The sequence below is a fragment of the Anomaloglossus baeobatrachus genome, chromosome 2 (genome assembly GCF_048569485.1).
Source record: "Anomaloglossus baeobatrachus isolate aAnoBae1 chromosome 2, aAnoBae1.hap1, whole genome shotgun sequence".
Classification (NCBI taxonomy): Eukaryota; Metazoa; Chordata; class Amphibia; order Anura; family Aromobatidae; genus Anomaloglossus; species Anomaloglossus baeobatrachus.
Genome location: NC_134354.1, coordinates 78,827,457 through 78,963,294, shown reverse-complemented (window position 1 = coordinate 78,963,294; position 135,838 = coordinate 78,827,457). Strand labels below are relative to the sequence as shown.

Sequence of the window (135,838 nt, the reverse complement as noted above, 5' to 3'; positions counted from 1 at the left end):
GAGGACATGGACAGATTAGGTCATCTTGAATAGCTCCTTTCCTGCCAAAACAGGATATGTGCAAGCCTACCTGAACGTTAGAAAACATTTTGTGGTTCAGTAAAGTTTGTTTTAACACATGATCTGATGTTATTTAAGGTTGTGCAACTTAATAATTATTGTTTAATTAAGGTTAGCAGAAGTGTGTTCTTATAGTAATTGGATAGCAATAAATTATGTTATTAATTAGAAATTATTATTATTATTATTATTATTATTATTATTATTATTATTGTTATTATTTTTATTTCTTTATTCAATGGAGCTTTACAAATAAAAAGGGTATACATATAAAAAACAAGCACAACAATCATGAACATTACAAAAACAGACTGGTACAGGATATAAGAGGATCCTGCCCGCGAGGGCTCACAGTCTACAGGGAATGGGTGAGACAACAATAGGTGAGGACAGAGCCGGTTGCAGAGTTGTGTACTGGTCTGAGGGTTATTGTAGGTTGATTGGCAGAGTGGCAAGGCCATGGAATAGCGAGGGGAGAGGTGCAATAATTGAGCCGCAGAGTTTAGGCTAGATTAGAGGGGTTCAAGAGTGTAGGAAAGGAGGCCACAAAGAAGGACGTTGCAGTAGTCGAAGCAGGAAATGATGAGGGCATGCTCTAGTGCTTTTGCTGATTCTTGGTTAAGGAATGCACGAGTCCAGCAGATATTTTTGAGTTGTAGTCAGCAGGAGGTGAAAAGGCTTGGATGTGTGGCTTGAAGCATAGAGCAGAGTCGATGATTACGCCGAGTCAACGAGTTTGTGAGACTGGGGAGAGTGAGCAGCCATCAACTTTGATGGATAAGCTTGTTGGAGAGGTTCAGTAGGGAGAAGGAAAGATAATGAATTCAGTTTTGTCCTTATTAAGCTTTAAGAATCGCGCAAGCAAGAAGGATGAAATGGCATACAGACATTGTGGGATTTTGGTTAGTAAGGAGGTGATTTCAGGTCCAGAGATGTAGATCTGCGTATCATCAGCGTAGAGGTGACACTGAAAGCCGTGGGTCTCTATGAGCTGTCCCAGGCCGAAGGTGTAGATTGAGAACAGCAGGGGTCCAAGAACTGAACCTTGGGGGACACTGAAAGATATAATTATATTAACTTATGTAAATTATAATAAATCATAACTAAGTCAATTGTAAAATTATTAAAAAAAATATTTAAAAAAAAAGTAATAGAAAATCAGCAGTAGTTGATGAATATACCCTGATCAGAACAGAATCTATAGTTTAAATGGAACCTGTCAGGTCGGATGACTCTATTAACCTGCAGACTAAGGCCCCTTTCACATTGTGCTTTTACTTACGTTAAGTGGTCCCGTCGGGGCATCCGTCCGAACTGCCCCTCCCCCACCCCGCAAGACATGTTTCGGACGCATGTGCCGACAGGGCCATTAACTATAATGGAGCAGACTCTGTTAGCGTGTGCTCTGTCTTGCACCATTTTTACACATATACGTTTTCTGCAGACGGACACCTGAAGGTAGTCGACTATGTTCGGATGTCCGCCTGCAGAAAACGTATCTGTGCAAAAATAGTGCAAGATAGAGCACACGCTAATGGAGTCTGCTCCATTATAGTTAATGGCCCTGACGGCACATGCGTCCGAAACACGTCTTGCAGGATGGGGGAGGGGCAGTTCGGACAGATTCCCCGACGGGACCACTGAAAGTAAGTAAAAACGCAATGTGAAAGTAGCTTTATGGTTAATCTGCAGGTTAATAGCATTAGAAAGGTGGCTGTCTGCCATTCTGAAAGTGCAACTTCTTGGAGGAAATAGTCTTGATTACTTCTGGGAGCTGAGAGTTTTCAGTTAGGCAGGAATGCAGCAAGCAGCTACAGTAATGGCACATAACATTGTGTGTATAAGCATGCCCTGGCACTGACCGACTGCTGTGTGCAATGCTGCACTGAAAAGCCGGCTGTCATAGCACCAATATAGTCCAAATGTATATAGGTGTTCAGCAATAGAATATAATCTATCAAAGAGAAAACATGACTATGGACTAGAGATGAGCGAACCGATCGCGGTTCGGCTCGAAGTCGGTTCGCCGAACGGAGGTCCCGTTCGAGTTCGGTTCGTCGAACGTTCGACGAACCGAACTCGAACTGCATAGAAAACAATGGCAGGCAATCACAAACACATAAAAACACCTAGAAAACACCCTCAAAGGTGTCCAAAAGGTGATAAACAACTCACAACACAACGCAAACACATGGGAAAGTGACAAGGACAAATTATCATGCGAAAACAAAACGTTACGAGGAAAAAGAGGACGAGACACTGATATAGGCATGGCATGCCCTTCTAAAATCATGTAAAACACCGCAAGGTTACTCCAAGCGGAGTCTCCCTTTTTTCCAAAAATTGAGCCACACAGACACCCACCCATTCAGTGGCAGGACTTGTGCCCCAGTTGTACACTTCACAGCTAGATTTGCATCAAGCACATTCAAAAATACGCCATACTTAACCGTCCCCAGGATGACACCGGGGTAGGTAGCAAACTCTTTCCTGATCCCAGCTCTGTTCATCTTGGATCATTTTTAAAAAACACAGCAAGCAAGGGTTACTCCAAGCGGAGTCTCCCTTTTTTTCCAAAAATTGTGCCCCACACACACCCACCCATTCAGTGGCAGCACTTGTGCCCTAGTTGTACACTTCACAGCTAGATTTGCATCAAGCACATTCAAAAATACGCCATACTTAACCGTCCCCAGGATGACACCGGGGTAGGTAGCAAATTCTTTCCTGATCCCAGCTCTGTTCATCTTGGATCATTTTTAAAAAACACAGCAAGCAAGGGTTACTCCAAGCGGAGTCTCCCTTTTTTTCCAAAAATTGTGCCCCACACACACCCACCCATTCAGTGGCAGCACTTGTGCCCTAGTTGTACACTTCACAGCTAGATTTGCATCAAGCACATTCAAAAATACGCCATACTTAACCGTCCCCAGGATGACACCGGGGTAGGTAGCAAACTCTTTTTCCTGATCCCAGCTCTGTTCATCTTGGATCATTTTTAAAAAACACAGCAAGCAAGGGTTACTCCAAGCGGAGTCTCCCTTTTTTCCAAAAATTGGGCCACACAGACACCCCTTCAGTGGCAGCACTTGTGCCCCAGTTGTACACTTCACAGCTAGATTTGCATCAAGCACATTCAAAAATACGCCATACTTAACCGTCCCCAGGATGACACCGGGGTAGGTAGCAAACTCTTTCCTGATCCCAGCTCTGTTCATCTTGGATCATTTTTAAAAAACACAGCAAGCAAGGGTTACTCCAAGCGGAGTCTCCCTTTTTTTCCAAAAATTGTGCCCCACACAAACCCACCCATTCAGTGGCAGCACTTGTGCCCTAGTTGTACACTTCACAGCTAGATTTGCATCAAGCACATTCAAAAATATGCCATACTTAACCGTCCCCAGGATGACACCGGGGTAGGTAGCAAAGTCTTTCCTGATCCCAGCTCTGTTCATCTTGGATCATTTTTAAAAAACACAGCAAGCAAGGGTTACTCCAAGCGGAGTCTCCCTTTTTTTCCAAAAATTGTGCCCCACACACACCCACCCATTCAGTGGCAGCACTTGTGCCCTAGTTGTACACTTCACAGCTAGATTTGCATCAAGCACATTCAAAAATACGCCATACTTAACCATCCCTAGGATGACACCGGGGTAGGTAGCAAAGCCTTTCCTGATCCCAGCTCTGTTCATCTTGGATTATTTTTAAAAAACACAGCAAGCAAGGGTTACTACAAGCGGAGTCTCCCTTTTTTTCCAAAAATTGTGCCCCACACACACCCACCCATTCAGTGGCAGCACTTGTGCCCTAGTTGTACACTTCACAGCTAGATTTGCAGCAAGCACATTCAAAATCCATAATCATTTACTCTCCCCAGGATGACACAGGGGTAGTAAATTCCTGGTGGATTCATGACTTGTTCATTTTGATGAACGTTAGTCTGTCCACATTGTCACTGGACAGACGCGTGCGCTTATCTGTCAGCACACACCCAGCAGCTCTGAAGACACGTTCAGAGACAACGCTGGCAGCTGGACACGACAAAATCTCCAAGGCGTAACTGGAGAGCTCTGGCCATTTTTCTAGATTTGAAGCCCAAAATGAACAAGGCTCCATTTGCAAAGTCATGGCATCGATGTTCATTTGGAGATACTCCTGTATCATCCTCTCCAGCCGTTGACTATGTGTCAGACTTGTTGTCTCTGGTGGCCTTGCAAAGAAGGGTCTAAAAAAATTATGAAAAGATTCCATAAAATTGCTGTTACCAGCACCAGATACGGTCCTACTGGTACGGGTAGACTGTTGAAGATGACGAGACTGTCCCATGTTTGTCAAGTTACAACTGGGAGATTCACTCCCTGCACCTGCACGGTTGTTTGGTGGAAAAGCCGAGCTAAGATCGAGTAACAGCTTCTGCTGATACTCCTGCATACGTACGTCCCTTTCTATGGCTGGAATTATGTCACAAAATTTGGACTTGTACCGCGGATCTAATAGTGTGGCAAGCCAGTAGTCATCATCACTTCTAATTTTGACAATACAAGGGTCATGTTGGAGGTAGTGCAACAAGAAGGCACTCATGTGTCTTGCGCAGCCATGCGGACCAAGTCCACGCTGTGTTTGTGGCATAGAGGTGCTACCCGTTCTTTCTTCCTCTGACATCTCCCCCCAACCTCTTTCAACTGAAATTTGACCAAGGTCTCCCTCATCCATTGAGTCTTCTATGTCCATGGACAGTTCGTCCTCCATTTCTTCATGTTCTCCTGCACCTTCCTCAACATTTCGCCTGCTACTATGCGCCCTTGTTGATCCCTGTCCCCCATGGTTTCATGCCTGCCGCGTTGGTGATGATGAACGTCTGGACCTTGGTGATGTTGTTGTCCCTTGTGCATATGAATCCTCCTGTAGTTCCTCCCCTTCCTGTTGTCCCACCCCCTGACTCCGAATAGTGTTTAGCGTGTGCTCCAGCATGTAAATGACTGGAATTGTCATGCTGATAATGGCATTGTCAGCGCTAAACATATTCGTCGCCATGTCAAAACTGTGCAGAAGGGTGCATAGGTCCTTGATCTGAGACCACTCCATCAGGGTGATCTGCCCCACCTCTGCATCTCGTTGGCCCAGGCTATACGTCATGACGTATTGCACCAGGGCTCGGCGGTGCTTCCACACTTGCTGTAACATGTGGAGAGTCGAATTCCAGCGTGTCGGCACATCGCATTTCAGGCGATGAACAGGCAGGCCGAAAGACTTCTGGAGCGATGCAAGTCGCTCAGCTGCGGCGGTTGATCGGCGGAAGTGAGCAGACAGTTTTCGTGCCCTGTTCAGAAGGCCATCTAGGCCGGGATAGTGTGTTAAAAATTGCTGGACAACAAGGTTCAAGACGTGAGCCATACAAGGCACGTGTGTCACCTTGCCCAGGCGAAGGGCCGCATTGTCGCACACGGCCTTACCAGGCTGCAGGTTGAGTGGAGACAACCATTTATTAAACTCGGACCGCAGAGCTGACCACAACTCCTCAGCTGTGTGACTCCTATTACCAAGACATGTCAAGCTAAAGACCGCCTGATGCCGTTGCGCTCTGCTGCCAGCATAGTAATGAGAGGTGCATGATTCCTTCTGCGCAGTGAGAACGCTGGTGGCCTGACCAGGCAGGCTTGAGGCGGAGGTGGAGGACCCAGATGAGGTGGAGGAGGCAGAAGCAGTGGCGGAACTTGGACAGACAGAGGATTGACACACAAGTCGTGGAGACGGCAAGACTTGTGCAGCAGACCCTTCACCATCTATCACCATAGTTACCCAGTGCCCAGTCAGCGACATGTAATGTCCCTGTCCATGCTTACTGGTCCAAGTATCTGTGGTAAAATGCACCCGTTCACACACAGAGTTTCTCAAGGAAGCGGTGATGTTGTGTGCGACATGCTGGTGTAGCGCGGGCACACCTTTCTTAGAGAAGTAAAGGCGACTGGGCATCTGGTACTGGGGCACAGCGACAGACATAAGGTCTCTAAAATCCTGTGTGTCCACTAGGCGGCATTTCGGTAGCCAAGAGCTTACAGAGGGATAGAGTCAACCTCTTAGCTTTGTCATGGGTCGCAGGAAAATGGCCTTTTATTTGACCACATCTGAGGGACAGAGATCTGGCTGCTGTGTGTAGACGGTGTTTAGTAGGGTGTCCCTGGAAAAATGCAGGTTTGTGAGGAAAGTGCAGGCGGAGACCTGATGCTGCCTTCATCCAACGTTGGTGCTATCGATGTCTGAGAGAGCTGTACACACTCACTTGTTTCCCCTTCCAAACCAACTGACGACCTAACAAGCAAAGTGCCTGTTGCGGTTACAGTGGTGGAAGTTGTGCGTGGAAAACCAGGTGTGACAGCTGTCCCCACAGTCCTAGAAGATGAAGAGCGCGCGGATGCACTGGAAGGGGCAGGCCGTGGATGGTTCGCTCCGCTAGGCCGCATTGCAGCACGGTGAACTTCCCACTGGGACCTATGATATTTATTCATGTGACGATTCATGGAAGAAGTTGTCAAACTGCTGAGGTTTTGACCTCTACTAACAGAATCACGACACATTTTACACATCACATAATTTGGGCGATCTTTTTCTATGTCAAAAAAGGACCAGGCTAGGCAAGGCTTAGAGGGCATGCAACCTGCTGAGCCCCCCCGACTAGTGCTCAGAGGCAGAGTGGTGGCTGATGATGCAGTTGTAGACGTGCTACCAGTGCTCCGACTCTGTCCAGGAAGGCGCAAGGTAACTTCGGCGTCGGTTGCATCCTCCTCCACCGCCTCTGTTGACCTCCTCGAGTGCCTGACTGGGGGTTGACAGTAGGTGGGATCTAGAACTTCATCATCAATTGTTGTGTTTTCACTCCCCTCCCCCTCAGACCGAGCCTCTTCTTGCCCTGACCAAATATTTAATTTGTCATCCCAATCTGGTATCTGCGTCTCATCGTCATCAGTATGTTCCTCATTGTCTATAACCACAGGTGTTACAGTTTGTGACAAAGGCTCAACATTATGCTCAGAAACTTGGTCCTCACGGCCTGAATCAGAGTCACAAAGGTTCTGGGCATCACTGCAGACCATTTCCTGGTCTGTACTCACTGTAGCTTGGGAGCAGACCTCTGATTCCCAGGCTATAGTGTGACTGAACAGCTCTGCAGACTCAGCCATCTCAGTTCCACCATACTGTGCAGGGCTGATGGAGACTTCAGAGCTGGGAGAAAGCAAGTTTTATTGGGATGACAACTCAGAGGACTGGTGTTTTTTGGATGCGGTACTTGAGGTGGCTGAGAGGGCACTTGTTGGATCACTTGAGATCCATTTAAGCATTTTCCTTTTTTGGCCATCATCTACCTTTGTTCCTGTTGTTTGTGTCCGTAAAAAAGGGAGCACATCGGATTGTCCACGGTAAGTAGTAGACATCTTACTTTTTCTGGTAGATGGTCTATCTTCAGCAGATGACAATGGAGCTTTGCCACCTTCCCCACGGACAAACCCTTTTTTTCCTTTTCCACCATGCCTCTTCCCCTTTCCACCAGCATCTGTCATTTTGCCACTCATGTTGATTGCGACAAGATTGTGCACTGAAAATGTGGTAGTAAAAATTGAGAGGTGGTGTAGATTGCAGCGGTGGTCTAGCTTTATTAACAGCAGAATAATAAAGAATAAATATCCCTGACAATGCAACTACGGCCCTTAAACTGGCAGCAAAAATTGCTAGTATAATGGCTTAGTTATAATGAGTTTGAGTGTGCAATGCAGGCAGACGTGCTGCAAATATCTTTGCACTACTGGGACTATACAGAAGTCCAATAGCCACGTTTAGGATGCCACTAAGTTCACTGACTGTTTGCTAGTATAATGGCTTAGTTATAATGAGTTTGAGTGTGCAATGCAGGCAGATGTGCTGCAAATATCTTTGCACTAGTGGGACTATAGCAAAGTCCAATAGCCACGTTTAGGATGCCACTAGGTACACTGAGTGTTTGCTAGTATAATGGCTTAGTTATAATGAGTTGGAGTGTGCAATGCAACCAGACGTGCTGCAAATATCTTTGCACTACTGGGACTATACAGAAATCCAATAGCCACGTTTAGGATGCCACTAAGTTCACTCAGTGTTTGCTAGTATAATGGCTTTGTTATAATGAGTTTGAGTGTGCAATGCAGGCAGACGTGCTGCAAATATCTGTGCACAAGTGGGACTATACAGAAGTCCAATAGCCACGTTTAGGATGCCACTAAGTTCACTCAGTGTTTGCTAGTATAATGGCTTATTAATAATGAGTTTGAGTGTGCAATGCAGGCAGACGTGCTGCAAATATCTTTGCACTTGTGGGACGATACAGAAGTCCAACAGCCACTTTTATGATGCCACTAAGTTCACTCAGTGTTTGCTAGAATAATGGCTTAGTAGCAATGAGTTTGAGTGTGCAATGCAGGCAGACGTGCTGCAAATATCTTTGCACTAGTGGGACTATACAGAAGTCCAATAGCCACGTTTAGGATGCCACTAGGTTCACTCAGTGTTTGCTAGTATAATGGCTTAGTAATAATGAGTTTGAGTGTGCAATGCAGGCAGACGTGCTGCAAATATCTTTGCACTTGTGGGACGATACAGAAGTCCAACAGCCACTTTTATGATGCCACTAAGTTCACTCAGTGTTTGCTAGTATAATGGCTTAGTAACAATGAGTTTGAGTGTGCAATGCAGGCAGACGTGCTGCAAATATCTTTGCACTTGTGGGACGATACAGAAGTCCAACAGCCACGTTTAGGATGCCACTAAGTTCACTCAGTGTTTGCTAGTATAATGGCTTAGTAACAATGAGTTTGAGTGTGCAATGCATGCAGACGTGCTGCAAATATCTTTGCACTAGTGGGACTATACTGAAGTCCAATAGCCACGTTTAGGATGCCACTAGGTTCACTCAGTGTTTGCTAGTATAATGGCTTAGTAACAATGAGTTTGAGTGTGCAATGCAGGCAGACGTGCTGCAAATATCTTTGCACTAGTGGGACTATACAGAAGTTCAATAGCCACGTTTAGGATGCCACTAAGTTTACTGAGTGTTTGCTAGTATAATGTCTTAGTTATAATGAGTTTGAGTGTGCAATGCAGGCAGACGTGCTGCAAATATCTGTGCACTACTGGGACTATACAGAAGTCCAATAGCCACGTTTAGGATGCCACTAAGTTTACTGAGTGTTTGCTAGTATAATGGCTTAGTAACAATGAGTTGGAGTGTGCAAAGGGCAGGAGGGTACAGTGGCAGGATTGTGGGGCTCTGGGTAGAGGAAGGGAAGCTTGCCTTTCTATCCCTCCTAATGGGGTAATGCAGCGAGGAAATCCCTGACCTTAGCTACACAGACGCTTTCATCTTGTGTAGCTGTTAAACTCTGTTTTCAGGACCTGTCACCTATGGCTCTGACCCTGCCGGTATGAGCACTTAAAAGGACTGATAGAAAGTGCTATCCCTATGCTGTCCAGCGCTGTGTATGGAGCGTATACAGCTGTATCGGCGATAGGAGCTGCGCCAGTGATGTCTGACACCAAGGACGCAGAAGAGATAATGGCGTCCGGACGGGCAGATACTCGTTTTTATAATGCAGGGACATGTGACATGGACATCCTATCACACATGCCGTTGCTTCTCTGGCTAAAAGTCCACTTAGCTGTGTGTGTGTGTCTGGGATTGGCTGACATGCTGGCCCTCCCCACTACACGCGCGCGCTTAGGGAAGGAAGACAAGGAAAAAAAAAAATGGCGATCGCCATTATCCAAACAGCAGTGATCTGAATGCGCTGTTCCCGCACACTATACACTGAAATGTCATAATAGTGTGAGTCACAGAGTGACTTACACTATTACAGCGGAAAGCCGGCTAGGAATTAGCTGTTTTTTTTGCTGCTAGAACCATTCTCGAACGTATCTAGAACTATCGAGCTTTTGCAAAAAAGCTCGAGTTCTAGTTCGATCTAGAACAGCCCCCAAAATCACTCGAGCCGTGAACTGGAGAACCACGAACCGCGAACCGCGCTCAACTCTACTATGGACATTCAGTAATGTAAAAAAATCACTCACTTTTATAGATAATTAACAATAAAAACATCCTAAAAAAATTGCAGTACAATGCACTATAAATGCATGTTATCAACACATTCTTATTAATAAAGTTTAATCAAACCCAAATACTAGGAAGTATCAAAGCAGATTTAATTAGAACATGACACTCCAAAAAGACAAAAACCACAGCGTCAGAAAAGCAATAAAAAGCACATGAAAAAAGAATGAAAAAATTGCAAGTAACTTAATTTACATAATACAGATCTGCAACATCAAAAACTCACCAAATTCTCAGCAAGCATGGGAACATAGCATTATGGTGTCAGGTTTCCTTGTGCAATTTAAGAACAAGCATACCTATTAAGGTGATCATTTTTATTGGACAAATTACAAGTATTTCATTTTTTCCTGCACTTTAAACACTGTAAAAAATATAAAATACAATGCAGGAATTGTTGTTTTTAGTCATCCAACTACACAACATGTAAAACATGAGCAAAAAAGATTTTTATCTATGTAAAATTATCAAAAGATAAAAAAACTAAATTTATGCCGCCCCCGCGTCAGCAGCCTGCCGCTGCTGCTCGGATCCAGATCCGCGGTGGCTCAAGGGGTCTCTGGACCCGGGGGTCGGGGTCGCGCGGCCACTTGGAATAAAGGGGGTTATTTACAGGGGATTGTATGGACAGTTCGTGATGCCACCCGTGGTGCGTGGTAAGATGGAGTTTCACTGCTGCAATGGGAGTACCCAGTGGCGATGGAGTGAGCAGCCAGATATTTAACCCCTACGGGTAGGGGGGATGCCCCAGTACTCGATGTAGGTGACAGGGAGGTGCCACTGTGACGGTAAGGTATCACTTAGGTACTCACTCAGTCCAATAATGCTGATGTACCGTTCCGCGCTCGGCCGCAGCCGAGCCGCTCGGATCCGGGCTTGTGTGTTGGTGGCTCGAGCGCCTCCGGACCGGGGGTCACATTGCTCTGTAAAGGGGCTGGCGTGTTGAGTGGGGGATGTTTGTGTAGATTTAAAGTTCGTGACGCCACCCACAGGTTGTGGTGAATGTAGGCACCACCGCTGCCGGTTATGGGGCACCCCGGGGGAGATGTTGTGGGCAGCTTGTGATGTTAACCCCTCCGTGAGCAGGGGATGGTGGCCCCGGGACCCGCTTGGTGAGGTGCAGTGTTGGTGCGCGGCCCGCAGGCCCAGTAGTACTCACTCGGACAAACACACAGGAGTCTCTGGTAAACCAAACGGTTAATAGTCGGTGCCCGCAGCCGGTTGCTTCGGTCCCCAAACGGGTTGATGGAGTCCGTCTTTCTCCTACACCTTTCTGTAGAAAAGGCGTGTACGTTGGGAGAACTCGTTTCCCCTTGGCGCTGGCCCGTTGGATCTCTTGGCCCCTGGCGGTGGCCGTTATCCGGAATCGGTGAGCTGTTGCCTTCTTTTGAAACTTTGGGTGGGAAAGGACCTAAAGTCCAGACCTCAATCAGTTAATTAACGGTGTCTGGTAGATTCAGGAGCGCGTTTCAGGGTCTGAGTACCCCCAACTTGTGCTCCGGTTTCCAGCTGGTTCCCCTTTTCGGTACCGGCGGGCCACTACCCTGTCCCGCTTACCTACGGTTCCACCGGGCTGTTTTCCCGGCTCCTGCAGATGGCCACCACCATCTGCCTCCTAGCCCAAGTGCCTGGGCGCCTACCCAAGGCACAGACAGATTTGCTCCACTTCACTGAATTGTCAAAACTCAACTCCTCTCACTTCCTCCTCCTAAACTGATCTGTTTTGTGTTTTTCCTGCCTCTGGGCATGTGAACTCCTGGGGGGGCTTGGCCAACCACCTGACTCCACCCCCATGATGTGGACATCAAATCCAGAAGGAGGTGACCAGGGTTTATTAGGTTGGCTGCTATCACCTTATTTGGGGATAGGTGTAATGCAAGGGCCTAACTGTGACTACCTGGCTAGTCCAGGGCGTCAAACTGACACCGAAAACCATGGTAAACCAAAGTTATTGATATCGCTAAATCAGGGAGGGAGCACGCCTGGAGCCCGTGCCCGTTGGTGTTGCTTGTTAGCCTGTGGCCTCTTCCATGGCACCTTACTTCTAACTGGTCCCTTTAGCATAGAACTAATCAGGTCCCGCTCACCAGTATGGCTAACTGGGTGAGCTTGCTCTCAGGGTTCACGCTTGGGATTTCGTGGACTATGTATTGGGCAAGTCCTATCCCCCTCGTTGCGCTAGTACCCCAATTTTGGAGCGGGTGGAGAACGGATCTTGAAGGCTCCGTCCTCATCGGGTAAATTGCCAGGACAACTGAAGCTCCTTCCTGACCAAGGGTCTACGTACCCCGTCGTGCCCTGGCCCCTGCCCGGTGATGGCACAAGGCTGCCGGCTGTCCTCCTCGACAGTCCGTGCCCCTTGTCATGATCCTCTGCAACCGGGGTCCAGCTCCTACCAGACCCAGACCAACGTCTGCCACCTAGTAGACTCAAGGAGCCCAGCTCCTGACCTCTCCTCTTGAGAGTCACCGCTTAACTGACTGTCTTCTGACACTCCTGACCTCCCCTTAACCAACCCCCCAAGTGGACAACCCTATTTCCTTCAGGTCAGCCACTGGTGTGTCTGGTGGGTGTGATGTAGAGTGTTCCTAGGATTTTGATTAGCTTGTTCTTGGCAACAAAAAAGGTCAGGGACCCGTAACCAAGAAGGAGATGGATATTGTACAGGAGGGCAGATTGCACAATACCCTGTGATTACCTGATAGGCCAGGGCGTCAAACATAAGATATCTCTGTAATTACGTTGACTAGTACATTAATATTAATATGTCAGTTATACTGCACAACAATCTCTTGCAAAAATAAAAGACCATTCTAGATTTATTGTTTTCCTTTCCATCCCTAATACCAAAAACTGTTATAGAAGGAACAAAAATCTTATTGCCAATGGTCACATCTTATTTTATCATAGATTTATAGACAATTTATTTTTTATTTGGATGGGAACTTTTCATGAGGCCCAATCATTTGAACTTAATGAAAATCCATGGGGACTGGAAGTTTTCATGGTCTGACACTAAAATTGAATTTTTGGATATAATTATTACAAAAGATTCACATCCACCAATTTTAAGAAGGTGGATGTGAATAGCTACATGGATTATTCTAGTGCCCATCTACCAAAATGGCTAAAAAATGTTCCATGTTGCCAATATTTGCGTATTAGAAAAACTGGACTAACAATGGAGATTTATGGAAAGAGTCCCGAATTTTCAGCAGTAGGTTTAAAGAGAAGGGTTACTCAAAGGGGATTCTTAATGATGCCTTTAAAAGGCCTAAAGACCTCCAGCAGGATGAATGTTTAGCAAAAATAGAAACCAGAGGGATTCAAAAGTGTGAGAAAGATGGAGGAATAAATCATATGTTCAGTTTTGTTAATACCAAACCATTCCAAAAAGAACTCTCACACAGCCCCGACCTAATCAACCCCGAAAGTCTTTATAAAGGCTTGTAACAGCCAAAATGTGCCTTGCCATTTGTGCTAATAAAGTCCACTTTTTTCACTTTATTTTGAAGTGTTGTCTTCCTTTTTTGCTTGTATTATTGCCAGAGGATTCAATGGTTTGTTGAGGGCCTTGCACCTGCTGTATTTTTTACATTTTTAATATGCTGTTCCTACTTTTGTCAATTATCTATCTATCTATCTGTCTCTTTATCTATCCACTGTATCGATCCATCCATCAATCTAGCATTTTTCTCGCTTTGCACATCTTTTACATATAAAAAACATGTATTTCAGAATCATGTTTTTTTTCTGGTACAAGTCACGCAGATGTCACACGGATGACTCTTGAATGGCCACATGGATGGACAAAATGGACCGTGCAACATATGCTTTTTTAAATGGATGTGTGAAGGAGGTCTTATATATAGATCTTCCGCCCACTCATCTCCGCCCCTCCTCTGCTATTGGGCGGCCGCTTAGGGACACGGCAGTGACGTTGCTATGATGCCGAACGCACCTACCCCTTGAAGGAGGGATTGTTCGGCGGTCACAGCGACGTCGCTGAACATGTATGTGCGAGTGACGCTGCTGTAGCAATAATGTTCGCTACAGCAGCGATCACCACATATCGCACACACGACGGGGGTGGGTGCTATTGCGCACGACATCGCTAGCAAACGCTAGCTAGCGATGTCGCAGCGTGTAAAGCACCCTTTATACTAGGGTCAGGGACCTTAGGTTAGTAGCACCACTCCTCTGCTAAAGAACAAACAAAAATGCTAGAGTGTTGAGTAAACCACAAAGAAAGTGTGCCTTTGTGCTCTCAAATGCCAAGGCAGAATTTCAGTGCCAGTCTGGCACTGGGTGGTGATGTCTAAGAGCTAGAAATGACTCCCGCTATTTGGAATCCGCTCTTAAGGCCGCTTTACACGCAATGACATCGCTAACGATATGTCGTTGGGGTCACGGAATTCGTGACGCACATCTGGCCTCGTTAGCGACGTCGTTGCGTGTGACACGTACGAGCGACTGCTAACGATTAAAAATACTCACCACATCGTTGATCGTTGACACGTCGATCATTTTCCAAATATAGTTGATGTTTTGGGACGCAGGTTGTTCGTCATTCCTGAGGCAGCACCCATCGCTACATGTGACACCCCAGGAACGATGAACAACTGTGTTCCTGCGTCCTTTGGCAACGAGTTGGAAGTGTCCTTCATGCGGCTGCTCTCTGCCTCTCCGCTTCTATTGGTGGCCTTCTGTGTGACATCGCTGTGACGCCGCACGAACTGCCCCCTTAGAAAAGAGGTTGTTCGCCCGCCACAGCGACGTCGTTAGAAAAGTAAGTACGTGTGACGCATACTAGCGATTTTGTTCGTCACGGGCAGCGATTTTCCCGTGACGCACAAACGATGGGGGCGGGTGCAATTGCGTGTAAAGCGCCCTTTAAATCTGGTTTCCAAGCATTGTGCCTGATCAGCAAGTATGAATTGTATTGAATTTTAATAGCTGATTTATTCAGGGAACGCTTTTTCTCTGTTTCTATTGAAATCCTTTGAAAAATCCTAGAAAATAAACAGATTTGGTAATGTCAGGTCCACAAAAATCCCAAAAAATAAAATATAATATTTTCTTTAACTCGGTAAGATTGCATAAAACAAAATATAATGTCAGCCCAAAACCAGCCCTCACACAGCTCAATAAAAACTTCACATTTAAGAAAGTACTAACACAATCCTTTTTTTTTTTACAAATAGCGCAATATTTTCTTACAACACATTAAAAACAAAAAAAAAACCAAGAATCATGTTTTAGGTAATTTTTTATTACAGAATGAAGACTGTGAAAATGAATCCCAAAAAGCATTGGAAGAGTTGCAGGATTTTTTTTCACCATTTCTTGGAATTTTTTTCTTTTTTTCCAATAGATTGTATAGTAAGATGGCTAGTATCCCTTAAAATTATAACTCTTCCCAAAACAAAGCAATTTTTATATTTCTGTCAGCTGAGTAATAAAAAAAAAATGTTATAGTTCTCTGAAGAGAGGGGGGAAAATATGAACAGAAAATCACCAGGTCATGAAGGGGTTAAAAGGGGTAGTGGTAAAATGATCCCCTTTGCATAGGAAATATTACTATGGAAATGTATAAATAGACTTTTAATGTGTCATTCTAACATCATAGAACTTTGCTGAGGTCATTCTAAAGGTGTTCTCCAGGTGTGTCACAAAGGTATGCAGAAACTCTCCGTGACCACAGGCTTATGAATAAAGATGAGCAAACCTTTGTAGGTTTGGTTCACTGGCAACAAATGAACCGAACCTCCATGTGTCCAAACCTTGCCTGAGGAGGTTTGGAAACATTGATTGGCAGTTTAGTGGGCTTTACACGCTACGATATCGTTAATGAATTATCGTCGGGGTCACGGTGTTTGTGACGCACATCCGGCTTCATTAACGATATCGTAGTGTGTGACACTTATGTGCGACCTTAAATGTTCGCAAAAGCGGACAAAATCATTAGCCGTGGAGAGGTCATCCTGAAACAAAAAATTGTTTTCTGCTTATTAGCGATGTAGTTCATCGTTCCTGCGGCGTCACATATCGCTGTGTGTGACATCACAGGAGCGACGAACATCTCCTTACCTGCCTCCACCGGCAATGCGGAAGGAAGGAGGTGGGCGGGATGTTACGTCCTGCTCATCTTCTATTGGATACCTGCCTTGTGACGTTGCTGTGACGCCGCACGAACCACCCCCTTAGAAAGGAGGCGGTTCGCCGGCCAGAGCAACGTTGCAGAGCAGGTATGTGCGTGTGACGCTGCCATAGCGATAATGTTCGCTACGGCAGCGATCACACAATATCGCACGTACGACGGGGCGGGTGCTATTGTGCTCAACATCGCTAGACGATGCTAGCAATGTTGCAGCGTGTAAAGCCCGCTTTTGAGTCTCCACTCACACACAGCCAGCCATAAGCAGATCACTTTTGGGGGAGGGGGGGCTACATCTGATCATGCTGTTGTTACCCGCACTGCGAGCTGTCCAAAAACTGCAAGCGGCTTGCACAGGGCTGAGAACCAAGTGTACCTGAGCACAGTGTGGCTCATGCGAGTTAAGTATGCACGTAAAGTGCCCGAACTCCGAACCTAAGCCCTGTTTTTTTAAGTTAGAGTTTGGTTCGAAAACCGAACCTCCGGTTTTTTCATCTCTACTGTCAGGGTTCTCCGATTCAGGCGCAGGGAGCAGGGAATCATGTGACTGCAAGTATGTCTTAGGCATACTCCCTCCCGGCCATATTCCGACTAGACGTGCGCAGCCTCACTCAATAAAAATTAATTAAAGGGGTGGTTCACTCCTTTTCATTACTGATCACATCGATATTATGTTGAGAAACAAGGTTCCACTCAAATACCTTGTGTTGCCAATAGTGCCTGTCAACGGCGCTATTGCAGTTTGCTCACCCCCTTCGCGTGAACCACAGGCTTCATGACCTCCAAAGTCTAGTGATGTCATGTTAACTGTGACAGGCGACAGTCTTCCTGAGTGACTGGACCTTGGGCGGCGTTTTGCCTCTCGTTACTGCCCAGTGTCACAACCCTGCATCTCTCTGCTTCCTCCTTCCCTGCAGAGAGATGCAAGCAGGAGTGATGCCTGGCTATGGCGAGCACCCACAGCCCAGTGTCTCAGGAAGACAGGGGCCGGCCGCGGTGATGTTAGGTCAAAAGGAAGTTGACGTGACATCACCGGGCAACAGAGGTCACGGAGCCCGGGGGTCACTGCATGAGGATGAGCGGACCTCAATAGCACTGCTTACAGGCACAATTAGTAACACAAGGTATTTGAGAAAAACCTTGTTTCTCAACAAAATATCAATGTAGCTTGTAATGAAAAGGGGTGAAACACCCCTTTAAGCGAGGCACATGTGTCTATTTGGAATGTGGCCAGAAGTATGTATATCATATACTTGCACTGTCTTGCCACAGACACTAGAGAATCCTGACAAATTGTGCTATGCGCGCTGTGTGGATTCACCAGTCTGCAGTCACATAGGGTGACTGCAGACTTTTGTGCCAAACCTGGATAACTCCATTAACTTTCCAGAGGGTCTATGAAGATGACTTGTGCTCTTTTTTAGCTTTCTTTTGACAACTTTATACGGACATTTTTGAAAATTTACTGGCTGTGTGGACAGTACAATAAAATATAACTTTTATTAATAAATACTATTAAAAAAAAAATTGAAAACAATTCCACACAATTTTGAAGCCTATCTGAAACACACAGTTAAAAATAACCGGGTTCAGATAGAAGAATAGCAGGTAGACTGGTGGTTGTTATCTCAGTCAAAACTGCTACAGTTAATTCTATAAAATATGTCCAGGCCTGAACAATAATTATGCTTATGCAGACTCATATATTCTACTGCAACACAATAAGGCCACAAGACTTCAAAGCCTGTCCCTTTAGTATAGGGAGAACCATAAACACCCCAAACTATAGGCTATCAGTTCACTATCGCCTATGAAATATATTTGTAGGCTAGTATAATGATATTGTAGATGTCCGAGAACGACTGGGGAAGGAGTCAATTTAGACTCTCTTCTGTATACTAGAAAAGGATATATGTGGAGTAGGATATCTGTCCCCGAATTCACACTTCTCCCAAATAACCTTTACTTAGTCCTACTTTAATGAATGTTAGGAGTGTTGGTTCATATAGTGGAAATTCCCTATCCAGGGTCAGGTTTACATCAATACTTCAAAACCTGTCCCTTTAGTATAGGGAGAGCCATAAACACCCCAAACTATAGGTTATCAGCTGACTATTGCCTATTAAATATATTTGTAGGCTAGTATAATGTTGTTCTAAATGTCCCAGAACGACTGGGGAAGAAGTCAATTTAGACTCTCTTCTATATACTAGAAAAGGGTATTATATGTATAGGAGTAGGACATCTGTCTCCGAATACACACTTCTCCCAAATATCCTTTACTTAGTCCTATTTTAATGAATGTTAGGAGTGTTGGTTCCTATAGTGGAAATTCCCTATCCAGGGTCAGGTTTACATCAATAAGACCTGGGGTACAGCTAATATTCTTTATCTGCCCCCCATATCCAGTTATTCAAGTCAGCCACTAGATTTTGCTGGGGTGTAGGGAATGGTACTATAACCTACAATATTAAACAACTCCTCCAGCTCATTAGACTAATCTCTATTATATAATTAATGCAGTTTCAATTCTACTGCCTATTCTGATTATATTTACTAATAGCCTCAATACCTCAACGCGTTTCCTCTCGCCTATGTTGGTGAGATTCATCAGGAGGTAATCAGAACACTCTGGTCCCTAATCCCAGACCATGTGTTAAAGCTGTTTGATAGACACCACATGTGCAAACCACAGGCAACAGCTCGCTTAATAGTGTCAGCAACTCATATAGTTAGTGTTTCACAGCCCTATCTGATATGCATTGGTTCAGGGCGTGACACTGCATGGCTCAGATATGCCTCAGTGTGACCCCTTTGTCAGTAGCACGCGCCGCACCCGACGCTGCGTCTGATATAGTGGAGTGCCCGCCCCCTCCTTTCTGACACACAGGGTGAACCAATCACACAGGCCGTCTCACCGCACCAATAGTGGCCGGCCACATTACCCGGAAGTGCCATAGTGTCATCACAGGGGCTTCATAGCATTGCTAGGATACAGAAAGAAATCCTGTCATGTGACTATCACATGACTAGCAAAGATTGACAGAAACAGTGATATTTAAAAACAAGCTGCCTCAAATCAAAACAACAAATAAATGCCTTCTTAAGGGGTATACCCCAACAAGGAGAGAGCGCTGCTCCTGAAAAGGTCACAATAATGTATCAAACACATACTGTATGTAAGACCTCCTGACGAAGCAAGAGGCGAAACGCGCGTCAAGGTGCTGGGCGTTGTGGTTCACCACTCTGGATTACATTTATATCTTTTTCCTCCGCTTTACTCTCCAGCTATAACGGTAACTTTAATGGTTACCCAGATATTTGGCTAAACGCCCCATTCTATGAGTGTCTTAAATTGTAATTATATGGAGAAATACTTATGTTATATAACATTAACTGTTTAATTCTGCTGCCATTTAAACCATTGGCTTTGGGCTCCGATGGGCGGTTTACTTCATGATATGAATGCATTAGCACTTTACTTATGCTGTGAGAGGTAATTGGGGGTCTTTTCTATGAATTTTTGATACCTAGTTATACATATAATTATATTGATCATATTGGTTCCACAACGTACCAGTTTGGTTCTGCATGTTTTTATGGGGTAGGGATTTTAATTGGTTTGTGAGCACCAGCACTTTATGTATTGTTATCCTTTTGAAATATAAAATATGATATTTAGATATAATAATAAAAAATCATATACTTACATATGTGTTTGATACATTATTGTGACCTTATCAGGAGCAGCGCTCTCTCCTTGTTGGGGTATATGCATTAATTAGTGAGATCTGCTTTAACAAGTATTATAAGTTATGATATGGATCTGCATCCTTTCTTTTGGTTTAGCCTTCTTAAGGGGGCTTTACACGCTGCGACATCGCTAATGCGAACTCGTTGGGGTCACAGAAATGGTGACGCACATCTGGCCGCATTAGCGATGCCGTTGCGTGTGACACCGATGAGCGATTTTGCATCGTTGCAAAAACGTGCAAAATCGTTCATCGGTGACATGGGGGTCCATTCTCAAAAATCGTTACTGCAGCAGTAACGAGGTTGTTCCTCGTTCCTGCGGCAGCACACATCGCTCCGTGTGACACCGCAGGAACGAGGAAGCTCTCCTTACCTGCCTCCCGGCCGCTATGCAGAAGGAAGGAGGTGGTAGGGATGTTACGTCCCGCTCAGCTCCGCCCCTTCACTGCTATTGGGCGGCCGCTCAGTGACGTCGCTGTGACGCCGCACGGACCGCCCCCTTAGAAAGGAGGCGGTTCGACGGTCACAGCGACATCGCCGGGCAGGTAAGTATGTGTGACGGGTCTGGGCGATGTTGTGCGGCACGGGCAGCGATTTGCCCGTGTCGCGCAACAGATGGAGGCGCGTACCCACACTAGCGATATCAGGACCGATATCGCAGTGTGTAAAGCCCGCTTTAGACATGCATAGGAACTACAGGGAAGATTCCAACACAGACAGAGAAGTTATGAACATGTAGACCATTTAGTTTAATACACTGCTACACATCGTTTATAGTTGGTAATGCTAATGGGGCATAAATCATTAAATGACCAAGGGCAACCAATTTATATTTGCTTAAGACACATATCAGGCCACCTAATCTAATAGTCGGGAATTTACTTATGTCAAATCAATTTATCAATCCAAATCCAATTGGAACACTAAATAAAGGGAATAAAGGAGATAGACTTATTAAGGCCATTTGGGGACAGACTTTTCAACCTATATATCCACTGTGTCTCCTTCCTCTGTACCCTATAGTCCATATCTTCTGTCCTACCAGACTCACTCACTTTTTCAACTCCCTGGAAGGAAATTTCTCCACAGTTCCCTCTATGATGTTCCCACATATGTTTTGAAATAGGGGTATCCTCCTTCCTTCTGATGTTACCTATATGTTCCAGGATCCTCTGTTTAAATTGACGAATTGTCTTTCCCACATACATTTTAGGGCATGTACACTTAGCCAAGTATACTATGCCCGTAGTATTACAATTTATGAATTCACGATTGGTGTAAGTTACACCCGTCACTTCACTGTGGAAGCTATGACTTTTGTTAACATATGAGCATGCCTTACACGAACCACATCTAAATGTACCAACAACTGGACTTTTGTTCAGCCATGTGGTACCTTCAGCAGATTTTCCTAGATGACTATGAACAACTTGATCCTTCAAATTCCGTCCCCTCCTGTACGTAATTGATGCCCTCTCAGGAACAAACTCGGCCAAATCTGGGTCCAGTCTCAAGACTTCCCAGTGTATTTTCAATACCTCCATAGCTTGACTCCATTTATCATCAAATGTCCCAATAAAACGTATGGTTTTGTTATCCTCCACTTTCTTCTTCGGAACTAGTAGGGATGGCCTATCCGCTGCTCTAGCATGATGGTATGCTGTTTCAACAACCCTGGTGGGATAGCCCCTCCTCTCAAATCTGCCAGCCAGATGTAGGTCGATACAGTGACTGATACGGACATTTTTGGAAACATCAAAGAATGATGTGTAGGAAGAAACATCACTAGAGACTTTATGTTGCAGTCGAACAGACACATCGGAGAACTTTTCTTGTTTCATTATTGAAGGAGAAGCCGCTGGATCTTTAGCACGACTTAACATCACTGCTGGGATCATTTCCTGTAACATAAAGAGCAATCACAATATTTATGTTATTGTTTCCTAGAGGAATTACTTCATCACATTGCTGACATCACCACAATGTGCTTCTTGTCTTATGGCTATTTCAATAAGTAATGTATATATCGTTCATATGGGGGTATGATATAAAGCTGGTCGAAAGTAAAAATACATTTTCCAAATAATACTATTTTATTCATCATAATTGCCATTTAATTATAAATGTTTAACCCATGGATCAAAAAGTAATTCTAATTCGTTAGAAAAAAAATGCAAACCACAACACCACAACATCAATCACCATCTTTTTTAATAAGTTAATAATAAGTTATTATTTTTTTTTATTTTTGGAAAGAGATAATAATCAGATGAGAGAATTCTGGAAATTATGTTGAATGATCGACAATTTTAAAGCTGATTTCACTGAGTTTTTGCAGGCAAATACAAGACTTGTGGGAAGGTGCATTATCCTGCAAAAACAAGAACTTTTTTGGAAAGATTTTGCTGATGTTTCAATTTTCCCCTGACATGGTTAAATTTACTTGATCACAAGTTCACAATGGCATAAACTTTTCTGCCAAAACCTAGCTCTGCATTTATCAAAGTCAATACTTGTTTCCATGTCATGGTTCTATTTGTGTTTGCTACAAATATTAAAGGATAATTATTCCTGATGTATTGTATTGGGAAAACCAAATAAACATACGACATTGTATTATATGTGAAAAAAAAATCATTGTGTCCCCTCCCAATATATAAACCTGGAAGTGTCACCCAACACATCCAACCCAGACACTGAACAAGGAGAAATAACTATTTACAGGGCACTCCTTAAAAAATTAGACCATTAGATCATTAAATTTTTCTGGTTCCCCCTCAGCCATTTATGTTGTACAGTTCGTCATTAATTGATCATTTGAACCGATAACTGCATATCGTAGTACACAATTGGATTTACAATCTGTTACCATAGGAGATATATACAGTAAGGCGTACTTTGCACGTTGCGACATCGCTACTGCGATATCGTCGGGGTCAAATCGAAAGTGACGCACATCCGGCGCCAGTAACGATGTCGCAACATGTAAAGCCTAGATGCGCCGAAAAGCATCGTAAATCAGCGATCTATGTAGCGTCGGTCAGTTCCATAATTTTGGGACGACCGACAGTACGATGTTGTTCCTCGTTCCTGCGACAGCACACATCGCTGTGTGTGAAGCCGCAGGAACGAGGAACATCTCCTTACCTGCGTCCCGCCGCCAATGCGGAAGGAAGGAGGTGGGCGGGATGTTTACGTCCCGCTCATCTCCGCCCCTCCGCTTCTATTGGCCGCCTGCCATGTGACGTCGCTATGATGCCGCACGAACCGCCTCCTTAGGTAGCGACGTCGATAATGTTCGCTACGGCAGCTATCACAAGATGTCGCATGTGCGATGGGGGCGGGTCCTATCGCTCTCGGCTAGCGATGTTGCAGTGTGCAAAGTACCGCTAAGTTTTGACAGGAGATGTAGACACAAAGAATGTGGGTATTTTTAATTCAAACCATTTGCAATGTTACATTTTTTAATTGTTTTTTATATCATAGCTAAAAATCAAGGTGAAATGATGACATTTAAAGGGTAAATGTGCTTTCAAGTAACTTTTCAGAATAAGCTGTTTTGTGCGTACCTGAGGGATAACACTATCTTTAGCCATTATCTGACTTGCTCACCAGTTTTTTCCTATCTATGCTCTATCTCTAACTTGTAATCCACGGGCAGCTGGGGAGTAGATAATCTGTAATGATTTCACTCAAAGGCATCTCAGCACAAACAGGGGGTTCCTGCATTTCATTCACTTTTTAGTTCACAAAGACAAGCAGCAGCAATATGGAGGACACTGTACAGCTGAGCTGAGTTGATCTGAATCAAGCTCTAATATAAGGTAAAAGACTTGTTATCGAACTCTATACCATGGGTTGGACCCGTAGAAGCATCAGTATTCGGTGCGAAGCAGCCGTAGTCTGTGTGCACGCTCTCCCAGCACCCTCCCCCTATGCCTAAATAAATGTTACGTCTGAAAATTCTACAAAAGCGGTGAATGCCTCCGTTTTCTACATTCCAGTGAATATTGATGACCCTTAATTAGCGGGCTCGGAAGAGTCTGACTGTAGCGGGATCCTCCGGTAAACACAGTGTGTATAACTATTCTGCTCTTACTACCATTTAACTTCAATTTGCAGCCCCTACAGCTTACTATGGCCATTTTACAGGCCAGAACTTCTTGTCCCCATTGACTTGTATGGGGTTCATTGCCTGGAATCAGGTTCGGGGTCAAGTTCGGCTGCTGAACCTCATTTTTTTTTTTTTAGTCTGTGCTGGTTCGGCGAACCTGAAAATACTTTCATCACTACTCAAAACCACACTTAAGCATTTTTTAGATCTCACAAGTCATGTGGGGAGAAATTGGGTAATAAATCCTGGGGTGCTTTTCCTTGTGTTTTGTGTACTTTTGGAAAAGGTATGTTGTGTTGTGTGACAGGTGAGTCAAGCTTGTTTGACAAGAGAGCAGTGCTTCTCTAAAGTGTCTTTTGTGTGCACTTTGCTTGTGCACATGTTCTTGTGTGACAGGTGTGTTGTGCTTGTGTAACATGTGCCATGAACTCATGTGATGTGTGTGTTGTGCCTGTCTATGTACACTACGGTTTTCTGATATATGTACAGCAAGTTTTTGTTGTATGAACATGCATTATATAAGGGAGGCTAGCCATACTAAATTTTGAAGAGGGACCTCTTGCTCTCAGTGTCTGTTTCATAATTGAACACGAACGTTAGGACTTTACAGAAAACACAGCTTAGTTCCATTCAATAAAAATAACACTAATGAATCTGACCACGAGAACAACACATGGAACCTGATGACAAACAGAGTTCAAACATTGCCTTGTGGAAAACAGAAGTTGGGACAGATAGAAAGGTTAAACCAAACAAAAAAAAGCCAAAGAGAGGGCTCTAAAAGGGCTTGTTATGAGACATTTTGAATGATTATAAAAAAAACAAGATTCAGGAACCCCAACAAACCAAACCACTGACCCCAAGATAAAGAGAGCACTGAGTGTTTAACCTTTCCTTCTCTCAAATAGGGTTAAACAAACCAGAAAAGAAAAAGACTATAGAATTAAATAAAGAGGAAAAGATAGGGTGTTGGTGGGTCCACTTATAGTTCTTAAGCAAATATGATGACATCTATGTAAAAAAACCCTGCACATTAACATATCCTTGGAATTGGTGTCAAAGGAGACGGGGAACTTAGGGGTACTTTGCACGCTGCGACATCGCAAGCTGATGCTGCGATGCCGAGCGCGATAGTCCCCGCCCCCGTCGCAGCTGCGATATCCTTGTGATAGCTGCCGTAGCGAACATTATCGCTACGGCAGCTTCACATGGACTCACCTGCCGTCCGACGTTGCTCTGGCCGGCGATCCACCTCCTTATCAAGGGAGCGGGTCGTGCGGCATCACTGCGACGTCACACGGCAGGCAGCCAATAGGAGCGGAGGGGCGGAGATGAGCAGGATGTAAACATCCCGCCCACCTCCTTCCTTCCGCATATCCTACGGGAGCCGCGGTGACGCCGGTAGGAGATGTTCCTCGCTCCTGCGACTTCACACACAGCGATGTGTGCTGCCGCAGGAGCGAGGAACAACATCGGACCGTCGCATCAGCGTAACTATGGATTACGCCGACGCTGCACCGATGATACGATTACTACGCTTTTGCGCTCGTTAATCGTATCATCTAAGATTTACACACTACGATATCGCCTGCGATGCCGGATGTGCGTCACTTTCAATTTGACCCCACCGACATCGCACCTGCGATGTCGTAGTGTGCAAAGTGCCCCTTAGAGTGAGATGTAAGGAAAGATTTCAGAAAATTCAAAGAAACATCCAGAGCCAACATGTAACAATATAAATTCTAGTCTGAATTCTAGGATCTGAAAATGCCATAAATGCAGTTTATAGAAAAGTCAACAAGATCTAAAAGAAAAAAGTAGAATATAATTGCCATGTAGAATGGAGATAGGTCTCTGTGGTCTAAAGCAGCTCGGGGAAATTTAGCTAAAATTAATGTCAGGATGAATACAGGAAGCTAAGTAAGGGCAGAAGCTTCCAATGCATGCCATCTACAAAATGTGTCCATGTCAGTTCTATTATCTATAACTAAGAAAATATAAGAAAGCCAGCACTAAATATGTACTACAGCACTAAAAATTCCAAACTGTACTTATTATTAAAATTTGAGATTTTTGGCAAAAAATTGCAATTTCTTGAGCTACCCTGCCACGTCACGGCAAATCTCTTTGGGGCAGTCCTACTCTAAAATATTTTTATATAAAATGTGCCATATGGCCTCATATATGAAAAAGTAGAACTGTTCTTAGATTTGCTGTGACGTGGCGGGGTAGCTCAAGAAATTACAATTTTAATAATAATAAGTACAGTTTGGAATTTTTAGTGCAGTAGTGCACATTTAGTGCTGGCTATCTTGTTTGTTTTCATTGAATTGTTCGGTGGCTGACCCCCACCTTGCTATGCACCCCAATTTGGGCTGTATTCCACCTGTCTTGATTTTGGCAATTGCTGGCTGTTTACATTCAGTCATCAAGCCTTGTTCACAGGCTATTTTCTTCATGCAGCATTTGCTTGGACCTGTCCCGCTCACAGCCATGACTCAGTCATGGGTACGGGATTGAAAAATACCAAGTAAGTGCTGCTAAGAAAAGTTCTACTTTTCATATGTGAGGCCGTATGGCACATTTTGTATAAAAATATTTGAGGGTAGGACTGCCCCAATGAGATTTGCCGTGACATGGCGGAATAGCTCAAGAAATTGCAATTTTTTGCCAAAAATCTCAAATTTTAATAAGTACAGTTTGAATTTTTTATTGCTGTAGTGCACATTTAGTGCTGACTATCTTGTTTTTTTATTATCTATAACTATCTATAAAGCCTTTTTAGTCTTTGTGAACGCAGAGTTTTTCAAAGAGATAGAGCACAAGCTAAAAGGAAACTCTTTAAGGTAATACACACAGAGTCATTTAAATGGCAGAACAACCACCAAGCTTTGCCAGATGATAGCACCATAGTAAACCACTGTCTATCATCTTGCTTACATGGCTTTGCCATCATTCTTGTGGGGGCTCTGCTGGTGGCGGCTATACTCCATGCTGTGTAGTGTATAGAGAGTGAGGTGCTTCAAAGTGGAAGCACCCTTAAGAATGAGCTTGTTTTATCTTTTAACTGTTTTGTGGTTTCAAAATTCTAAAGCAGTTAAAATATGTGACATAAGATGGAATATGTGCACAGCAATGTTGTTTTCACATTTCTGTGCACTATGTTCATTTTATGGGGCGCTTTTGAGGTGGAATAAACCTCAAAATAATGCCTCATCAAAGATACTGGGGAAAAACTCAAAACTGTTCAAAAACTTGGAGTTTCTACTCAGCTTCTGCTCTGAAAACTTAAAAAAAAAGATTCCAAGTGAACATAGCCTTGATTGTATACTAGAAAAGTTAATATAATTAAAAATGTTTTGAAAACTATTTTCTCAGTGAACATGCATATAGAAAAGTTAATACAGTAGAACAGTGTATTCTATTGTAATAGCTCACTAATGCTATAGGCTTACCTCCAAATTTGGTTTCACAGCTCTTGATGTTTTACAGGGATATACCAAGGGGATGTGTGTGGACATAGTTACCTAGTTACATAGTTACATAGTTACTAAGGTTGAAAAAAGACCTAGGTCCATCTAGTTCAACCTTCCTCCACCAGTTCTACATTTGATCACTAAGTCATTTATAACCAACAATGTTGTGTGCACTGAGGAAATCATCCAGCCCTTTTTTAAAAGCTGTTATAGTATCTGTCATTACTACCTCTTGTGGTAGGGTATTCCACAGTCTGACTGCTCTAACTGTAAAGAACCCTTTCCTATTTAGCTGCCGGAATCACATTTCTTCCACTCGCAGTGAGTGCCCCCTGGTCCTTAGTATTGTCTTTGGAAGGAATGTCATGTGCCAGTCCTTTATATTGACCACACATGTATTTATACATATAAATGAGATCTCCTCTGAAACGTCTTTTTTCTAAGCTAAACATATCTAACTTTTTCAACCTGTCATCATATGTGAGGCCTTCCATTCCTTGTAATAGTCTAGTTGCCTGTCTTTGAACTGACTCTAACTTCTGAATGTCCTTTTTAAAAAGTGGAGCCCAAAACTGGATCCCATATTCCAGATGTGGCCTTACAAGTGATTTATAGAGGGGTAACAATACGTTGGGATCACGGGATCTAATCTCTCTTTTTATACACCCTAGAATCTTGTTTGCTTTTGAAGCTGCTGCTTGACATTGAGTGCTGCTGCTTAGCTTATTATACCCAGGAGAATACCCAAGTCCTTCTCCTGTTCTGTAGTCTCGAGTTTACTTCCATTTAATGTATACGCAGTTATAGGATTACTCCGTCCTAGGTGCATTACTTTACATTTATCAACATTAAATCTCATTTGCCAAGTATCTGCCCATTCTGACATCTTATCCAGATCTTTTTGTAATATTGTACTATCAAGGTCAGTTTTTAATATCCTACATAGTTTGGTGTCATCAGCAAAGACTGACACTTTACTATCAATCCCATCCACAAGGTCATTAATAAAGAGATTAAAAAGAATCGGTCCTAGCAAAGATCCCTGCAGCACCCCACTGCTGACTATAGCCCATTTAGAGAATGTACCATTTATGACTACTCTTTGTTTCCTATCTTTTAGCCAATTCCTTACCCAGTTGCATATAGTTTCCCCTAGTCCTTGCTTCTGGAGCTTTAATATAAGGCTATTATGTGGTACAGTATCAAATGCCTTTGCAAAGTCCAAATAAATCACATCAGCTGCATTACCAATATCCAGGTTTGCACTTACCCCCTCATAAAACCCCAACAGGTTGGTTAGACACAACTTATCTTTCATGAATCCATGCTGTCTGTCAGTTATTATATTATTTTCTGCAACATATTTTTGCATGTCATCCCTTAAAATGCCCTCAAAAACTTTGCATACTACTGATGTCAGGCTTACTGGACGGTAGTTGCCTGGATCTATCCTCTTACCTTTCTTAAATATCGGTACCACATCAGCAATCCTCCAATCCTGAGGCACCAACCCTGTTACAAGCGAGTCTAAAAAGATGAGATACAGCGGTCTGTCGATTATGGAGCTCAATTCCCTCAATATTCGTGGATGAATGTCATCTGGCCCTGGGGATTTGTCAATGTTTAATTTACTCAGACGTAGGCGTACTTCTTCTTGTGTTAAATTATTTATATCGGGTGGTGAACTTTGATTTTTCACTTGTTGAATGATCCCTGGTACAGTCAGTTCCTTGGTGAACACAGATGAGAAATGCCTATTTAATATCTCAGTCTTTTGTTTGTCCTCTATAACTAACTTATTATATTTTAAGGGGCCAATACTATCCTTTGTTTTCCTTTTGGCATTAATGTATTTATAAAAGATTTTGGGATTTATTTTAATGTCATTGGCGATTTTTGTTTCAGTAGCTAGTTTTGCTTGTTTGATTTCTTTTTTGCATTTCCTATTGATATCTTTATACTCCTGAAATGCTATTTCTGTATTCTAAGCCTTCAAGATTTTAAACGCCCTTTGTTTTTGCTTTATTATACTTTGTACAGTCTTATTTATCCATAGTGGTTTCTTTTTATTCCGGGACATTTTATTACCAGAGGGTATACGTTTTTTCAGGACTCTAGCAGTATATCCTTAAACTTTTCCCATTTATGTTCAGTATCCCCAGTTACCATGACTTTGTCCCAATCTACACATTTAAGCTCTTCCCTTAATTTGTTGAAATCAGCTTTCCTAAAATTCCAGGTTTTAGCATTTCCCCTTTGAAATGTTCTATTGAATATTACGTTGAAGCTTAACATATTATGATCGCTGGTGCCCAAGTGCTCCCAGACCTGTAGATCTGAAATTGTATCCGGTCTATTTGACAGGACCAGATCTAGCAAATTATCTCCCCTCGTCGGTTCATCTACCATCTGAGAGAGGAAATGGTCTTGAATGGTAGATGAGAATTTACAGCTTTTAGCACAACCAGAAGATTCTATGTCCCACTGTATGTCTGGATAGTTGAAATCCCCCATAATAAGAACCTGATAATTATTATTAGCTGCCTTTTCAATTTGTTCCAGCATTTCACCCTCTATTTGTTCATGTATGTTAGGAGGCTTATAGCAAACTCCAATGAACATTTTTCCATTATTCCCCTCCCCATGTACATTTACCCACACTGACTCTACATTGTTGCAGTTCCCCCCAATGTCATCATTCAACACAGGTTTTAGGTTAGATTTGATAAATATACACACCCCACCACCTTTTTTGTCTTTCCTGTCCCTCCTAAATGTACTATAACCTTGTATGTTTGTCACCCAGTCAAGGCTTTCATCCAGCCAGGTTTCCGTAATGCCCACCACATCATAATCCATGGTTGACATAAGAGTCTCCAATTCATTCATTCTGTTTGCAAGACTTCTTGCATTTGCCAGTAGACATTTAATCCTATTAACACCTTCATTACTCCTAGCCTCCCTATGTTACTTGCATATCCCATCCCCCCTAATCCTTTATTGACCCCTACCATCTCACTGTCTCTATCTGCTCTATCTATCCCCTTTTTTGCTCCACTACCCTCCCTCCCCCTAGATCCTAGTTTAAAAGCTCCTCCATCCGTCTGACCATTTTCTCCCCCAGCACAGCTGCACCTTCCCCATTGAGGTGCAGCCCGTCCCTACTGTAGAGCCTGTAGCCGACTGAGAAGTCAGCCCAGTTCTCCATGAACCCGAACCCTTCCTTCCTGCACTAATTTCTAAGCCACGTATTTATCTCCCTAAGCTCCCGCTGTCTTTCTAGTGACGCTCGTGGCACCAGTAGAATTTCTGAAAACACCACCTTGGAGGTCCTGGACTTCAGCTTCTCTCCTAGTTCCCTGTAATCATTTTTAAGGACCTTCCACCTGCCTCTAACTTTGTCATTAGTACCAATGTGCACCATGACCGCTGGGTTTTCCCCAACCCCACCCAGCAATTTGTCTATCCGATCCGCAATATGCCGAACCCAAGCACCCGGCAGACAACACACTGTTCGTAATTCACGGTCTCGGCGACAGATGACCCTGCCTGTCTGTCTAATTATAGAGTACCCTACCACCAACATCTGTCTGGGCTTTGCTGCACTCCTATTTCCCTCTTTCCTACAGCATTTGTTTTCCTGGTTGCTAGGAGCAACGTCCTGCTGTAGTGACCCTAGTCCTGGCCCTTCATTCCTAATATCAGCCAAACAGGCATATTTACTAGGTTGTGCCAGGTCAGGACTAGGCTCCCTGACACTTTCCCCCCTACCTCTTCTTCTAAATGTTACCCAGCTACCTACCTCTAGGTCCTGATCTTTCCCACCTCCACCCTCCTCCATATCACTGGCCCCAGCCAGAGAAAGCTCAGTGAGCTCTAAACTCCTCTCCAGGTTTGCAATGCCCCTGAGTGTTGCAAGCTGCTTATTTAGATCAGTTACCTCGGCTTCCAAATACTCAACATGCTTGCATCGAGTGCAGACATATTCACCCTCGAACGGCTGCTCAAGGCATGCATACATCTGACAAGATACACACCTGGTAGCATTGGGAGATTGGGAGAAATGAAAATGGAATGGATGGGAGGAATTAAGAGCAGAAGTTTCTTTTCGTTGCATAATTGAAGTTGGTTTACCGGAACCCTACAACATTGGAGACTTTTCTTTTGCAATAAATTTTTAAATTTACTTAATTACATAAAAAATATACATAAAGACTAAATACTGTTGTTCTGTTCTTAGGAATTTGTCATACCCACCAGATTGTTCCAATATGTAAGAGTTTTCTGGATAGCTTCAGCCTTTGTGAATTTTGGGGGCAGATATATGCCCTCATTATTTAGGTACATTGAAATGATGTCACGAAGAACTTTTCTACGGTTTAAGAGCTCATATGCGCTCTGACTGTTCTGTACTATTGTATCAACGGCCTCTAGAAATAAAAGAACAAGGAACAAGTTCAATATTGTCACAACTATTATTTCTACAATATTGTCACAACTATTATTTCCACAATATTGTCACAACTATTATTTCCACAAATAAACAGGCAAAAGGAACAATGAGACAAGAAAACTGGTCAATTAGAATGACCCCATGTAACAAAAGTTCAGTTTCTCTGCATCATCATGGGGAAAGCTAAGAATGATACAGTGCCAATTCAAATCAGGATCTTATAAGAGTAATGAAAGACAGGAATGGACTTCAAAATTAAGAAATACCCTTAGTAACTGTTCTCTTACCTGGTAAAGCGGGACAGGAATGAGGATTCAGAAAAGGGAATCCCCATCATTATGAGGTTATTCCTATCTCTACTATACTATCCCAATATGTAATAAGTGTAATAAAAATAATAATAATAATAGCATATATCTCCAATTCCAGTATTTTTGACAGCAAGATAAGCACGAATGACTGCTTTATTTTTGTATTTTTGTGGACAAAAAGCAATGGAAATCCTAACAAAAAAATTCAAACAAAACATAAATGTGAAAACGCAGTAATTGCTTTTAACTACAGAAAACATGTATGAAGTGCCTAAAGAATATTTGTCAGAAATGTCATTAATGTCTATATATCAGCTGTAAAGCAGTTTATGAGAGTATAATATCAACAGTGATGATTATCTTTTCCCTTTGTTTCATTCTTTTTGGTAAGCAGGTGTTTTCAGTTGTCACTTACTCTGCCTTATCACACTGTGGGAATGGCTATTTGTACCTTCACCTTTCTGTTCTTCCCTGACAGCTATATTCCAATGTGAATCCTGTTTGGAGTTCACTCAGCCCGGGTTCCTTATTACTGAAGGGGCAACTCTTAAAAAGAACATTTTCCAAACACCGGTGGCTTCTTCCAACTTATCCGAGGTCGACGGAGCCCATCCCAGTGGTGGTCAGTACTTCAGTGGCAGTAACTGGGTTACTTAAAAGAACTGTGAGTAAAGACACCTGGAATCGCAGCAGCCAACTCTGACTCTTATTACTGGCGCCGGAGCTCTGTGCCTTGGCACCAAAGGCCTCCGCCATCTACTACTCCCCTCATCTTCCTCCCCGTGGCCCGCTCCACCTGTGGGGAGCAATACCATATTTGATGCTACTACTATTCACCCCGGAGGACAGCGACAGCAGTGGTGGCTAATCCCTGGCTATGTAACGCAAGTGGCGTCACGACAATCATCCACCATCCTATCCCTCTACTATTGGTGTATAACTCAGGGCATGAAACCGGGCAGGCCACTGCGACATCCCAGACCTCTGCACTGGCCCGGTGATGAGTAAATCAGGTACGAGACCCGACCTGGAGCCCCTGTCCCCTGGGTGCTACATTTTGGCGTTGTGAACAGGATAACGTACCCAGGTACTGTGCGCCTTACTGGACTGTGTTAAAACCGGATTTATTGAAAGACAGTCACCATTGCTTGGGCAGCACGGGAAAAGAAGGGGCATGCCTTCGTGGCCGGGACCCAAAAAGAGCACAAAAGCATGGGTGGAGCCCAGAAAGAGCACAAAGGAGAGCCTCTCTGCCAGAAACCCTGACTGACTTTAAAGATGGACTGTACCGGTTGTTTTTTTTTTTTTGTCTACCCCTTGGCCAAAAACCAGCATCTTAACCGGCCAGTGAACAGACTCGGGATAAAGACTCCTTCAATGAACTGTGGCTCCAGGTTCTGAAACTGACAAGAAGTATGGCTGCTCTGACCAAAGCGGTGTAATTGAAGCAAGGGACTCAGCAACCTATATCCATTGAACTGGCTTCCAGTGCTAATGACCTCCCCTGGCAGCAACGCGGGAGAAACCCGCTGCCACAAGTACAATGCTGATAGGAAGCTGATCTTCCGATGCTGCGACAAAGTTAGACACTTTGTCCGTGGATGTCCTTTGAGTGCCCAGAGCCAGGGGGCTGGGACCAGCCCTCTGGCACCACCAGCAGCCAAGCAAGAATGATTTTTTTTCATATGCAATAGTTGATGTTTATTGCATGATGATACTGCTGACTGGTAACTATTGAAAATGTTTGAAACTGTTTGTTAATGATGCCTCCCATAAAGGAAAAATGTTATTTTGTTTATTGTATACAAAAATTGCGGTGTACTAACTTTGCTTGATTTCAGCCTGGGAGTGCTGCCATTTGCTGGGGGCAATGTGACACCCCTGCAGCTCCAGTCGCCACAGAGTATTACACCTCAATTAAGGTGCAGTATTCGCCTCGGGTAAGGAGGGAGTTAATCACCGGTGTTCCACATTCACATTTTACATACAGCTTAGGAGCCTTCACACTGGGGAGCTGTGCTAGGGTAGGCAGAAGGGTTGTCCAGCACGAAGCTGGGACTTTCCTGGTAACTAGGACAACCACCTGGGGGGCGGGTTCCACTTGGGGTAGAAGTAGGAGCAACTCAAACAATCACCAGTCAGTCTTCTCGGGACATTAGTTCTGGTGACACAACACCACTCTCACCTTGGGGCCTGAGGCTTGGAGCAGACACTCAGCCCGGGTTCCTTACTACTGGAGGGGCAACTCTTAATAAGAAAATTTTCCAAACACTTGGCTTCTTCCAACTTATCCGAGATCGACGGGACCCATCACAGAGATGTCCAGTACTTCAGCAGCAGTAACCGGGTTACTTAAAGAACTGTGAGTAAAGACACCTGGAACCGCAGCAGCTGACTTGGATTCTTATTACCGGCGCAGGCGCCCCGTGCCTCGGGGCCAAAAGCAACCACCAATACTACTATTCCCCTCATCATCCTCCCCGGGGCCCGCTCTACCTTTGGGGAGTGATACCATCTTTGCTGCTATTACCATCCACCCTGAAGGACAGCGACAGCAGCGGTGGCTAATCCCTGGCTGCGTACCGCAGGTGGCGTCATGACAATCATCCATCTATCTCATTTCCCTATTGGTGTACACCTCGGGCCATGAAACTGGGTAGGCCACCGCGACATCCCAGACTTTCACACCGGCTCGGTGACGAGTAAAACAGGTACAAGACCCGACCTGGACCCCCTGCCCCCCAAGTGCCACATATATGCCCCAGTAACTCCTGTGATGTATACGCCCAAGTCTTTCCTGTGATGTGTATGCCCCAGCCTCTCCTGTGATGTATATGCCACAACATCTCCTGTGATGTATACGCCCTAGCCTCTCCTGTGATATGTATGCCAAAGTATCTCGTTTAATGTCTATTTCCCCAGCCTCTCCAGACATAATCAATATCACCTAACATCACAGCCGCAACAAAGAGATGCAGCTCCAGCCACCACAGTAGGGGTGTAGGGGTGAGGTAATTCATTGTTTTACCAAATATAGCAGGGTAACTTTCAAGTTTATAATTTTATGCATCCCCACAGATTGGTATGGCCCCTGGCAGAAAAAAGGTTCCCCACCCCTGCTCTAAAGCCTCCCATATATCATTTTATTAGATTTTATTTTTGCATTGTGGATGTGCTTCTTCATTCTCTTTGAACACCATGCCCGTCCTCTTCCCCCTTTTTTGTTTTCACTTCTTGATTCCATCCTATGTCTTAATTATTTATTTTTAACAAATAGTGTTTTGTTATTTGTTAGTTTTCTCTGCTGAAATACCCCCTTTTTCCTTATGTTAGGAATTTGATTTGGCAAATAAACTCCCTCCTTTCTCATTAATTTGACCATATTTGGGGAAGTGGGCATTAATAAGATGAGTAGCACCCTTGCTCCTCAGATGCGGTTTGGTTTTTCTACCCAGACAATGAGGCTGTTTCCCTATGGCACCAACAAGACTCCCCAAATGACTCTTTTTGAAGAAACGTGACAGGAGAATTTGTGGTCAACTTATTCTTTATTGGAGAAATGTGTGGCTGTATTACAATGTGCTCCTCCCTTATCAACTAGATTCACCAACAGACATCCCTTGGACCTACGAGTGCTTAATCTTGGCTGAGATTGTCCCATTTTTATGTCACTATCATCTGTACAGTGTTTTGACGTATTGCAAGGACCGTTGTAGTTTAGATTTTTTGGTCTGCATTTAGCCATCTGAGCCATAGCTAGGAGACTTTTTATGTGTTTTGTGTATCTTATCTGTCTACTGCGAGAAGGCTTTCTATTAGATAACACTTTAATTAAAAGTTATGTTCTATTTATCTACCCTTGCTATAGTTTATTTGTATCCTTACTGGCAGATAATTCACTTCCACTACCAGATATTTTGTTTGCGTCTAAAACCGTATCATAATGATATGTAATTTTCCAATTACACATTCCTTTATAAAGAATACATTCTTATGAGTTATTTTAAGTATACAGTAACATGCAAAATTTGGGCACCCCTGGACAAAATTATTATTATTGTGAACAGTTAAGCAAGTTAACGATGAAACGATCTGTAAAGGGCATAAAGTTAAAGATGACACATTTTCTTTGTATTTTTGTTGGAGAAAAAAAATGAATCATTTATGTTCTGTCTCCTATTCATTAAATAGGATAAGGGTAATATCGTTTGTTGCCCACAAGAGGTCACTGTTGGCTTTCTTATGTTTTCCTCATACCTCTCTACAGTATTTCTGTGGTTTTGAGCCTGTTGCTTTAAGGAAAAGATACTTCCTTGGACTGCCCCTTTTTCTCTTCCCTTACTGAGTTGGAGACGCAGATGTCTTGATGCCTCCATAGGATTCAGAGGTGCTATGGTTGGCTCCAGTACCTTTTCTTCAATCGTTCCTCCTGACTAATGGATCCCGGTAGGAATCATTGTACTAGACTACATATTTGTGGTGGAATATGTGTACAGTTGTTATGTAGGCACTGTGAAGTGGCAGTGGCTCTACTCAGATTGCATAGGCTGTGATACATGCAGAGCAGGTGTAGGGCGGCATCAGCAGTGTAAATGTTGTATTCAGTCATATGCATTGCTCTCTGTGTTATGCAGATTCTGTAAATACCAGTACTACTATGTATGTCATTCTGTTATTTGTGATATGCCTGTACTGATATGGATTTGTATCTTTTGTTATAGTTTTTACCAATCAATCATCCATTTCTTATGATCATCCACCTATCCATCATCATTTAATAAATAAAGACTTAAAGGCAACACAGTCTGTTTATTGAAACATTGGATGAAGGTTAGCTGTATGCCGGAGTCCACACAGCTCACACGTGGACGAAGGCAGAACAGTAAAAACGGGCTGCTGGTCGCAGGCAGCGATTGTATGAACTGTACGGGACAGCTAACACCCACGCTACACGGCACACGGGTATTACAGCAGCCGCCATACAGCTACATAGAACAAGAGCGCAGTCCAGCTCCAGTAAAGATAGCCGGTCGCAGGCTGTAGTACGGGACCACTAACATCCACGCTGTACCGCATATGGATGTCGCAGCAGCCACCATACAGCCGCAGTGACTAGACCGCAGTACGCCAGAAACCACCATTCCACTCCCACCACGTGGAAGGCCGTCCGCAAATAGACTCTGTTTCCCGCTAAAATAGTCTGCAGCCAAGTGCACAATGTCTGTCAGCCGAGCGTCTTCCCTGAAGACAAGGTCACGGGCAAGCTCTACTAAGTCCTCAATTAGGGAGCTTGCTGCCGTCGCCCGCGCTGAGGCCGAAGCAGCTAAAGTGAGGTCCTCCTTCGCCGAACAGGAAATGCAACTCAAACTAAAGCAGACAGAGAGTGCACGTCTGCAAGCGGAGCAAGAAGCAGAGAATGCACGTCTGCAACTGACTTTAGAAAGACTTGCCGTAGAAAAGGAGACAGCGGCCGCAATAGCCAAGGCAGAGTTCCTGGAAGCGACAGAGCACCCCGAAGAAAGACGCAGCAATGTTCTTAGGCCGGACCTAGACCAGCAGGATCCAGCACAGCGCGTCACAGAATACGTCTACCAATACTCCAGGATAGATGACAGCTCAGATGTGCTTCACCGAACAGACTACGCAGACTGCCAGCCATCCAACCTCGAATTACACCGCTTCAAGCAAGAGAGTGTACAGCACGAGGAGGTTCACCAAAACTACTATCCCACAGAGCGGAAGATACAACTACCATTTTACCACAAAGAGACACCTTTCTCTCCGGGGAGGTACTATGCTGACTTTCCGAAGGCGGAAACACCCTACAGGTATGGTGATACACCACACAATAGACATGACCATACACCGGCTCGCACCAGCACTGACCAAGCCACCATGGACTTTGCAAAGTTCTTTGCTCGTCGAGATCTGGTCACAAAAGGACTTGTAAAGTTCAATGATCGTGCCGAGAATTATAGGTCGTGGCGAGCCTCGTTCCAGAACACCATAAGAGGTTTGGACCTTTCTTGTAGTGAGGAGTTAGACCTCCTGGTAAAATGGCTTGGTAGTGAATCGGTAGAACACGCCAAAAGACTAAGAGACATTAACATTAAAAACCCACCCAAAGGTCTACACTTGGTGTGGAAGAGACTTGATGAATGCTATGGGTCCATAGAAGTTATTGAAAATGCTTTGTTTAAAAGAATTGATGACTTCCCTAAGATAGGACCCAAAGGCTTTCAAAGGCTAAGAGAGCTAAGTGATCTGTTAGTGGAGTTACAGGTTGCCCAAGAGGAAGGAGATTTGCCCGGATTGGCATTCTTGGATACCGCTAGGGGTGTCAATCCGATAGTGCAAAAACTTCCTTACAATCTACAAGAAAAGTGGGTCTCACACGGTTCACGGTATAAGCAAACACATAACGTGCCATTCCCTCCTTTTGTTGTATTTGTAGATTTTGTAGCTCAGCAAGCTAAAATCAGAAATGACCCTAGTTTTGATTTTACTCTGTCGTGTACCACTGCCCCCGGTGTCAAACCCAGTAGGACACCCGTGGCAGTCCACAAAACTAACATTGTCTCCTCAGGTCCTGCTCACAAAGAGAGTAAGCATCCTCCAGAAGAGAACAAACCCCAGGATATCAGTAAACAGTGTCCTCTACACCGGAAACCACATCCTCTACTAAAATGCAGAGCCTTCAGGGAGAAGTCTCTAGAGGATCGCAAAGGCTTCCTCAAGGAACACAACATCTGCTTCAAATGCTGTGCTGCAACATCGCACATGGCCAGGAACTGCGAAGCTAGCGTGAAATGTGCAGAATGTGACAGCACGGATCACAATACAGCCTTACACCCTGGACCACCTACACGAGTGTTGCCGCAAGCAGAAGAACACGATGGAAAACAGAAGAACACTGATGAAGACACCACGGTGGTTACCTCTCAATGTACGGAGATCTGTAAAGGACTCACAGGAGGAAGGTCCTGTTCGAAAATCTGCCTTGTCAGAGTCTACCCAGCAGGCCGCAGGGACAAAGCAATTAAGATCTATGCGATCTTGGACGACCAGAGCAACAGATCTCTTGCCAAGTCCATCTTCTTCAGCAGTTTCAACATTGCGGGCCCCGGTTCTCCCTACTCCTTGAAGACATGTTCAGGCACCGTTGAGACGGCGGGGAGGAAGGCAACCGGATACAAGGTGGAATCCATAGATGGCCAGACCTGCCTATCATTACCCACCATACTGGAGTGCAACCAGATTCCTGACAACAGGTCCGAGATACCTTCGTCAGAGGTAGCAGCTCATCACCCCCATCTGAAGCGTATAGCTCACCTGATTCCAGAACTGGACTCAGAAGCTCCAATAGCCTTACTCCTTGGAAGAGACATGCTACGTGTGCATAAGGCTAGAGAGTCCATTAACGGCTCCCAGAACGCTCCATATGCGCAGAGACTTGACCTAGGATGGGTCGTAATAGGAGATGTCTGTCTAGGAGGAGCACACAAGCCAGCCTCAGTCAACAGTATGCTCACCAACACACTAGAAAATGGACGTCCGTCTTTCTTCCGACCATGTCACAACAGTCTGTTGGTAAAGGAATTACCAAGCAGTACTCCTCTGCCATGTCCTTTCGCAGTTCCTTCCAACGAAGACCACGCTTGTGAGGGCGAACAAGACCACATAGGCTGTACAGTCTTCCACAGGACCAAAGAGGACAACAAAACAGCAATGTCCATAGAAGACAGGATGTTCTTGGATATCATGGACCAAGAAATAACCAAAGACAAGTCGAACAGCTGGGTGGCACCCTTACCATTCCGACCACGGAGACAACGCCTACCCAACAACAGGGAACAGGTCTACAGTCGATTTGTCTCCCTCAGACACAAGCTCAAGAAGTCTCTCGAGGCCTTGACCGATCTTCATGTGAACCGACCATACGCTCCTGTGTAGAGTTGAGCGCGGTTCGTGGTTCGTGGTTCTCCAGTTCGCGGCTCGAGTGATTTTGGGGCATGTTCTAGATCGAACTAGAACTCGAGCTTTTTGCAAAAGCTCGGTAGTTCTAGAAACGTTCGAGAACGGTTCTAGCAGCCAAAAAACAGCTAAATCATAGCTTGGTTTCTGCTGTAATAGTGTAAGTCACTCTGTGAATCAAACTATTATCACATTTCAGTGTATAGTGTGCGTGAACAGCGCCTTCAGATCACTGCTGTTTCTATAATGGCGATCGCCATTTTTTTTTTTTTTTTTCTTGTCTTCCTTCCCTAAGTGCGCGCGTCTTGTGGGGCGGGCCAGCATGTCAGCCAATCCCAGACACACACACAGCTAAGTGGACTTTGAGCCAGAGAAGCAACGGCATGTGTGATAGGATCTGCATGTCACATGTCCCTGCATTATAAAACCGGACATTTTCTTCACGGACGCCATTATCTGCCTTCTGCGTCTTTGGTGTCAGACATCACTGTCGCAGCTCCGTCTTCCTGAGTCCTATAGCCGATACAGCTGTATGCGCTGCATACACAGCGTTAGACAGCTTAGGGAGAGCACTTTATAGCAGTCCTTTTAAGGGCTCCAACCGGCAGGGTCAGAGAGCCATAGGTGACAGGTCCTGCAAACAGCAACAGCGTCTGTGTAGCCCAGGTCAGGGATTTCCTACCTGCATTTCACCATTAGGAGGGAATAGAAAGGCAGGCTTCCATTCCTCTACCCAGAGCACCACAATCCTGCCACTGTACCCTCTTGTCCTCTGCACACTCCAACTGATAACTAAGCCATTATACTAGCAAACACTCAGTGTACCTAGTGGCATCCTATACGTGGCTATTGGACTTTGCTATAGTCCCACTAGTGCAAAGACATTTGCAGAGCGCGTCTGCCTGCATTGCACACTACAACTCATTCTAAACAAGCCATTATACTAGCAAACACTCAGTGTACCTAGTGGCATCCTATACGTGGCTATTGGACTTTGCTATAGTCCCACTAGTGCAAAGACATTTGCAGAGCGCGTCTGCCTGCGTTGCACACTACAACTCATTCTAACCAAGCCATTATACTAGCAAACACTCAGTGTACCTAGTGGCATCCTATACGTGGCTATTGGACTTTGCTATAGTCCCACTAGTGCAAAGACATTTGCAGAGCGCGTCTGCCTGCATTGCACACTCCAACTCATTAAAACCAAGCCATTATACTAGCAAACACTCAGTGTACCTAGTGGCATCCTATACGTGGCTATTGGACTTTGCTATAGTCCCACTAGTGCAAAGACATTTGCAGAGCGCGTCTGCCTGCGTTGCACACTACAACTCATTCTAACCAAGCCATTATACTAGCAAACACTCAGTGTACCTAGTGGCATCCTATACGTGGCTATTGGACTTTGCTATAGTCCCACTAGTGCAAAGACATTTGCAGAGCGCGTCTGCCTGCGTTGCACACTACAACTCATTCTAACCAAGCCATTATACTAGCAAACACTCAGTGTACCTAGTGGCATCCTATACGTGGCTATTGGACTTTGCTATAGTCCCACTAGTGCAAAGACATTTGCAGAGCGCGTCTGCCTGCGTTGCACACTACAACTCATTCTAACCAAGCCATTATACTAGCAAACACTCAGTGTACCTAGTGGCATCCTATACGTGGCTATTGGACTTTGCTATAGTCCCACTAGTGCAAAGACATTTGCAGAGCGCGTCTGCCTGCGTTGCACACTACAACTCATTCTAACCAAGCCATTATACTAGCAAACACTCAGTGTACCTAGTGGCATCCTATACGTGGCTATTGGACTTTGCTATAGTCCCACTAGTGCAAAGACATTTGCAGAGCGCGTCTGCCTGCGTTGCACACTACAACTCATTCTAACCAAGCCATTATACTAGCAAACACTCAGTGTACCTAGTGGCATCCTATACGTGGCTATTGGACTTTGCTATAGTCCCACTAGTGCAAAGACATTTGCAGAGCGCGTCTGCCTGCGTTGCACACTACAACTCATTCTAACCAAGCCATTATACTAGCAAACACTCAGTGTACCTAGTGGCATCCTATACGTGGCTATTGGACTTTGCTATAGTCCCACTAGTGCAAAGACATTTGCAGAGCGCGTCTGCCTGCGTTGCACACTACAACTCATTCTAACCAAGCCATTATACTAGCAAACACTCAGTGTACCTAGTGGCATCCTATACGTGGCTATTGGACTTTGCTATAGTCCCACTAGTGCAAAGACATTTGCAGAGCGCGTCTGCCTGCATTGCACACTACAACTCATTCTAACCAAGCCATTATACTAGCAAACACTCAGTGTACCTAGTGGCATCCTATACGTGGCTATTGGACTTTGCTATAGTCCCACTAGTGCAAAGACATTTGCAGAGCGCGTCTGCCTGCATTGCACACTCCAACTCATTAAAACCAAGCCATTATACTAGCAAACACTCAGTGTACCTAGTGGCATCCTATACGTGGCTATTGGACTTTGCTATAGTCCCACTAGTGCAAAGACATTTGCAGAGCGCGTCTGCCTGCATTGCACACTCCAACTCATTAAAACCAAGCCATTATACTAGCAAACACTCAGTGTACCTAGTGGCATCCTATACGTGGCTATTGGACTTTGCTATAGTCCCACTAGTGCAAAGACATTTGCAGAGCGCGTCTGCCTGCGTTGCACACTACAACTCATTCTAACCAAGCCATTATACTAGCAAACACTCAGTGTACCTAGTGGCATCCTATACGTGGCTATTGGACTTTGCTATAGTCCCACTAGTGCAAAGACATTTGCAGAGCGCGTCTGCCTGCGTTGCACACTACAACTCATTCTAACCAAGCCATTATACTAGCAAACACTCAGTGTACCTAGTGGCATCCTATACGTGGCTATTGGACTTTGCTATAGTCCCACTAGTGCAAAGACATTTGCAGAGCGCGTCTGCCTGCGTTGCACACTACAACTCATTCTAACCAAGCCATTATACTAGCAAACACTCAGTGTACCTAGTGGCATCCTATACGTGGCTATTGGACTTTGCTATAGTCCCACTAGTGCAAAGACATTTGCAGAGCGCGTCTGCCTGCGTTGCACACTACAACTCATTCTAACCAAGCCATTATACTAGCAAACACTCAGTGTACCTAGTGGCATCCTATACGTGGCTATTGGACTTTGCTATAGTCCCACTAGTGCAAAGACATTTGCAGAGCGCGTCTGCCTGCGTTGCACACTACAACTCATTCTAACCAAGCCATTATACTAGCAAACACTCAGTGTACCTAGTGGCATCCTATACGTGGCTATTGGACTTTGCTATAGTCCCACTAGTGCAAAGACATTTGCAGAGCGCGTCTGCCTGCGTTGCACACTACAACTCATTCTAACCAAGCCATTATACTAGCAAACACTCAGTGTACCTAGTGGCATCCTATACGTGGCTATTGGACTTTGCTATAGTCCCACTAGTGCAAAGACATTTGCAGAGCGCGTCTGCCTGCGTTGCACACTACAACTCATTCTAACCAAGCCATTATACTAGCAAACACTCAGTGTACCTAGTGGCATCCTATACGTGGCTATTGGACTTTGCTATAGTCCCACTAGTGCAAAGACATTTGCAGAGCGCGTCTGCCTGCATTGCACACTACAACTCATTCTAACCAAGCCATTATACTAGCAAACACTCAGTGTACCTAGTGGCATCCTATACGTGGCTATTGGACTTTGCTATAGTCCCACTAGTGCAAAGACATTTGCAGCACGTCTGCCTGCGTTGCACACTCCAACTAATTATAACTAAGTTGCATTGTCAGGGATATTTATTCTTTATTATTCTGCTGTTAATAAAGCTAGACCACCACTGCAATCTTCACCACCTCTCAATTTTTACTACCACATTTTCAGTCCACAATCTTGTCGCAATCAACATGAGTGGCAAAATGACAGATGCTGGTGGAAAGGGGAAGAGGCGTGGTGTAAAAGGCAAAAAAGGTTTTGTCCGTGGGGAAGGTGGCAAAGCTCCATTATCATCTGCTGAAGATAGACCATCTACCAGCAAAAGTAAGATGTCTACTACTTACCGTGGACAATCCGATGTGCTCCCTTTGTTACGGACACGAACAACAGGAACAAAGGTAGATGATGGGCAAAAAAGGAAAATGCTTGAATGGATCTCAAGTGGTCCAACAAGTGCCCTCTCTGCCACTTCAAGTACCGCATCCAAAAAACACCAGTCCTCTGAGTTGTCATCCCAATCAAACTTGCTTTCTCCCAGCTCTGAAGTCTCCATCAGCCCTGCACAGTATGGTGGAACTGAGATGGCTGAGTCTGCAGAGCTGTTCAGTCACACTATAGCCTGGGAATCAGAGGTCTGCTCCCAAGCTACAGTGAGTACAGAACAGGAAATGGTCTGCAGTGATGCCCAGAACCTTTGTGACTCAGATTCAGGCCGTGAGGACCAAGTTTCTGAGCATAATGTTGACCCTTTGTCACAAACTGTAACACCTGTGGTTATAGACAATGAGGAACATACTGATGAAGATGAGACGCAGATACCCGATTGGGATGACAACTTAAATATTCGTTCAGGGCAAGAAGAGGCTCGGTCTGAGGGGGAGGGGAGTGCAAACACAACAATTGATGATGACGTTCTAGATCCCACCTACTGTCAACCCCCAGTCAGGCACTCGAGGAGGTCAACAGAGGCGGTGGAGGAGGATGCAACCGACGACGAAGTTACCTTGCGCCTTCCTGGACAGAGTCGGAGCACTGGTAGCACGTCTACAACTGCATCCTCAGCCACCACTCTGCCTATGAGCATTATTCGTGGTGGATCAACAGGTCGCATGGCCTCTAAGCCTTGCCTAGCCTGGTCCTTTTTTCACATCGAAAAAGATCGCCCAACTCATGTGATATGTAACATTTGTCATGATTCTGTTAGTAGAGGTCAAAACCTCAGCAGTTTGACAACTTCTTCCATGAATCGTCACATGACTAAATATCATAAGTCCCGGTGGGAAGCTCACCGTGCTGCAATGCGGCCTAGTGGAGCGAACCATCCACCGCCCGCCCCTTCCACTGCATCCGCGCGCTCTTCATCTTCTAGGACTGTGGGGACAGCTGCCACACCTGTTTTTCCACGCAAAACTTCCACCACTGTAACCGCAACAGGCAGTTTGCTTGTAAGGTCGTCAGTTGGTTTGGAAGGGGAAACAAGTGAGTGTGTACAGCTCTCTCAGACATCGATAGCACCAACGTTGGATGAAGGCAACATCATGTCTCCGCCTGCACTTTCCTCACAAACCTGCATTTTTCCAGGGACACCCTACTCAACACCGTCTACACACAGCAGCCAGATCTCTGTCCCTCAGATGTGGTCAAATAAAAGGCCACTTCCTCCGACCCATGACAAAGCTAAGAGGTTGACTCTATCCCTCTGTAAGCTGTTGGCTACCGAAATGCTGCCTTTCCGCCTAGTGGACACACAGGATTTTAGAGACCTTATGTCTGTCGCTGTGCCCCAGTACCAGATGCCTAGTCGCCACTACTTCTCTAAGAAAGGTGTGCCCGCGCTACACCAGCATGTCGCACACAACATCACCGCTTCCTTGAGAAACTCTGTGTGTGAACGGGTGCATTTCACCACCGATACTTGGACCAGTAAGCATGGACAGGGACGTTACATGTCGCTGACTGGGCACTGGGTAACTATGGTGATAGATGGTGAAGGGTCTGCTGCACAAGTCTTGCCGTCCCCACGACTTGTGTGTCAATCCTCTGTCTGTCCAAGTTCCGCCACTGCTTCTGCATCCTCCACCTCATCTGGGTCCTCCACCTCCGCCCCAAGCCTGCCTGGTCAGGCCACCAGCGTTCTCACTGCGCAGAAGGAATCACGCACCCCTCATTACTATGCTGGCAGCAGAGCGCAACGGCATCAGGCGGTCTTTAGCTTGACATGTCTTGGTAATAAGAGTCACACAGCTGAGGAGTTGTGGTCAGCTTTGCGGTCCGAGTTTAATAAATGGTTGTCTCCACTCAAACTGCAGCCTGGTAAGGCCGTGTGCGACAATGCTGCAAACCTGGGTGCGGCACTTCGCCTGGGCAAGGTGACACACGTACCTTGTATGGCTCACGTGTTGAACCTTGTCGTGCAGCAATTTTTAACACACTATCCCGGCCTAGATGGCCTTCTGAACAGGGCACGAAAACTGTCAGCTCACTTCCGCCGTTCAAGCGCCGCAGCAGAGCGACTTGCATCGCTCCAGAAGTCTTTCGGCCTGCCGGTTCATCGCCTGAAATGCGATGTGGCGACACGCTGGAATTCAACTCTCCACATGTTACAGCGACTGTGGCAGCACCGCAGAGCCCTGGTGCAATACGTCATGACGTATAGCCTGGGCCAACGAGATGCAGAGGTGGGGCAGATCACCCTGATGGAGTGGTCTCAGATCAAGGACCTATGCACCCTTCTGCACAGTTTCGACATGGCGACGAATATGTTTAGCTCTGACAATGCCATTATCAGCATGACGATTCCAGTCATTTACATGCTGGAGCACACGCTAAACACTATTCGGAGTCAGGGGGTGGGACAACATGAAGGGGAGGAACTACAGGAGGATTCATATGCGCAAGGGACAACAACATCACGAAGGTCCAGACGTTCATCATCACCAACGCAGCAGGCATGGGACCATGGGGGACAGGGATCGACAAGGGCGCATAGTAGCAGGCGAAATGTTGAGCAAGGTGCAGGAGAACATGAAGAAATGGAGGACGAACTGTCCATGGACATGGAAGACTCAGCGGATGAGGGAGACCTTGGTCAAATTTCAGTTGAAAGAGGTTGGGGTCAGATGTCAGAGGAAGAAAGAACGGGTAGCACCTCTATGCCACAAACACAGCATGGACTTGGTCCGCATGGCTGCGCAAGACACATGAGTGCCTTTTTGTTGCACTACCTCCAACATGACAGTCGTATTGTCAAAATTAGAAGTGATGATGACTACTGGATTGCCACACTATTAGATCCCCGGTACAAGTCCAAATTTTGTGACATAATTCCAGCCATAGAAAGGGACGCACGTATGCAGGAGTATCAGCAGAAGCTGTTACTAGATCTTAGCTCGGCTTTTCCACCAAACAACCGTGCAGGTGCAGGGAGTGAATCTCCCAGTTGTAACTTGACAAACATGGGACGGTCTCGTCATCTTCAACAGTCTACCCGTACCAGTAGGACCTTTTCTGGTGCCGGTAACAGCAATTTTATGGAATCTTTTCATAATTTTTTTAGACCCTCTTTTGCAAGGCCACCAGAGACAACAAGTCTGACACATACTCAACGGCTGGAGAGGATGATACAGGAGTATCTCCAAATGAACATCGATGCCATGACTGTGCAACTGGAGCCTTGCTCCTTTTGGGCTTCAAACATAGAAAAATGGCCAGAGCTCTCCAGTTACGCCTTGGAGATTTTGTCGTGTCCAGCTGCCAGCGTTGTCTCTGAACGTGTATTCAGTGCTGCTGGGTGTGTGCTGACAGATAAGCGCACGCGTCTGTCCAGTGACAATGTGGACAGACTGACGTTCATCAAAATGAACAAGTCATGGATCCAGAAGGAATTTACTACCCCTGTGTCATCCTGGGGAGAGTAAATGCTTGTGGATTTGGAATGTGCTTGATGCAAATCAAAACATCCTGTTTGCAACTAGGGCCCAAGTGCTGCCACTGATGTGGTGGGTGTCTGTGTGGCCCAATTTTTGGAAAAAAGGGAGACTCCGCTTGGAGTAACCCTTGCTTGCTGTGTTTTTAAAAGAAGCCAAGATGAACAGAGCTGGGATCAGGAAAGACTTTGCTACCTACCCCGGTGTCATCCTGGGGACGGATAAGAATGGCGTATTTTTGAATGTGCTTGATGCAAATCTAGCTGTGAAGTGTACAACTGGGGCACAACTGCTGCCACTGAATGGGTGGGTGTGTGTGGGGCCCAATTTTTGGAAAAAAGGGGAGACTCCGCTTGGAGTAACCCTTGCTTACATTGTTTTTAAAAGAAGCCAAGATGAACAAGTCATGGGTCAGCAAAGACTTTGCTACCTACCCCAGTGTCATCCTGGGGACGGATAAGAATGGCGTATTTTTGAATGTGCTTGATGCAAATCAAAACATCCTGTTTGCAACTAGGGCCCAAGTGCTGCCACTGATGGGGTGGGTGTCTGTGTGGCCCAATTTTTGGAAAAAAGGGAGACTCCGCTTGGAGTAACCCTTGCTTGCTGTGTTTTTAAAAGAAGCCAAGATGAACAGAGCTGGGATCAGGAAAGACTTTGCTACCTACCCCAGTGTCATCCTGGGGACGGCTAAGAATAGCGTATTTTTGAATGTGCTTGATGCAAATCAAAACATCCTGTTTGCAACTAGGGCCCAAGTGCTGCCACTGATGGGGTGGGTGTCTGTGTGGCCCAATTTTTGGAAAAAAGGGAGACTCCGCTTGGAGTAACCCTTGCTTGCTGTGTTTTTAAAAGAAGCCAAGATGAACAGAGCTGGGATCAGGAAAGACTTTGCTACCTACCCCGGTGTCATCCTGGGGACGGATAAGAATAGCGTATTTTTGAATGTGCTTGATGCAAATCAAAACATCCTGTTTGCAACTAGGGCCCAAGTGCTGCCACTGATGTGGTGGGTGTCTGTGTGGCCCAATTTTTGGAAAAAAGGGAGACTCCGCTTGGAGTAACCCTTGCTTGCTGTGTTTTTAAAAGAAGCCAAGATGAACAGAGCTGGGATCAGGAAAGACTTTGCTACCTACCCCGGTGTCATCCTGGGGACGGATAAGAATGGCGTATTTTTGAATGTGCTTGATGCAAATCTAGCTGTGAAGTGTACAACTGGGGCACAACTGCTGCCACTGAATGGGTGGGTGTGTGTGGGGCCCAATTTTTGGAAAAAAGGGGAGACTCCGCTTGGAGTAACCCTTGCTTGATGTGTTTTTAAAAGAAGCCAAGATGAACAGAGCTGGGATCAGCAAAGACTTTGCTACCTACCCCGGTGTCATCCTGGGGACGGTTAATTATGGGGTATTTTTGAATGTGATTGATGCAAATCAAAACATCCTGTTTGCAACTAGGGCCCAAGTGCTGCCACTGATGGGGTGGGTGTCTGTGTGGCCCAATTTTTGGAAAAAAGGGAGACTCCGCTTGGAGTAACCCTTGCTTGCTGTGTTTTTAAAAGAAGCCAAGATGAACAGAGCTGGGATCAGGAAAGACTTTGCTACCTACCCCGGTGTCATCCTGGGGACGGATAAGAATGGCGTATTTTTGAATGTGCTTGATGCAAATCTAGCTGTGAAGTGTACAACTGGGGCACAACTGCTGCCACTGAATGGGTGGGTGTGTGTGGGGCCCAATTTTTGGAAAAAAGGGGAGACTCCGCTTGGAGTAACCCTTGCTTGATGTGTTTTTAAAAGAAGCCAAGATGAACAGAGCTGGGATCAGCAAAGACTTTGCTACCTACCCCGGTGTCATCCTGGGGACGGTTAATTATGGGGTATTTTTGAATGTGATTGATGCAAATCAAAACATCCTGTTTGCAACTAGGGCCCAAGTGCTGCCACTGATGGGGTGGGTGTCTGTGTGGCCCAATTTTTGGAAAAAAGGGAGACTCCGCTTGGAGTAACCCTTGCTTGCTGTGTTTTTAAAAGAAGCCAAGATGAACAGAGCTGGGATCAGGAAAGACTTTGCTACCTACCCCGGTGTCATCCTGGGGACGGATAAGAATAGCGTATTTTTGAATGTGCTTGATGCAAATCAAAACATCCTGTTTGCAACTAGGGCCCAAGTGCTGCCACTGATGTGGTGGGTGTCTGTGTGGCCCAATTTTTGGAAAAAAGGGAGACTCCGCTTGGAGTAACCCTTGCTTGCTGTGTTTTTAAAAGAAGCCAAGATGAACAGAGCTGGGATCAGGAAAGACTTTGCTACCTACCCCAGTGTCATCCTGGGGACGGCTAAGAATAGCGTATTTTTGAATGTGCTTGATGCAAATCAAAACATCCTGTTTGCAACTAGGGCCCAAGTGCTGCCACTGATGGGGTGGGTGTCTGTGTGGCCCAATTTTTGGAAAAAAGGGAGACTCCGCTTGGAGTAACCCTTGCTTGCTGTGTTTTTAAAAGAAGCCAAGATGAACAGAGCTGGGATCAGGAAAGACTTTGCTACCTACCCCGGTGTCATCCTGGGGACGGATAAGAATAGCGTATTTTTGAATGTGCTTGATGCAAATCAAAACATCCTGTTTGCAACTAGGGCCCAAGTGCTGCCACTGATGTGGTGGGTGTCTGTGTGGCCCAATTTTTGGAAAAAAGGGAGACTCCGCTTGGAGTAACCCTTGCTTGCTGTGTTTTTAAAAGAAGCCAAGATGAACAGAGCTGGGATCAGGAAAGACTTTGCTACCTACCCCAGTGTCATCCTGGGGACGGCTAAGAATAGCGTATTTTTGAATGTGCTTGATGCAAATCAAAACATCCTGTTTGCAACTAGGGCCCAAGTGCTGCCACTGATGGGGTGGGTGTCTGTGTGGCCCAATTTTTGGAAAAAAGGGAGACTCCGCTTGGAGTAACCCTTGCTTGCTGTGTTTTTAAAAGAAGCCAAGATGAACAGAGCTGGGATCAGGAAAGACTTTGCTACCTACCCCGGTGTCATCCTGGGGACGGATAAGAATAGCGTATTTTTGAATGTGCTTGATGCAAATCAAAACATCCTGTTTGCAACTAGGGCCCAAGTGCTGCCACTGATGTGGTGGGTGTCTGTGTGGCCCAATTTTTGGAAAAAAGGGAGACTCCGCTTGGAGTAACCCTTGCTTGCTGTGTTTTTAAAAGAAGCCAAGATGAACAGAGCTGGGATCAGGAAAGACTTTGCTACCTACCCCGGTGTCATCCTGGGGACGGATAAGAATGGCGTATTTTTGAATGTGCTTGATGCAAATCTAGCTGTGAAGTGTACAACTGGGGCACAACTGCTGCCACTGAATGGGTGGGTGTGTGTGGGGCCCAATTTTTGGAAAAAAGGGGAGACTCCGCTTGGAGTAACCCTTGCTTGATGTGTTTTTAAAAGAAGCCAAGATGAACAGAGCTGGGATCAGCAAAGACTTTGCTACCTACCCCGGTGTCATCCTGGGGACGGTTAATTATGGGGTATTTTTGAATGTGATTGATGCAAATCAAAACATCCTGTTTGCAACTAGGGCCCAAGTGCTGCCACTGATGGGGTGGGTGTCTGTGTGGCCCAATTTTTGGAAAAAAGGGAGACTCCGCTTGGAGTAACCCTTGCTTGCTGTGTTTTTAAAAGAAGCCAAGATGAACAGAGCTGGGATCAGGAAAGACTTTGCTACCTACCCCGGTGTCATCCTGGGGACGGATAAGAATAGCGTATTTTTGAATGTGCTTGATGCAAATCAAAACATCCTGTTTGCAACTAGGGCCGAAGTGCTGCCACTGATGGGGTGGGTGTCTGTGTGGCCCAATTTTTGGAAAAAAGGGAGACTCCGCTTGGAGTAACCCTTGCTTGCTGTGTTTTTAAAAGAAGCCAAGATGAACAGAGCTGGGATCAGGAAAGACTTTGCTACCTACCCCGGTGTCATCCTGGGGACGGATAAGAATGGCGTATTTTTGAATGTGCTTGATGCAAATCTAGCTGTGAAGTGTACAACTGGGGCACAACTGCTGCCACTGAAGGGGTGGGTGTGTGGGGCCCAATTTTTGGAAAAAAGGGAGACTCCGCTTGGAGTCACCTTGCGGTGTTTTACATGACTTTAGAAGGGCGTGCCATGCCTATATCTGTGTGTCCTCCTCTTTTTCCTTGTCCAGCTGTTTTGTTTTCGCATGAGTACATGTCCTTGTCACTTTCCCATGTGTTTGTGTTGTGTTGTGAGTTGTTTGTCACCTTTTGGACACCTTTGAGGGTGTTTTCTAGGTGTTTTACTGTGTTTGTGATTGCCTGCCATTGTTTCCTATGGGCTCGAGTTCGGTTCGTCGAACGTTCGACGAGCCGAACTCGAGCCAGACCCCCCGTTCGGCGAACCGCCTCGAGCCGAACCGGGACCGGTTCGCTCATCTCTACTCCTGTGCCATCCACAGAAGTCAAATCTCAAAGACTTTGTATCTTCTGCGATGCATCAGTCAAAGCAATCGCAGCAGTAGTATACCTTAAAACCACCGATGTGAATGAACAGATCCATATTGGGTTCGTCATGAGTCGGACAAAACTGGCGCCACTCCGTGAACACACGATACCTAGACTGGAACTCTGTGCTGCCGTCCTTGCAGTAGAGCTGGCTGAACTTATCTCAGCTGGAATGAATCAGGAGATCAAAGATGCAGAGTTCTACACTGACAGCAAGGTGGTACTAGGATACATCTGCAACGAAACACGACGCTTCTATGTCTACGTCAGCAACCGGGTATTGAGAATAAGAAGATCAACTCGCCCTGATCAGTGGCATTACGTATCTACTCATCACAATCCCGCCGACCATGCGACTAGATCCGTTGCACCAAGTCACCTTAAGGACACTACATGGTTCACAGGCCCTGCCTTCCTGTACCGAACAACATCCTACATCAGCAGGCCCGATACATTCGAACTGGTGGATCCAGATGTCGATGAAGACCTTCGTCCTCAAGTGTCAGCTCTTCATACAGTGGTTTCAGGACGTCACCTCGGATCTCATCGGTTCAGTAGATTCTCAACCTGGAACTCACTTGTTAGAGCCATCGCTTTTTTACTACACGTGACTCAGTTTTACAAGTCCGAACTACCAACAAATCAGAGATGCAGTAAAGGTTGGCATCACTGCAAGCATGCGTTTACTGCTCCCAACCTAGAGAAAGCCAAGATTACAATACTCCATGTTGTACAAAATGAAGCCTACAACAAGGAGATAGACAATCTCGACAAAGGACTACCCATTTCTAGAGACAGTGCGTTGAGGAAACTCGACCCGTTCATTGACAAAGATGGGCTGCTGAGAATAGGTGGCCGCATTCAAGAAGCTAAGGTAGAAGTCTCAGAGAAACACCCGGTAATAATTCCCGGACGTCATCATGTCACAACCTTGCTTATTCAACATCATCACATCTTGGTGAGACATCAAGGTCGTTTGTTTACCGAAGGGAGTCTACGAACGGCTGGACTATGGATAGTCGGAGCGAAGAGAAGCGTGAGCAAACTCATCATCAACTGCGTTACGTGTCGCAAACTTCGTGGCATGTTTCAAAACCAGAAGATGGCTAATCTTCCACCTGACAGGCTCAGTACTGAACCCCCTTTCACCAACGTTGGACTGGATGTGTTCGGCCCCTGGTCCGTAGCTACAAGACGCACTAGGAAGGTCCATGCCGAAGCAAAGTGTTGGGCAGTTCTATTCACCTGTTTGTCTGTCAGAGCTGTTCATATCGAAGTAATAGAATCTATGGACACTTCAAGTTTCATAAATGCACTTCGACGCTTCATCGCTATCAGAGGCCCTGTGAAGCACATTCGTTCTGATAGAGGCACGAACTTTATTGGAGCAGCAAGAGAACTCCAAATCCCTTCCAATCTAGACATTACAAATGTAGAGAGGTACCTAGGTGAGCAAGGATGCACCTGGACCTTCAACCCGCCACACTCTTCGCACATGGGAGGCACCTGGGAAAGAATGATAGGAATTGCACGCAAGATTCTAGATTCTATCCTCTTGCAAGCAAACACCAGACTTACCCACGAAAGCTTGACTACGTTCTTGGCCGAAGTTACAGCTATCATGAATGCTAGGCCATTGACAGCTCTTTCTGGAGATTCTGGAGACTCAACAGTTCTTACTCCTGCCATGTTACTTACACAGAAAACCTGTGTCCCAGGAGCTCCACCTGGAGAATTCACCGAGAAAGACCTCTACAGAAGACAATGGAGGCAAGTACAAAACGTGTCCAATGCCTTTTGGGACAGATGGAGGAAACAATATCTCTCCACTCTGCAAACCAGAACAAAATGGCAGAAAGACCATCCAAACATCAGACTTGGCGATGTGGTACTTGTAAAGGACAGTCAATCACACCGAAATGAGTGGCCACTCGGCCTAGTCACCAAACCCTTTCCCAGCAAGGATGGGAGAGTACGCAAGGTAGAGGTCAGAGTGAGCAAGCTCGGAGAGAACAAACTGTTCACCAGACCAGTCACTGAACTTGTGTTGTTGTTATCCCCTCAGGAGTCCAATAGTGGCATTGGTTAACGCCAAGCGGGGAGTGTTCTGTCTCCTATTCATTAAATAGGATAAGGGTAATATCGTTTGTTGCCCACAAGAGGTCACTGTTGGCTTTCTTATGTTTTCCTCATACCTCTCTACAGTATTTCTGTGGTTTTGAGCCTGTTGCTTTAAGGAAAAGATACTTCCTTGGACTGCCCCTTTTTCCCTTCCCTTACTGAGTTGGAGACGCAGATGTCTTGATGCCTCCATAGGATTCAGAGGTGCTATGGTTGGCTCCAGTACCTTTTCTTCAATCGTTCCTCCTGACTAATGGATCCCGGTAGGAATCATTGTACTAGACTACATATTTGTGGTGGAATATGTGTACAGTTGTTATGTAGGCACTGTGAAGTGGCAGTGGATCTACTCAGATTGCATAGGCTGTGATACATGCAGAGCAGGTGTAGGGCGGCATCAGCAGTGTAAATGTTGTATTCAGTCATATGCATTGCTCTCTGTGTTATGCAGATTCTGTAAATACCAGTACTACTATGTATGTCATTCTGTTATTTGTGATATGCCTGTACTGATATGGATTTGTATCTTTTGTTATAGTTTTTACCAATCAATCATCCATTTCTTATGATCATCCACCTATCCATCATCATTTAATAAATAAAGACTTAAAGGCAACACAGTCTGTTTATTGAAACATTGGATGAAGGTTAGCTGTATGCCGGAGTCCACACAGCTCACACGTGGACGAAGGCAGAACAATTTACTTTTTATAAGTTACAAAAAGAAAAATGAGCTGATGCAAAAGTTTAGACACCCTTGGATATTTGTGTGCCCAGATAACTTTGACACTGCCCCATTGTATAAAATCCCCCACACATGATGCCCCTCTGTATAATATCCCCACACATACTGTCCCTCTGTATAATATCCCCCTATAGACACACTGCCCCTCTATATAATATCCTCCCCACGCACAGCTCTTTGCAACTCTGTTAAGACAGAATTAGTAGGCACCACAGGGTAATAAATATCAATAAAGGAAGGGGGTGCAAAAAATTTGCACACCCAGCTAATTATATATTAACGTGGCTTTTATTGATACAAAACATAAAACCCAAGTTTAAATATTAATGTATATGTCCCCATCCTGGTAGATATGTCCCCATCCTGGGCCTTTTCTGGTATATATGTCCTCCTGGTATACATGTCATGTTTTTGGCATATATGTCCCCATCCTGGTATATAACCCCACCTAGTATATATGTCCCCATCCTGATATGTATGTTACTATCATGTCCCCTGCCTGGGCCACTCCTGGTGTATATGTCCCCTTTCTGGTATATAAGTCACCTTTTGGGCCCATCTTGATATATATGTCTCCACCCTGGTTTATATGTCCTCCTCCTGGTATATATGTTCCGTTCCAGGTCACATCTTGGTATATATGTCTCTCTCCTGGTATATATTTTCCCCTCCTGGTATATGCGTCCTCATCCTGAGCCACTCCTGGTATGTATATCCCCCTCCTGGTATATATGTCCACCTCCTAGGCCTTTCCTGGTATATAAACCATCCTCCTGATATATATATGTCTCTGTTCTGTCTCTAACGCAAAAGCAAACAAAGAAAAAATTATTTTACTCACCCAAAGAAAAAAATTATTTTACTCACCCTCCCCAGCTTCCATGTCATGCGGCATCCTCTCTGAACCGCAATACATTTCAGCGGCGCTGTGCACTCTGAGACGCACATCCAGCTAAAGCAGGGGCTGGGGTCTACGGCTCCCCCACCACAACCATACCCGACCTCTGCAATCATCCCACCCCTGTCTTTAGCTCCTCTAAGTGCTTACCATTTCCCGCCGGCTGCCGTGTCCTCACCATCTCTATGGCTCAACATTGTATTTACATTGGCCCAGTATACTATTTTGTTAATTTAAAAATGTAAAAGATGAAAATATTTTATTTTGCCTAAAATATAAAGGAAATGTGTCATCTTTAATAAATGCTTTTTATAGATCATTTAATCTTAAACTTGCTTAACTGTTCACAATAACAGTAATTTTGACCGGGGGTGCCCAAAATTTTACATGCTACGGTATAATCTTATATACTCTTATATGACATACACTTATTAATACATATCTATGTCCTATATTGTTCTCGATAATTACTATGTGAAGCACAAGCCCAGCATCTCACCTGCCCGTGTACACACTGGAGATTTCTTCACAGTGACAGTGCCAGCCAGGGAGAATAAGTCTTCTGTTTCCAGTAGCTCCAGCAGTCTCCTGCTGCCTGACCTTTCCTGTGCATTGAGACCCCTGAACATCGCCAGATCTTTGAAACCAGTCAAAGAGGAAGAGAACTGTAGCTCGTTGTCAGAGCTCCAAGTTGTCAAAGCTCCAAGACTGGCAGTTTTGCTGTCATCTTCCAGGGAGGTATGTGTGGATGACTTATAGGTATGAGAATAGTTTTGATGAGAGGAATCAGAAGGAGAATCTTTCTGTTGTTCCATTATTGAAGAGGGAATTGATATTTCTGCCAAAGGTTTGCAGGAATCCTGCTACATTGGAGAAAGCAACATTCTAGTATTTTTTTGTAGGTAGTGTAGGTAACTTAAGTAAAAGATATTCATAAACGTAAAGACTGATAAATATGATATTTAGGAATCTCTCAAACTCACCAGATTATTCCAATACGTAAGAGTTTTCAAGACAACTTCAGCCTTTGTGAACTTTGGGGGCAGATTTATGCCCTCATGTTTTAGGTAAGCAGCAATGACGTCACGAAGAACTTTTCTACGGTTTAAGAGCTCATAGGCGCTGAGACTGTTCTGTACTATTGTATCAATGGCCTCTAGAAATAAAAGACAATGGAACATGTTTAATATAAGAAACTTTACTTCTACAAATAAATGACAAAAAAATGTACTTTAGTTCTTTTTCTCGCTTTTTTCTAAGAGATAATGTTCTAATTTTTCGGTCAACAGTTTTATGGGACTTGTTTCTTTGCAAGATGAGTTGTAATTGTAATTGACACCGCTCACTTTACCAAATATTGTACTAAAAATGGGAAGTTTACAAACTGGATTGTAAAGTTTTAAAAGCAAACTCTTAATTTCAGCATCGTTTTAGGTTTTGGTGTTATGCCATTCATTATGCTGGTAAATATGACCTGGAGTGGTTACTTGATTGTCCAGGTCATTATAATTATTGTGATACCAATTTTACAGTATATAAAATTTTCTTATACTTTCTGCTTTGAAACATACTGAAGTTTGTAATTACTCGGTTTGTGCTATCTTTATCCAAGATCTGTACATCATAAGTTGTTTCCCTGCCTTTGATCTGGGCAATGGGTGACCGGATCTCATAGGGGGTGGAAAAAAATGTCGGAATCTTGTTCGTCTGGACCCCACAAAATGATTTTCCTTTCCAGATATTGAGATAGCCAAAATTTGAGCTCGATCAAATGATGTTAACCCGTGCCGCTCATTGCTCAAAGTTTGAAAAAGTCCAAATTTTTGGCCAAGAAGCTGACATATGGAGCCATAACTCCAGAACGGTAAATAATAAAAACACGCTTAATATCTCAAAGGAAAGCTAATGTTGTTCTTTATTATTATTACAATTATCCAGTGAAGATATTTTAATGTTTTTTTTAAATTTTCCAAGTGTGTGTGTTATTGTTTTTATAGCTATTATAGTATTATTTTAAAAGATATTTGAAAATATTTTATTGAAATTAAGGTTTGTAATATATTTTGTTTCGTTTTTCTAGTTAACTGTTATTTACCTATTAGACTCTGAAATGGCATTCACATCATGTGTACTAAGCCGGAACAAGGATAAAATATTTCTTGTGGGCTATCCCTTTCACCAGATCACCGGTTGTAAACTACCCTCAAATCGTCAAGTCTTATGTGCTTTATTTTATAATTTACGTACTGTGAAATTAACTGTAAGAGAATCAGCAAAACTGACCATACGAGAAGTGTTCATTTTTTGGGGGAAAGCTCGAATCCCGACTAAACATGAGCAAGATGCAATTACAAAGCTGGAAAAACTTCACGCCGAGTGGAGAAGTCTTCAAAAAGACCGGAAGAAAACATCGGAAACGGCCAAGAACAAATTTAAACAGTTTGTTGAAAAGTATGGAATGGGAATGGAATGGGAATGTGGTCTTCCCAACACCGTCAAGGTGATGTGCTTCGACACTGCAGCATCGAACACGGGAAGACTCAAAGGAGCATGCGTCCTATTGGAGCAAATGTTAGGAAGAGAATTGCTACACCTAGCTTGCCGTCACTATATCTTGGAAATTGTGTTAAGAGGCGTATTCGACACAAAAATGGGATCAACCACAGGACCTCATCCAGACATTTTCAAAAGATTCCTCACTGCGTGGCCCAAGATAGACAAAGGAAAATATGACACAGGTATCAGTGACAATCTAATACAAAAGCAGCTAACTCCAGAAGTAATTGCAAATGTTACTGCTGAATTCGAGACCAAATTAACTGAGAGCCACCCCAGAGATGACTACAAGGAGCTGTTGCAGTTGGTTCTCGTATTTGTTGGATCACTAGACGGCAATGTTGTGGGTTTTAGAACTCCAGGAGCCATTCATCACGCTAGGTGGATGACAAAGGCTATTTACTGCTTAAAAATGTTCTTTTTTCGTCGTCAATTTAAGATGTCTAAAGAAGAAGAAAGTTCTGTGCGTGCCATTTCTGTTTTCCTAGTTAAAAGTTATTGTAAAGCTTGGTTCAATGCTCCAAAAGCTCATCTTGCGCCAAAGCAAGATTTAGGTATTTTGCATAATCTGTTAGACTATAAAGAATGTGACAACGACATTGCAGAAATAGCCCTGACGAAATTTTCGAACCATTTGTGGTATTTGACTGCAGAGTTGGTGGGATTATCGTTTTTTGATCCCACCATTACAGACGATGAAAAGTTGTTAATGGCTAATAACTTGCTCAGTAGCACAGATGAACCATCAGAGCACGCTAGGGTTGTAAATCCAAAAGTTAGGAAAGATAAATTAAAAGAGGTAGTTGATAGAGGATTGGTAAATTTACTTACCAAAGAAACATTTACATTCTTTGACCAATTTAATATAAAAACAGATTTCCTAAGACAAAATCCAAACACCTGGCCTCAAAATAATGACTTCCACGAAGGATTGAAAATTGCCAAAACATTAAAAGTAGTTAATGATATGGCTGAGCGTGGTGTTAAATTAATAACCAACTTTAACGACCTTCTGACAAAAGATGAAGAACAAAAGCAATATATCCTGCAAGTTGTAAGCAAATGCCGAGCATTATATTCTGACGTTTCAAAAACTACTTTAACAAAAGCTCTAGAATAGATTAGATAACTATGTAAAATTATCAACTCATGTAGGTTCTACGTCTGTATCTTTTCTGTGTCTGTTTTGTATGTATTATATACCTCATTTTTATATTTTAAAATAAAAAATGTCAGACTTATCTGTATTACTTGTTTTTTTGTTATATTTCTACTTTAAACTCAAAAATATACCAAAAAAAACACAAAATGTATCACTTAATAACAAAATATACGAAGTATGTTCCTAGTGGTACCAGGTCACGTTCTTGGGGCTAAAAGCTGTTGTAACTCAGTTTGACTTAAAATAACAACAATTATGTATAAAATATAAATTTTGAAGAACAACATTAGTTTTCTTTTGAGATATTAAGCGTGTTTTTATTATTTACCGTTCTGGAGTTATGGCTCCATATGTCAGCTTTTTGGCCAAAAATTAGGATTTTTTCAAACTTTGAGCGACGAGCGGCACGGGTTAACGTCGTTTGATCAAGCTCAAATTTTGGCTATCTCAATATCTGGAAAGGGGAATCGTTTTGTGGGGTCCAGATGGACAAAATTCCGACATCGATTTTTTGCGGTCACCCTACTGGGCATGCACACTGAGCCCGGATCTTTTTCTGCAGATGAAGGCTGAATAATTCAACCTTCATCAACTTCATGCTTCTGCTAAGAGCCATGGGTGATACGGTGTTCTGCCCACTATTGTTTACTTGTTTAATGCCCCCCTGCCGGCATTTAACGTGCGTTGGCAGGTGGGAGCACCCTTGTAACCTCTCATCGGCGCAGTGGTGATGCAATTATGGATGCCGATGAGTTGTCATGACAGTCAGGGGTCAACTGACCCCTATGTCTGTCATCACTGTACTCCTGTGAAAAACAAGCCTATGGCCGGTGTTTATAAGAGACTTCCATATTTGTATACAGTACAGATTAAAATTTTGGACACACCTTCTCATTCAAAGAGTTTTCTTTATTTTCAGGACTCTGAAAATTGTAGATTCACATTGAAGGCATCAAAACTATGAATTAAAACACGTGGAATGAAATGCTTAAAAAAGTGTGAAACAACTGAAAATATGTCTTATATTCTAGGTCAGGGGTGGTGAACCTCCGGATGACGTTTTCTGCGGTCCCTCCCTCTGGCTCCTACATTCTCCCTGTGAGATTGCAGCTATAAGCAGAGTGATGGGGGAGGGGCCTGCACGGCACTAAGGATGCTGTATAGTGCCATGCGTTCTGCCTCTCACCCTCCTGTTCTGTGCACTCTGCCTCTGTGCTCGGCTATTCAGGTCTAGCACCGCAAAGGAGAGCGAAGACGAGAATGAAGCCAGCCCTTGAGCTGAGCTGCTGCATCCATCTTGCATCAGGCAGGAACTTGTGCTGCACCTGATCTTACAGGGCAACTAAGCAGCAGGTACTTATAGCTGAGCTAAGTGTGTTTATATCTAATACATACCACCATATATCAAATGTATTTGTGACTTCAATGTCGAGTATATGTGTGTTGTGTATACGGCATGTGTGTGCTGTGCATACAGTGCGTAATGTATATACGGCGTGTGCTGTGTGTGTGTGCGCTGTGTATATAGAGTGTGTGCTGTGTATATGGCGTGTGCTGTGTGTGCTGTGTATACGGAGTCTGTGCTGTGTATACGGCGTGTGTGTGCTGTGTATACGGAGTGTGTGCTGTGTATACGGCGTGTGTGTTGTGTATACAGAGTGTGTGCTGTGTATACTGAATGTGTGCTGTGTATACAGAGTGTGTGCTCTGTATACGGCGTGTGTGCTGTGTATACGGCGTGTGTGCTGTGTATACGGAATGTGTGCTGTGTATACAGAGTGTGTGCTGTGTATATAGCATGTGTGCTGTGTATATAGCGTGTGTGCTGTGTATATAGCGTGTGTGCTGTGTATATAGCGTGTGTGCTGTGTATATAGCGTGTGTGCTGTGTATACGGCGTGTGTGCTGTGTATACAGAATGTGTGCTGTGTATACAGAGTGTGTGATGTGCATAAAGCGTGTGTGTGCTGTGTTTGTTGTATTTGGCAATTAATAAAGTTTCATATTTTAAGACTTATTGGTATATCTAATTCCTGGTGTGCAGATGTTTACATGCAGAGCTTTTTTCATTCTCCTTATGTGCTGTGTATACGGCATGTTGACTGCTGTGTATACGGCATGTTGACTGCTGTGTATACAGCATATTGACTGCTGTGTATATGGCATGTTGACTGCTGTGTATACGGCATGTTGAATGCTGTGCATGGCTTGTGTGCTGTATACGGCATGTGTGCTGTGTATACGGTGTGTGAGTGCTGTGTACAGTATACAGTATCTCCTGTGCATGTGTACTGTATATGGCCACTGTGTGTTGTGGGTGGTGTACAATATGACCAGTGTATGAAGGCTGTGTGCAGTATACGGCCAGTGTGTCGGGGCTGTGTGCAGTATATGGCCAGTGTGTCGGGGCTGTGTGCAGTATTTGGCCAGTGTGTCGGGGCTGTGTGCAGTATACGGCCAGTGTGTCGGGGCTGTGTGCAATATATGGCCAGTGTGTCGGGGTTGTGTGCAGTATATGGCCAGTGTGTAGGGGCTGTGTGCGGTATACAGCCAGTGTGTTGGGGCTGTGTGCAGTATATGGCAAAGACAAACCTGGAAAAGCAGTTGTGAGAAGCAAACATTACAGCCGCACCAAAGAGAAGCAGCTCCAGCCACCACAGTAGGGGTATAGGGGTGAGTTAATTGTTTGACCAAATATAGCCAGGTCATTTTCAAGTTGATTATTTTTTGTGGCCGCCGAAGGTTGGTAGAATTTCCCAAATGGCCCCCAGCAGTAAAAAGGTTCCCCACCCCTGTTCTAGGTTCTTCAAAGTAGCCACCTTTTGCTTTCATTACTACTTTGCACACTCTTGGCATTCTCTTGATGAGCTTCAAGAGGTAGTCACCGGAAATGGTTTTCTAACAGTCTTGAAGGAGTTCCCAGAGATGCTTAGCACTTGTTGGCCCTTTTGCCTTCATTCTGCAGTCCAGCTCACCCTAAACCATCTCGAATGGGTTCAGGTCTGGTGACAGTGGAGACCAGGTCATCTGGTGTAGCACCCAGGGCCAGATTAAGGTTGGTGGGGGCCCCTGGGCAGAAAATCTGGTGGGGGCCCAATAACGTTAACAATTTTAGCCATAACAGTAGAGCACGCACTGTAGCATTTAGATATAAATACTGCACCTCAGTCTCACATTCCCCCTTCTCAGCATACTGTGCCCTCCTCCATACTGTGCCCTCACACTGGCCACCTTGCTGCCCCTTATCTATACTACCTATGTCCTTCACTATACAGTCACTATACTATGCCCCTCACACTTTTCTTTCCCAATACTGTCTACTTACAATTTTCTCCCACCATACTGCTGCCTCACACTTTCCAATGGTGCCCCCCTGATTGCTGTGCAGGGGCAAATATGCCGCATGCCCCCCAAAGGTACACCCCTGTACAGTGTACAGGAGAATACATGACTGGTATGCGCAGGGCCGGCTCCAGGTTTTTGTAGGCCCTGGGCGAAAGAGTCTCAGTGGGCCCCATCCACACATAGACATGCACAGATACATACACATACAGGCATACGTACACATATATATTTAAAGAGAAATTCACAAAAACACATATAAATAGACATAAAGACACATCATACATGCACACACAGACACATTTTTATATTTTTATATATATTTTTAATATTGGGAAGCCGGCAACAGTCTCATTCACCTCCCTGCTTGTCTCCATCCAACTCCTCCTGGGCATGTGTCTGTGCCACGCTGATTGGTGGCAGTCACTAACAGACATGGCCGCACATAGAGCACACTAACACCGATGTATATACACATCACAAGAGAGGCTGGGGACATACACATTACTGGGGGGCATAAATATTACTAAGGAAAGGGGTATGGAGCAATGGGGGGCATACAGCTCTAGAGGGGGGCAGTGGCTCTGAGGTGGGGGGACAAACAGCTCTGAGGTGGGGGGGTGACATGCAGCTCTTGGGGTATACAGCTCTGGGGTGGAAGGGACATACAACTCTGGGGGTATAGTATTATGCAGCCTCAATATTCCTCCATATAGTATTATGCAGCCCCGATATGGCATTATGCAGCCCCGATATGGCACTATGCAGCCCCCATATGGCACTATGCAGCCCCCATATGGCACTATGCAGCCCCCATATGGCACTATGCAGCCCCCATATTACAATAAGCAGTCCTCATATAGTACAATGCAGACCCATATAGCAGTAGGCACCCTCATGTAGTATACAGCCCCCATATAGCACAATGCAGACCCATATAGCGTTAGGCACCCTCATTCCTATATAGCACAGTGCAGACGCAGATAGCATTAGGCATCCTTACGTAGTACACAGCCCCTATATAGCACAGTGCAGAGCCAATAGCATTAGGAATCCTCACATAGTACACAGCCCCTATATAGCACAGTGCAGACCCTGATAGCATTAGGCATCCTCATGTAGTATACAGCCCCTATATAGCACAGTGCAGAGCCAGATAGCATTAGGCATCCTCATGTATTATCCAGCCCCTATATAGCACAGTGCAGAGCCAGTTAGCATTAGGCACCCTCATGTAGTATACAGCCAGTATATAGCACAGTGCAGAGCCAGATAGCATTAGGCATCTTCATGTATTATACAGCCCCTATATAGCACAGTGCAGAGCCAGTTAGCATTAGGCACCCTCATGTAGTATACAGCCAGTATATAGCACAGTGCAGAGAACCAGATAGCATTAGGCATCCTCATGTAGTGTACAGCCGCCATATCATTTAATGTACCCCCATGGTCGTCTGGCCACAGTGATTGTACATACTCACTTCTCCTCGTCCCCCCGCTGCTCCGGTCTCCTCGGCGCGTCCATTGCTGTCGTTCGACCTATCAGCAGGCGCGCAGTGATGACGTCACCGTGCTCCGCTGCAGAGCTGTCAGAGTGCCAACAGAGACAGTGAGGAGAATCATGAGAGAGAGACGCTCAATCTCATCATTGCTCTCAATTGTATCGGCAACTGCGATGCCGATACAATTGAAAGTGCGATCCTCGGCGGGGGGGAGGCTGGTGACAGCGCTGGCACCGGGCCACCTGACTAGCGGTACGCCACTCCTGCCACCGCGATTGGGCCCCCCGGCAGCTCAGGGCCCGGCATTTGACCGGGTTTACTGTGATACAGACACCAGATGTTATACAATATACACATTATATGCCATCTGATGTGTGTACACAGTATATCACACTGCTCTGTACACTGGATGTGGTATATAATGTACACAGTATATCACACTGCTCTGTACACTGGATGTGGTATACCATGTACACAGTATATCACACTGCTCTGTACACTGGATGTGGTATATAATGTACACAGTATATCACACTGCTCTGTACACTGGATGTGGTATATAATGTACACAGTATATCACACTGCTCTGTACACTGGATGTGGTATACCATGTACACAGTATATCACACTGCTCTGTACACTGGATGTGGTATATAATGTACACAGTAGATCACACTGCTCTGTACACTGGATGTGGTATACCATGTACACAGTATATCACACTACTCTGTACACTGGATGTGGTATATAATGTACACAGTATATCACACTGCTCTGTACACTGGATGTGGTATATAATGTACCCAGTATATCACACTGCTCTGCACACTGGATGTGGTATATAATGTACACAGTATATCACACTGCTCTGTACACTGGATGTGGTATATAATGTACACAGTATATCACACTGCTCTGTACACTGGATGTGGTATATAATGTACACAGTATATCACACTGCTCTGTACACTGGATGTGGTATATAATGTACACAGTATATCACACTGCTCTGTACACTGGATGTGGTATACCATGTACACAGTATATCACACTGCTCTGTACACTGGATGTGGTATACCATGTACACAGTATATCACACTGCTCTGTACACTGGATGTGGTATATAATGTACACAGTATATCACACTGCTCTGTACACTGGATGTGGTATATAATGTACACAGAATATCACACTGCTCTGTACACTGGATGTGGTATATAATGTACACAGTATATCACACTGCTCTGTACACTGGATGTGGTATCCCATGTACACAGTAAATCACACTACTCTGTACACTGGATGTGGTATCCCATGTACACAGTATATCACACTGCTCTGTACACTGGATGTGATATACCATGTACACAGTATATCACACTGCTCTGTACACTGGATGTGGTATATACACAGATATACAATGCCCTGCACTGATCACACCTGGGCCTACAGGACTTCACATATTCTATACAGTATGTAATATGGGCCATATAGTGTAATGTGTGCTGCAGGCTCAGATGTGATCAGTGCAGGATCTGTGTGTAGTGATGTCTCTGCTGAAGATCAGTGTGAGTTATTGCAGGGGAGGGATGAGGCTGAAGACCCGGCACTGACAGCCCGACCTGATCTGCAGCAGGTCACACTCCTGCAATAACTCACACTGGTCCTGCCGGCAGAGCTGCCGCTGACACTATGGAATCCCGTCCTGCTCCCTCCTCACTGCAGCCTCCTGCCCGGCACCATGATGGATGACGTCACACTCACGATCATCCACCGAGGCCTCTGCTCCGGTCCTCCCACAAGCTCCTGTACGGCACGAAGAAGCAGCAGCAGGCGCGCGGTGACGTCATCCTTGCAGACTCAGCCCACACAGCATGCAGTGGGCGTGTCTGCAACACAGTGACAGCCGGATTGAAATTCTTTAAAGGTACAGTGTGGTCCTGAACCTTAATAAAATGGCGCCCACACTGATGGTGGTGGGGGCCCCCTCAGAAGCTCTTGTGGTGGGGGCCCCTGGGCTGAAGCCCCGCCTGCCCCGCCTATAATCCGGCCCTGGTAGCACCCCATCACTCCCCTTCTTGGTCAAATAGCCCTTACATAGCCTGGAGGTGTGTTTGGGGTCATTGTCCTGTTGAAAAATAAATGATGGTCCAACTAAACGCAAACCGGAGGGAATAGCACACCACTGCAAGATGCTGTGGTAGCCATGCTGGTTCTGTATGCCTTCAATTTTGAATAAATCCCCAACAGTGTCACCAGCAATGCACCCCCACACCATCACACCTCCTCCTCCATGCTTCACGGTGGGAACCAGCCATGTAGAGTCCATCCGATCACCTTTTCTACAAAGACACAGTGGTTGGATCCAAAGATCTCAAATTTGGACTCATCAGACCAAAGCACAGATTTCCACTAGTCTAATGTCCATTCCTTGTGTTGTTTAGCCCAAACAAGTCTCCTCTGCTTGTTTCTTGTCCTTATCAGTTGTTTCCAAGCAGCTATTTTACCATGAAGGCCTGCTGCACAAAGTCTCCTCTTAATAGTTGTTCTAAAGATGAGAAGGTGTGTCCAAACTTTTGGTCTGTACTGTATATTTCTGATTTCTACCATATACAGCAATGTTATAGCATTTTTGTATTTAGAACAAATGATCAGACCATTCCAGGGATTTTTAAATGCAGTATAAAGTAGAAATTAAAAAAAAAAATAATAAAAAAAAATATTATACTAAAATTTTTCCCCCTTTTACCACATTTTGCACCAGAGCCTGTTTTTGCCTTCCTGACCGGGCCAATGTTTTAATTTCTGACCAATGTCACTTTGACAGATTACAACTCTGGAACACTTCAATGGATCTCAGTGATTCTGAGATGTTTTTTTTCATGACATATTGTACTTTAGGATAGTGGTATAATTAAGAAAAAATCTTTAGTGTTTATATGTGAAAATATCGCAAATCTGGCGAAAATTTGGAAAATTTTGCAGTTTTTAAACTTTTAATTTTTATACCCTTAAAGCAAAAAGTTATGTCACACAAAATAGTTAATAAATAACATTTCCCACATTTCTACCTTACATCAGCACAATTTTTGCAACATAACTTTTTTTTTGGATAAAATAGAGGGATGGACATAATAATCCTTAACCCCAATGAAGTATCAGGGCACCGACAACAGAATGCACAACAAGCATATAAACAAGGAAATCTCCGCAGATAAACTGTAATGCCTGCCTGGATCCACAGACTCAGACGGGCTGTAAAGGATAGGCTAGAGGGAAGCCACTCACCAAGCAGGACCCCCAGAACCCTGAAAACCTTTAACCCCTATAAAGAGATTTGGAATTACTCAGGGCCCTGGAGATCACTAACTGTGGAATGGTGCAGTCTGAGAGAGTAGTCATCAGGAAGGGTCAAAACAGGAATTGCGTAACAGGGACAGAATCGGCAGGCAAGGACGTAATAAGAAACAAGCAGAGGTCAAAACCGGATCGGGCAGCGAGGTACAAAAACAGCAGGCAGAAGGGTAGTCAGGAAACAAGCGGTAATCAGCACACAAAATCACAGAACAGGACGAAACAGGAGCCAGAATTTTCAGAACTATCTCTGGCAGAGGTTAGCAGACAGGAGAGGCATTAGAAAGGGTGTAGTGTCTTTACATAGGCTGTAGCTGAAGGATGGTACTTCAGCTGGGAGACACCTGCTATCTACAGTCAGCCAGTGGCACTGCAGATCCCCATGAAACCCAGACCAGTGGATGAGCGGAGCCTGCGCCCACCGGCGCCGCTGGCATCGACTCCTCTCCCATCACCAGCACTATCCACGGCAGGAACACGGCGTCGCCTGGTGATTGGAGTAGAAGTCGATGGAGCGGACTCCGGTGGTGACGTAACATACACAATATAATCCAAAACACACACAACACCAGGCTGCAGAGCCTCACCCCAAAGGCAACATGGCAGTAAGCCAATAGAAGGCACACAAAAAAAAATCTACTGCAGTTTCTTATTGTAATATATCTTTTGCATTGTTAATCTCATTGCCTGTGTTGTATTTAGTCCATAAGTCTTATTATTCATTTTGTATACCCTCTATGAACTTACTGCCACATTACCCCAAAGATGAGGCTCCACAGCCACACTGCCCCGGCCATACACCAACTGTGAATTCCATCATCCATGCCCCGACACTTTATTGGGGATAAGTACAGGATTACTATGTGAACCAACACATTTTTATTGAAATTTTTAAACAATGATAACAACAATATATTCACATAGAATACCATTTTGAAAACCGTTACACAGCAATGACATTTCATGTAGAAATTCAAAGAAAAAGAAAAGAAAACAATATTATAGAGTACGTAAATGTACACTAAAAAAACTAACTATTTATATAGAAGTATCAGAAAACCATGGCATTATATAACATAGCAGTAATACTTCATGTTAAGAACAAAAGATACACAATGTATAACACTAGACCTAAACTAATCCCTTCTGATCTAAAAAAGTATTTATGTTAACAGTCCAAGGTTCCCATTTTTATAGTACTTTGTCTATTCCATAACCTTTTTTTTCATGAGGAAGTTAGAAGGGTTCAAAGGTCATCAGCAATTTCTCATTTTTCCAAAATAATTTACAAAGCAATTTGTTTTAGGGACCACATCATATTTGAAGTGACTTTGAGAGGCCTAGGTAACAGAAAATACCCAAAAGTGCCATCATCCTAAAAACTGCACCACTCACACTGCTCAAAAACACATCCAAAAAGTTTATTAACCCTTCAGAGGCTTCACAGGAACTAAAGCAACGTGGGAAGAAAAAATGAAAATTTTACTTTTTTCCCACAATTTTATTTTAGCCTCACAATTTGCATTTTCACAAGGCTAAAAGGAGAAAATGGACCATACAATTTGTTGTGCAATTTCTCCTGAGTACGCTGATGCCTCATATGTGGTGGAAATCAACTGTTTGGATGGCAGAGCTCGGAAGGGAAGGAGGGCCATTTGAATTTTTGAAAGCAATGGAGCTCACCCACAGCTGACCTCATTTTGGAAACTAGACCGCTCGAAGATTATTTCTAGATGTTTGGTGAGCACCTGGAACCCCTGGGACTTCACAGACGTTTATAACGTTGAGCCGTGAAAATAAAAAAACAAATTTTTACTACACAATTGTTTCTTAAACCAGATAGCTTTTTTTAATAAGGGTATAAGGAAAAAATACACCAAAACATTTATTGTGCAATTTCTCCTGAGTACACTAATACCTCATATGTAGTGGAATTTTATTGTTTGGGCGCCTGGCAGGCCTCGGAAGGGAAGGAGCGCCAATTGTCTGGGATAGATAGTGGACACCATGTCGCATTTAGAAAGCCATGTGAGGTCTTATTTTTTTGCGGGTCGCGTTGAAGTTTCTATTGGTACTATTTTTGGGCACATAATAATTTTAAATCATTTTTTATTCTCACTTTTTTGGTAGGTAGAATTAACTTGAAACAGCAATTCAGGAATTGCTGTTTGCGATTTTTATTTTTTACGCTGTGCACTGTTTGGTAAAAGTAACAACACAGGTTTATTTTTTGGATCAGTACGGTTAAAGTGATACCACATTTATATATTTTTTTTATGTTTTGCTGCTTTTACATAATAAAAACAATTTTTTCAAAAAAAGAATTTGGGGGGGCATTGCTGTATTCTCAGATCTATCATTTTTTTGATCTTCCACTGATAGAGCTGTGTGGCAGCTTGTTTTTTGCGGGACAAGATGTAGATTTTTGGTAATTCCATTTTTCTGTATGTTGAACTTTTTGATTGTGTTTTATTCCACTTTTTTTCTGTAGTGTGATGAAAAAGCATTTTTTGCCGCATTTTTTTTTCAAACTGTTCCCTGATGGGGTTACATATTGGGACAGTTTTGTAGATCAGGTCAGGCCAGACATGGCAATACTAAATACGTGTACTTTTTTTTTTTTTTTGCTTATTTGAGCATTTTTGTTTTTATATAAATAAATGTATTTTTTTTATATTTTTTTCATTTTTGTGACTTTTGTTTACATTTTGCAAGTTGTTTTTTTTTACTTTTATTAACTTTTTTACGAACTCACTATATGGGACGTTAACTTTTCTTAGTCTGATCGCTGGTATAATGCATTATACAGTCGGTGTCAGGCTGCAGATTGCCTGTCAGACTCTGCTGCAGGCTGGGTCTCACAGGCCACCATACATGGCAGACCCGGAGGTCATCATGTGATTTCCAGCTGCCGTGACAACCCTCGGCTCCCCCGTGATTATGAGAAGTAAGAGAAAAAGCTCACAGCTCCTCTCTATCTTCTATGTGCCGCAATTGCTCTTGATCGTGGCACATAGAAGATTGCAAAGGGTTAACATCATCTGGACCTGATCCAATAAAGTCCCGATGATGTCTCCAGGCAGATCTACCATTCTGCACCAGAATCCCAGCAATTGCGGCGTGCAGAGGGTCGCAATCTGCTCCTGATCACTGACCATAATTATACGTCGGCTCTGCACAAAGCCCAGCCAGTGCCGACGTATATTTACAGTCGACGGTCTTGAAGCTATTAAAATGTAAAGGGGGCTTTACACGCTATGATATCGTTAATGTTTTATCGTTGGGGTCACGTCATTAGTGACGCACATCCGGCGTCATTAACGTTATTGTAGCGTGTGACACTTATGTGCGACCTAAAATGATCGCAAAAGTGGCAAAAATCATTTGCCGTGGAGAGGTCGTCCTAAAACAAAAAATCGTTCACCTCTCCTTAGCGATGTTGTTCCTCGTTCCTGCGCCAGCACACATCGCTGTGTGTGACACCGCAGGAGCGAGGAACGTCTCCTTACCTGCCTCCACCGGCAATGCGTAAGGAAGGAGGTGGGCGGGATGTTATGTCCCGCTCATCTCTGCCCCTCCACTTTGATTGGCCGGCCGCTTAGTGACGTCGCGGTAACGTCGCTGTGACGCCAAACGCACCTCCCCCTTGAGGGAGGATTGTGTGGCAGTCACAGCAACGCCACCGACCAGGTAAGTGCGTGTGACGCTGCTGTAGCAATAATGTTCGCTACAGCAGTGATCAGACGATATCGCATGTGTGACGGGGGCGGGTGCTTTCGCGCTCGATATCGCTAGCAATTGCTAGCGATATTGTAGCGTGTAAAGTCCCCTTTGGAACTAAAAAAAAATTCATTAAAAGTACACACATTTTGTGACGCTGCTTTCGTAAAAGTCCAATCTATCAAAAAATAAAACTAATTTAAGTGGTAAACAGCTCATTGAGAAACAAAATCAAAACTGAAGAACTGCAGTTTTTTGTCCCCCGCAACAATAGAAAAAATGTAATAACAGGCAATCAAAACATTGAGTATTCCTCCAAATAATATCAACAAAAGATTGGCTTGTGATTAAAAAAACAAGTCCTCACACAGCTCTATATTCCAGAAATTGAAACCATTACAGGTCTTGGAATATCACAACACAAGCAAAATTTCTTTTTCAAATTTCTGAATTTATTTTCACCACTTAAATAAAACAAAAATTATAAATGTTTGGTATCTACGTAATCATAGTGACTTGAAGAAATATATTACCAGGTAAGTTTTATAGTAAAATGGATGCTATAAATAAAAAATGCTAAAAACGTTTGCAGAATTTAACTTTTTTTGCAATTTCGCACTTGGATTTTTTTTTCCCAATTACCATTACATCATATGATAAAATGGGTGATATCACTCAAAAGCATAACTCAGCACAAAACAAACAAGCCCTCATATGGCTATATTAACAGAAAAACAAAAAAGTTATGGCTCTTGGAATAAGGGGGGAAAAAAAATAGAGCGCAAAAATGAAAAAAAAAAAGCCTGTTCCTTGTGGGGTTAAGGTGATGAGGCAAGCCAACATTGTGTCTATATGATAATTATAAGGCAATTGACTAAAGTGTGTAAATATTATAAAATATTTATGATCTTAAAAAGAATAAACCTCACAATAATTAGAAAAGAACAGATACAGATAACGCTTCTCAATAATAATAATAATAATAATAATAATAATAATATTTACTTTGGCTATATACTTTTATATACAACATATAGTATAACATGCACTTTTTAATACATAACCATCCCATTTACTAGTTGATTACTACTATATAAGGCACAAGCCCAGTAGTATATAAGGCACATGCCCAGCATCTCACCTGCCCGTATGCACACTGTACATTTCTTCATAGTGACCGTACCGGCCAGGGAGAATAAGTCTGCGGTGTCCAGTAACTGTAGCAGTTTCCGGCCACCTGCCTTTTCCTGTTCATTCAGCCCCACGATTTCCGTATTTTGGAAATTATACGGTGGATAATCACTTTTGTTTGAACTTTTACATGTAGTAAAAATAGAAGAGAACGGCAGATCATTGTTAAAGCTCCAAGGTGTCGGAGCTCCAAAATTTGATGTTTTGCTGTCATCTTCATGGGACCTTTCCTTCATGGATGATTTCAGTGTATGAAAATAGAATGGATTTGGGGAATCGGGATCAGAATCTTCCTGTCGTTGTGTTATTGATGATGGAATAACAGCTCCAGTTATTGGTTTACAGGAATCCTGCAACATCGGAGAAAGCAATATTCTAGTATCTTAGGAAATAATTTAGGTTACTTAGCAAATACATTTTAAAAAAAACCCACAAATTAAAACTTTTTGTTTGGTTGGGTTTTTTTTTGTACAAATCTCTCCTACTGACCAAATTATTCCAATATGTAAGAGTTTTCTGGATAACTTCAGCCTTCGTGTATCTTGATAGGAGAGGAATGCCCTCATTTTTTAGGTAAGCAGCAATGATGTCACGGAGAACTTTTCTACGGTTTAAGAGCTCATAGGCGCTGTGACTGTTCTGTACTATGGATTCAATTGCCTCTAATAAAAGAACAAAGAACAAGTTTAATACAATCTTTATTTTTTCATTTTCCATACCACAATATTAAAAAAAGTTATTTCAATTTTCATACTGAACACTTGGCATTATACCAGATGTAATGCTTCAGGTTTTGATTCGGTGACCCTGTGTTGTGTGCTCAGCTTCCTTCTCCACTGAGCCACAGAAGTTTCAGTCTCAGTTTCAGTGCTGATTATCTTTTACCTTTGTTTCATTCAATTCAGTCAACAGGTGTTTTCAATTGTCATTTAGTCTGCCTTGTCACACTACGGTTATGGCTATTTATACCTTCACCATGCTGGTTTTCCCTGTTAGCAATATTCCAATGTGGATCCTGTTTGGAGTTCCAGCCATACTGCCAAGGATTTATGCTAGTCAGATTTACCTGATAACCCAGCTAGATTTATTATCCTTGCTGTGACATCTAGCTATCCTACTCCTTTCTCCTCACAATAGTTAGGTAATAGGAGGTTATTCTTTCCTGCAGTAAGAACTTTACTTTTTCCATTTGTTTTGTGTTTTCTCACTTTGGGAGCTCTTTTATCTCAGCACACCTTCCTTAGTCAGGGTTGTAGTGCTCTGCATCTCTCACAAGTGCCTAAAGAGGTACGAAGTACACTTGACAGCTTTTTAGGCAGCCAGGGCCGAGTTGTCATCTCCTAGTTTGCAGTTAGAGTTATTCCAGCCTGCGCAGGTGCACCAGGGACTGTACTCCTAGAACCATTAGCCTGTACAGGAATCAGTTGAGTTATATCCAGTAGTTTAGAGATAAGCCCTATTTTCCCTTGTGAGTTACCATGGGTGCATAACATCAGACTTATTATTTCCTGTTCTGTAATAATGATTTTTCAGCAGTTTCATTATCATCTTAGGCAGGGTTACAGTGACTGGTAACGTCTCTATACAGTGTGTCCACCCATATCCTGTCCACCGCCATTAACTTGAGAACCGCGGCAGCTATAGGCATAGAAGTGGTGTCTAGGTATAGTAAATTAGCCATGCGCTACGCAATGAAACCACATATAGCGCCACCTGGTGGAAAACAACAGAGTTAGCATTTTTATCTCAAAAACGGAATGAGATAGAGAAAAAAAGTGAATTCAAAAATTGTAGGGCATCATCAATTCAATGTGAATCGACACCTTGCAAACAGAAATGCTATAATATGAAACCCATGACCCACCCCAAAACATTGAATGCTGGTCACGCATATGGCGCTCACTTAACTTTGATGCTCAAAGTGGCCACCATCAGGTGCAATGCACATCTGGCCTCTGGACAGCATACTGTATCTTGCTGCACGTTGTGCAATATGGTAGGTGACACGTTTGCACAAGCATCTTTGATACATCATCGTAGGTCCTGAAATGTTGGTGGAGGGGTCGCATACACCTGCTGTTTGATGTGACCTCACAGAAAGAAGTTCAATGGGGTCAGGTCAGGTGAGTGTGGAGGCCACTCCACGCAGCCACCATACCCAATAACTTGTAGGAAGGTCTCCATGAGGTATCGCTTCACGTCCGCAGCCTTGTGAGTTTTACACGTTCTAATCATAGCATTTCTGTATGCAAGGTGTCGATTCATATTGAATTGATGATGCCCTACAACTTTGTAATTCACTTTTTTTCTCTATCTCGTTCCGTTTTCGAGATAAAAATGCTAGCTCTGTTGTTTTCTACCAGGTGGTGCTATAGGTTGTTTAATTGCGTAGCGCATGGCTACTTTACTATACCTAGAAACTACTTCTATGCCTATAGTTGCCGCCGTTCTCAAGTTAATGGCAGTAGAGAGGATATGGGTGGACACACTGTATACAGAAGACAACATAAAATCCATCATTCTGCATAGATGATTGTCACAAGTCACCTCAACACATCCCTGTAAAGTGAACTTTGCCCAGATCACAGCATTCCCAGAAAGTACTTGTATCGACGTCAGTTGGGTGTGAACCAGTCTGTTGGTGTTTATGTTTATATGAGTGCTGAAAAGAACAGCAAGTGTGTATCTAAAATTAGGCCTAATGGACAATGTGAAAATTGCAGAAAAGTTTCAAAAAGCATTGACAAGCTGTGATACTTGCACCATGCAGGGTGCCCAAACTTTTGCATAGGCCCATTTTCCTTTTTTTAATTTAAAAATGTAAAGGCTGAAAACATATAAATTTTTTTGCCTAAAATACAAAGGAAATGTGTCATCTTAAACTTACCGTATTTTTCGGACCATAAGACGCACTTTTTTTCCCCCAAATGTTGGGTGAAAGTGGGGGGTGCGTCATATGGTCTGAATATAGGGCTGTGGCCGGGAATGAGAGTGCTGCGGGTCATCGGCGGCACGAGCAGGCTATAGGAGCGCCTGCCGTGACCATGTGGGCCTGCTCATTTAATATGCACACCAATCATCCCGCTCATCATCCCTCAGCGCTGAATCCAGCGCTGACAGGTGGGCGGTATGATGGGCGGGGGATGAACGCATATACAGCCTGCCGTGATCACCCCTGGCAACTACAGCCTGGAGTGATCATGTGCGGCTGCATTCACTGATCCCCGCACATCATCATCAGCACGGGGGGCAGTGAATAAGTACAGTACACTCACCGGCCACTTCCGTGCAGCATCGCAATCTCCTCCAGTCTGCCAGTCAGCTGATCTGTGTAGAGAGCGGTGAGCACAGCGATGACGTCATCGCTGTGCGCGCCGCTAGTCACGCAGGTCAGCTGACCGGCAGACGGGAGGACATCGTGAAGCTGCAGGGAAGTGACCGTGACTGCTCCACACAAAACAGCTGCGCTGCTGCCGCCACAGACAGGGGGAGGAGCAATGCTGCATGGAGCGAGGAAAGGTGAGTATAAATGTTTATTTTTTTATGTGATACAGGATACAAGCCATATACCAGGATGGGGGTATATAGAAGGATAAGGGCATACACAAGGATGGCAGTATATATCAGGATGGCAGTATATATCCGGATGGAGGCATATAGCAGGATGGGGGTATATAGCAGGATGGGGTATATAACAGGATAAGAACATATACAAGGATGGCAGTACATATCAGGATGGGGGCATATAGCAGAATGGGGGTATATAGCAGGATGCCAGTATATAGCAGGATAAGGGCTTATACCTGGATGGGGTACATACACAAGGCAGGAGGATTATTACCAGGATGGGGTAGCTTAGTAGAGAATTTGGGGACATTACCCCCATAACAGTGTCAGCAGCAGATCCTCGCCCCATAACGGTGTGTTATTTTTTGCTTAAAATTTTATTTTCCCCCTCTAAAACAAGGGTGCGTATTATGGTCCGGTGCGTCTTATAGTCCGAAAAATACGGTATGCCTTTTAGAGATGATTTCATCTTCAACTTGCTTTTCTGTTCACAAGAACAGTAATTTTGACCAGGGCTGCCGAAAATTTTACATACCAGTGTACACCCTTATATATTCTTATATGACATACACTTACTAATACATATATATGTCCAATATTGTACTCGATAATCAGTATGTGAAACACATGCCCAGCATCTCACCTGCCCGTGTACACACTGGAGATTTCTTCGCAGTGACAGTGCCAGCCAGGGAGAATAAGTCTTTTGTTGCCAGTAGCTCCAGCAGCCTCCTGCTGCCCGCCCTTTCCTGTGCATTGAGACCCCTGAACATCGCCAGATCTTTGAAATCAAGAAAAGAGGAAGAGAACCGCAGCTCATTGTCAGAGCTCCACGTTGTCAGGGCTCCAAGACTGGCAGTTTTGCTGTCATCTTCCAGGGGGGTTTGTGTGGACAACTTATAGGTATGAGAATAATTTGGATGAGAGGAATCAGAAGGAGAATCTTTCTGTCGTTGCATTATTGAAAAGGGAATTGGGCGTGGCCTGCTTGCTAATGGCACCGGTCACCTAGCTGCTGAGCTCCAGCCACCTCGACTCCTAACCGGCTCACTGCGGCTCACCAGTGGCACCAATCTCTCTGCACACGGGGGGAAAGTGCTGCGGAGGTACCCAGGAACGTGGCATGCCAAGGGGAAAGTCCCAGAAGAAGCCGTCCCCGGCGAAAGTTACAGACTTCTTCTCCAGCACGGGACGAGGGAAAATGGCAGCAGCATCCTCCTCCATAGCTTCCTCACGCTCATCCAGGAGGGGATCCACAGCAGGCCCAGACTTGGACACAGACGCTGCAGATATACCGCTTACCAAAGGTACCATGCAGAAACTGCTCAGTGCCCTCCGCTCATCACTGCAGCAGGATTGGAAAGATATGGTGGCTGAGCTGAGGGGAGATATCACTGCCATAGGCAGTCGCACAGCACACATTGAAACTAAAATGCAGGAGCTGACAAAGTCACACAATAGCCTCATTGATGCCAATGCAGCACTGGAGGAACAAGTGCAAAAGCTCCATACCAAGGTCTTGGATTTAGAGGACAGGTCCCGCAGAAACAACATAAGAATCAGAGGAATTCCAGAGGCCATACCAGACAAGGGGCTGCAGAGCTTTCTAGGCTCCTTGCTGCAGGAGCTGCTCCCAGACCTGTCTGCAACTGATTTCCTGGTGGACAGAATACACAGAGTCCCTAAGCCTAAATCCCTCAGTGCTGATGCCCCCCGGGATACTTTGGCTCGCCTGCACTTTTACAAGACCAAAGAAGCCCTGCTGCGAGCCCTGAGAAGGAGGCCGCCTCTGTCTGAGCAATTCCGGCACCTGTCCATTTTTCCGGATCTGTCTGCAGGAACCCTGGCAAAAAGGAGGGAATTTGCCCCTTATACCAAAATTCTCAGGGATGAAGCTATATCCTATAGATGGGGTTTCCCTGTAAAGATCCTGCTTTTCCGTGCAGGAAACACCCACGTCTGCCATTCCCCACAACAGTTGGCAAAGCTCCTATCCTCATGGAACATGGCAAATCTCCCGGCCAGATCTCCAAGAGCCACAGGATCATCCCAAAGGGATAAAGTGAATGAAGATTGGTCCGTCGCGTGAGTTATGTGATATGTCTGAGTCGCGGCTGAGACTTAGTTGCTACTTTTAAGGTCCGCTGGTTCTGTTCAACCAGGACCCTGAGCCCCCATGGCGGTACATTTCCACCATACCGCAGGCCCCCTTTTTGGGCTTTTTTCTATGTGGACTGATGCTCCCTACATCAGTAATGTTAGTGATGTTAATGTTGTCAGTGTTACCTCTTTCCTGCCTAACCTTCCTTTCTCCCCCCGCAGCTCTAGGCAAGAGACTTTTTTTCATGTACAATGGTATTGAACTGTATGTCTATAAATGTTAGGGGCCTGAACTCGCCGGCCAAGAGATCCATGTTTTGGCGGGAAGTGGTTAAATCCAAATGTGACGTGATTTGTGGTCAAGAGTCTCATCTCCTCCAGGGGGACTCGCACAGGTTAAATAATGCTAAATTTCCTTTCATACTGCTGGCTTGTGGGAAAAAAAAAAAGGCTGGAGTATTCATTTGTGTAAAAAATACTGTTGCGTTCACACTACATTCCCAACATTTAGACCCTGAAGGTAGATACGCCATTATTAATTGCTCCATAAATGGATCTAAGTATACTATTGCAACCCTTTACGCCCCCAACTCTGGTCAGATCAGCTTTCTGCGGAGGTTTCTTTCCAAGCTTTCATCCGTTACAGAGGGTAAGCAAATAATCTGCGGGGATTTTAACATGTTAATGTCCAGCACTCTGGATTGCTCCAATACTGCTGTAAAGAGGAAGGAAATGAGCACAATAATTTCAGAAAGGCATCTCCATGATATATGGAGATACCAACATGCAAATGAGAGGGACTACACATTCTTCTCACCTCGGTTCACCTCATACAGCAGATTGGACTACTTTCTGGTTGAAAGCTCACTTATTTTGGATTGCTCAGATTCAAAAATTGGACTTATAGCTTGGTCGGACCATGCCCCCATATACCTGACAGTCCAGGAGCAAAGCCGCACGCCCGTTTTTACCCGGTGGCGCATGAATGACTCCCTCCTGGCCTGTAGACAAATCTCTGAGGAGTTGCAGGCCGACCTCGCAGAGTTTTTTAAATTTAATGACAACAAGGAGGTGACAGAGGAAACGCTATGGTCTGCACACAAGGCCTTTATTAGGGGGTCATTCATCAAAATTGCCACTAGGGAGAAAAGGAGGCGTCAGGCAACTTCCAAAGCTCTACTGTCCCACATAGCGCTTTTAGAAGCCCACAATAAATCTGCCCCAAACATGTCAACATCTGACGAACTCAGGAAACTAAGAACACAGCTCCGCCAATTGCTGATGGTAGACTATGAGAAAAATTTAAGATCCCTCAAACAGTGGTACTATATGATGGGTGACAGGGCGGGTGCCTTACTAGCCAGGAGGGTTAAAAAACGAGAAATGCAAAACAAAATTGAATACCTCGTGACGGGTTCTAATGCCACAATACGCAACCCAACGGAAATAGCCAATGCATTCGCTGATTTTTATCAGTCTCTCTACAACCTTAAAAATGACCCCACTGCCCCAAAGCCTACCCAATCGGCAATTAATTCCTTCTTAAACAATATTAATCTTCCTCGGTTATCTACAGTACATCTAGAGCAACTAAATTCCCCTTTCTCCCTGGAAGAGGTTCGCCAGGCGGTGATCACAGCCAAAAGAAATTCAGCTCCAGGCCCAGACGGCCTCACTAACTCCTATTATAGGCAATTCACTGAAACCCTGTCTCCTTTCCTCCTGAGACTTTTCTCCTCTTGGCGAACCACAGCAGATATTTCACCAAATAATCTAGAGGCCATTATAACTACCCTGCCAAAGCCAGGAAAACCCCCTACATCACCAGGAAACTTCAGGCCAATATCCCTCCTAAACTGCGACTTAAAATTATACGCCAAAATAATCTCAGCTAGAATACATAAAGTCCTTCCATCACTGATTTCCCCGGATCAAGTGGGGTTTGTGGCGGGGAGGCAGGCGAAAGATGGGACGAGACGTATGCTGGACCTGATTGCGGTGGCTGAGGGGAGGAAAATCCCCAGTGTATTCCTGTCCTTGGACGCAGAGAAGGCGTTTGACAGGGTGCACTGGGGATATCTGAAATCTGTACTGGCCAAGTTTGGATTTGAAGGCCCCATACTTACCGCCATAATGGCACTATACTCTAACCCTAACGCCAAAGTTCTGGCATCCGGATTTATATCTCGGAGTTTTGAATTATCCAATGGGACACGCCAGGGGTGTCCGCTCTCCCCTATCATCTATGCCCTTGCTATAGAGCCTCTGGCGCAGACTATCCGTGAATGCCCTCGGATCTCGGGGATTCGAGTGGGGAGTACAAACCATGTGATCAGTCTATATGCGGATGATGTGATTTTATCCTGCACTAATGTAGAGGTGTCCCTAAAACACGTAATGGAGATCCTGTCCTCCTTCGCTCAAGTCTCGTATTACAAGCTTAATATTACCAAGTCCTTAATTTTTCCGCTCTTCCTGCCCGCCTCAACTAGAGCCACTCTTTCTCATCTTTACCCTTTCAAATGGGAAGACGAGGGTATCCCCTACCTGGGTATTATACTGGCCCCGCTACACTCCGTGATCCGGAAAAATCTGCTGACCCTGCACACCTCACTGGATAGAGAACTTACTCGCCTTTCTCTTCTCCCGCTCTCTTGGGTGGCGAGAATGCAGACCTTTAAAATGATCTGCCTCCCAAAAATTATCTACTTACTTCGGTGCCTGCCCCTAACAATTCCGCAACGGTATCTCACCAAAATTCATTCGCTAATGAGTAAATTTATATGGGCTGGGAAAAAACCTAGAATAGCCCTGAGATGCATGCATGCCCCGTTAAGTGGTGGAGGAATGGGTATTCCTAATATTCTAACATACCACAGAGCCGCTATCCTGGAACCGGCTCGAGATTGGTGGAGGAATGATTCAGACTTAAGATGGTTACAGATTGAGTACACCTGGGCACAGGTCCACTCCCCTAAACAATTCATAGACTCCCTGCTCCTAACCCCTTCGCCCCCCGGCGATCTTCTACCCACCACAGCAGCTCTAAAGAAAGCTTGGTCCTTGTGGAGCAAGCCAGTGTCACATGCTTTAGGTCCCAGCATTCCCCTTAGATCGCTAGAAGCCTTCATTCCGAACTTGAATCTTGCCGCCTGGACACGTGGAGGTCCAATCACCCTAGCAGATCTCTATAGAGAAGGCGTCCTACTCCCGTACTCAGAAATGTGTGATAAATTTAACCTTCCCCGACACAGTCTATTCCAGTTTTTTCAAATACGTCACTTTCTTCAGTCCGCTCCTCATCTCCCGGCTCCCACGACAGCTGACCACGCCTCAATTAAAAAATTCTTTCAAAATAGCAAAATCAAAGGCCTTTCATATATCCATAATATGCTAAACTCCCCACAACCGGACAAACAATTGCCGTATATGCTCAAATGGGAAAAAGATCTAGCTTCTCCGCTTCCGCCGCAAGAATGGTTCGCGGCCTCAAAATGGATCCACAAGTTCTCTTCTTGTCTCAATCATATAGAGCAATTAAAAAAGGTTCATCTGAGGTGGTACAACTCCCCTACTAAACTGGCTTCTTTTTCCCCACATGTGTCACCACTGTGCTGGAGGGGCTGCAACCACAGGGGCACCTTATGTCATATGTGGTGGTTTTGCCCTAAGTTATCTAACTTCTGGCAGGAGGTGTTCAATCTAATCCATGAGGTTACTAGTCTCCGCCTTTCTCCAAACCCAACCTTAGCGGTGCTACACATTGGCTTAGATGGGATCCCGGATCTTTTAAAAAACATCATTTCTCACATTCTCATAGCTGGCAGGTACTGTGTGGCATACAAGTGGAGGTCGGTGAGCCCCCCTACAAAAAGAGATCTAATTGAGAGGATCAACCTACACTGGCTATACGAAACCAACTTGGCCCCCAACCTAGAGAAGAGAACGGCGAGACTTAAACAATGGCACCCGTGGGCCACTTCCCTTTATGCAACGGCCCTCCCCCAGATACCGACACCTACACCATAAATAAATTGATTATGCCTAAGAATGTCTTGTAGAGCTGCTTCCCCCACCCCCTCTCTTTCCCCCCTCCCTCCCTGCTCCTATGTTCAGGTTGTTGTTGTAAGGGGTATTTAATGTCCCAGATTGATATTCTGATAATGGCTCGAGGCTATTCCACCTCTTGCTACTCAATGCTCCTGTTCTTGATGTTGTTGTATGAGAAGTTTGTATTTTTCTGAAAACTCAATAAAAACCTTTATGATAAAAAAAAAGAAAAGGGAATTGATATTTCTGCCAAAGGTTTGCAGGAATCCTGCTACATTGGAGAAAGCAACATTCTATAATTCATTGCAATTAATGTAGGTAACTTTAGTAAAATATATTCATAAACGACTAAAGACTAATAAATATGATATTTAGGAATCTCTCAAACTCACCAGATTATTCCAATACGTAAGAGTTTTCAAGACAACTTCAGCCTTTGTGAATTTTGGGGGCAGATGTATGCCCTCATGTTTTAGGTAAGCAGCAATGACGTCACGAAGAACTTTTCTACGGTTTAAGAGCTCATAGGCGCTGAGACTGTTCTGTACTATTGTATCAATGGCCTCTAATAATAAAAGACAATGGCAAAAGTTTAATATCACAAACCTTACTTTTACAAGTAAATGATAATAATTTAAACTTTTGCTATTTTTTTTCCCGTTTGTCTAATAGACAATGTTCTAAGTTTTCGGTCAACATAGTTTTTTTGGAAGATGAGCTGTAGTTGTAATTGACGACACTCATTTTACCATGTAGTTTACTAAAAATGTGAAATTTATAACTGCAAAAGTTTTAAAAACAAACTTTAAATGTCAGAATCATTTTATGTCTTGTTTTTATGTCATTCATTGTGCTGGTAAATATGACCTGGAGTGGTTACTTGATTCTCCATAATGATTATTGCAAAACCAATTTTACAGTGTATAACGTTTCTTATATTTTCTGCTTTAAAATATGCTAAAGTTTGTAAAAATAACTTGGTCTGTGTTGCCTTTTTCCAAGATCTGTAGTCATAAGTCATTTCCCTGCCTTTGATGCAGGCAAACACACTGAGCCAGCATCTTTTTCTGCAGATAAAGGCTGATGACCTCAGCTGATGTCAGCTGATGACCTCTATGTTTGTCATCACTGTACTCCAGTGAAAACCAACTTGTGGCCAGTGAGACTGTAATTTTTTTATATACAGCAATTGCTAGGGACTATTGTAGATTTAAGTCCCCTAATAGATATTAACCCTTTTTCAACCATGGATGTTCCGCTCCGTCACTTTTTCATGTGACTTAATGACCAAGGACATACCGGTACATTCTAGCAATCATGGGGGAACAGGAGGGCTGTGCACTCGCGATTGCGGCAGGGGACTCAACTTACTCAACAGCAGAGCCCTTGCCCTCGCAGCCAGGTACAGTGCCTGCGCAGTCCATGGCTGTTTAACCGCCTAATTGCCATGATCGATATCGATCACGACACTTGGGGAATTGGGAGAGGGATTGTGCTCCCTCTCCCCTCTGATTATATCGGGGTCCCAATCACGAGGGCTCGATCGTTGTCATGGTGACCTGAAGTCGTCATGATGACCTACGGGTTACCTGACTATGAAGAGATTATGGAGAGCCTGTGTGATCATGCCTGCAGCTGTCTGTGCAGCTCGGACAGCTGCTAAGTTCTGCAGTGATCGAGCACTGCAGAACATTGGAGCTGTGATCAGAGTCCCATTGTGTAATGTCCCATATAAGGAATAAGTGAAAATGGTGATAAAAAAGGGGAAAAAAGTAAAAATATTAACACAAAATCAGAAAATAAAGAACACAAAAAAAATTTCAATAGTTACATTTTTGTAAAAAAAAATAAATAAACAAAACGGTACACCTATTTGGTATCGCCATACCAGTAACAACCCACTCTATAAAATGATTACACTAGCTAACCCCTTCAGTGAACACGGTAAAAAAGTAAAATAAAAAACATAGCAAACACTATGTTTTTCAACATGCAGCTGACAAAAAATAAAACACAATCAAAAAGTCATATATAAATAAAAATGGTACCACTGAAAACATCATCTTATCCCACAAAGAACAATCCACCATACAGCTCCATCATCCAAAAAATAAAAAGTTTTAGCTCTTAGAATGCAGCAATGCAAAAAGTTATTTTTTCTATAAAATAGTTTTTATGGTGTGGAAAAAAAAAAGCAAAACAAAAACCTATATAAATGTGGTATCACTGTAATCAATTTTATGACACGGATCAGCGTAAAAGAAAAACAAAAAATAAAAAAACTATTCATGAGTTGCTGTTTCTTCTTGATTCTGGCTCACAAAAAGTTGAATAGAAAGCGATCAAAAATTATGTGGCCAAAAGTGGTACCATTAAATCTCCAACTCATCCCGCAAAACTCAAGCCCTCACATGACTCTGTCGGCAGGGGAAGATACGCTGAGTCCAGGACACAGCGTGTGCGGATCGTGGGCATGAAAAAACATGATTCAGACAAAATTCCCAATGGAAAATTCACTGTAACAAGAGAGACACTTTGACCTTGCATCTGGCATGTGGTCCAGCGGTGTCCATGTTTTTATGCCTCTTTTTAGGCGTGCACAAAAGTGCGGTAAACAACAGATTTGTTCACCTTTGAAAAGACGGAAACTGCTGAACAGAGGCCAAATGAAGTCTGGATTAACTCTGCTGCCTCAATAGTGAATGGATCTGTTGTGGGTTTTCCCGGAATCACATATTTCAGAGATGTAGATGGAAACCCTTATGTAAATGTTCAGCATAAAACACAGGATAAATGTGAACTGATCCAAAATGTTCTGTACCCTAAATCGCCACTGAATAGCATTCAACTCAACCCACGAAAACACAAGTCCCCACTCAGGTCCGTAATCAGTTAACAGAATATAGGGAGCTTTCACATTACTGGTAGCACAAAACCTCTCAAAAAAACACAATGGTTCCCCCCCTCAAAAAGAAATCCAGCAAAATCTGTGCTCACAAATCCAAATACATCCTTCTCTTCTGAGCCCCACAATGTGCCCAAACCGCAGTCAGCGTCCACATGTTTGGCATTGTTGTAGTGAGGAGAGCCCGCTTAAATGTAAGGGGTGCAGGTTTACAGAAGCACGAGCTGGACACAATGTATGGACACTACAATGTACTGGGCACAACAAGGGCTTATTTGATTTTTTTTAATTCTGCAGCATTCACTGTGTTTGACACCATGGGTGCTTTCCTGAGACTAAATTATCACCGTAACGTATAGCCGTAGATGAATTCCCATAGGGGTGTAATGTCCAAAATTGGGTCACTTGAGGGGGATTTCTTCTGTTCTGGCACTTAGGGGCTCTGCAAACGGAGTCCGCAAAAACAATTAAATGCCCTTTCATTAAGGGGTTAAGGAGTTAAGAAAACCAGCATTGTGTCTATATGATAATTATAAGGCAATTGAGTAGGGCGTAAATATTATAAAATATCTATGATCTTAAAAAGAATGAACCTCACAATATTTGTAAAGAGACAAATAGAGATAACATTTCTCAATTATTTACTGAGGCTATATACTTTTATATACACCGTATGTAACATGTACTTTTTAATACATAACTATCCCATTAACCAGCTCATTACCAATTTGTTAGGCACATACCCAGTAGTATACAAGGCACATGCCCAGCATCTCACCTGCCCGTGTGCACACTGTACATTTCTTCATAGTGACCGTACCGGCCAGGGAGAATAAGTCTGTGGTGTCCAGTAACTCCAGCAGTTTCCGGCCACCTGCCCTTTCCTGTTCATTCAGCCCCACGATTTCCATATTTTGGAAATTATACGGAAAAGATCTATGTTTGCTTGAGCTTTTACATGTAGTAATGTGAAGCCCCACAAGTGCTGTGTCGGTGCATTACCTTCAGGGACTCCACGCAGCTGGATCTGGTCACAGGTAGGGAACCTTCTTTTTTGATTGTCGTGACGCCACTCTCAGTATTGCGGTCAGCGGGGACCGCCACTGCAGATTAAGGGATGCCTGGGGCTGATGGTGGGTGCAGTCAGTATATTAGCCCCCTGAGAGTGAGGCAAGCCCCAGGCCCCGGTGTATGTGTGTGGGACCACAGGTCGCAGAATGACTCAAACACAGTCCAAGAAGTCTTTCAACGTGTTTACTCACTGTTTGGAGGTCACGGTGAGATGCCCGGGCGACACTGTGATAACCAGGTTGAACCAGGAATTCCAGGAGGCCGTTCTGAGGGTAGCTGTCCACTCGCCTTCCTTGCACTCTTTCTGTTTTAGGAGGATCCTTTGCTTGAAGCTTGGTAGGACCCCTCCAGGGAAGCTGTTACCACCCTGCTCCCCTCTCTCTGGCTCGTCTGCCGGCAGCGTGGCCTTGGTGGGATGGCTTCTGGCCCTGTCCCCTTATGGGCCTGGTGATTGCTGCTTGGCTCAAGCTCTGTGTAGTCGTGGTGAGGGCATGAAGTACCCCCCCCCCACCTGTAGGTTAAGCAGCTCTGGATGATCTGCTGCCTGTACTGGGGATCTAGTTCCCCTTGTGTGCTCGGATACCGGGATCTCCATACTCAGCCACCCTTCTCTCTGGATGGTTTTCAGGCCGACCCACGGTACTCCTTTCTCCCCCGCTTCCAGCTACTGCACTCCTCAGGACCTGTCTGACACGAGAGCTCCTCTGCTCCCTTCCACACACTTCAACTTCTTCCTCTCGACTCCCCTCTTTTTTCTCTCTCTCTGCCCTGCTTCCTAGCAACTAGCCCCTGAACACACCCCTAGCTGGGAATTGAAAGTTAACCCCTTCTGGCTACCCAAGGGTCCCCTCTGGTGATGTGGGAGGCCTGATCACTATATGTTTGTGTGTGCGCCTCATCCTGGCCTTTGGAGATTACCTGGAAGCATTGCTCCCGCATGGGTGCAATACTCTGTGGTGCCTGACCAGGTCAGGGGCGCCACATTCCCCCTTAGTTATCATCAGCACGTCCTCGGGCTGCAAAGACAAGAGAAAAAAGGTAAATACAAACTTTTCCCACACAGGGGCAATTATTTACATTTAAACATGCCAGGTACCATTCCGCCACCAACCACCCACATGTCCGAACCCCACCCAAAAACCTCCAGGAGGTAGGTCACCGGTCCTTTTGGTGACCAGGGCTGGGCCATCACATTCCCCAGACCTTTCCTCCAATCTTCCTCTCCTGAGGGGAGTGGTGTAAGGTAGGCCCCATAAACAGGCGTACCCGCTTCCGAGTGTTGGAGGGCAGGCCCCATAAACAGGCGTGCCCCCTTGTTGGTGCAGAGCCATGCCCCTCAACAGGCAGACTCTGTGGTTGATACCAAGGAGGTAACTTTTTACAATGCAAAGTTTGTGGTTAAAGCCAGTTCATAACCAGTGGTCTAACATTTTAAGGAGGTCTCACAATAGTCCTTGTGGGCACATTTCGCTTAAACGTTACTTAACTATAAACAGGTTAAACATTACCTTTCATACCGTCACTTTAAACTAAACGGTACTTTCTCTATAGCGTAATGGGAGCTGACCAAAGTTGCTGCGGGTTGATCTACGCAGTACCATACTGTCATCTGTCTGAGGTTGTGTCCTCCCACCCGATGTATGTGTCTCAATGTGAATAATAGGTGTGCTAGGTATTGATGCCAGTGCATGGTCTTCTGCTTCAGCTACATTTGGCTCTTCCAGGTTCTGAACAGGTTCTTCTGGGTCTCTTACTTCTCCAGATTGAGGGAATGTAATAACCGGAATAACTACTGCTCCATTGTATTGAGGCCAACTTGCTGGAAAATCTCCAAGTACAGTATGGATCATCTTTTCTTTTGGTTCTTGAACTGGCAAAGGGTTGGGACTTTCTTCAGGGATTCTTAGTTGTTCAGGACATTTCTTTAGGCGATCTCTAGAAACGACAGCTGTTGTTTTTCCTCCATCCTTGCTGATACGGCATGTCTTTTCATTGCTAAGCGTCGATGGTAACACAGTATAGGGTTCTTCTTCCCAGTGATTGTCAAGTTTATGATGTCTTCTCTTTCTCTTGAGAACTATATCTCCTGGCATCAAAGGAACAGCAGGTGCTTTTCGATTGTAGGCCTTTTCTTGTTTCTCACGCTGCTGAGTCAGGCTTCGCTCCACACACTCTTGTACTTTCTTGTATTGGGCTTGGCGGTTGGAATCCCAATCAGCACCTTGTAGATGGTCTTCAGGGGTCTCAACTCCCATTTCCAGATCTACTGGCAATCTCCCTGGTCTGGCCCTCATCAGGTATGCCGGTGTGCAGTTCGTGGAACTCACAGGGATGTTGTTATACATGTCCACTAGATCGGGCAGCTTTTCCGGCCACTGACTTCGTTCTTCTAGTGGGAGCGTCTTCAGAAGGTCGAGAATGATGTGGTTCATCTTCTCACACATGCCATTGGTCTGGGGATGGTAAGGCGTAGTACGGATCTTCTGGCAGCCGTATAGGTTACAAAACTCCTTAAACACTTCAGCTTCAAAGGCTGGTCCTTGGTCAGTGAGCACTTGATCTGGATAGCCATGTGGTCGACAGAAGTGTGTTTGGAAAGCTTTGGCTGCAGTTTGACCTGTCAAGTCCTTGACTGGTACTACCACCAGGAATCTGGAGTAGTGGTCAACCATAGTGAGAGCATAGTTGTAGCCTTGTCTGCTGGGTGCCAACTTTACATGGTCCAGGGCCACGATCTCCAGAGGCCGTTTAGTTTGGATTGGCTGGAGTGGTGCTCTCTGGCTGTGCTGGTCTTTTCTTCTAAGATTGCAGGGCCCGCAGTTTCGACACCACTTCTCTAGGGCAGATCTCATGCCCACCCAGTAGAATCTTACTTTGAGTAGGGCCTCCAGTTTCTTCCAACCAAAGTGGCCTGCACCATTGTGATAGGCTTCTAGCACCATCCTCGTATCCTTCTGTGGTACAATCACTTGCCACACCTTCTCATGCGTCCTCGGGTCAATGATGCTCCTGTAAAGTTTGTCTTGATAGATGAATAATCGACCCCTCTCCTTCCATAGGTACTGTGCCTCAGGTGGGGCTCCCTTGTCAAGGCTGGCGCCAGGCTGGCTGATCAGTTTCTTTACCAAGCCTACCGCTGGATCATTTTCCTGGGTCTCCTTCCAGTTGTAGTGAGGTAGTGGGTTCAGGGTCACCTCTTGGCGGTTGGCACGCGACTGCCGACACTGTTTTGCTCCATGGCGATGGAACGCTGGCAGCTCAATCTCTTCAAGATCATCTTCATCTTCACCCTCGTCTGCTAGGTGAGGCATCCTGGACAGAGCATCTGCGTTGCCGTTCTTGCGGCCCGCTCGATACTTGACAGTAAAGTCATAATTCGCCAGTCGGGCTACCCAACGCTGCTCCATGGCACCCAATTTAGCAGTATCCAAGTGGGTCAGGGGGTTGTTGTCCGTGAAGACAGTGAATTTGGTGGCTGCCAGGTAGTGCTTGAACCGCTCTGTGATAGCCCATACCATGGCCAGGAACTCTAGCTTGAACGAGCTATAATTCTCTGGGTTTCTTTCAGTAGGCCTGAGCTTCCTGCTGGCGTAAGCAATCACACGCTCTTTGCCTCCCTGCACCTGTGAAAGCACTGCTCCCAGTCCCACATTACTGGCATCGGTGTACAGTACGAATGGCAGACCGTAGTCAGGGTAGGCTAGGATCTCTTCACCCGTCAAGGCCCCTTTCATTTGTCTGAAGGAGTGTTCTTCTGCTTCTCCCCAGTGAAATGGCGGGCCGGAGATCTTTCCTTTCTTCTTTGGGTGGCCTACCAGGAGCTCTTGCAAAGGCGCTGCCATTTTCGTGTAGCCCTTGATGAACCTTCTGTAGTAGCCTACCAAGCCAAGGAACTGACGTACCTCCCGGACGGTAGTAGGTGTGGGCCATTCCTGGATGACTGTGACCTTCTCTGGGTCCGGTGCTACTCCTTCTGCACTGACCACGTGACCTAGGTACTGGACCTTTGGCTTCAGTAGATGGCACTTGGATGGTTTCAGCTTCATTCCATATCGGGATAGTGCTTCAAAGACTTCAGCCAGGTGTTTCAGGTGGTCCTCATAGGTCTTGGAGTACACGATGACATCATCCAGGTAGAGCAGGACGGTTTCAAAGTTGAGGTGCCCTAGGCAGCATTCCATAAGCCTCTGGAAGGTCCCGGGGGCATTGCAGAGTCCAAATGGCATGCTGTTGAACTCACAGAGGCCCATTGGGGTGGTGAAGGCCGTCTTCTCCCGATCTTCTTCTGCTACAGATACTTGCCAGTAGCCACTAGTAAGATCTAGGGTAGAAAAGTAGTTAGAGGCTTTCAAGGCAGCGAGGGATTCCTCTATCCTTGGCAAAGGGTAGGCATCCTTGTGTGTTATCTGATTTATCCGTCTGTAATCCACACACATCCTCATCGTGCCATCCTTCTTTCTTACCAGGACCAGGGGAGCCGCCCAGGGGCTACAACTGTCCCTTATGACGCCTGCCTCCTTCATGTCCTTCAGCATGTCCTTTGTGCGCTGGTAATGGGCTGGTGGAATAGGCCTATGTCTTTCCTTAATGGGAGGATGACTGCCTGTGGGTATGTGATGTTGCACCCCTTTGATCCTACCAAAGTCTAGTGGGTTCTTACTAAAGACCTGCTCGTATTCCTGCACGACCCTGTAAACCCCATGTTTCTGGTAGTCGGGTGTAGAGTCAGTCCCCACGTGTAGTTTCTGGCACCAATCCTCTAACTGCTTTTGGGAGGTCTCACCCTCTTTTGAGTCAGCTTGTGTCAGGGGACCTACAGGTGTTATGGCGTCATCTGAGCATGTAAACCGTTTGGCTATGGTAGCGTACCTTGGTAGTCTGGCTTCCTCCTCCCCACAGTTCAACACTCGTACAGGCACTCGTCCCTTGTGTACATCAACTACCCCCCTGGCTGTCAGAATCGTGGGCCAGTGGTCTGAATGAGTGGGCTCTAGTACAGCCTGGTAATCCTGTCCTCTGAGACCTACCGCTGCTCTACACCACATCATCATTTCACTCCGTGGGGGTATCACAATGGGGTTAGCATCCATCACCCGTACACTACCAATCTCACCGCCAGTCTGTTTTACCTGTTGCTTCCTCAGAATGATTCGGATCTCCTTTTGCAAGGCTCTTTGCGACCTGCCCTCAGCACCCTCAACAATCTGGTGAAGCAACAACAACACTTCCCCTAAGCAATTTTCTATGACATTAGTGCCTAAAATCATTTGCGGGTTCCTTTCTCTAATATCAGTGTCCACAACAATCAGTCCTTGTCCCTTCATTTCCTGCCTTCCCACCTTTATGGTTACCTCTTTGACCCCGATCTGGTCTATAGGTTGTCCGTTGGCAGCATAGATGGTGAGGGAGGGGTCCGGTGGTCGGAGATCGTCGTCCGACCAAAACCTCCGATAAAGGACATACGGGATCGTGGTGACCTGAGAGCCGGTGTCCAATAATGCCGGGGTAGGGATCCCGTCCAGGACGATGGACAGGACAGGACGTCCACCCACGTACTGATCACAGCAGCGACCTGGGCCTGATCTTCTTAATCCTGAGGACTGGCCCCCGGCCCCAGGTTTGGCTCGTTTAAAGGACAGGCCCTTGCATAGTGTCCCGCCTCCTGGCAACGACGACAGATGGGTTGTCCAGATGAGTCATAGCGATCACTGCTCCTGCCTCGGGTTGGGGGACCTCTTCTCCTCCGCATCCAAGGGACGTCCTCTGGGTTGTCAGCTAGCAGGATCCGATGAGGGACTTTGGTCTCTGAGGGCAACTGCATTGCTTTCAGGATTTGTGCGACGTCCTTAGTGAGCTGTTGCACCTGGGAGGATAGCGTACTTATGGTCTCTGCTGGCGCGTTGAGTCCTTTTGCAGTTATTAGGGTCTGCGAGGAGGATTCCGCTCCTGCAGCCGTGGAACTGGCAGGCCATGCTGGTGCGACGGGGTCTGTGTCCACAGGAGGTTGGAGTGCTTTCACTGCCCTGTCTTTCAGAATGGCAAAGTCCACGTCAGGGTGTTCCAGGGACCACAGCTTCATCTGCTTCCCATCCTCAGGAGAGCGCAGGCCCCGCAAGAATTGTTCCTTCATCATCCGGTTTCCTTCCTGATCACTGACAGGGTCCACCAGCTTGAGAGCCCGTAGTGCAGCCTGCAGCCTGAGGGCATAGGCTCTTATGCTATCTTGGGGCTTCTGCCGGCAGTTATAGAAGTCCGTCCTCAGCTCTCCCTCGGTGCGGTGTTCAAAAGCAGCTGCTAGTTTGGCAAAGATGGTCTCAACAGAGCTCCGGTCATCATTGGTCCAGGACTCAGCTTCCAATTCTGCTGCTTCAGTCAATTGTCCCAGCACCTCAGCGGCCCTCTGCTTACCAGTCATCGCGTGCATGTCTAGCAGGGTGTTGATCTTCTTCTTAAACCCGGTCAGCGTGTCTATTTTACCGGCGTATTGGGGCAGCCATTGCGCTCCTGGGACATACAGCAAGGAAACTGGCATTATGGGGGAGATTTCAGGCGGCGCGGCTGCGACCGCGGCACCGGCACCAGGCGCTGCTGCGTCCAGCGCGACGGGGGCTGGCATCGCTTGGGCTGCGTCGCCCTGACCAGGGGCATTACCTCCTGCAGCGTCCATTTTTCTTCAAAAATCTGCGCGCTCCCCTTTCCACTTCCTGGGTCAGAACGCTCTCTGAATTGTGGGGATTCTGGGGTGGCCACACCTCTTCGTGGGCGGTGCTCTTCTCCCTCGCGCGGGCTGCAGCGCGCGCTTTTGAAGATGGCAATATGGCGGCGGTTCAATTTTTGCGGTCGGACCTCTGAGGCACACGGTCACCTGTCTGAACAGGTCTAGTCCTTATCCTGTTCGTGACGCCAGATGTGAAGCCCCACAAGTGCTGTGTCGGTGCATTACCTTCAGGGACTCCACGCAGCTGGATCTGGTCACAGGTAGGGAACCTTCTTTTTTGATTGTCGTGACGCCACTCTCAGTATTGCGGTCAGCGGGGACCGCCACTGCAGATTAAGGGATGCCTGGGGCTGATGGTGGGTGCAGTCAGTATATTAGCCCCCTGAGAGTGAGGCAAGCCCCAGGCCCCGGTGTATGTGTGTGGGACCACAGGTCGCAGAATGACTCAAACACAGTCCAAGAAGTCTTTCAACGTGTTTACTCACTGTTTGGAGGTCACGGTGAGATGCCCGGGCGACACTGTGATAACCAGGTTGAACCAGGAATTCCAGGAGGCCGTTCTGAGGGTAGCTGTCCACTCGCCTTCCTTGCACTCTTTCTGTTTTAGGAGGATCCTTTGCTTGAAGCTTGGTAGGACCCCTCCAGGGAAGCTGTTACCACCCTGCTCCCCTCTCTCTGGCTCGTCTGCCGGCAGCGTGGCCTTGGTGGGATGGCTTCTGGCCCTGTCCCCTTATGGGCCTGGTGATTGCTGCTTGGCTCAAGCTCTGTGTAGTCGTGGTGAGGGCATGAAGTACCCCCCCCCACCTGTAGGTTAAGCAGCTCTGGATGATCTGCTGCCTGTACTGGGGATCTAGTTCCCCTTGTGTGCTCGGATACCGGGATCTCCGTACTCAGCCACCCTTCTCTCTGGATGGTTTTCAGGCCGACCCACGGTACTCCTTTCTCCCCCGCTTCCAGCTACTGCACTCCTCAGGACCTGTCTGACACGAGAGCTCCTCTGCTCCCTTCCACACACTTCAACTTCTTCCTCTCGACTCCCCTCTTTTTTCTCTCTCTCTGCCCTGCTTCCTAGCAACTAGCCCCTGAACACACCCCTAGCTGGGAATTGAAAGTTAACCCCTTCTGGCTACCCAAGGGTCCCCTCTGGTGATGTGGGAGGCCTGATCACTATATGTTTGTGTGTGCGCCTCATCCTGGCCTTTGGAGATTACCTGGAAGCATTGCTCCCGCATGGGTGCAATACTCTGTGGTGCCTGACCAGGTCAGGGGCGCCACATTAACAATGGAAGAGAACTGCAGCTCATTGTTAAAGCTCCAACGTGTCGGAGCTCCAAGATTTGATGTTTTGCTGTCATCTTCATGGGACCTTTCCTTCGTGGATGATTTCAGTGTATGAAAAGAGAATGGATTTGGGGAATCAGGATCTGAATCTTCCTGCCATGTTTTTGATGATGGAATAAAAGTTCTAGTTATTGGTTTACAGGAATCCTGCAATATCGGAGAAAGCAATATTCTAGTACTCTTAGGAAATAATTTAAGCTACTTAGCAAAACACTTCAAAAAACACAAATTAACACTTTTTTTTAGAAATCTTTCATACTGACCAAATTATTCCAGTATTTAAGAGTTTTCTGGATAACTTCAGCCTTCGTGTATCTTAATTGGAGAGGAATGCCCTCATTTTTTAGGTAAACAGCAATGGTGTCACGAAGAACGTTTCTACGATTTAGGAGCTCATAGGCGCTGTGACTGTTCTGTACTATGGTATCAATGGCCTCTAATAATAAGAGAATAAAGAACAAGTTTAATATTATCATAAACATATCTTTCATAATTAAGCAATAAAAAGTTACAATAATATAACAGGATATCATGTCAAATTTAATAACCTCACATGAGCAATGGTTAGTATCCCTGCAGTACCGCTAGGGAAAGCATCAAATTAGGTGCCCAATGAAATCAGTGATTTTAATGTAGTTTAAGACAGATCCGCCAAAGGGACAGAAACTCTTTGTAATCTCTGTCAACTCTGGAAAAGTAGAGAAGATACTGAACATAGTAACTTCCCCATTTACTCAGAATGCTCCAATAATTTATATGAAAACAGGTTTTCACAGTTTGATATTTAGAGGGACTCTATCAGCACAAGATGACTGTTCACACCAAGTAGAGGCGCTCGTGCATCATGGCGGGGATAATCATTTCTATGCACGTGCTTGTTTTCTATCTATCTCCTCCCTTCTCTGGCTGTATGAAGCAAGAGCTGTCAATTACAGAAGAGGAGACTGTGGAGACTGAGGGAAAACAGGCAGGTGGGATGATGAATTTGTTATGCCTGGGTGGTGGATCCTCTGGGCCGTGCACCGGACACCTCCAGTGGAGCAACTCAGAGCTAACCCCTATACAGGGACTGTCCGGTCACCCCACCAGACGGCCTGGATGCACGGTTGCCGGAGCACGAAGCGGTACAAGAGCAGAGTCCAACAGGTAGAGGTTGCCGGGTAAAGCCGAGGTCCGGGGAAGGGTTCAGACTGGAGCAGATGGTAGTGTCACAGTAGACAATCCCCGGAGTACTACTCGGACAGGTTGCGATCAGGACCCGGTATGCTTGACAGGACAGTCCCCGCAGAACCTCTTGGACAGATTGTCAGCAGGTCCAGGTGTAGCTTTGGTAAGACTGGTTCCCGCAGGACCTCTCGGACAGGTTGTAGACAGGACCAGGTGTAGCTTTGATAAGACTGGTTCTGTGGAAGACACAATGTTAGAACGAGACACAGCAAGAGGGACCTGGACTCCTAGCTAGAGAACTTGTAGAACAGGCGACGCCCTCAAGGCAGGAAGCTCCTTAAATACTCTAGTCTGGATTTAGGCAATATCCTGTTTCAGGAGTGCTGGTCCTTTAAGAGGAGGTCAATGACCGCGCGCGCGCCCTAATGCGCATGCGCGATGCCCGAGTGCCGGAGACCAAAGCAGGGAGCGGTGTCGAGGAAGCAGGGGAGCCAGGCAAGGTGTCCAGGGTCGCAGGGGAGTGCCAGGAGCGGGAGACCAGAAGCCTGGAGGGTGCCAAGGAGGACGTATGGCTGAGGGCAGGTGATCCGGGGACCGGGGAGGTGTGTGAGGAACGGCGTCGGGACCCGGGGAGCGTGACAGAATTTAAATGATTATCCCCGCCACGATGCATGGTCGCCTGTACTTGGTGTGAACATTCATCCTGTGCTGAGAGTCCCTTTAAGAGCTAAATTTGGCAGATAGACAAAACTACATTAAAATTTGCAGAGCATAAAATGTATAATTTAACTCAAGACAAGCTCCCATTACCCATCAAAAGGTAACACAGGACAATCTGAACCACACTATAAATCATAGGCTTGGAGCTAGTGTTTTCAATTATATTAGCACATAGTCTGTCGCCCACAGCTACAAAGCTACAATCTTTGTTTCCACTGCCCTATTTGGTGTCACCACTCTTCTTCAGGGTAAAATATTTTATCTTAAGCTGGTATCTTCAACCTTCCATACTGTTTTAAACTGTGAATAAAATTCCCTTACTTTCTTAGTCCAACTTGGCACCATCAGAAAGAAACTTTTCCAATTCACTTTTGCCTCATCAGGTTTTCTTATAGACCCTTGAGAGAGCTTGATGAGACAAAACCGATCGAATTTTGTGCAACTGATGATTTAGTTTCATCTGTATATCCTATGAATAGTAGTGGAGAAGGAAATTTTAATAGGTTCAATGCAGTGTATTTCTTTCTGTCTTCTGTCACAAGGAGGTTTTTGTAAGCATTGCCAACTGTTATGGCGGTGTCAGGATGTGGGGAAGCTCCAGATTCTTGTACTCTGTCCATACCTCCCAACCGTCCCGGATACAGCGGGACAGTCCCTCTTCTGAGCCTTTGATCCCGGGTCCCGCCCGTGAGGCTTTGTCCCGGCTCCACCCACCCACTGTAGCCCCGCCTCGCTGTTTCTCCCTTCTACTATTCATTACAGAGCCGAGCGCGCACCTACTCCTGTGACTGCTGCTGAGGTATGAATCACCCCCTGCAGCAGAGCGACCCCCCTGCAGCAGAGCGACCCCCCTGCAGCAGAGCCCCCCCCCCTGCACCAGAGCCGACCCCCCCAGTCCCGGAGCCTGCGTTTGTCTGCAGCTGTTCTCTGATTCCCCGTGTGCGGCTTCTCACTGCTGCAGACACGCGGGGAGTCAGGAAGCTGAGGAGACCGTGCAATCAGCACTTCTCTCTCCTGCAGATAGCAGTGGCAATAACCTATGCAGAGTGACAGCTGCAGGCTTCTATTAGCTTACCGATCAGTGGTCTCCTGCCTGTGGAGCAGAGCTGCTGGGTCCTAGCTTCCCAACAACTTCAGCTCTGCTTTATCCTGGCTCCCCTACCAGTTAAAGGGAACATGTCAGCAGAAATTTCACAATAAAAATAAAAGATTCCCCTCTGCAGCTCCTGGGCTGCTTCTAGAAAGGTTCCTGTTGTTATTGTGCCCCCTTTGAGACCTACAAAAATACTTTATGAAGTCTTACCTTTTTGTATGCAAATGTGTTTTTATGGTCACAGGGGCGGGCTGTCTGGCGTCCGTTATTCCCCCTCCTGCCGCTTTACGCAGTCCCCCATTGCTCATTTACATACACAAGGACGCCTTCCTCATGTAACTGTCCTCCCGAAGTTTTGCGCATGTGAACGCTTTTTCAGGTGATTGCGCAGGCACGAGATTATGGGCGGCGCTGTGATTGTCATCAGCAGCGTTAACCAAGTACCCGCCCATAATCTCGTGCCCGCACTTTTCCCTCTGACTCCACCGTTATGCGCAAGTGCTGGCCATATGAACCATGTTACCTATTACTGCTTGCACGAGATTATGGGCGGGTACTTGGATGACTTTGCTGATGACAATCACAGCGCCGCCCATAATCTCGCGCCCATGGTAATAGGTAACGTGGTTCATATGGCCAGTGCTTGCGCATAACGGTGGAGGCAGAGTGAGAAGCGCGGGCACGAGATTATGGGCAGGTACTTGGATGACGCTGCTGATGACAATCACAGCGCCGCCCATAATCTCGCGCCCATGGTAATAGGTAACGTGGTTCATATGGCCAGTGCTTGCGCATAACGGTGGAGGCAGAGTGAGAAGCGCGGGCACGAGATTATGGGCAGGTACTTGGATGACGCTGCTGATGACAATCACAGCGCCGCCCATAATCTCGCGCCTGCGCAATCACCTCAAAAGCGTTCACACTTTGCACAGTGCTTACTCCCGCGAGAGTGGCACTGGGCATGCACAAAACTTCAGGAGGACAGTTACATGAGGAAGGCGTCCTCATGTATGGAAATGAGCAATGGGGGACGGCGTACAACGGCAGGAGGGGGAATAACGGACACCAGGCAGCCCGCCCCCGTGACCATAAAAACAGATTTGCATACAAAAAGGTAAGACTTCATAAAGTATTATTTTAGGTCTCAAAGGGGGCACAATAGCAACAGGAACCTTTCCAGAATTCATCCCAGGAGCTGCAGAGGGGAATCTTTTATTTTTTTTGCTAAATTTCTGGTGACAGGTTCCCTTTAAAGGGAACCTGTCAGGTGCAATCTGCACTCAGAGCCAGGAGCAGTTCTGGGTGTATATTGCTAATCCCTCCCTAACTGTCCCTGTATACACCAGCATAGATAAAGGCATCTATAGAAAAAGTATTTTTAAAGAGCTTATATCTTATGCTAATTAGCGCGGGGACTAGTCCCAAGGGCGTTACTTCACTTGGCTAGTCGGCTCATATAGCGTGTTAGTACTCACACAGGGGCGTAATAACATGCTAACATGCTATGCGAGCCGACTAGCCAAGTGAAGTAACGCCCTTGTGACTAGTCCCCGCGCTCATTAGCATAAGATATAAGATCTTTAAAAATATTTGTTCTTGATCTCTTTATCTATGCTAGTGTATACAGGGACGGTTAGGCAGGGATTAGCAATATACACCCAGAACTGCTCCTGGCTCTGAGTGCATATTGCACCTGACAGGTTCACTTTAAAGGGAACCTGTCACCAGATTTGGGGCCTATAAGCTGCGGCCACCACCAGCGGGATCTTATGTACACATTCTAACATGCTGCATACCTCCCAACCGTCCCGGATACAGCGGGACTTTCACGCTTTACGTTGTTTGTCCCGTTGCCACGGGCGGGACGGCCGGCTCCCGGGCTCCGCCCACCCACTCTCTCTCCGCCTCCCTGCTTTTCCCTCCTACCATCCTAGTAGACGTGGCATAGAGAGGAGCGCTGCCTGTGCTGCTGCTGGTACAGTAAACTAATCTCCCCAGCGCTGATTTCCCTCCCTCCCCCCTCACCCCCGGCCGGAGCCTGTCTGTGCGGTCGGCCGGCCGCCTGTCTGTGCGGTCGGCCCGCCACCTGTCTGTGCGGGCGCCCCCCGCCGCCTGTCTGTGCGGGCGCCCCCCTGCCGCCTGTCTGTGCGGGCGCCCCCCTGCCGCCTGTCTGTGCGGGCGCCCCCCTGCCGCCTGTCTGTGCGGGCGCCCCCCTGCCGCCTGTCTGTGCGGGCGCCCCCCTGCCGCCTGTCTGTGCGGGCGCCCCCCTGCCGCCTGTCTGTGCGGGCGCCCCCCTGCCGCCTGTCTGTGCGGGCGCCCCCCTGCCGCCTGTCTGTGCGGGCGCCCCCCTGCCGCCTGTCTGTGCGGGCGGCCCGCCGCCTCATTGTGCGGGCGGCCGGCCGCCTCTCTCTGCGGGCGGCTGGCCGCCTCTCTGTGCGGGCGGCCCGCCGCCTGTCTGTGAAGGCGGCGGCCGCCTGTCTGTGAAGGCGACCGGCCGCCTCACTGTGGCTGCCTGCGTGTCCGTGCTGGAGGCCCGCCGGCTGCCTGCGTGTCTGTGCTGGAGGCCCGCCGGCTGCCTGCGTGTCCGTGCTGGAGGCCCGCCGGCTGCCTGCGTGTCCGTGCTGGAGGCCCGCCGGCTGCCTGCGTGTCCGTGCTGGAGGCCCGCCGGCTGCCTGCGTGTCCGTGCTGGAGGCCCGCCGGCTGCCTGCGTGTCCGTGCTGGAGGCCCGCCGGCTGCCTGCGTGTCCGTGCTGGAGGCCCGCCGGCTGCCTGCGTGTCCGTGCTGGAGGCCCGCCGGCTGCCTGCGTGTCCGTGCTGGAGGCCCGCCGGCTGCCTGCGTGTCCGTGCTGGAGGCCCGCCGGCTGCCTGCGTGTCCGTGCTGGAGGCCCGCCGGCTGCCTGCGTGTCCGTGCTGGAGGCCCGCCGGCTGCCTGCGTGTCCGTGCTGGAGGCCCGCCGGCTGCCTGCGTGTCCGTGCTGGAGGCCCGCCGGCTGCCTGCGTGTCCGTGCTGGAGGCCCGCCGGCTGCCTGCGTGTCCGTGCTGGAGGCCCGCCGGCTGCCTGCGTGTCCGTGCTGGAGGCCCGCCGGCTGCCTGCGTGTCCGTGCTGGAGGCCCGCCGGCTGCCTGCGTGTCCGTGCTGGAGGCCCGCCGGCTGCCTGCGTGTCCGTGCTGGAGGCCCGCCGGCTGCCTGCGTGTCCGTGCTGGAGGCCCGCCGGCTGCCTGCGTGTCCGTGCTGGAGGCCCGCCGGCTGCCTGCGTGTCCGTGCTGGAGGCCCGCCGGCTGCCTGCGTGTCCGTGCTGGAGGCCCGCCGGCTGCCTGCGTGTCCGTGCTGGAGGCCCGCCGGCTGCCTGCGTGTTTGTGCTGAATGGGTGTGGATGGGGAGTGGATATGGGCGTGACTGTGAAATGGGTGTGGTTAGGGGGCGTGGCCTAAAAATTTGCCGCGGCGCGCTACGCGCGCCGCAAACTTTGTCCCTCTTTTCCTTCTTTAAAAGTTGGGAGGTATGCTCTGTCTGCTATCTTTTCTGATATCTGTGATCAGCACAGGGTGACTCAGGCATTTACTCGCAGACCTGTAGTTCATAGCCAGACTAGCAAGAACTAATCTCTGCAGGACAGCTTGTTTATCTCCTTAGTCACATGCTATGGGAAAGCAAGTCACATCAGTTCCTCTCCTGTACAGTGCCTTGCGAAAGTATTCGGCCTCCTTGAATTTTTCAACCTTTTCCCACATTTCAGGCTTCAAACATAAAGATAAAAATTTAAAATTTTATGGTGAAAAATCAACAACAAGTGGTACACAATTGTGAAGTTGAACAAAATGTATTGCTGATTTCAAATTTTTGTAAAAAATAAAAAACTGAAAATTGGGGCGTGCAATGCTATTCAGCCCCTTTAAGTTAATACTTTGTAGCACCACCTTTTGCTGCGATTACAACACAAGTCTCTTGGGGTATGTCTCTATCAGTTTTGCACATCAAGAGACTGAAATTCTTGCCGATTCTTCCTTTGTAAACAGCTGGAGCTGAGCGAGGTTGGATGGAGAGCATTTGTAAATAGCAGTTTTCAGCTCTTTCCACAGATTCTTGATTGGGTTCAGGTCTGGGCTGTGACTTGGCAATTCTAACACCTGGATAAGTTTATTTGTGAACCATCCCATTGTAGATTGTGCTTTATGTTTTGGATTATTGTCTTGTAGAAAGACAAATCTCCCTCCCAGTCTCAGGTCTTTTTCAGACTTCAACAAGTTTTCTTCAAGAATGGTCCTGTATTTGGCTTCATCAATCTTCCCAACAGTTTTAACCATCTTCCCTGTCCCTGCTGAAGAAAAGCAGGCCCAAACCATGATGCTGCCACCACCATGTTTGACAGTGGGGATTGTGTGTTCAGGGTGACGAGCTGTGTTACTTTTACGCCAAACATATTGTTTGGCATTGTGCCCAAAAAGTTTGATTTTGGTTTCATCTGACCAAAGCACCTTCTTCCACATGTTTTGTGTGTTTCCCAAGTGGCTAGTGGCAAACTTTAAACAACACTTTTTATGGATATCTTTGAGAAATTGCTTTCTTCTTGCCACTCTTCCATGAAGGCAGATTTGTGCAGTGTACGACTGATTGTTGTCCTGTGGACAGACTCTCCCACCTTAGCTATAGATCTCTGCACTTCATCCAGAGTGATTATGGGCCTCTTGGCTGCATCTCCGATCAGTCTTCTCCTTGTTTGTCATTACATTTTTGAGGGATGGCCAGGTCTTGGTAGCTTTGTAGTGGTATGATACTCTTCTATATGATCACTTGCACAGTGCTTCTTGGGAAGTTTAAAGTTTTGGAAATCTTTTTGCAACCAAATCCGGTTTTAAACGTCTCCACAACAATATCACGGACCTGCCTGTTGTGTTCCTTGGTCTTCATGATGCTATCTGTGCTTTAAACAGAACACTGAGACTATCACAGAGCAGGTACATTTATACGGAGACTTGATTACACACAGGTGGCTTATATTTATCATCATCAGTCATTTAGGACAACATTTGATCATTCAGAGATTCTCAATGAACTTCTGGAGTGAGTTTGCTGCACTGAAAGTAAAGGGGACGAATAATATTGCACGCCCCACTTTTCAGTTATTTATTTTTTACAAAAATTTTAAATAAGCAATACATTTCATTCAGCTTCACAACTGTGACCCACTTGTTGATTCTTCACCATAAAATTTAAATTTTTTTATCATTATGTTTGAAGCCTGTGGGAAAAGGTTGAAAAATTCAAGGGGGCCGAATACTTTCGCAAGGCACTGTATATGCTGGCTGGACGGTTACTATAGGCGCAGCTATAGCTTGACTTTACTGGCCTGGAAAAGTGGATTTATCCAGGCTTACTGGTGGTTGTGATATTATTGTTGTTTGCAGTTGTGGTGTTATCCTTTTTGTTGCTGCATTACTTCTCTTGCTTTTCCATTTAGCTTCTTGCTGTTTATTCCTGAGAGTGTGCAGTGTGACTGATTTTCTGTTACCCCTGTCGGTCTCATCTGTGTTTCCATCACATCTCACTATCCTTCCTTCCATGGGGGAAGGGGGGAACACATCAGCTTTACCCAGGAGTAGAGATGAGCGATGTTCGAGGTTCGAAGTTCGCCAATTTCATGTTCAAGTGATTTTGGGGGGTGTTCGACGAACTCGAGCCTTTTGCTAAAAGTTCGACAGTTCGAGTAACGTTCGAGAACGGTTCGATCAACAAAAAGCCTAGCTAGTTACTAGCTGGCTTTTTCACTATAATAGTATGAGTCGCTGTGAATCATGCTATTATCAAAATACAGCGTATAGTGTGCGTGGGGGGGACGGGGTTTAGATCAGTGCTGTTGCTGAGTGCTGAGAGAATGCCGATCGCCATTTATTTTTTTTCCCCTAACCGCGTGTATAGTGGGGCGGGCCAGGCTGTCAGCCAATTACAGACACGCACACAGCTAAGTGGATTTTTGCCAGACAAGCAAGAGCATGTGTCATAGGCTGTGCATGTCACATGTCCTTGCCTTATAAGACACAGCCATTTTCCCCGTCGCCGCCATTATCTCTCTGCTTCATGTGGGTGACAGTCACCGCTCTCGCTGCTGCTGCTGTGTGCGCTATAGAGATACAGTGCAATCTACACAGCGCTTTAGGGATTGGTCTGGCTACCTCAGCTCAGGCAATTCCTTGCTGCATTTTTTTCATTAGCAGGGATAGAAAGTGAGGCTTCCTTTGCTGTCCTACTACCTACAGCACCCGTGCATTCTACCCACCTGCCCATTTTTGCCACGCTATTTTATTTCCCCAAAAAGCTGACACTTTTTGTGGCATCCTAAAAGTGTCTGAATACTAAGTTAGTGTTCCTTTGCTGTCCAGTGACCCACAGCACCCGTGCATTCTACCCACCTGTCCATTTTTGCCACGCTATTTTATTTCCCCAAAGAGCTGACCCTTTTTCTGGCATCCTAAAAGTGTCAGGAATACTAAGTTAGTGTTCCTTTCCTGTCCAGTGACCCACAGCAGCCGTGCATTCTAACCACCTGCCCATTTTTGCCACGCTATTTTATTTCCCCAAAGAGCTGACACTTTTTGGGGAAATAACACTAAAAGTGTCTGGAATACTAAGTTAGTGTTCCTTTGCTGCCAAGCAAGGTACACCACATGTGCATTCTACACTCCTCTCCATTTCTGCTAGGCAATGTTTTGCTATTGCTATAGTGACCAAACAGACAGAGGCAGATGCAAAAAAACAGCTGCCCCTTGTGTGTAGTCTGCAACAATGCATGCAATGAACGGCAAATAAGCATGTTGCATTGACAGTGGATAAAGTTGATCTATACACCCTCACGCTATCAATTCACGTGACACTTGTGACACATGTGACACTTCATGGACGAAGTACTCTAAGTAGTGAGTTTTTGGCCTCTACTTAGAGATTGGTGACAAATCTTACAGATGACATGACTTGGGTGATCCTTTGCGATGTCAAAATAGCCCCAGGCTAAACAAGGCTTACAGTCCATGCGACCTGCAGAGCCACCATGACTTCTGCTCAGAGGCAGAGTTGTGGCTGAGGATTCAGTTGTTGATGTGCTTCCAGTACTTTGTCTCTGTCCAGGAAGACGCAACGTAACCTCGTCGTCAGTAGCATTCTCCTCCACCTCCTCTGCTAACCTCATTGACTGGGTGACTGTGGTTTGACAGTAAGTGGGGTCTCCAACCTCATCATCACCCTATGTGTTTTCACCCCCCTCGTCCTGAGTCCTCCAAGCCAACCTCTTCCTACCCTGACCGAATAGTAAAGTTGTCGTTCCAATCAGGTATCTGAGTCTCATCAGCATGTTCCCCATTGTCTCCACCAGGAGGATTTACAGTTTGGGAATGAGGGTGTACATTATGCTCAGCACCTTCTTCATCGGGGCCTGGATCAGACTCACAAAGCTTCTGGGCATCAGTGCAGATCATTTCCTTGTCTGTACTCACAGCAGCTTTGGAGCAGACCTCTGATTCCCAGGCTATGGTGTGTGTTACGAACCGGCGCCGCCATAGCCGCAAGCAGCCTGCTGCGGTTCCTGTTGCGCCCAGGCGCCGGCTGCCGTTCTTGGCCGTGCCTCGGGTCATCCAGTTGGCTGTTCCTTCCACCACGTCTAAGTGTGGAGAGGCGGCTAGTGCGCATGCGTGCGCCGATTTACCCCAGCCAGAGTTTAAGCCCGGTGTTTTGCCTAGTGAGCATGCTTAGCCTGTTTGTGTTATGTCTGAGACTAAGTCCTCAGTTCAGGCTACTGAGCATGCTCAAACTGATAGTCTGCTTTCTAAGCCTGTGGCTCAGGCTACTGAGCATGCTCAGGCACTTAGTGCATCAGAGGCTAAGTCCGGTAAGGACCTCACTGAGCATGTCCATGAGGTGGCAGGTCCTGATAGGGCAGAGGGTGTCAGGTGTCCTGATGACATGGCAACTCCGGACTGGCTCGCAGAGGCCCGCCCCTATGATCTGGCACCTCAGTATTGGTCGTCAGACGATGACTGGTGAAGTGTTTGGGGCGTGGCTACCATAAGGTCATCAATGATGTGGCGGTTCCGGATAGGTCGCATGTGACATCACTGATGACATGGCACTCTGCTATTGGACCTTGGTGGTTCCACCCTGGGTTTGAGGCGGACCCAGGTTATAAAAGTGGCTGGAGACAACATGGAGGGGCGCAGTCTTCACATTTGCTCAGTCAGAGCACACCTCCATGTTAGAGCCTCATTGTGGCATAAGCCTATGTTGGGAAGCGGTAGGTAGGGTTAGGCGAACGGTGCCTGTCACGCCAAGATTCGTGGCTCGGCACATCAGGGTCAGGCGCTGTGCTTCCCTCCTGCCGTTCCAGTCTTGCTATAGCAGCCCAGTGGCATTAACTGGGCTGCGGCTGCTGTGCTTCCTGTCCGATTGTGCCCCCTACGCACACGGACAACGCACCTGTTGCGCCACCTGTCTGATTGTGCCCCCTACGCACACGGACAACGCACCTGCTGCGCCACCTGTCCGATTGTGCCCCCTACACACACGGACAACGCACGTGCTGCGCCACCTGTCCGGTTGTGCCCCCTACGCGCACGGACAGCGTACTCCAGGACTCCTGTGGAGTTAACAGGGTGTTCCTTATTTTCCTCGGCTTCCCGGTCAACGCTACTGGTGTACCCATCTGGCCTGACGTGTCCTACACACACGTGGCCAGTCGAGAGGTGGCCAGAAACGCTAATCGGAGGACCGCTCGTCCTGACGTGTCCTACACACGTGGCCGACAGGGCGCTTTCGTGGCGGTCTTCCGGTCAACGCTACCTGGTTACCACCTGGCCTGACGTGTTTCCTGCACACGTGGTTGGTGTAGCGCTAGGTGCACCAAAACGCTAATCGGGTTGTCGTCCGGTCTGACGTGTCCCAACACACGTGACCGGTTCCCAGAGTTCCTGGGTTATCTCAGAGCCATCCAGCTCTATAGTCTCCGCCTAACCCTCAGGTGCCAGCAGCTCCATTGTCATCTGGAGCACGGTGGGCCCCGACTGGCGGTTAGGATATATACCCCCTGGTCCTAATCTGCCGGTCCCCCTGTAACAGTGTGACTGAACAGCTCTGCAGACTCAACCATCACTGTTACCCCATACTCAGCAGGGGGTTTGGAAACTTGAGAGCTGTTAGGAAGCAAGTGCGATTGGGTTGACACCACAGAGCTATGGAGTATTTGGGATATTGAACTTGAGGTGGAGAGGCCACTTTATGGAGCACTTGAGATCCATTGAAGCACCTGCTGTTTTGGTGCCTCATCTCCATTTGGTAGCGATGGTCATGTCCGTGAAAAAAGGGTTCATATCAGATTATCCTCGGGAAGAAGTACACCTCTTATTTTGGCTGGTAGTTTGTGTTACGAATTGATTCCGCCATAGACGCTTGCAGCCTGCTGCGGTTCCAGTTGCGCCCAGGCGTCAGCTGCCATTTTTGGCCGTGCCTCGGGTCATCCAGCTGGTTTCTTTCTCCTCCACGTCTAAGTGTGGAGAGGCGGGTAGTGCGCATGTGTGTGCCGATTTACCCGAGCCACAGCTCAAGTCCAGTGTTTCGCCTAGTGAGTATGCTCAGCCTGACTGTGCCATTCCTGAGGCTAAGTCCTCAGTTCGGGCTACAGCGCATGCTCCCACACTTAGTGTGAAAAGCCTCTTTGCACAGGTACTTGGACTCCGTGCCATGTCTAAAGGCCCTGTCACACACAGAGATAAATCTGCGGCAGATCTGTGGTTGTAGTGAAATTGTGGATAATCAGTGCCAGGTTTGTGGCTGTGTACAAATGGAACAATATGTCCATGATTTCACTGCAACCACAGATCTGCCAAAGATTTATCTTTGTGTGTGACGGGGCCTTTAGTCCGGTGTTGTGCCTAGAGAGCATACTGAAGCTGATAGTCTTTTTTCTGAGACTGTCGTTCAGGCTACTGAGCATGCTCAGGCACTTACTGCATCAAAGGCTAGGTCCGGTAATGAACTCTTTGGCCCTGTCCGTGACGTGGCAGGCCCAGATAGGCCACAAGGCATCAGGTGTCCTGATGATGTGGCCATGCCACTCCGGACTGGCTGGCAGAAGCCCGCCCTTATGACTTGTCACCTCATTATTGTTCGTCAGACGATGACTGGTGAGGTGTTTGGGTCGTGGCTGACTTGAGGTCATCACTGAAGTGGCGGTTCAGAATAGGCCGCTGGTTATGCTACTGATGACGTGGCACTCTGTTTTTGGCTCCTGGAGGTGCATGGTGGTCCACCCTGGGTTGGGGAGGTCCCAGGTTAGAAAAGGGGCTGGAGACAACAAAGAGGTGCGCAGCCTTCTATTATGCTCAGACAGAGCACACCTTCATGTGTTGAACCCATTGCAGCTTTAGGCCAGAGGTAGGCAGGGATAGGGCTTCGGTGCAGGCCGCCACCAAACTTGGTAACGCAGAATGGTTAAGACCAGCTCATGTCCTACCAGTCATGCTAGTGCAGCCCAGTGGCATTAACTGGGCTGCTGCTGCTGCGCCTGCTGTCCACAGGTGTGCCCCCTACGCACACGAACAGCGTATCCATTGGCCCCTGTTTTATTAACAGGGAGTTCCTGGGTTGAGCGTGTGGACCCTGTGACGATAACAGGGTTCACAGTCTCCAGATCTGAGTGTCTTCTAACTTGGTTCAGGCTACTATTAGTTTAAGAGCCACTCAGCTCTGTATCCTCCGCCTAACCTTCGTGTTGCCAGCATCTCCTTTTCCATCTGGGAGCACGGTGGACCCCAACTGGCGATTAAGATATATACCACCTTATCCAAATCTGCCAGTCCCCCCGTAACAAACTTTTTTCTCCTTTCCAACACACCTGTTCCCCTTTCCACCAGCATATGGCCTTTTGCCACACATTTTGTATATTTACAAATTTGCAACTCTGCAGGGACACCATACTCAATGCTATCTCAGCACAGCAGCCAGCCATCGGTCCCTCAGATGTGGACAAGTAAAAGACCATTTCCTCCTAGCCATGACAAAGCATTGAGATTAATTCTGTGCAGCACTGGTGTTTAGTGGAAAAGCCGAGCTAAGATTGCGTACCTGCTTTTGCTGATACTCCTGCATACGTGCGTCCCTTTCTATGGCAGGATTTATTTCGCCAAATTTTGTCTTGTACCGGGGATCTAACAGTATGGCAACCCACTAGTCAGCATTACTTCGAATTCGGACAATCTGAGGGTCATGTTGTAGGTAGTGCAGCAAGAAGGCTCTCATGTGTCTTGTGCATCTAGGAGGACCAAGTCCTTGCTGTGTTGGTGGTGGAGAGGTGAGAATCATGCCTCTTTCCTCTACCCTCTCCCCCCAACCTCGCACAACCGAAATGTGAGCAAGCTCTCCCTCATCTGCTCAGTCTTCCATGCCCATCACCAGTTCGTCCTCCATTTCTTACTGGGCTCCTGCACCTTCCTCAACAGTTAGGCTGATACTATGCGACCTTGTTAATCCCTCTCCCCCACCGTCCCATATCTGCCGCCTTGGTGCTGCTGACCATCTGGACCTTGTAGATCTTGTTATCCCTTCAGCATATGATTCCTCCTGTAGTTCCTCCCATTCCTCTTGTCCCACCACCTGACTATGAATGCCGTTTGAAGTGTGCTCCAGCATGTAGATGACCGGAATTGTCATGCCGATGATGGCAACGTCAGCGCTAAACATCTTCGTCGACATTTGCAACTTCGAAGAAGGGTGCATAGGTCCTTGATGTGAGACCACTCCAGCAGTGTGATCTGCTCCACCTCTGGTCCCTTTAGCCCAGGCTATACGCATAACGTATTGTAGCAGGGCTCGCCGGTGCAGCCACAGACGCTGCAACATGTGCAGATTCAAATTCCTGTGTGTAGGCACATCACATTTCAGGCGGTGAACCGCCAGACCGAAAAACTTCTGGAGCGATGCAAGTTGTTGAGCTCCTGTATGTGAACGGTAGAAGTGAGCACAGAGCGAGCGTGGCCGCTGCAGAAGGCCATGTAAGCCAGGATAGTGGTTTAAAAATTGCTGGACAACCAGGTTCAACATGTGAGCCATAAAAAGGCATGTGTGTCACATTGCCCTGACGAAGGCAGCCAGGTTTGCATCATTGTCGCACACGGCTGTTAAGTCAACACCGGAGTCCGCTCCAGCAACTTGTACTACGATCGCCAGGTGACACCGTGTTCCTTTCGTAGATAGTGCTGATGATGGGAGAGGAGTCGATGCCAGCGGCACCAGTGGCCGCAGGTTCCGCTCAGCCACTGGGCTGGGTTACCTTGAGATATGCAGAACCACTGGCTGACTGTAGGTGGTGGTTGTCTCACAGCTGAAGTACCATCATTCAGCTACAAAAAATGGGAAGACCCCACACCCTTTTTTAGCCCCCTTCTGTCTGCTGATCACTGCCAGACATAGTTCTGAACTTCTGGTTCCTCTTCCACCCAGTTCTGTTTTGTGATTTTGTGTGCTGACTACGGCTTGTTTCCTGACTACGTCTCCTGCCTGCTGTTTATATAACTCGTTGCCCGATCCGCATTTGACCTCTGCTTGTTTTCTGACTAAGTCCTGGCCGTCCGATTCTGTTCATGTTCCTCAATTCATGGTTTTACCCTGCCTGACTACTACTCTCTCGGACTGCAGCCTTCCACAGGTATTGATCACCTTGGGCCCTGTGTAATTCCAAATCTCTGTATAGGGGTTAAAGGGTTTCAGGGTTCTGGGGGTCCTGCTTGGTGAGTGGCTTCCCTCTAGCCCATCCTTTACAGCCCGTCTGAGTGTGTGGATCCAGGCAGGCGTTACACCGTGCCCTCTGCAGAAGGCCATATAGGCCGGGATAGTGGTTTAAAAATTGCTGGATAACCAGGTTGAACACGTGAACCACACAAGGCACGTGTGTCACATTGTCACGGTGAAGGGCCGCACCCAGGTTTGCATCATTGTCACACCCGGCCTTCCCTGGCTGCTGGTTGAGTGGAGACAACCATTGATGAAACTCGGTCTCACTCTCCAGAGCTTACCGTCCACAACTCCTCAGCGGTGTGACTCACATTTCACAGACATTTCAAAGTAAAGAGTAGACCACCTGATGCCGTTGAGCTCTGCTGCCAGCATAGTAAGGAGGTGTGCGGGATTCCTTGTGCACAGTTACAACGCCAGTGGCCTTACAGTACAGGTTTTGAGCGGAGGTTGAGGACCTATACGAGGTTGAGGAGGCCGAAGCAGTGGATGAACTTCTACATACAGAGGAAGGATTGACACACAACTCGTGGGGACGGAAAGACTTGTACAGCAGACCATTCTCCATCTCTCACCATAGTTACCCAGTGCCCAGTCAGCAACCTGTAACGCTCCTGTCTATGCTTACTGGTCCAAGTATCTGTGTTGAAATGCACCCTGTCACACACAGAGTTTCTCAAGGAAGATGATGTTGTGTGCGACATGCTGATGTAGTGCGGGCACGACTTTCTTGGAGAAGGAGTGGCGACTGGGCATCGGCTCTTGGGGCACTGCGATGGGCATAAGGTTTTGGAAATCCTCAGTTCAAAAGGTTGGAAAGGCAGCATTTCTGGAGCAGACAGTTTGCAGATGCTGAAAGTCAACCTCAAAGCCATATCATGCCCTTCTAAAAGCATGTAAAACACAGCAAGGGGACTCCAACCACAGTCTCCCTCGTTTCCAAAAATTGGGCCACACACACCACTTCACTGGCATCAGCTGTCCTCCATTTTCAATCTTAAAAAGATGCTTTGCATGAAGCACTCTCAAAAAAATACACCAGCTTTTCGCCTCCCCTGGATGACACAGGGGTAGAAAAGTCCTCTGTGATCCATGACTTGTTCATCTTGTTTCTTTTTGAAAAAAGCAAGGGGACTCATACTACAGTCTCCCTCGTTTCCAAAAATTGGGCCACACACACACACCACTTCACTGGAACAGTTGTCCCCATTTTCAATCTTAAAAAGATGCTTTGCATGAAGCACTCTCAAAAATACACCAGACGTTCGCCTTACATCTCATACGCCTCACGGGCATACTTGGGTATGTCAAAGTATCATGCAAATGAATCAAGGACCCAATGTTCCCCAGTAGAACATTGAATGTCACACTGCCTTGTCTTCTTTGTTTAGTACCGCAGGACCCATCTCTACCAACAGATAAGTGGGTGTGGTCCTCAACCCTCCTCTGCGAGAGTTTTAAAAATCACACCCATTTGGCTAAAAAGATTACATTTATATTAAAGGAAGATTGGGTCATATCTCAGGATCAGAGATGCACAGGAACAAAAAATAAAAAATGCCAGATTCAGGAAAACAGTGGCATTTACAACAGGTGCAAAGAGTATAAATTTATTCCAAGTGACAGGTCCTCTTTAAAGAGAATAAACATCACACAACATTGTCGGTTATAAATGATTTAGTGACGAAATGTATAATTGGTGGAGGAAGGTTGAACTAGATGAACCTAAAGGTGGTGTCACAAACGGCGACGGCGAGAACGACGTCGCTGCTACGTCACCATTTTTTGTGACGTGGCAGCGACGTCCCGTCGCTGTCGCTGTGTGCGACATCCAGCAATGAGCTGGCTCCTGCTGTAAGGTCACCGCTCGTTGCTGAATGTCCTGCTTCATTTTTTGCTCGTCGCTCTCCCGCTGTGAAGCACACATCGCTGTGTGTGACAGCGAGAGAGAGACGAACTGAAGCGAGCAGGGAGCTTGAGCCGGCGTCTGGCAGCCTGCAGTAAGCTGTAACCAAGGTGAACATCGGGTAACCAAGAAGCCCTTTCCTTGGTTATCCGATATTTACACTAGTTACTAGCACCGCCGCTCTCACGCTGCCAGTGCCGGCTCCCTGCTCTCCTAGCCAGAGTACACATCGGGTTAATTACCCGATGTGTACTCCAGCTACGTGAGCAGGGAGCCGGCACTGGCAGCGTGAGAGCACACCGCTTAGCGCTGGCTCCCTGCACACGTAGCCGGAGCCGGAGTACACATCGGGTATTTAAACCGATGTGTACCCTGGCTAGGAGAGCAGGGAGCCAGCGCTACGCGTGTGCACTGGTAACCAAGGTAAATATCGGGAAATGGTTACCTGATATTTACCTTAGTTGCCAAGTGCAGCATGGCTTCCACAGTGACGCGTGTCATTAAGGTTGCTGCTGTGTCTGCTGTGTTTGATAGCTAAGCAGCGATCATAACAGCGACTTACTAGGTCGCTGTTGCGTCACAGACAATGGTGACGTAACAGCGACGTCATTGTCGCTGTCGCTATGTGTGATCCCAGCTTAAGTCTTTTTTCAACCTGTGTAACTACAGTATATAACTAATTGTATATAGTTAGAGATAAGTAGATAATTACAATTTTACCATTCTGTCCTTCTGTTATATACTGATATATAATATATAATTTTGTCTTGTCCTCCTGATTACCAGTATATAAGGCATATGCCCAGCATCTCACCTGCCCGTGTACACACTGTAGATTTCTTCTTAGTGACTGTTCCAGCCAGGGAGAATAGATCAGCAGTGTTCAGCAATGCTAGGAGCCTCCTGCTGCCCGCTCTTTCCTCTGCACTTACCCCCATGTCCCCGTGTATTATGGAGATAATGGAAGAAACTAAACTTGCTTGGACCTTTCAATGCCAGAAAAAGGAAAATGAAACTGTAGCTCCTTGTAATGCCAATTCTTGACAGCAAGTGTCACCAGTAACATGACTCAGGAATGTCTGACTAAAGGCCTTATCATTCACCCAACATCTCCTACCCACTAGGGTTCTTATCTAAAACAAACACAAACACTGCGTGACATTGGATATAAAGGCCACAGCAGCCCCATTTATTAATAACAAAACATAAGCAATATAACAATACAAATCTTCATTGAAGAACACCCGAAAAAGGAGGGGGGGTACCTGAAGGTTGACCAAACTGTTCCTTGCAACATCGGCCCACCTCCTGACCCTCAGTCGCAAAACACCGACTCGAGAGCCCTGGCCAGATGTTGCCCACACCATGTCCCGCTGAGACTCAACCCAGCAAGGACCCGTTTCCCCAAACATTTGCACCGCTAGAGGTAACCCACTCCGGCACTGGGTTCCGTCCTCTCCTCTGTGCAAACCCCCACCCTCAGACACCCCCCTCCTTTCCGCCACTGCGACAAATCACGATCTTCCTCCTCTTCTTCGTCGATGTTGAATCTACCATCAGGGCCGGTGGGCGAGAATGATTCCAGTCACCGTTCAGGTAAGAATGCCCACCCACACCCCTGACCTGACCTATATACGACCCCTCAACAGCACCACCCCCTGACCAATCAAACTGACCCCTAGTCCTAACTGCCCATTAGTTCCACCCCCAGATTTCCTGCTCAAACTAAACTTTCTACATTAACCCCTTACTGACCCTATGACCTGGCATCCCTCCTAGTCATGGTGCCCTCCCTTGAGCCCCTTTGGGGCAGCAGTCCGGGCTATTCCTTGACTCCGGAATGTCTGACTAAAGGCCTTATCATTCACCCAACATCCCCTACCCACTAGGGTTCTTATGTAAAACAAACACAAACACTGCGTGACATTGGATATAAAGGCCACAGCAGCCCCATTTATTAATAACAAAACATAAGCAACTCCCCTACCGTGGAAAGCTTCAAGAGGAACCTCAAGACCCACCTCTTCCAACAAGCCTACAACCTACAATAGCCCTCAGCCCAGTAGACCACTGCACAACCAGCTCTGTCCTCACCTATCGTACCATCACCCATTCCCTATAGACTGTGAGCCCTCGCGGGCAGGGTCCTCTCTCCTCCTATACCAGTCTGTCTTGTACTGTTAATGATTGTTGTACGTATACCCTCTTTCACTTGTAAAGCGCCATGGAATAAATGGCGCTATAATAATAAATAATAATAATAATAATAATAAGCAATATAATAATACAAATCTTCATTGAAGAACACCCGAAAAAGGGGGGGGTACAAGAAGGTTGACCAAACTGTTCTTTGCAACATCGGCCCACCTCCTGACCCTCAGCCGCAAAACACCGACTCGAGAGCCCTGGCCAGATGTTGCCCACACCATGTCCCATTGAGACTCAACCCAGCAAGGACCCGTTTCACCAAACATTTGCACCACTAGAGGTAACTCACTCTGGCACTGGGTTCCGTCCTCTCCTCTGTACAAACCCCCGCCTTCAGACATTCCCCTTCTTTCCGCCACCGCGAGTGCGCATGACCCCTTGTGCGCGCGAGTCCTCCCACAACACCAAAGCCTTCTCAACCCCTTCCATAAGCCCTAAAGCCCAGATATCATTCCCAACCGAATTTAAATGGACCCTGTCCCGCCGCAACAAGTCGGCGGATGCCGATTCCAACTCCAGGTGCCGAACCGAGACACCCCCGCCCCGAGAAACAAAACGCCCAATCTCACGATTCACTTTACTTCGCGCTCTGTTAACAGCCTCCACCGACCTGGCGTGCCGCCATGCCCGCCGCGCAACAATATCAGACCACACGATCACTAGACCCGGGCGGGACGACAGGAGGCGCAGGCAGTCGCACTTTATGTCCTGGATCAGGTCCCTGGACGCCTGAAGACTCAAGTCATTCCCACCCGCGTGTAGCACTACCACGTCCGGTGGTGTATCCAACTCTGCATGGTGGCGCCAGGTAGGCAAAACTTCACTCCACAGCATACCTCTGACGCCGATCCATCGCACTGTCGCCTTTTACCTGGGGACCCCCAACTAACGGCCGTTCGGTCTTATTCCCGCACGAAAAGCACCCCAGTACACATAAGAGTGACCGAACACCCACACCAACAATGGTAAACCTACGAGACATAAGGTGAAAACATGGGGGGGGGCAAAAAGGGGGGGGACATGGGGAAGAAAGGGTAATGAGGACCAAGCAAATATCGCCCCGACCTGTCCCCCCAACATCTTACAATAAGGTTGGCCGCACGTAGGATCTATACCTAGCCGATTCCCAGCGTCCAATCTTATGGACAGCCTGCGTGCCCAGGCCCCAACAAGCCACCTGAGTCGCAGCCCCAATCCGAAAGGAATGAGACGCGAACTCAGCCTCGTTGAGACCGCAACACTGCAGGCACCTCTGAAAGATGCAGACAAACTGGTAACTGGACAAGGCTGACCCGTCTTGATGAGACAAAAGGGACCCCGGGCGGGTTCCCCTCACCTCTAAAAATGACTACACCTGTTTAACGGGGCACTCCGCTAGGCCAGGTACACCCCACAGTTCCACCACACGACCTCTACCCAGCTGATCCATCTTTGACCGTCTCAAGCAACACCGTACCGCATCCACACCACATGCCACATCCTCCAACAACAAACCTCCGTGACTCCTCGTGTTCCTACTCACCAGTTCACTGATTCTGAATGCATCAAAGAAGGCCAAAACGAAAGCGGTCCCAAACAAACGGCATTCATACGCCGAAAAACACACATGGGGCAAAACAGACAACAAATTGCCCAGCAGTTCAAAAGACACCGGGCGCGTAGGGTCTCAGCCCGCCCTTGCCCTACGGTAGCCCTTCAATGCCTGGCGCACCATGAAATCCTTAGTGCCGTCCTTCCAGCCCAATAACCTAAAAAAGAAAGCCCTGCCAGCCAGCCTGCCAGCAACTGCCGACCATGACAGGCCTTCTTCCTTCGCTCTACCCATCATGAATAAAACTAAATAAACCCTGTCACCTTCAGGTACATCACCTCCAACCTCGGCAACCAACTCGAGCCAACGATCCCACGCCGCAGTATAGCTGCGCCACGTACTTGGCGCCACCGATTGTTTGGTCAATTCCCAGGCCAGCTGCAAACCAGGTCCCACAACCAGACAGGCCACACGGTCTCCTGCTGCTCCATGTCCGGCGCCAGCATTCAAAAATGGTCCCACTGGAAGCGAGATAAATCATCAGCCACGGAATTCCAAACCCCCGACACATGCACAGCACAAATCCACAAGTTAAGCTCCAGACATTGCAACACCAAATGCCGCAAGAGATCCACCACCGGAGGGGAATCTGCTGTCAACTTGTTAACAAACTGAACAACCCCCAGGTTGTCACACATAAAACGCACCTTTCTGTCTCTCAGATCCTGTCCCCAAACCTCTATGGCCACGACAGTAGGAAAAAGTTAAAACAAAGCCAAATTCCTGGTCAAACCGGAAACCCGCCAAGATTCAGGCCACCTGCCGACACACCATCTCCTGCCAAAATATGCCCCAAAGCTACTGGACCCCGCCGCGTCCGTAGAAAGGACCAACTCATTATTGGACACCACCTCACGAAGCCACAATGACCGTCCATTATACAATTGTAAAAAACGGGACCACACTCTCAGGTCCGCCTTGTGCTCGACCATTAAACGTACAAAATGCAAAGGATGCGACACACCGGTAGTGGCTTGAGCCAAGCGATGGGAAAAAACTCTTCCCATCGGCAAAATCCTACAAGCAAAATCCAACTTCCCCAACAGGAACTGCAAATCCCGTAAATGGATTTTCTTCGCCTCCATGGCCCTTTGAACACAACGCCTCAAATCCCCCAGCTAGTCCTCCGGCAAGCGGCACTCCATGGCAACTGTATCTAACTCAATTCCCAGAAATTTCAAAACCATAACAGGACCATCCGTTTTCTCAGGCGCCAACGGAACGCCAAAGCGGCGAGCAACCTACCCTGTCCGAAGCAAAAGGGAACACTGTGGAGATCCAGCAGGCCCCATACACAAAAAGTCATCCAAGTAGTGCAACACTGAATCCAAGCCCGCCTCCTCCTTAATTACCCACTCCAAAAAACAGCTAAACTTCTCAAAATAAGAACATGAAATTGAACAGCCCATAGGCAAACAACAATGTACATAAAACTTGTCCTCCCACAAACACTCCAACAGGTGAAAACTGTCCGGGTGCACCGGTAACAGACGGAAGGCGGCTTCCACATCCGTTTTCGCCAAAAGCGAGCCACGACCCAACTTCTTTAGCCATTCCACCGCTCTATCAAAACGAACATACAATACTGAAACCAGCTCAGGATCAATACCGTCATTCACCGACCTGCCAGTAGGATATGACAAATGGTGAATCAGCCGAAACTGGTTAGGTTCCTTTTTTGGGACCAACCCCAATGGGGACACCACCAAGTCAGGCAATGGAAGAGCATCAAAAGGCCCTGCCATCCGTCCTAATTCCACCTCCTTCCGCAACTTATTTGCAACTATCTCGCCATGTAAGCTAGTCGACTGTAAATTTTTCAAACGAATCTCGCCAGGCTTAACAACTGACGGTATCTTGAAACCAGAACTAAAACCTTCACTCAACAACTTCGCCGTCACCCGATCCGGGTATCTACTTAGAAACGGCGCCATCCGATCTACCCTCACTGGGGTCCTCCCTTTTTGACGAAGACTCTGCGGCCTTCGCTTTTCACTTCCTGAAGCACTTGAGATAACTGTGGGCGCCGCCACAGCCCGAACATTCATGCTTAAATTGGCAGGAGGACCCAAAACGGCAGTCCTTTTTGTTGAACTGCCAGCAAACGCCCTTTTTGGGCCCCGGCGAGGTGCCAAATGATCCCCCGCCGGAACCCCAAGGAAAGGACTGCGATGACGACTTCGGCGCTGCCATCAGCCGTATCCAGAGACTGATTTCTTTGTGGTCTCACCGTAAACTGGGTCTGATCGCTTTCCTCTCGTGAAACTGCTCATCATATTGTAGCCAAGCAGTCCTCCCATAGGTCCTGTACGCTTCACAGATAGAATCCAGATAGCAAAAAAGCGCCGAACAGTTGTCCGGAGCCATTTCCCCCACCACGCTGGCCAGTTTCACAAACGCCTGTAACCAATTCTGAAAAGTGCAAGGAATAAGGCGATAACACCGCCGCTCTTCCTCATCCTTTTTACTCTTATCCGGTTTAACCCGATCAAGGTTAAACTTCTCCAAAGGCAGTAACGAGAATATTTCAACATATTCGTCCTTCCATATTTTCTCCCTAAACTCCTGCTTCAAATGCGCCCCCAACGGCCCATCAAAGCAGACATACCAAAGCCAGGTTTGCATCATTGTCGCACACGGCTGTTAAGTCACCACCGGAGTCCGCTCCAGCAACTTGTACTACGATCGCCAGGTGACACCGTGTTCTTTTCGTAGATAGTGCTGATGATGGGAGAGGAGTCGATGCCAGCGGCGCCGGTGGCCGCAGGTTCCGCTCAGCCACTGGGCTGGGTTACCTTGAGATATGCAGAACCACTGGCTGACTGTAGGTGGTGGTTGTCTCACAGCTGAAGTACCATCATTCAGCTGCAAACAATGGGAAGACTCCACACCCTTTTTTAGGCGCCCTTTTGTCTGCTGACCACTGCCAGACATAGTTCTGAACTTCTGGTTCCTCTTCCACCCAGTTCTGTTTTGTGATTTTGTGTGCTGACTACGGCTTGTTTCCTGACTACGTCTCCTGCCTGCTGTTTATGTACCTCGTTGCCCGATCCGCATTTGACCTCTGCTTGTTTTCTGACTAAGTCCTGGATTCTGTTCATGTTCCTCAATTCATGGTTTGACCCTGCCTGACTACTACTCTCTCGGACTGCAGCCTTCCACAGGTATTGATCCCCTTGGGCCCTGTGTAATTCCAAATCCCTGTATAGGGGTTAAAGGGTTTCAGGGTTCTGGGGGTCCTGCTTGGTGAGTGGCTTCCCTCTAGCCCATCCTTTACAGCCCGTCTGAGTGTGTGGATCCAGGCAGGCGTTACACTGTGCCCTCTGCAGAAGGCCATATAGGCCGGGATAGTGGTTTAAAAATTGCTGGATAACCAGGTTGAACACGTGAGCCATACAAGGCACGTGTGTCACATTGTCACGGTGAAGGGCCGCACCCAGGTTTGCATCATTGTCACACCCGGCCTTCCCTGGCTGCTGGTTGAGTGGAGACAACCATTCATGAAACTCGGTCTCACTCTCCAGAGCTTACCGTCCACAACTCCTCAGCGGTGTGACTCACATTTCACAGACATTTCAAAGTAAAGAGTAGACCACCTGATGCCATTGAGCTCTGCTGCCAGCATAGTTAGGAGGTGTGCGGGATTCCTTGTGCACAGTTACAACGCCAGTGGCCTTACAGTACAGGTTTTGAGCGAAGGTTGAGGACCTATACGAGGTTGAGGAGGCCGAAGCAGTGGATGAACTTCTACATACAGAGGAAGGATTGACACTAGAGTTGAGCGCGGTTCGCGGTTCGAGGTTCTCCAGTTCTAGGCTCGAGTGATTTTGGGGGCTGTTCGAGATCGAACTAGAACTCGAGCTTTTTGCAAAAGCTCGATAGTTCTAGATACGTTCGAGAACGGTTCTAGCAGCAAAAAGCAGGGCTTTTTACAGCTACAGTGTGCAGGAGCCATCGCTGGCAGCCTGCCAGAAGCTGGTAACCAAGATAAACATCGGGTATCCAACCAAAGCGCTTTGGTTAGTAACCCGATGTTTATCCTAGTTACGTGCAGGAAGCCCACACTTCCCCGCTCAGCTCGCTCCGCCCCCTCCTGCCCGCGGCATGTACACATACATACATACACACACACACACACACACACACACACACACACACACACACACATGGTCCCGCTCGGCTTACCTGCGGTGATGAAGTCCCGCCATCCCGACCTCAGCGCTGTCACTGTCCTCCATGGCCGCCGCTTGTCACATCACCTCTCGCTTCCGACCCGAGACTGACTAGCGGTGACGTCACGGGCCTCTCACGAAACTTGGTGTGAAGGCGCCGGTCATTGAACTCAGTGACAGGGGCTGTCAGTGTGCTGGAGATCAGCGCAGGTAATGTACCTCGCTGACAGCAGCACTTGTCATGCCCTGCAGTGACCTGGGCTGACCCATTGATGTTAGCTCAGGTCACTGCACTGCTCTCCCAGCCAATGGGGAACATCCTGCTCTTCATTGACTGGGACAGTGTGGATCGTCATGGCAACCCCTTGGATAACACCAGACCTGGATTTGTTTTTCTTTCTAATAAATTGGATAAAGAGGGAATGTTTTGGGGAGTGTTTTTTCAAATAAAAATGTGTTTGTCGTGTATTTTTTTTTTATTACTGACTGGGTTGGTGATGTCGGGTATCTGATAGACGCCTGACCTCACCAACCCCAGGGCTTGATGCCAGGTGACATTACACATCTGGTATTAACCCCATATATTACCCCGTTTGCCACCGCACCAGGGCGCGGGATGAGCTGGGGCGAAGCACCAGGATTGGCGCATCTAATGGATGCGCCACTTCTGGGGCGGCTGCGGCCTGCTATTTTTAGGCTGGGGAGAGTCCAATAACCATGGACCTCCCTAGTCTGAGAATATCAGGCCCCAGCTGTCTGCTTTACCTTGGCTGGTGATCCAATTTTGGGGGACCCCTACGTGTTTTTTTTTTTAATTATTTATTTAATTTAAAATAACAGCGTGGGGTGCCCTCAGTTTTGGATTACCAGCCAAGGTGAGGTTGCCAGCTGTGGTCTGCAGGCTGCAGCCGTCTGCTTTACCCTAGCTGGCTACAAAACTAGGGGGAACCCTACGTCATTTTTTTTTTTCATTTGTTTGGCTAAATACAAAGCTAAGCACCCCTTAGTGCCACATGAAAGGCACCAAAGGGTGCTCCACTTTTTCTCAACTTTTTCTCTATTTTTTCTCCACTTTTGCTCCACTGTTTCTCCACTTTTTCTCCACTTTTTCTCCACTTTTTCTCCACTTATTCTCCACTTTTTCTCCACTTTTGCTCCACTTTTGCTCCACTTTTTCTCCATTTTTTTCTCCACTTTTTCTCCACTTTTTCTCCACTTTTTCTCCACTTTTTCTCCACTTATTCTCCACTTATTCTCCATTTTTTTCTCCACTTTTTCTCCACTTTTTCTCCACTTTTTCTCCACTTATTCTCCATTTTTTTTCTCCACTTTTTCTCCACTTTTTCTCCACTTTTTCTCCACTTTTTCTCCACTTATTCTCCATTTTTTTCTCCACTTTTTCTCCACTTATTCTCCATTTTTTTCTCCACTTTTGCTCCACTTTTTCTCCATTTTTTTCTCCACTTTTTCTCCACTTTTTCTCCACTTTTTCTCCACTTTTTCTCCACTTTTTTCTCCACTTTTTCTCCACTTTTTCTCCACTTTTTCTCCACTTTTTCTCCACTTTTTCTCCACTTATTCTCCATTTTTTTCTCCACTTTTTCTCCACTTTTTCTCCACTTTTTCTCCACTTTTTCTCCATTTTTTTCTCCACTTTTTCTCCACTTTTTCTCCGTTCTTTTTCTATGGTCGGTCTACCCATTAGCTCTGCCATGCATAGTGTAGCTCTACACCTACTGCACATGTTACTTTATGATTGACATCTCTTTCGTACCAGAGCTGTCTAAGCCTACTCTGACCCCATATTTGTCATTACTATATTGTCCTTGTACTGTATTATGACATTTGTATCATGTGTTTCATTTCTTGCTGTGTTGCAATTTTTTTGCTGCATCCCAATTGTACCTCTACATTGTTCGAGTTTATGTTATTGTTCTCTCACTCTTATGTGATACTGATTATTGTCATTTTTCATGATTACATGCAGATAAGTCCAATCTGACGAAGGCTCAGGCCGAAACGTCATTTGTAACTTGTTTTGGACAAAAACATATATGCTTATGAAAAAATTTTTTTTCTTAATACGGACCAATAAAGAGTGATTTTGCATTACTATCCGTTGTGACTTACTGACTTAGTCTGGGAGATTTAGAGTGCCGAGGTTACTCACTAATTTTATCTATTATTACCTCTGAGCACCTATATACCAGTGAGCAGAGCTTCCTCTACAGTAGTTCTCCTGATTAGGCATGCCCTTACCTCATGAGCAGGGCATTGCAGCTTTGGTAGCAACCATTACGACATGGACTCTGCTGCTGTGGACCCGAGAAGAGTGAGTGCAGATTCATTGCACCCACACTCCTCACATGAAGGGTCCGCACTCCTAGAAAATGGGGGATACGTTCCCTGAGTGTCTCCCCCCCATATTCTAGACGGTCCAAAGTCGTCGTGGGACCCCTTTATTTTTGTTCTTACAATAAATTGGTGAAAGAGGAAATGTTTTGGGGACTGTTTTTTCAAATAAATTTCTTTTGTCGATTTTTTTTTTTTGTTAGTACTGACAGTTTATGATGTTGGGTATCTAATAGACGCCATGACATCACAAACTGCTGGGCTTGATCTCAGGTTACTTTACACCTAGTATCAACCCGATTTATTACCCTGTTTGCCACTACACCAGGGCACGGGATGAGCTGGGGTGAAGCGCCAGGATTGGCGCATCTAGTGGATGCGCCACGTCTGGGGTGCCTGCGGCCTGCTATTTTTAGGCTGTGAAGGCCCAATAACTATGGAGCTTCCCACCCTGAGAATACCAGACCACAGCTGTCTGCTTTACCTTGGCTGGTGATCCAATTTGGGGGGGACCCTACTTTTATTGTGTAATTATTAATATTTATAAAATAATTATAAAAAAGAGCCTGAGGGGACCTCCACATTGGATCCCCAACCACGGTAAAGCTGCCAGCTGTGGTTTTCAGGCTACAGCCGTCTGCTTTACCCTAGCTGGCTATCAAAAATGGGGGGACCCAACGTCATTTTTTTTTTTAACTATTTTTTAAATAGAAAAAATTAATGGGCTTCCCTGTATTTTGATTGCCAACCAAGGTAACGGCAGGCAGATGGGGGTGGCAACCCATAGCTGTCTGCTTTATCTGCGCTGAGAATCAAAAATACCGCGGAGCGCTACGTCATTTTTTTAAAGAATTATTTTTACAGCACTGTGATGTCCAGCAATCAAAATACAGGGAAGCCCATTTTGTTTTTAGTTATTTAAATAAATAATTAAAAAAAATATATATGGGCTCCCGCTGGATTTTTTGTATTGCTAGCTAAGGGTAATCCAAGCAGCTACTGGCTGCTAACCCCCACTGCTTGGTGTTACCTTCACTGGCAACGGAAAATCCAGGGAAGCATTTTTTATTTTTTTTGCCAAAAAACTACAAAAAAAGGACGTGAGCTTCGCCATATTTTTGTATGCTAGCCAGGTATAGCAGGCAGGTGCTGGAAGAGTTGGATACAGCGCCAGAAGATGGCGCTTCTATGAAAATGCCATTTTCTGAGGCGGCTGCAGACTGCAATTCACAGCAGTGGGGCCCAGAAAGCTCAGGCCAACCTGTGCTGCGGATTCCAATCCCCAGCTGCCTAGTTGTACCTGGCTGGACACAAAAATGGGGCGAAGCCTACGTCATTTGTTTTCTAATTATTTCATGAAATTCATGAAATAATAAAAAAGGGCTTCCCTTTATTTTTGGTTCCCAGCCGGGTACAAATAGGCAACTGGGGGTTGGGGACAGCCGTACCTGCCTGCTGTACCTGGCTAGCATACAAAAATATGGCAAAGCCCACATAATTTTTTCAGGGGGCAAAAAACTTCTGCATACAGTTTTGGATGGAGTATGCTGAGCCTTGTAGTTCTGCAGCTGCTGTCTGTCTGTATGGAGAAGAGCAGACAGCAGCTGCAGAACTACAAGGCTCAGCATACTCCATCCAGGACTGTATGCAGAATTTTTTTGCCCACCAAAAAAATGACGTGGGCTTCGCCATATTTTTGTATGCTAGCCAGGTACAGCAGGCAGCCACGGGCTGCCTCCAACCCCCAGTTGCCTATTTGTACCCGGCTGGGAACCAAAAATATAGGGAAGCCCGTTTTTTTTTAATTATTTCACTTATTTCATGAAATAATTAAAAAACAAATGACGTGGGCTTCGCCCCATTTTTGTGTCCAGCCGGGTACAACTAGGCAGCTGGGGATTGGAATCCGCAGCACAGGTTAGCCCGAGGTTTCTGGGCACCTCTGCTGCGGATTTCAGTCCGCAGCCGTCCCAGAAAATGGCGCTCTCATAGAAGCGCCATCATCTGGCGCTGTATCCAACTCTTCCAACAGACCTGGAGCCGGGTGGCTTGTTGGGTAATCATGAGTTAATACTGGCTTTGTTTTCTTAGCCAGTATTAAGCCAGAGATTCTTAATGTCAGGCACGTTTGACCCGGCCATTAAGAATCTCCAATAAAGGGTTAAAAAAAAACACCACACAGAGAAAAAATACTTTAATAGAAATAAATACACAGACACATTAGAGACTCCATCTTTATTACCCCCTGTCAGCCCTCCACGATCCTGCTCTTCTGTCTTCTTTCTTTCTAGTGTAGTAGTAGTGACGATTGTAGTGAGGATGATGTGCACCAGCCCATCACTTGGGGCTGGGGAACCTCATCCTCACTACAATCCTCACTAGTGTAGTAGTAGTGACGATTGTAGTGAGGATGATGTGCACCAGCTCATCACTTGGGGCTGGGGAACCTCATCCTCAGTACAATCCTCACTACAATCCTTACTAGTGTAGTAGTAGTGACGATTATAGTGAGGATGATGTGCACCAGCTCATCACTTGGGGCTGGGGAACCTCATCCTCAGTACAATCCTCACTACAATCGGGAAGCAGCGTGCAGCCTTCACTCCGTGAGTGATCAGTGCTGGCTGTCAGCGGTAACAGCGGTAACGCTGACAGACGCGTTACCATAGCAACGGTGCTCTCGGAGCCGCGGTTAGCGGTGACGTCACCGCTAACTGCATTGCTATGGCAACGGTGATCTCCGTTAATGACCGGCTGTGTCAGCCGGTCCCTAACGGAACGGGGAGTCGACCGTGTGCTAGAGCATGTCGCCGGTACACGGCGATACACATATGTGCACCGTGTACCGGAGAGATGCACTCGCAGGTCCTACATGACGCGTCATAGTCATGTGACCAGTCTGTAGCCAATGAGATAATAGCCATGTGACTGGTCACATGGCTATTTTGACGTCACGATAGGTCCTGCATCTCTGCTGGCAGTGCCGTCACCGGGGAGATTCAGCGATCATCGGATGGAATAGCGGCAGGAGACAGAGTGCAGAAGGGATCGCGAGGACCGGTAAGTGTTATGGCAATGTTTATTACCTGTTTGTGTACATTTATCATGCATTTTTATGTGTTTGTGATTGCCTCCCATTATAGCCTATTGGCTCAAGTTCGGTTCGTCGAACGTTCGACGAGCCGAACTCGAACGGGACCTCCGTTCGGCGAACCGACCTCGAGCCGAACCGGGACCGGTTCGCTCATCTCTAATTGACACACAACTCGTGGGGACGGAAAGACTTGTACAGCAGACCCTTCTCCATCTCTCACCATAGTTACCCAGTGCCCAGTCAGCAACCTGTAACGCTCCTGTCTATGCTTACTGGTCCAAGTATCTGTGTTGAAATGCACCCTGTCACACACAGAGTTTCTCAAGGAAGATGATGTTGTGTGCGACATGCTGATGTAGTGCGGGCACGCCTTTCTTGGAGAAGGAGTGGCGACTGGGCATCGGCTCTTGGGGCACTGTGATGGGCATAAGGTTTTGGAAATCCTCAGTTCAAAAGGTTGGAAAGGCAGCATTTCTGGAGCAGACAGTTTGCAGATGCTGAAAGTCAACCTCAAAGCCATATCATGCCCTTCTAAAAGCATGTAAAACACAGCAAGGGGACTCCAATCACAGTCTCCCTCGTTTACAAAAATTGGGCCACACACACCACTTCACTGGCATCAGCTGTCCTCCATTTTCAATATTAAAAAGATGCTTTGCATGAAGCACTCTCAAAAAAATACACCAGCTTTTCGCCTCCCCTGGATGACACAGGGGTAGAAAAGTCCTCTGTGATCCATGACTTGTTCATCTTGGTTCTTTTTGAAAAAAGAAAGGGGACTCATACTACAGTCTCCCTCGTTTCCAAAAATTGGGCCACACACACACACCACTTCACTGGAACAGTTGTCCCCATTTTCAATTTTAAAAAGATGCTTTGCATGAAGCACTCTCAAAAATACACCAGACGTTCGCCTTACATCTCATACGCCTCACGTGCATACTTGGGTATGTCAAAGTATCATGCAAATGAATCAAGGACCCAATGTTCCCCAGTAGAACATTGAATGTCACACTGCCTTGTCTTCTTTGTTTAGTACCGCAGGACCCATCTCTACCAACAGATAAGTGGGTGTGGTCTACAACCCTCCTCTGCGAGAGTTTTAAAAATCACACCCATTTGGCTAAAAAGATTACATTTATATTAAAGGAAGATTGGGTCATATCTCAGGATCAGAGATGCACAGGAACAAAAAATAAAAAATGCCAGATTCAGGGGAACATTGGCATTTACACCAGGTGCAAAGAGTATAAATTTATTCCAAGTGACAGGTCCTCTTTAAAGAGAATAAACATCACACAACATTGTCGGTTATAAATGATTTAGTGACGAAATGTATAATTGGTGGAGGAAGGTTGAACTAGATGAACCTAAAGGTGGTGTCACAAACGGTGTGAGGCAAATCCTGGGATATGAAGAGGAATTATGACTGGGAGTCATAATCGCTCTCATCACTCCCTGGCAGTGCCCCCCCCCCCTTCTTGTCCTCAGATGTCCAGCATCTGTGAAGGCCCCAGGGCCATGTCCTGTGATATGGAAATTAGGTGATGTGAGAACAATGGACACAGGATGACTCCCTGCCGTGACCCTGTAGTGGGGGCTGCTAGCTAGTTAGCAAGGCTATGGAAGTAGCCAGACAGAACGACTCCAGTAAAAAATGGTTCATATCTCGCAAGCCATATTTCCGATAAATATGGCAACCATAAAAATGGTGTCTCCGCATGCAGACGATGCTAGCACACCCTTTTTATGGGAGCAGGACATTGGGAAATGCCCCAGGCGTGATATCAGCCAATGGGGAACTGGCAGACAGGTCATGAGTCCCCTCGTTCTGTAGCTAAATTCATAACTGTCACAATGAGAGCGTTGACGTCCGTCTACGACGCTCCCAGGCAAAGTTATGGCCAAAATCCCCTTTTCTGGATAATTCTGATCCATGCAGGGGGAGTGGCAGTGCTTCCCCGTGAGGTCACTAAGGTAGGAGGGGACCTGGATTTGCCCAGGTTGATAACCCTACTTCGGCCATTTTCCAGTGGTCTTTTCGCTGGGGGCACGTGTAGGAAACATCTGTGGGAAGGATCCTAGAAACCTGGCCTACAGTGCCCCCCTGTGGCCAGACGCACAAGGTAACTGATTGAACTGTGTATGCCTGTTTGTAAACCATGCTTTATCTGTAACTGTACTCTGACATCACTGTATATTCTGTAGATTCCCTATTGTATATATTGTAGTTTCTAGTGTGGCTTTAGGCGATTAAATTATATAATTAATCTTGGGCTGTTCTGTTATCTCGATCTTGAATCCCACGTCTGTGTGTTCGGCTAATAGTTACCGTGAAGCGGTTGGTGGCAGCGAGTTGTGCCAAGGATTATTGTGGGGAGGCCAGTGAGATTCGGGAAGATATTATATATTCCGCCCGCGGAGGTCGGGGGAATATATACCCTACTCTCACCGGGGACCCTTCAATAATCGGCATAAGTAGTATAGCGGCCTCCTTGCTTATTGTCGGGCAATTCCATAATTGGCCTGACTATAAGAGGGGCGCTAGAGAGCGCGTCACGTGCTCTGTCTGTCGGTCGGGAGGTATAAAGTAGGGGTGACCCCCACTTGTTACCCCCCGATTGTGACGTACTGGTAGCCAGCGCGGGGGATTTCTGAGTGACCCCCCCCGGTGGTTTGTGACATATTGGTGGCATAGCGGTGGGATCGAGATAATAGTGTGTGTGAGTGTGAGACCCATACTCCCAGACACTAAAGACTGCCTGCAGCAGCTGTGGCTGCTGGGGTCTTCAGACCAGCTCAACACTAGAGTGTCAGAGTGCAGATACTGTAAGGTGTGTGGAGGCATCAGGTGTCAGTTCTGTGTCAGTGACCAAAGTCTGCAACAATGGCTGATAGCACCAGGAGCAAAGCCAAAGGAATGGCCGATGCTCAGGCCAGAGACGATGAGGAGGTTGTCCACGAGTCCTCCAGGAGCCCGACGCCAGAGAACAGCTCTGCAGAGGACATCGCACAACCTTGCACTGCTGGACAAGATGAGGAGGAGCTCGCCCAAGGTTCCTCAACGAGCCAGATGCCAGCCCTCCGCTCTGCAATGGACAGTGAATCACCAGGCTCCGCAGCGGGCCGCAGAGCACCACGTGCCATTCCACCGAGCCTGGGAGGCTCGGATAGCCTTCTTCAAATGGCTATGGCCCTACTCCAGGCTGGAGACCGGGAGGGCTACCAGGCACTCCTGGCAGAGCGCAGGGCAGCGTGTGAGGCTGAGGCTGCGGAGCGGCGGGCAGAGCGGCAAGCAGCGCGTGAGGCTGAGGCTGCGGAGCGGCAGGCAGCGCGTGAAGAGCGCCAGGCAGAGCGTGACTACCAGCTGCAGCTAGCTCAGCTCCGGCCCTCATCAGCCGCACGTGACCTTCAAGACACCAAACTTCCAAAGGTCCGTGTTGAGGACTTCCCAGTGCTGGAGAAGGATGGAGACTTGGACTCTTTCTTGACTGCTTTTGAACGGACTTGCTTGCAGCACCATCTGAACAAGGACCAGTGGGCCAAATACCTGACCCCCCGTTTAAGGGGTAAGGCCCTGGATATCCTTGGGGACTTGCCTGCTGAGGCAGATCAGGGCTACGACACCATCAAGCGGGCCCTGATCCAACAGTACAACCTCACTCCGGAGTCCTACCGCAAGAAGTTCCGGACCCTGCAGAAGGGACCAAAGGACTCCTGGGCTGACCACCGGCGGGCACTTGCCCGAGCTGCCGACCACTGGACCCAAGGCCTGCAGCTTTCCACCGGACCAGAGATCCTGGACTTGGTCATCACGGAGCAACTCTTGTGGAACTGCCCTGAGGATCTCCGCCAGTTCATCCGAGACCAGAAGCCAAAGGGGTCCACGGCTACAGCTGCCCTTGCCGATGACTACACCAACAACCGGGCCCCTGAGGCCAGGAGAGCGGCCACCAGCAGCACCTGGAGAGGGGGTAAGATGAATTCTGCGACGGCCCCACCTGCCCCTAGACTGCAGGGGGTGTCCCCCTCAACTCCCCTCTCCAGGCCCGTGGCGGAACCAAGACGGTGCCACCAGTGCAACCTACCTGGACACTTCAAGGCCATGTGCCCTCAGCGTCCCAAGGCCCCGGCTCCGTCCCCGTCCCAAGGGCCGCCCAAGGTGTATTGTGTGGGTGGGGGTGGTGGTAGGTCCCTGGACAGCTTCCAACCTGTCACCGTCGGCCGGTCTGTGACCATAGGACTGCGAGACAGCGCCTCGGAGGTGACTCTGGTGCGGCCTGAGATGGTGTCCCCCCAAGACTTGATCCCTGGGAAAACCCTCGCTGTCTCCGGGATTGGAGGCATTGACCCGGCGCTGCCTGTTGCTGACGTTTATGTGGACTGGGGCGCAGGGCGAGGGGTGAGGGAGGTGGGGGTAACTGATCGGATCCCTGCAAACGTGCTACTTGGGACAGATTTGGGGCAGATAACCTCCCAGTTTGGGCCCCCACCAAGGGCTGAACCTTCAGCCAGTACGGACATGACTCCTGACAATGTTAATGTGTTATCTATGAATGATGTAAGGGAGGAGGGAGTGAACTCTGATATTTCTGCTTGCACAGACACCATAGACACACACACAGCTGCAGCTGTGACAGGGGGGGAGGGGGTCAGAGAAAGGTGTGACAATGCCTCTACAAGTAACCAGCCTGTGAGCTGGGATCTGCTGCCCTCTGCAGGGATAAGCAGAGAGCAGGGTGCTGCAGGGGGAGGACCAGTGTGTGGGGTGGGGGCTACCACAGCAAATGTGGGGTCCCCAGAGATTTCACAGCGGGGTTCTGTTGCTGCAGGAGGGGAACAGGCAGGTGAGATTGGGGCCGGTCCAGGAGCGGAAGTGCTCCCAGGTAAGATCTCGGTGCATGGTTCCCCCACAACCGGGGTGTCAGGAAGCCAGGTAGGTCTGCCTGAACCGGCGACTTGGTCAGGAACGGAGGAGGAGCAGGCACGACCCACGGTCGCAGCGGCTGTGGCCGCTGTCACCCGCAGTGGGAGTGCTGGAAGCCAAGGGGCCTCCCGGAGGTCCGATAGCTCTTCCCCTTCTGACCAAGTGGCAGCCGAGTCAGGTGGAGGCCAGGACACAGGTCCCGGGGTACTGACTGAAGATGTGACAGTCTCGTCGATTCTGGCCACATCTAGTCAGGAGTTTCAGGCAGCGTTAGAAGCTGACGACAGCCTGAAAGCTCTAAAGGAGCAGGCGGCACAGCCTCCCTCGGACTCGGACCCGGAGCGAGTGGTCTGGGACCAAGGACGGCTGTACCGGGCCACGGTCCAGCAGGGTTCACCGGAGGCGTGGCCCAGGGACCGACAGTTGGTGGTACCCTATCCGTTCCGGACGGAGTTGTTGCGGATCGCACATGAGATTCCGATGGCCGGACACCTAGGGATCGCTAAGACCAAGGCCAGGTTAAACCAGCATTTCTACTGGCCAAAAATGGGGGCCGATGTGGCTGCCTACTGCCGTTCGTGTGAAACCTGTCAGAGAGTGGGGAAGGCGGGGCCACGCCCCAAAGCCCCACTGGTATCTCTGCCAATCATCGATGAGCCTTTCAGGAGGGTGGCTGTGGATCTGGTCGGCCCGCTGGCCATCCCCAGCAGCTCCGGGAAACGCTTCATACTGACGGTAGTGGACTATGCCACCCGGTACCCAGAAGCAGTGGCCTTGTCGTCCATTCGGGCTGACAAGGTGGCCCCCGCATTGCTGGAGATTTTCTCCCGAGTGGGTTTTCCCCAGGAAATGCTCACTGACCGGGGGACCCAATTCATGTCCCAGCTGATGGAGGCCCTCTGTAAGCAAGTCCAGGTGCGACATCTGGTGGCCAGCCCGTACCATCCACAGACTAATGGCCTGTGCGAGCGGTTCAATGGCACCTTAAAGCAGATGCTTAAGATGTTGGTCGACTCCCATGGGCGTGACTGGGAGCGGTATCTCCCACACCTGTTATTTGCTTACCGGGAGGTTCCACAGGCCTCAACAGGATTCTCACCGTTTGAGCTCCTGTACGGGCGACGTGTGCGGGGCCCCCTGGCTCTGGTGAAAGAGGCTTGGGAAGGGGATTTGGCCACCCCTGGAGTGTCGGTTATTGAGTGTGTCATGCGCTTCCGGGACAAAATGCAGGCCTTGACGCAACTGGTACACGACAATATGGCTCAAGCCCAGGCCGATCAGAAGCGTTGGTACGACCAGAACGCTTGTGAGAGGACCTACCAAGTGGGTCAAGAGGTGTGGGTACTGGTCCCCGTACCACAGGACAAGCTTCAGGCAGCCTGGGAAGGCCCATACCTCGTGTACCAGCAGCTCAACCCTGTGACGTACCTGGTCACCCTGGACCCTGCCCGTGGAAGGCGGAAGCCCTTCCATGTGAACATGATGAAGGCACATCATGAGCGGGAGGCATGTGCACTCCCTGTGTGCAACCTGCCCGAGGAGGGAGAAGCGGAAACCCTCTTGGATATGCTAGCCCAGGTTAGGGCAGGCGGATCCATTGAGGATGTGGAGGTTGGCCACCAGCTCTTGGAGGACCAACGGTCCCAGCTGTGGGCCACCCTACACCCCTTCCGGGGGTTGTTTACCAACCAGCCCGGAAGGACTGACTTGGCTGTCCATCACGTGGACACTGGGGATCATCCCCCGATCCGGCGTTCAGCATATCGGGTCTCCCTGGAGGTGCAGCAACACATGCGCCAGGAGATTGACGAGATGCTGAACATGGGGGTGATCCAGGCATCCAACAGCGCTTGGGCCTCGCCTGTAGTCCTCGTCCCTAAGAAGGACCGAACCACTCGGTTCTGCGTGGACTACAGGGGGCTCAATGCTGTCACGGTCGCCGATGCGTACCCAATGCCACGCATCGATGACCTGCTCGATCAGTTGGCCGGGGCTCAGTACCTGACCATCATGGATCTGAGCCGGGGATATTGGCAGATCCCCCTGACTCGCAAGGCCAGGGAACGCTCTGCCTTTATTACCCCATTTGGACTGTACGAGTCCACGGTGATGCCATTCGGGATGAGGAATGCCCCTGCCACTTTCCAGCGGATGGTCAACACCCTGCTCAAGGGACTTGAAGGGTACGCGGCCGCGTACCTGGATGACATTGCCGTCTTCAGTCCCACCTGGGAGGACCACCTAGAGCATCTAGCACAGGTGCTCAGGCGGATCCACCGGGCAGGTTTGACCATCAAGCCGGGAAAGTGTCAGCTGGCCATGAGCGAGGTCCAGTACCTCGGTCACCGGGTAGGCGGGAGAACACTGAAGCCCGAGCCTGAGAAAGTGGAGGCCATCGCATCCTGGCCCACCCCCAGGACCAAGAAGCAGGTGATGTCCTTCTTGGGGACCGCCGGGTACTATAGGAGGTTTGTTCCACGCTATAGTAGCCTGGCAAAGCCCTTGACGGACCTCACCAAGAAGAAGCTGCCCTCTGCAGTCGATTGGACAATGGACTGCGAGACAGCCTTCCAGGCCCTAAAGGACGCCCTGTCCAGCCCGCCCGTGCTACAGGCAGCCGACTTCACGCGGCCGTTTGTAGTACAGACCGACGCCAGTGACTTCGGCCTCGGTGCGGTGCTCAGCCAGGTGGACTCTGCGAGCCAAGAGCACCCAGTCTTGTACCTGAGCAGGAAGCTGTTACCAAGGGAAGTTGCCTATTCCACGATGGAGAAGGAGTGCCTGGCCATAGTGTGGGCCCTGCAGCGTCTGCAACCCTATCTATACGGGCGCCACTTCATCGTGGAGACGGACCACAATCCCCTCAGCTGGTTGCACACCGTCTCTGGGACGAATGGGCGATTGTTGCGATGGAGCCTTGCGCTCCAGCAATACAACTTCACCATTCGCCACAAAAGGGGCCGTGACCACGGTAACGCAGACGGGCTGTCCCGACAAGGAGAGGTCGCGGACGGGCGCACGGGGGAACACCGGAGTGTGCTGCCCCCTAGCGCCCTCAAAAGGGGGGAGGTGTGAGGCAAATCCTGGGATATGAAGAGGAATTATGACTGGGAGTCATAATCGCTCTCATCACTCCCTGGCAGTGCCCCCCCCCCTTCTTGTCCTCAGATGTCCAGCATCTGTGAAGGCCCCAGGGCCATGTCCTGTGATATGGAAATTAGGTGATGTGAGAACAATGGACACAGGATGACTCCCTGCCGTGACCCTGTAGTGGGGGCTGCTAGCTAGTTAGCAAGGCTATGGAAGTAGCCAGACAGAACGACTCCAGTAAAAAATGGTTCATATCTCGCAAGCCATATTTCCGATAAATATGGCAACCATAAAAATGGTGTCTCCGCATGCAGACGATGCTAGCACACCCTTTTTATGGGAGCAGGACATTGGGAAATGCCCCAGGCGTGATATCAGCCAATGGGGAACTGGCAGACAGGTCATGAGTCCCCTCGTTCTGTAGCTAAATTCATAACTGTCACAATGAGAGCGTTGACGTCCGTCTACGACGCTCCCAGGCAAAGTTATGGCCAAAATCCCCTTTTCTGGATAATTCTGATCCATGCAGGGGGAGTGGCAGTGCTTCCCCGTGAGGTCACTAAGGTAGGAGGGGACCTGGATTTGCCCAGGTTGATAACCCTACTTCGGCCATTTTCCAGTGGTCTTTTCGCTGGGGGCACGTGTAGGAAACATCTGTGGGAAGGATCCTAGAAACCTGGCCTACAGTGCCCCCCTGTGGCCAGACGCACAAGGTAACTGATTGAACTGTGTATGCCTGTTTGTAAACCATGCTTTATCTGTAACTGTACTCTGACATAACTGTATATTCTGTAGATTCCCTATTGTATATATTGTAGTTTCTAGTGTGGCTTTAGGCGATTAAATTATATAATTAATCTTGGGCTGTTCTGTTATCTCGATCTTGAATCCCACGTCTGTGTGTTCGGCTAATAGTTACCGTGAAGCGGTTGGTGGCAGCGAGTTGTGCCAAGGATTATTGTGGGGAGGCCAGTGAGATTCGGGAAGATATTATATATTCCGCCCGCGGAGGTCGGGGGAATATATACCCTACTCTCACCGGGGACCCTTCAATAATCGGCATAAGTAGTATAGCGGCCTCCTTGCTTATTGTCGGGCAATTCCATAATTGGCCTGACTATAAGAGGGGCGCTAGAGAGCGCGTCACGTGCTCTGTCTGTCGGTCGGGAGGTATAAAGTAGGGGTGACCCCCACTTGTTACCCCCCGATTGTGACGTACTGGTAGCCAGCGCGGGGGATTTCTGAGTGACCCCCCCCGGTGGTTTGTGACAAACGGCGACGGCGAGAACGACGTCGCTGCTACGTCACCATTTTTTGTGACGTGGCAGTGATGTCCCGTCGCTGTCGCTGTGTGTGACATCCAGCAATGAGCTGGCTCCTGCTGTAAGGTCACCGCTCGTTGCTGAATGTCCTGCTTCATTTTTTGCTCGTCGCTCTCCCGCTGTGAAGCACACATCGCTGTGTGTGACAGCGAGAGAGAGACGAACTGAAGCGAGCAGGGAGCTTGAGCCGGCGTCTGGCAGCCTGCAGTAAGCTGTAACCAAGGTGAATATCGGGTAACCAAGAAGCCCTTTCCTTGGTTATCCGATATTTACACTAGTTACTAGCACCGCCGCTCTCACGCTGCCAGTGCCGACTCCCTGCTCTCCTAGCCAGAGTACACATCGGGTTAATTACCCGATGTGTACTCCAGCTACGTGAGCAGGGAGCCGGCACTGGCAGCGTGAGAGCACACCGCTTAGCGCTGGCTCCCTGCACACGTAGCCGGAGCCGGAGTACACATCGGG

At 46.9% G+C, this 135,838-nt stretch overlaps 3 protein-coding genes across 4 annotated transcripts; all 3 read right to left on the bottom strand.

The window, feature by feature from the left end:
* Positions 1 to 17,511: 17,511 nt before the first annotated feature.
* LOC142290965 (uncharacterized) lies at positions 17,512 to 77,750 on the bottom strand. 2 transcript variants are annotated; one of them, XM_075335114.1, is made up of 7 exons: positions 77,424 to 77,750; positions 73,703 to 73,875; positions 73,164 to 73,563; positions 57,370 to 57,542; positions 56,886 to 57,249; positions 31,950 to 32,122; positions 17,512 to 22,003 (listed from the first exon to the last, which is right to left on the bottom strand). In XM_075335114.1, exons 1-7 carry the CDS (start codon positions 77,737 to 77,739, stop codon positions 21,026 to 21,028), a joined length of 2,577 nt encoding a protein of 858 aa, XP_075191229.1. In that variant the 5' UTR covers positions 77,740 to 77,750; the 3' UTR covers positions 17,512 to 21,025. The 2 variants fall into 2 exon arrangements, with proteins under 2 accessions (XP_075191229.1, XP_075191230.1); XM_075335115.1 differs by having other exon boundaries at positions 56,886 to 57,246.
* Positions 77,751 to 83,141: 5,391 nt separating this feature from the next.
* LOC142286925 (uncharacterized protein C3orf38-like) lies at positions 83,142 to 86,796 on the bottom strand. The gene is made up of 3 exons (XM_075333413.1): positions 86,614 to 86,796; positions 83,323 to 83,495; positions 83,142 to 83,201 (listed from the first exon to the last, which is right to left on the bottom strand). The coding sequence occupies exons 1-3, from the start codon at positions 86,744 to 86,746 to the stop codon at positions 83,142 to 83,144; spliced, it is 366 nt and encodes a 121-aa protein (XP_075189528.1). The 5' UTR covers positions 86,747 to 86,796.
* Positions 86,797 to 94,169: 7,373 nt separating this feature from the next.
* Positions 94,170 to 113,597, bottom strand: LOC142290966 (uncharacterized protein C3orf38-like). The gene is made up of 3 exons (XM_075335116.1): positions 113,432 to 113,597; positions 95,229 to 95,401; positions 94,170 to 95,112 (listed from the first exon to the last, which is right to left on the bottom strand). Exons 1-3 carry the CDS (start codon positions 113,553 to 113,555, stop codon positions 94,813 to 94,815), a joined length of 597 nt encoding a protein of 198 aa, XP_075191231.1. The 5' UTR covers positions 113,556 to 113,597; the 3' UTR covers positions 94,170 to 94,812.
* Between the last annotated feature and the right edge of the window lie 22,241 nt (positions 113,598 to 135,838).

What these genes read in the sequence shown, in the direction of transcription:
- LOC142290965 (XM_075335114.1), bottom strand. Translation starts at nt 77,739, where the DNA reads ATGCAACGACAGAAAGATTCTCCTTCTGATTCCTCTCATCCAAATTAT. An exon ending in TCCAGTGTGTACACGGGCAG is followed by an intron (nt 73,876 to 77,423) that starts GTGAGATGCTGG and finishes TTCTTTTATTAG; the next exon opens with AGGCAATTGAATCCATAGTA. An exon ending in TTACATATTGGAATAATTTG is followed by an intron (nt 73,564 to 73,702) that starts GTCAGTAGGAGA and finishes CCGATGTTGCAG; the next exon opens with GATTCCTGTAAACCAATAAC.
- LOC142286925 (XM_075333413.1), bottom strand. Translation starts at nt 86,746, where the DNA reads ATGGAAATCGTGGGGCTGAATGAACAGGAAAGGGCAGGTGGCCGGAAA. An exon ending in TACAGTGTGCACACGGGCAG is followed by an intron (nt 83,496 to 86,613) that starts GTGAGATGCTGG and finishes TTTTATTATTAG; the next exon opens with AGGCCATTGATACAATAGTA. An exon ending in TTACGTATTGGAATAATCTG is followed by an intron (nt 83,202 to 83,322) that starts GTGAGTTTGAGA and finishes TCTCCAATGTAG; the next exon opens with CAGGATTCCTGCAAACCTTT.
- LOC142290966 (XM_075335116.1), bottom strand. Translation starts at nt 113,555, where the DNA reads ATGGGGGTAAGTGCAGAGGAAAGAGCGGGCAGCAGGAGGCTCCTAGCA. An exon ending in TACAGTGTGTACACGGGCAG is followed by an intron (nt 95,402 to 113,431) that starts GTGAGATGCTGG and finishes TCTTATTATTAG; the next exon opens with AGGCCATTGATACCATAGTA. An exon ending in TTAAATACTGGAATAATTTG is followed by an intron (nt 95,113 to 95,228) that starts GTCAGTATGAAA and finishes CCGATATTGCAG; the next exon opens with GATTCCTGTAAACCAATAAC.